This window comes from Zingiber officinale, chromosome 1A, assembly GCF_018446385.1.
Source record: "Zingiber officinale cultivar Zhangliang chromosome 1A, Zo_v1.1, whole genome shotgun sequence".
Classification (NCBI taxonomy): Eukaryota; Viridiplantae; Streptophyta; class Magnoliopsida; order Zingiberales; family Zingiberaceae; genus Zingiber; species Zingiber officinale.
Genome location: NC_055987.1, coordinates 127,942,744 through 128,086,922, shown reverse-complemented (window position 1 = coordinate 128,086,922; position 144,179 = coordinate 127,942,744). Strand labels below are relative to the sequence as shown.

The following is a 144,179-nucleotide window of genomic DNA, read 5'->3' as shown; positions in this document are numbered from 1 at the left end:
TTGCATGGTTGTGGTCTGATAAACTTAATTTTGTGGTCTCATCTTTTGTGGTGGTCATGAACTTGTGGTCATGTTTAGATAGCTTGTAGTAATTGTAGAAGTTTATAAACTTAAGTGAATGTACATATATGTTGTACCAGTTTTTGGTTGAGACAAGATGTATAAAAGACAACTTAATGTATATATGTTGACAACGGTTTTTGCTAATGTATATATGTTGTACAAGAGTTTGTGTGTAAAAAAATTATGTTGACAACGGTTTTGTGAATGTATATAGACAGCAATTTTTTAACTGTTGTGAAAAGTATGCAAAGAATCAATGGTTTTTAAACTAAATTTGGAAGAAAGACAATAATACTGTATTTGTTGTCAAAAGCATATCTACATGCGATCCAAATTATTGTAAAACTGGCAATTACAACGATTTTATATGTTGCAGAACTGTTGTCTTTGGTATTAAAAGACAACGCTTTAAATCCGTTGCATGACCGTTGTTTAATGTGGTCAAAGACAACGGTTTTAAACCGTTGTCTTTTACTGCACATTTAACAACACTGTCAATTACAACGGTTTAAAGAGCCTACAACAACGGTTTTTACCCGTTGTCTTTTAATATTTTTGTTGTAGTGCGCACCAATCCTAAATTACATTTTGGGCTCCTTCTTATTATGAATGTGTTAGTCTCCCTGTGTTTAAGATGTCGAATGTCCACTAATTAAATGAGTTATTGACAACTTACTTAATTAATATCTTAGTCCAAGAGTAGTACCACTCAACCTTATCGTCATGTCGGACTAAATCCACCTGCAGGGTTTAACATGACAATCCTTATGAGCTCCTCTTGGGGACATTCTCAACCTAGATTACTAGGACACAGATTCCTTCTATAATCAACAACACACACTATAAGTGATATCATTTCCCAACTTATCGGGCTTATTGATTTATCGAACTAAATCTCACCCATTGATAAATTAAAGAAATAAATATCAAATATATGTGCTTGTTATTATATTAGGATTAAGAGCACACACTTTCATAATAACTAAGGTCTAGTTCTTTTATCAAGTCAGTATAAAAAGAACTTACCTAAAATGGTCCTACTCAATACACTTAGAGTGTACTAGTGTAATTTATTAGTCAAGATAAACTAATACCTAATTACACTACGACTATTCCAATGGTTTGTTCCTTTCCATCTTAGTCGTGAGAAACTGTTTATAATTTATAAAGAACTGATAACATGATCTTCTGTGTGTGACACCACACACCATGTTATCTACAATATAAATTAATTGAACAACTACATTTATCATAAATGTAGATATTTGGCCAATGTGATTCTTATTTCTAGATAAATGTTTATACCAAAAGCTAGGCTTTTAGTATACACTCTAACAGATCTTGGGTAAACCAGGAATCACATCTAAGTCCATTAGAAAATTCCTGAGTCATACAGCTTCTTTGACTGCCTCAGAGGCTGCCACATACTCAGCTTCCATGGTTGAGTCCGAGACGCATTTCTGCTTAACACTCCTCCATGCAATGGCTCCACCTCCTAGAGTGCCTGACGTAGACTTACTGTTGTCCCTATCTGATTGGAAGTCCAAATCCGTGTAACCCACAGGGAGAAAATCGTCTGCTTGGTAAACTAGCATATAATCTCTAGTCCTTCTCAGGTACTTCAATATATGCTTTACAACAGTCCAATGCCCTTGTACAGGGTTACTCTGATATCTGCTGACCATGCCCATGGCAAAACAGATATCAGGTCTCGTACACAGCATTGCATACATAAGGCTTCCTACAGGCGAAGTATAAGGGTCTGCCTTTATTTCCTCCATCTCCTTTGATGTCTTCGGAGACATCTCTTTAGATAAGGCTACTCCATGCCTAAAAAGTAAGAAACCTTTTTTGGAGTTCTACATGCTAAAACGAGCAAGGACCGTATCTATATATGAAGCTTGAGATAGACACAACATTCTTTTCTTGCGATCCCTTATAACTTTGATCCCAAGAATGTGTGCACATTCCGCTAAGTCCTTCATATCAAATTGTTTGGACAACCATACCCTTACGTCCGATAATACCTTGACATTGTTGCCAATTAACAAAATATCATCTACGTATAGTACAAGAGATACCACCACGTTTTCGTTACACTTCTTGTATACACAAGACTCATCCGGACACTGAATAAATCCATATGATTGGATTACTTCATTAAACCGGATGTTCCAAGATCTTGAAGCTTGCTTCAGTCCATAAATGGACCGATTGAGCTTGCACACTAGATGCTCTTTTCCTTTTTCAATAAATCCCTCTGATTGCTTCATATAGATGTTTTCTTCAAGACTTCCGTTAAGGAAAGCTGTCTTGACATCCATTTGCCAAATCTCATAATCCATATGAGCGGCAATGGACAAGAGTATCCAGATAGACTTAAGTATGGCTACCGACGAAAAAGTCTCCTCATAGTCGATTCCCTCTTTCTGAGTATACCCTTTCGCAACAAGCCTTGCTTTGAAGGTTTCTACCTTCCCATCTGTCCCTCTTTTCCTTTTGTAGTTCCAATTGCATCCAACGGCTTTTACACCATCAGGTGGTTCTACAAGCTCCCAGACCTTATTAGAGTACATAGACTCTATTTCAGAATTCATTGCCTTTTGCCAAGATACTGCATCTATATCTTGGAGTGCTTCATCATATGTCCGGGGATCAGGTTCATGTTTACCCGGGATCAAGTCTGAAGACTCTCCCAAAAACATGAATCTCTCAGGCTGCCTTATAACCCTCCCACTACGACGAGGCACCGTCTGTGGTTGTGTATCATGTGTGACACGTGTTGCAATCTCTTATGGTACTTCATCTTGTACTGTTGGTATTAAAGTAGACGTGTCCTCTCTTATTTCTTCTAGAACTATTTCACTCATGGGATTATGGTTCATTACATAATCTTCTTCTAAAAATCGAGCATTGGTGCTAACAATGATCTTCTGATTTTTAGGATTAAATAAATCACCTTTCGTTCCCTTAGGATATCCCACAAACAGATAAACTTCTGTACGTGATTCTAACTTGTCAGTATCTCCCTTCAGCACATGTGCTGGACTACCCCATATCCAGATATGATTCAGACTAGGCTTATGCCCATTCCATAATTCCATGGGAGTAGAAGGAACTGTTTTAGAAGGTACCATATTCAGAATGTACACTGTTGTTTCTAAAGCATATCCCCAAAATGAATGTTGTAATTCTGAATAACTCATCATCGATCTAACCATTTCCATAAGAGTCCTATTCCTTCGTTCTGCCACACCATTTTGCTGGGGTGTACCAGGTGCAGACAATTGGGATTGAATCCCGACTTCTGATAAGTAATTCCTAAACTCTCCAAAGAGGTATTCGCCACCACGGTCAGACCGTAGTGTCTTGATACTTTTACCAAGCCGTTTCTCCACATCAACCCTATATTGTTTGAACTTGTCAAAGTATTCAGACTTGCGGCGCATCAGGTAAATATATTCGTATCTTGAATAATCATCTATAAAAGAGACGAAGTATTCATAACCATCTCTTGCCTAGATAGACATAGGACCACACAAATAAGAATGAACCAGTTCTAACGCATCTTTGGCTCTATACCCCTTGGCCTTAAAAGGTCTCTAGGTCATTTTACCTTCCAAGCAGGATTCATATGTTGGAAAGTTTTCCAACTCTAATGAACCCAAGAGTCCATCGACTACAAGTCTTTGAATCCTACTTAAGTTAATATGACCAAGCCTTTGATGCCAAAGATACGTTTGACTCATTTCCAAAGGTTCTTTTCTCTTATTAGAATTAGAAGATGTGTTATTAATTTCCGTATTTTACTTTGTGGGAGAAATTGGATTTAAAGTATATAAATTGCCTACCAATGCACCAGAACAGATAATCACCTTATTTCTCTTTATAACCAGATTGTTACTAAAGGAAACTGAATATCCATCCAAATACAGTTTAGAAACTGAAATTAAATTCTTTCTAAAACTGGGTACATAAAGACAATTTCTTAAAACCAAATTTCTATTCCTATCAAAAAATAAGTAGACGTCTCCCACTGTAACAGCCTCCACCTTAGTAGCATTGCCCATGTAGACGGTTATCTCTCCATCAAATAGTCGTCGGGTTTCCTGGAACCCCTGTAAAGAATTGCAGACATGATTAGTGGCTCCCGTATCTACACACCAAGTGCTAGTAGATAACACCGCTAAACATATTTCAACTACTAGAACATGAGATATACCTTTATTATTCTGATTCCTACGAGGACAGTCCGCCTTCCAATGTCCTAACTGCTTTCAGATGAAGCACTTGCCCTTCGGCTTCTTCATTCCAGCTTTTTATCCCTGAGGTTTATTCACTCTCTTTGCTGAAAAGACCTGTTTCTTCTTCTTCTTGCCTTTCGGTTTAGAAGTAGAACCATTTTCAGCATAGTGAATCTGAGAACTTTGACGAAATATACCTTCAGCTGCCTGTAGTTCTGTCAGAAGTTCCGCCAACGTATACTCTCTTTTGTTCATGTTATAGTTCAAGCAGAATTACTCAAAACTTCTGGGTAGCGTTTGGAGAATTATATCGACCTGGGTTTCCCCATCGATTTCTCCTCCAAGAACTTGTACTTCGTTTAGATAGACCATCATTTTGAGGATATGATCTCTCACGGGTGTCCCCTCAGACATGGTGGCTGTCATTAACTTTCTCATTGCCTCTTGCCTAGCAGTCCGACTCTGGTGCCCAAATAGTTCTTTGAGATTGTTCATTATATCATAAGCTGTTGGTAAATCTTGATGCTGATGTTACAATACATTTGACATTGATGCCAAAATATAACACCGCGCCATCTCATCAGCTTTTACCCATTTCTTATGATACTCAATCTCCTCTGGGGTAGAGTCACCGTCAGGTGCATCAGGGCAAGCCTCAGTCAGTACAAACTTATAGCTCTCAGCAGTAAGAACAATGTTCAGGTTTCTTTTCCAATCAATATAGTTGGGACCAGTAAGTTTGTTATCTTGCAGTATAATGGCCAGTGGGTTGAAAGTCATCCTAAGAATCACAAAAATAAACTTTGGTCAAGACTCTAAATTTAGAATAATATTGATTCCTCAAATAATACTATTTTAAATTAACCAACACCTCAAATCACCGTGAATATTGCATGCCACATTAGTGTGGGCGTATACAAATTCAACATTTGTAAGAGGAGGGTGTGACCCATTAATTTTATTATCTTGTCATCTTAACTTTATGACAAATAAAATTAATAGTTGGTTTCACTTTGGTCACACAAAACAATAGCAGTGACTCCGTTGGGGAGGATACTATTGAATGTGTCTAAGTGTATACCATTACTTGATACTAAGTCCATTAAATAGGATTGTGCCCCTTCAGTTGGAGAAGATCACACGTTCCTAAATAATTCCTATAACCATCCATAAAAGGAAGTTTGATCTAGTGATCCGCAACAAACCCATCCGTTGTGGAGGGAGGCACTCAGAGCCAACACGCAAGCTTGTTGCATCACTTACAAACCAGTAATGGAGACCATGAGATTTATTTAAAATAAATCTCCCTCCCACTTAGTTATTTAAAGTGAGGAATTTTAAACGATCCTAGCATACATCACATGCATACACACACATCACAGTAAATAAAAGCAATAAATTTGGAAATTATTTTCCAACTATTATGGCCTTTTTTCTGTTACTGTCCTCCATGTGATCCAACCCTAGCTGCTGCCATCTTTAGCCACTGCCATCGGGTCGAGTCATCGCATCCATCTTGCTTCTTATTCCACTGCGCCTTTGGTGCTCCAAAAGTACCATGCCTCGCAAGAATCTGATCCGCGACAAAAATAGAATTTTACATATATCGATCCTATATTCTATAAAGGAATGTACATGTATTCTAGATCGAACAAAAAATAAAATTCTAAAAATAATACAGCTCCTGCTGTATTTAATACATACAATCATGCACACAAAATAATGCCCTTGACATGTCCAAGGGTCCAATCACACACAACATCAATAAGCCATAATAGTTGGAGCCTGCAACCAAAGAGTTAGCACATCCTACTATTATCCTGCCTAAATTATGTATGACATGTGCATAACCTACTTGAATTCTAAACACACAGAGGCAAACCCTAGCTCTGATACCAATTGTTGGTTAGTCCTAGGAAAACGTACCGGTTCCACTGTACAAAAATTTTTGTACAAGTGTCGAACCTTTCCTTAAATAACCTATTGTGTTCTTTAGAATTTAAATTAGGAATCACAGACGGAACTTAACATCATTGATTCCAAATTTAACTTATCTATTCTTAATGGTTAGGATTTGAATCGCAAGCGTAACTCAACACTATGGATTCAAATCCACCTATGTTATTAATTCCATTAAATATTAATTTCCAAAATTGGCTTCCAAGACTGCATGACGAGGCACATGGCCTTCTTGGATATGGGAAACCACCACCGCCTAGTCAAAGCCTTTTAAGGAAAGCTAATATTAATTTCCTTAAATAACTCTAGGTTAACCAAAAAGAACAATCGAATCACAAATTTGAAAAATAAGAAAACACAAACTCAAAAAATAAATTCGATAAACTAGATCTAATTGCCTCTTGTATTTAGAATTCTTACAAAGAAAATAACTAGTATGATGCGGAAGAAAACTACTAGTTATACCTTCTCTTTGTAAGCTAATGACCTCGAAATCTTCTGACGTATTCCTCGCCTCGCCTTGGACGTCGTGTGGGTGACGATCCTCCAAGATGAACACCACCCAAAAGCTTCTTCCTCTTCTTCTAAAATCCGGCCACCACCACCACTAAGGAGAAGAGAGCAAAGGGAAAGGGAGAAAAGAGAGGGGTCGGCCACCAAGAGATCTCCAAGCAAAAGAATAAGAGTTGTGTCTCATGAAGCCCCCTCACCCCTTCTTTTATATTACTTGCCCAAGGCAAATAAGGAAAAACTTTTTACAAAAAATAAAATCATCCTCTAGTTTTTCCTTTTCCCTTTTTATTTTCCCTTTTCTTTCCTCTTGATTGAATCAATCACCAATTTTGATTTTGTGATGATTTTATTATTTTTTATATGGTCGGCCCCTTGCTTGGGCACTAAGCAAGGTGACCGGCCACCTCATCAAGGGAAAAAAGGAAATATATTTTTTTATAAAATTTTACAAGAAAAACTCTTATAAAATTTTACAAGCTCTCTTTCCTAAAGTAGGGGTTAAAAAAGGAAAGTTCTAAAAATTAAAATCATGTTTTAAAATTTAAAACTTATCTTAGAAAATTTTCTTTTTTAACATGATGATAGAAAATTTTAATTTTAAAACTTATCTTCCTTTTTTTTCTTAAACCATGAGGATGGTTAAAAAAAGGAAAGTTTTAAAACTTTTAAAACTCTCTATTAAAGCATGTGGCCAAATTCAAATAAGGAAAGTTTTTAAAATTAAAATCTCTCTTTTAAAACTTATAGCTTTCTACAAAGAGAAGATTTTAAAAAATTCAAAACAACCCTCCTATTTGAATTAATCTTGGCTGACCCCTACAAGCTTGGTTACCAAGCAATAGGGTCGGCCCCTATAAAGAGGATGTGGCCGACCCTTGCTTGGTTACCAAGCATTGGACCGGCCCACTTCTTGGACACCAAGAAGAGCCTTACATTTGGATGGACTTGAGGCTATAATGAGGCTACGACAGGGACCTAGAGGAGAAATTAGTTTTGGCCTTCCGATGAGCTTGAGTATCCCGTGCTCGCCCCGAACACACAACTCAAGTTCATCAATAATAACTCATTCCACTAGAGAGTTATTATCGCACTACCGCACCAATCCCAAATTACATTATGGGCTCCTTCTTATCATGAGTGTGTTAGTCTCTCTGTGTTTAAGATTACGAATGCCCACTAATTAAGTAAGTTACTGACAACTCACTTAATTAATATCTAGCTCCAAGAGTAGTACCATTCAACTTCATTGTCATGTCGGACTAAGTCCACCTGCAGGATTTGACATGACAATCCTTATGAGCTCCTCTTGGGGACATTCTCAACCTAGATAACTAGGACACAGATTCCTTCTATAATCAACAACACACACTATATGTAATATCATTTCCCAACTTATCGGACATATTGATTTATCGAGATAAACCTCACCCTTTGATAAGTCAAAGAAATAAATATTAAATATATGTGCTTGTTATTATATTAGGATTAAGAGCACACACTTCCATAATAACTAAGGTCTAGTTCTTTTATTAAGTCAGTACAAAAAGAACTTACCTAAATGGTCTTACTCAATACACTTAGAGTGTAATTGTGTAATTTATTAATCAAGATAAAGTAATACTTAATTACACTACGACTATTCCGATGGTTTATTCCTTTCCATCTTAGTCGTGAGCAACTATTTATAATTTATAAAGAACCGACAACATGATCTTCTGAGTGTGACACCACACTCCATGTTATCTACTATATAAATTAATTGAACAATTACATTTAACAAATAAATGCAGATATTGACCAATGTGATTTTTTTATTTCAAAAATAAATGTTTACAAAAGCTAGGCTTTTAGTATACACTCCAACACGAGCAACACATGGTGGTCAAAGGGAGGAGCTTGGAGAAGCTGTTGACCGTAGGTTGACCGTCCGATCGTAGTAGGGTCATGACCTAATCAAAATTTAATTAATAGCTTGTGTGTATATGATGCATGCTAGAGTAGAGTAATTAATTAGTGCCTTAACGATTAGATTAGATCTTAATCGCGTATATGATACATCTTAATGATTAGATTAGATCTTAATCGCGTATATGATACACATTAACGATTAGATTAGATCTTAATCGCGTCAACTCGAAATGTCTACCACGTTTTGATACCCATCACTATCTCGATCACATGTTGTTGTTGAATCTACCAAAGTAGAGCAACACATATTATCTTGGTAGAGTGCGGAGGGACAATCTTGGTCCCACCTATCAAAGCTTGGGTGAGTACAAACTCTATTAGATTAAGTAAAACTAGTTAACTCAATTAAATCGGGTTTAACTATAGGCATTTTTCAATGGTTGGAAGATAGGTCAAAATCACATTTATATTAACTCTTGGGCGATTTAACCAAAGCTAACTCAAGTTTTAATATACATGCGGATCTTGATCCATTAAACAAGAGTTGCATAGAGATGTAATTGGTAATTAGTTACCTATCGATCATATTAAGTCTTGGGCGATTTAGCCAAAGCTAACTCAATGCGTAGTATGATGTGGATCTTGTCCTGCAAGAATTATAGCTAGTTGGTTAGAATCTAGTGAGTGTGGTTTGACCACATCCATGACTCGATTCTACAAAAGTTCTATAATTCAGTGGGAGCATCATTTAATTAAAGGCATAATTAAATGATTAGTGGAATATGGTATTTATTTTCTATATTTTTCTGTTGTAGATTGCCATGTCGACAAACACGAACACCTTCTCTCTGTGTTCTGTCCTTAATAAGGAGAAGCTCAATGGAGCTAATTTCCTGGACTAGTACAGGAATCTGAGAATAGTTCTCACTCAATAAAGAAAACTATACGTCCTGGAGCAGCCCATTCCCGAGGCACCTCCTGCCACTGCCACGTGAGCTAACCGAGATGCTTACAAGAAGCATCAAGATGACGCATTAGATATGTCATGCCTCATGCTCGCAACCATGAACTCTGAGCTTCAGAAGCAACACGAGTTGATGACTGCTTATGATATGATTGAACATCTTCGTCAACTATATCAAGGACAAGCAGGGCACTGGAAGAAGAACTGCAAAGGATACCTGGAAGATCTTAAGAAGAAGAGAAATAAGATTTCTACTTCAGGTATACATGTTATAGAATTCAATCTCTCTATTTCTTCATCGTGGGTATTAGATACCGAATGTGCTTCTCACATTTGTACTAATGTACAGGCGCTGAGAAATAGCAGGGCATTGACGAAGGGCGAGATAGACCTACGAGTAGGCAATGGAGCACGGGTTGCTGCTGTTGCTGTAGGGACTTACTATCTATCTCTGCCCTCTGGGTTTGTACTAGAATTAGATGAATGTTGTTATGTGCCTACACTTACTAAGAACATTATATCAGTTTCTTGTTTGGACAAGAAAGGTTTTTCGTTTATAATAAAGAACAAATGTTGTTCAGTTTATTTAAATGATATGTTCTATTGTAGTGCACTTCTGATGAACGGACTCTATATTCTAGACTTAGAGAACCCCATCTATAACATAAATACCAAAAGGTTCAAATCAAATGAAATGAACCAAACATATCTCTGGCACTGTCGCTTAGGTCATATAAATGACAAACGCTTATCCCAGCTCCATAAAGATAGTTTGTTGGACTCATTTGATTTTAAATCATATGAGACATGCGAGTCATGCCTACCGGGCAAGATGATCAAGACTCGCTTTAGTGGACACAGCGAGAGAGCAAATAACTTATTAGGACTTATACATAGTGATGTATGTGGCCCTTTCAATGTCACTGCCAGAGGTAGTTATAGGTACTTCATTACATTTACTGATGACTTCAGTAGATATGATTATGTGTATCTAATGACACATAAGTCAGAATCCTTTGAAAAGTTCAAAGAATTCAAGAATGAAGTGCAAAACCAGCTTGGCAAGAGTATTAAGATACTTCGATCAGATCGAGGTGGTGAATACCTTAGCCATGAGTTTCGTGACTATCTAGCTGAGTGTGAGATTCTATCCCAACTCACTCCTCCTGGAACACCATAATGGAATGGTGTATCCGAAAGGAGGAATCGTACCCTATTAGATATGGTGCGATCTATAATGAGTCACACAGATCTTCCTATATCTCTTTGGGGTTATGATCTAGACACAGCAGCCTTCATACTTAACCGTGTTCCATCCAAGGCTGTGATAAAGAAATCATATAGGATATGGACTGGGAGAGATGCCCAGGTGTCTTTTATGAGGATTTGGAGTTGTGAGGCTTACGTTCGACGTCAAGTCTCAGACAAACTGGGACCCAAATCTGATAAGTGCTATTTTATTGGATATCCCAAGGAAACGAAGGGATATTACTTCTACATTCCCAGTCAACACAAGGTAGTTGTGGCAAAGACTGGGGTATTTCTAGAAAGAGACTTTGTTTCTAGAAAAACTAGTGGGAGTACGCTCAATCTTGAAGAAGTTCAAGATATGGACCATAGCATTGAAGCCTTGATGGAAGTTGAACTGGAACCACAAAGTGTTGTGGATGATGAGATTGTTCCACAAGGAGTTGAGGAACAACAACCAGTTCGTGTAGACCTACCTCTTCGTAGGTCTGATAGGGTACGTCGTCAACCTGAGAGATACTCTTTTCTCTTGTCTAACCATGATGACGTTATGCTTGTTGAGAATGAGCCTACCTCCTATCAGGAAGCTGTGATGAGACCAGATTCTGAGAAATGGCTAGAGGCCATGAGATCCGAGATGGAATCCATGTACACCAACCAAGTATGGACTTTGATTGATCCGCCTGAAGGCGTCAAACCCATTGGGTGTAAGTGAGTCTTTAAGAGAAAGACTGACATGGATGAACTTATTTATAAAGGTCGTTTGGTAGCTAAAGGTTTCAAGCAAATTCATAGTATTGACTATGATGAAACCTTTTCTCCAGTAGCGATGTTTAAGTCCATTCGGATCATGCTTGCTATTGCAGCATACCACGATTATGAGATCTGGCAGATGGATGTCAAAACCACGTTTCTGAATGAAAACTTGCTCGAGGATGTGTACATGACACAACCTTAGGGTTTTGTAGATCCACAACATACAACAGAATATGCAAGCTGCATAAGTCCATTTATGGACTAAAACAAGCTTCTCGGAGCTGGAATCTTCGATTCGATGATGCAATCAAACAGTTTGGTTTCATCAAGAATGAAAATGAACCCTGTGTCTACAAGAAGGTTGTAGGGAACACAGTTGTCTTCCTTGTGTTGTATGTGGATGACATACTACTCATTAGAAATGACATCCCTTTGCTGCAGTCTGTAAAGACTTGGCTAGGAAATTGTTTCTCAATAAAGGACTTAGGTGAAACAGCCTGCATTCTAGGCATAAAGATCTACAGAGATAGATCTAAGAGATTGCTTGGCCTAAGTCAGAGTATATATGTTGACAAGGTATTACTATGGTTTGCCATGCAGAATTCCAAGAAAGGTTTTCTACCGATGTCACATGGTGTGAGTCTTTCGAAGACTCAAAGTCCCTCTTCTAGAGAGGAGAGAGACCGCATGGATAAGATCCCTTATGCTTCAGCCATAGGATCTATCATGTACGCCATGCTATGTACTCGTCCTGATGTCTCGTATGCTTTGAGCATGACGAGTAGATACCAGTCAGATCCAGGTGAGCGTCACTGGATAGCGGTCAAGAATATTCTTAAGTACTTAAGAAGGACTAAAGAATATTTTTTGATATATGGAGGCGATGATGAGCTAGCTGTAAAGGGTTACAGTGATGCCAGCTTCCAAACTGACCAGGATGACTATAGATCACAGTTTGGGTTCGTGTTTTACTTGAATAGTGGTGCTGTGAGTTGGAAGAGTTCGAAGCAAGATACAGTTGCTGATTCTACAACAGAGGCCGAGTATATTGCTACATCAGAAGCAGCAAAGGAGGCAGTTTGGATCCGCAAGTTCATTACTGAGCTTGGGGTGGTTCCTAGCATTGCAGATCCTATTGAGCTCTATTGTGACAACAATGGAGCAATTGCGTAGGCTAAGGAACCTCGCTCACACCAGCGAACCAAACACATACTACGGCGCTTCCAACTCATTCGAGATATTATCGATAGAGGAGATGTGAAGATTTGCAGAGTACCCACAAAGGCTAACATTGCTGATCCCTTGACCAAGGCTTTGACACAGACAAAATATGATGGTCACACTAGGTCATTGGGTATTAGACCCTACACTAATTGGCACTAGTGCTAGTGAGAGATTGTTAGTTAGAGTCCTAGAGCTAATCATATGATAATTGTTGTATGGACTCGATATATCATATTCCTATATATTTATAAAGGCATTTAATTATGGTTATTATACTTACTTGTATTGGTGCCAAATAACTAAGTATAATATCGCCCTTGAGTAGAGGGTTCCTATCTATATCAATCGATTAGTTGAATCGATAGTGAGATGATATAGAGAACACTACTCTTAATCATTCCTAGTCAAGTATTAACATTCAGGGACAATGTTAATGCGACGAGACTAGCATGCAAGTCAACTCGATGACTTGATCTCACAAGTCATGGATATAGAGATATCAAGTTGATACATGGGTATGCATTGGAGAATGTATACTGAATGACCCGCCATGAGAAAGTATCATGGATCGTTATATGAGTGTCATATATTTTCTCATGTGACTATTAGTATGACTATTAGTCCTTGGACCTTAAGTCACCATGGTTCCCTACATAAGGAGTTACATACTTTGGCTTCGTCAAACGTCACCCGTAACTGGGTGGACTATAAAGGAGATTACTAGGTATGTAACAAATTATGTGGAGGGATGTGAGTGATGTAGATAGGATCTATCCCTCCTATATGACGGGAGCGACATCATTATTCTTGATAGAGTGAGACCACTAAGTGCATGACCATGCCCAAATGAGTCAATATGAGATATTGAGCTCATTTGATTAGAGTGAGTCTACTTAGAGTTCAAGATTTAGATTGATTAGAGGATGACACGGTCTATGCCTCAAATTGATCAATCTAGATGTCAAGGATAGAAGGGCATTATCATATATTGTGAAGGGTCACAATTAATAGTCACAAGGTGATGTTGGATCTCAACATTCTTGTAACTTGGGTAACAATGATGTATTACTAGATGCCGCTCATTGTTTATGTTTCTAAATAAGATTTAGAAACATTGCCAACATTACAAGAACCTATTGGGTCACACACAAAGAATAAGTGGATGGAGATTAGGTTCATATGGTGAACCAATTGGATGAGGTTCATATGATGAACCAAAATTGGATTAAGAGTAATCCAAATTAGACTTATTGAGTTAGACTCAATTTGATTCAATTGTTGAATGAGTCTAATTTAGAGTTGATTCATTGAGTCAATTTATATTAATGAATTGAGATTTATTAAATTGAAATTGACTTGAATCAAAGGTTGGATTTAACTCAACAAGGAAGAAAAGTGGTCAATTTTGACTTGACCAAATTGGAAGTTGAAACATCAAGTTTGACTTGATGAAATGCCACTTGGTGAAGGTTGACTCATCCTACATGGCATGGATAACCAATACATCCTTGCCACATCATCTCCACATCATCAAGGGAGAGCTAGAGGCATGGAATGCCAAGAGCCAAAGACCCTTGGCATTCCATGAGTGGCCGGCCAAATGAATATGGGATTCATTGGCATTGAATTATGATTATTGGTTGTTGTCTTCTTCCTCCTTAGCTCCTTCTTGTTCTCATTGTCCTCTTGGCTGAGAGTTCCAAGCAAGAAGGGTGAAGGTGAGTGAGTTTAATCCAAGAAGAAAGGGTAAGTAGAGACTTTAGAGAAGTGTATGAGAATCCTCTTATTCTTTTTCTCTCCTTTCTTCTTCTAATCCCATCCGAGAGCCCTTGGGAGTGCTAGCACACTTGTGGTGCTCTCTTCTCCATCTAGAGTGGTTTGAGAATCACTTCTTGTTTGTGTGGATACTACTAGAGGTGTGTACATTTGAACACACTCGAGATCCGACAACATTTGGACGAGCGGGATTTGCGAAGGGCTTCGCTTCAAAGGTATACTCACTTTCTTGTAGATCTAGTGTAGATCTAGGATAGGAAACATGTACATGTAAATTTTTATATCTTCGCATAGATCCGGTGGCAAGACTTCGGGGTTTCCGCAACTCAAAAAGCGATTTTTGCGTCCCGAAAGTTCCAAGAGTATAAAGTCTAAATAGGACGACGAGCTGATCGGATATTTGGCACGAAGTCCAGCTTGGTCAATGGGTTGATCGAATGTCTGGCAAAGTGGTAAGTTAAGGTAAGTCGCTAAAGGAGAGTAACTTGGTGAGGACGTGTTCCCCGTTTGAGGGAACAGTAGACGTCGATCCAACTTAGATCCATTTTGCAAATCTAAATTAAGATTTTGACTAGATTCTGATCTTGAGGAGACAGAATCTAATTACTATTCTTGACTATAATTGTACTAACACTTGTTTTGTAGGGTAACATAAGTTTTATTGTTCAGACTAAGTTTATTTTGTAGGAAATAAAGACTGCTGAAAAAGTGGGTCCGGGCGCTCGAAAGGGATCCGGGCGCTCGGAGTGGTCCGGGCGCTCGAAAGTGATCCAAGCGTCCGGAATGCCCAAAATCAATTTTGTCGCCAGTGTGGAGCGTGTTGATTGGATGGCTGATGTCACGATCTAGGCGCCCAGAAGGGATCTAGGTGCCCAGAACTGCCTATATAAGCAGCCTTCCACCAGGATCATAAAACACAACTTCTCTCTGCAACTGCTTTCTTGCGCGCTGCTCCGAAGACGCTCCTGCGACAATGTGAAGCTTCTCTGACAACCTACGACTCAGTTTTTATTTTCCTTATTGTCGGTAACTTTTTTTTATAGTTCTTGTACTTATTGTGTAACTCTTTTGCAAACTATTAGTGGATTTCCCAACGAAAGCACTCTCACGTGCGAGCCTTGGAGTAGGAGTCGGCGAAGGCTCCGAACCAAGTAAAAGTTGGTGTGTTAGCGTTGTTTTCGTTATTATTTTTCGCTGCGTACTTTGACTCGATAACGATTTTTCAACGATTGCTATTCCCCCCCCCCCCCCCTCACCCCTCTGGCGTTCTTTTCGATCCATCAAGTGATATCAGAATAGGTACCGTTCTGATTTGGTGCAACCACCAATCAGACAAAGGGGTAAAATTTTTTGTTTTCTTATTTTCAATTTTAATTTTTCGTTATAATCCAAATTGTTACAATTACCTCTTTGGAAATATTTTCTCGTAGCAAACCAATCTGAATTGGTGCAACACCAATTCAGTCTTAATATTTTTGTTTTTATCCCACACTACTAATCCAATACCAAAAGTCTTGGGACCATCTATATTTTTCTTTATTGTGTGCAAGAACAATGGCCCAAAACGAGGGATACAACACTGTCCGTCCTCCCCTCTTCAACGGCGATGACTTCCTGTATTGGAAGAAGTGAATGGAGGTCTATCTGAAGACCGACTTCGACCAGTGGTTCAGCATCACCAGAGGCTACAAGGCTCCGGTCGATAACGCCGAAATTCCGATGGACCCGGAATAGTGGAATCTGGAGATGAAGAATAAAACCCAAATAGATTTCAAGGCTCTCAACACCCTCCAGTGCAGGCTAACGAAAGTAGAATTGAACCGCGTCGACCCACACGAAAATGCAAAGGAATTGTTGGACAAGCTCATCAAATTGTACGAGGGAACTAGTGACGCGAAGGTAACCATACCTCTATCTGAATGAACTATTTAATATAAAATGCGGGAAGGAGAAACTGCGAGTCAACTCCACGCAAGGATAAAGGACATCCACAACGACCTTCACAACATCGACCACCAGATGGAGAACCGCAACCTGATAAGGTATGCCCTTAACGTGTTTCCTCGAAATGCACTGTGGGCATCCATCGTGGATGCTTACAAGATTTCGAAGAATCTTTCCAAATTAAAGCTAGATGAAATATTTTGTGAACTCGAACTCCATGAACAGACTAACTCAAAATAGGCCAAGAAAGGAATTGCCCTTTTTGCAGGTTCCTCTAAAGACAAGTCAAGAATCAAATCTGAACTTGAAGGTGAGTCTGAGCAAGACCCAGAAGACAAAGAATACTTGGTGAACTTGGTAAGAAAAATGTTCACCAAGAGAAAGAAGAACTTCAACAGAAAGGACCTGCAGAAGATCAACTCCACCACCGATCCTAACAATAAAAACGTGACCTACTTCAGATGCAACAAGAAGAAGCACTACAAGAACGAGTGCCCAAAGCTGAAGAATGACAAAACCAAGAAGAAAGCACTCAAGGCAACGTGGCACGAATCATCTTCAGATGAATTGAACGTCGAAGAACAGAAGCACTGACGTTACCTCGCACTAATGGCCTGCTAATTAGAATTGGAAGGCAAATCGGAAGATGGGTTCGAACCCAAATCGAGCCATGAGTCCGTACTCGTTTCTGAAGGTTCCGATAAGATATACCTTAATTTAAGCAAAAAAATTTTCAAAATCATTGCATGCTTAAATAAAAAATTAACTGAAAATAAAAATCAAAATAAAATGCTCTTTGAGGAAAATCAACATCTCAAAGAACAAATCAAAAATTCTAATCCAAATCAAGTTGTAAAACTTGAGGAAAACTAAATATTAACATTTGAAATTAACAAACTTAAAGGGCTATTAGAAAATTTTACAACTAGATCTAAAAACTTGGATCTAATCCTTAAAAATCAAAAAGTTGTATACAACAAATCTGGGCTTGGAAACGAGTCCAGTTCAACAAATAAATCATTCATATCACTCGTAACTCAAAATAAAACACAAACTAAAGCTTAGGTTCCAAAAGTGTGCCTAGCCATGCAAGTAAGAATTAACTAATACTATATACACAAAAATAAAATATATTATGCAAAATCAAATAACCCAAATCAAAGTTCAAAACATAAAACTAAATCAACTAAACCAAAGACAAATCATAGAAAGAACTACAGAACCAACTCAAACCCAAACTATCATCAACTCTATTATAATTACAAAAGTAACCGACATAAACCCAAAATTAAAACTTAAGAAATCCAGATCAATAATTCAAGGGGAGGCTCCAAACTAGTTCACACCTCTAAAAATAACCTACTCGGTAGGGTAATTAGGATTAGAGTAAAAAAGGACAAAAGTTTAACTTGACCTATGGTACTGGTGAAGTTTTGGATGATGGTAGTGTTAGGATGTATACTAAAAGCCTAACTTTTTGTATAAACATTTATAAGAATCACATTGATCAATAGTCTACATTTATGCTAAGTGTAGTTGTCCATTTAAGTTATATTGTAGATAACATGGTGTGAGGTGACACACGGAAGATCATGTTATCAATTCCTTATAAATTATAAATAGTAGCTCACAACCAAGATGGAATGGGACAAACCATTGGAGTGGTTGTAGTGTAATTTGATGTTAGTTTATCTTGACTATAAAATTACACTAGTACACTATGAGTGTATTGAGCAGGACCATTTGAGGTAGTTTCTTTTTATACTGACTACATAAAAGAACAAAACCTCTATTATTATGGAAGTGCGTACTCTTAATCATGATATAATAACAAACACATATACTTAATATTTATTTCTTTAATTTATCAAAGGGTGCGATTTAATTCGTTAAATCAATAAACCTGATAAGTTGGGAAATGATATTATTTATATGGTGTGTTGTTGATTATAGAATGAAACTGTGTCCTAGTAATGTAGGTTGATAATGTCCCCTTGAGGAGCTCATAAAGATTGTCATTTAAACCCTGCAGGTGGACTTAGTCCGACATGACAATAAGGTTGAGTGGTACTACTCTTGGAGCTAGATATTAATTAAGTGAGTTATCAGTAACTCATTTAATTAGTGGACATTCAATATCTTAAACACAGGGAGACTAACACACTCATGATAAAAAGGAGCCCATATTGTAATATGGTATTGGTACGGTAGTACAATAGTAACTCTTTAGTGGTATGAGTTATTATTGATGAACTTGAGTTGGGTGTTCGGGGCGAACACGGGAAGCTCAAGCTCATCGGGAGACCAAAACTAATTCCTCCTCTCGGTCCCTGTTGTAGCCTCTTATTTATAAAGCCTTATATCCACTTAAAGCCAAGCTTCTTATCCATCTTGTTGTGGTCGTCCAAGCCAAGCTTGGAGCCCAAGCTAGGGTCGGCCAAGCCCTTCATGGAGTCCAAGTAGGGGTTGTCCAAGCCATGCTTGGTGACTAAGCATGGGGCCGGCCAAAGTAAAATAAAAGGAAGTTTTGTAAACAAAATTTTGTTAAATCTTTCCTTATTTGTAGTAATCTACAATGGTTAAAATAGATATTTTATTTTGTTAAAATCTTTCCTTTTTGTAGTTATCTACAATGGTTAAAAGAAAGATTTAAATTTTGTTAAAAACTTTCCTTTTATAGCCATCCTCATGGTTTTAAAAGAGAGTTTTAAAATTTTAAAATCTTTCCTTTTATAACTATCTACAAAGGATTAAAGAGATATTTTAATTTTGTTAAAATCTTTCCTTATTTGTAGTTATCTATAATGTTTAAAAGAGAGATTTTAATTTTTGATAAAACTTTCCTTTTTGTAACCATGTTTTAAAAAGAGAAGTTTTAATTAATCTTTCCTTTTGTAGTTGCCTACATGTTTTAAAAGAGAGAGATTAATTTTAAAACTTTCCTTTATTGTCATGCACAATAGGAAATTTAGAAAAGAGATATTTTAATTGTTGTTAAAATTTCCTTTTTTTAAAGGGAGGCCACAAATAAGGAAGTTTTAATTATGTTTAAAACTTTCCTTTTTTGCCTTGACCAAGGATTATAAAAGAGAAGGAGAGAGTGCCTCATGAGTGACACAACCTAGAGCCCTCTCTCTTTTCCTTGGTGTGGTCGGCCCTCTCCCCTCTCCTTTTCCTCTTCTTAGGGTCAGTGACACCTTCCTTCTTCTCTTCTTTTCTTCTTTCTAAGGTCGGCATCCATATTTCTTGGTGGCTGAAACTTGAAGGAAAAAGGAGAAGACTCTACATAAGTGGTCGGTTACTAGAAGGAGAAGAAAGGAAGAAAGTTTCCTATTTTGTCATCCCTTGGTGGCTCAAGAGTCTTGGAGGAAAATAAGGAGCTTGGGTGGATTTCATCTTGGTAGATCATCGCCCACACGATGTCCAAGAGGAGGAGAGGAATACAACAGAAGATCAAGAGGTCTATAAGCTACAAAGAAAGGTATAACTAGTTATTTGTTTCCGCATCATAACTAGTTCATGATCTTTGTATAGATCTTGAAAAACCAAACACAAGAGGCTATCGATTTTAAGTTATCGATTTTATTTTTCGATTTCATGTTTCGATAATGTGCTTATATTGAGGTCTCTATAGTTAAACTTAGTTTACTGTAAGAAGTTAAATATCCGATTTCTTTGTGAGGCTTTGTTTAGGAAGTGGTGGATGATCTCATACCCAAGCAGGCCTAGTGTCTCACCATGTTTAATCTAGAAGCCGATCTTTAAAATAGATATTTGATTAACTTCTGTAATATGGTATAACTTAGGAAGATCACATCAGTTAAACTTGGAGTAAAAATATTAAATATCGTTTCCAATCCAAGTTTAACTTTTGAAGGATAATTTGGATTAATAATGTTAAACATCATTTGCAATCCAAATTTAACTTCAGTAGAGTACATGGATAGCTAGGATAGTTCTATGCTTGTACAATTTTTTTTTATAGGGGACTTAGGACAATATTCCGAGAAGCAACCAACAATTGGTATCAGAGCTAGGTTTTAGCCTCTGTGTGTTTGGTTTTTAGTTTAATTATGCACATATCATACATAATTTAGGCATGATAATAGCAGGATGTGCAAATAGATTAACTCTGTGGTTGTAGGCATCCTAGATCCAACTATTATGGCCATGTTGTGTTTGTGTGTGATTGGACCCTCGGACATGTCAAGGGCATTTTATGTGTGTGCATGATTGTAATATTAAATACAGCAGCAGTTGTATTAGTTATTAGGATTTTACATTTTGTTCGATCTAGATTATATGTACATTCCTTCGTGGAATATATGATCGATAAATGTAAAATTTTATTTTTATCACGGATCGTATCCTTGCGAGGCATGGGACTATTTGAGGACCAGAGACGCAGTAGAAAAAGAAGCAAGATAGATGCGACGACTAGACCTGATGGCGGTAGCTAAAGATGACAGTAGCTAGGGTTGATGGCATACGGAGGACAACTATGGATAAAGGTCATAATAGTTGGAAAAATATTTTTTTTATTTATTGCCTTTTATGTTGTGTGTGCTTGTGTTTGTGTGCTTGTGTGCATGTTAAAATTTCTCGTTCTAAATAACTAAGTGGGAGAGGAATTTAATTAAATTCCACAGTCTCCATTACTGGTTTATAAGTGATGCATTCAAACTTAGTGCGTTGGCTCTGAGTACTTTCCTTCACATCAGATGAGTTTGTTTGTGGATCACTAGATCAAACTTCCTTAATAGATGATTATAGGAAATTATTTAGGATGTGTGTGATCTTCTTCATCTGAAGGGGCACAATTCTATTTAGTGAACTTAGTATCAAGTAATGGTATACACTTAGGCACATTTAATAGTACCCTTCCCATCAGAGTCATTGCTATTGATCCTGTCTGAACTAGGAGTCAACGGACGCTGGGGACGTGGCGCTCCCTGCTGGATCCTTGAGTGCTCTGGCGAACCTGCAACAAGACCGAGCCGGGGGGGGTGTCCCGGCGACGGCCCTCCGACGCTCAAGTCAGGCGAGGAAATAGCAAAGAAGTGGCTTCAGAGATCCAGACGCGCGTACCTCCGGTGAAGAAATGGAGGCCTTATATAGAGCTATCGAAAGAACCCAGGCACGTCGATCGAAGCAGTCATCTGCTTCAGACCATACCCAAGTATGGGCCTGTCAGAAGAGCATATATGAGGCCATACTGCTACTGTATCCACCTCTCCCTGATGTGACGGCGGGAGCTTCCATCGTGCAATCTCGGGTACGGCCTTATCATCAGACGTGCCTTCTCTGACATCCCATATCTCGAGACAAGCGCATAGGCCGCTCGGCTACCTTTGTACCCTCGCCCTTATCTTGGCCGAGCGGACCACCTGCTCGGCCCTTAGGTCCCAGCCGAGCGGGATCCCGCTCGGCCCTTAGGTCCCAGCCGAACGGGCAACCCGCTCGGCCCTTAGATCCTCCTGCCTTGGCGTCGGAAACCCAAGCCCATGGATGGGTTATCTCTAGCTCCGCTCGGACCCTTCAGAGGGTGGGCCCCCCCATTCTTACCGCTGGATCACTTGCCTTCCCTTCAAGTCTAGTCGAAGGAGGCAGTGAGTCCGACTGACTGGACTATGTGTCCGAGCGGGCGGTCGTCGCCTTTCCGTCGCTTATAGTATCCGTGGGGCCGTTCGGCCCTTCCTCCAAATTCAGCCGTTCGGCTCTTCATTCCGGTTGTCCTGTCGCTCAACATAGATGTTTGCTTGTCTAGATCTTCTCGAAAATCACGCAAATCCTTTTCATTAAGTCGAAGCATGCGCGGTATGGGCGCATTAATTGTGCCTGGCGACAGAGCGCCACGTGGCTCCTCTTGCGCAGCGGTGATGACCCGTACGATGGGACGCTGGTTATTTCGAAACGGACGGCTAGATGATGACTTCGTCTTCCGTGACCTGCATCCAACGGACGAGGCCGACCAGCCTCGTTCGTATAAAGCCCTCGTCTTCGCCTTTTTACGCCGCATTCTCTGTTTTATCGCGAATTTTCAGTCGAAGGTGCCCGCTGCTGCTGCATCATTCCGGCCGTCCCAGCTTTCGCCTCTCGGTGGTCTTCGGCTCTTTGGTGATCCTTTCTGTCTACCTTCCCTCAGTAAGCTTTTCCCCTCCCCTTACAAGGCCCTCCCCACTTGTTCTACCTTCTTTGCTCCCATTCCTTCGATTTCTCGCTGTCTTTTTGCTCCTTCGAGATGGCAAGCTCCTCTGAACCCGCTGTTGGAGTTCAGGGCCCTTGGTACCTGACTATGGAGAGCCGATTTGATGAGGAGGGCGCTCGGCGCCTTGTTCGGACGTACGGGATTCCCGATGACTATGAAATAGTTGTAGCCGACCCGTCTGATCGGCCCCATGACCCGCCGATCGGCACCATTTGTTTCTTTCTGGACCAATTCCAGGGCGGCCTTAGGTTTCCTACCCATCCCTTTATTTTGGAGGTTTGTAATTATTTTCGCATCCCGCTCGGCCAACTTGTGCCGAATTCCTTTAGGCTGCTGAGCGGGGTAGTCGTCCTCTTTAAGCTACACAGTATCCCTCTCGACCCCAAAATATTCCACTTCTTTTTCTACCCTAAACAATCTGAGCCGGGCACCTTTATCTTCCAAAGTAGAATAGGCTTTAGATTTTTTGATAATATGCCGACCTCCAACAAACACTGGAAGGAGTTTTTCTACATCCGACTTCCGAGCGGCCACCCTTCCGCACCAAATGGCGGATCATTGTGCCGACTCAGCCGGAGCTCGGCAAGTTCAGAAGCAACCCATCCTATCTTCATGCGGCGAACTGGTTATCCGGTCAGCGATACAAGATCGACCAGTTGCTTCTCAAGGGGGTGTTGTATATTTTCGGATTGTCTCCCGTTCGGGCAAACCTCCCCATCCGCATGAGTAAGGATTCTTTACTCTTAGTCTTTTTTGTCTAATTGATTTTAATTTCTTTTACTGCAGCTGAAGTCATGTGGCGCTCCAAGGCCACCGATCATCTGAAGTTGAAGTCCGTGGAAATCGAAGCGGCGACTAAAAGAGAACTCACCGAGCGGGGTCTTATCCCCAGCCGCCCGGCAGCTACAGGAGAGGGGGGGACACAGTCGGCTCCTGATTCAACGGAGGTTGAAGCGGATCCTGTTTCCTCTGCTCCAGCAGAGCTGGGAGTCCCCCAGGCCGGGGATCCCCCACTGGAAGTTCGGCGGAAACGTCGAAGAGACCCCAGCCTTCCGACTCAAAGCGAACCACAAGTGCCGATCGGGGTAGATTCGCCGGACCGCACACCGACGCAGATCGGGACCCCTGTGGCTTCGCCTACCGCACGGCCCTCAGGCTCTCCTCCCCAAACTCGTCGCCGCTTACGTCGGTTGGGCGAAACTTCCACCATGGGGGAGTCCTCGCATCAGGCGGCCGCGACTGAAGAAGCGCCGTCCGGCCATCCGACCATCAAAACTACCCTTCGATTCCCGTCGGAGGAATATTTACTGTCTGTTGATCGGCCATCAAGCCCCGTCCACGAAATAACCCTGACGGGCCCGCTCGCCAAGTTGTTCGAGGACGCCCAGATTCAAGTGGCCCTCATGACGCCTAAGCAGCTCGGCGATAACAACATGCAGCAGGCCACTCAGGTAAATTCATTTTTCTTTCTGTGCTATGCTACCGTCCAGTTCCTCATTTTATTATTTCCCTTACAGCGCTGGGCTGAGCAAATCGCCACTAGCCATCGGCTAGCCGAGCTGGAGGATCTCTTGGAGAAACTCCAAGTGTCAGGGGGTCCATCGGCCGAGCGGGAGAAACAAACCCTCGAGGCCGAACAGAAGAAGTCCGCCGACTTGGCGACAGAGGTGGCTCGACTTGAAGGCCTGGTCAAGACACGCGACGCAGACGTGAAGCGCGCCAGCAGCCGGAAGAGGCGGGCGATTGCTGATTTGGACAAAATGAAAGTTGAAGTCCGAGCCCTAGATCAGCAGTCTAAGAATCTGGAAGCCCAACTAGCTGCCGAACGGGAAGGGCGCTCAGCTGAACGCACCAAAGCGGAGGTGGACCTGAAAGTTCTTCAAGATTCGCTGATTGCCTCCCGAGCGGCGCTCAGACAATATAAGGAGGGAGAGTCGAGTCGCCTAGCAGCAGCTCGCCAAGAATACCTCCGCTCGGAGCGGTTTGGCGCAAAATTCGGTGGCAACGTCTCCTCAACTTTCCTCGAGGCGGTCAAGGTCACCATGGCGTACTTGAAGAAGGGTGGCCACCTTCCCGAGGAAATGCACATTCCAGCCTCCGACCTGGCGGCCATGATTGATGATATCTCGGACGCCTTCTTTAATTTTGAAGACCCAGAGTAAGGCGAGTTGTTTCAAGTGCTTTCTGTATTTCATCCGCTCAGCGGATGCAAAAATTTCTGTACGTGCCGTTCGGCCTCCTTATGTTTCTTTGCTTGCATTTTTTTGTTTGCCCTTCATTGTCTCGTTTTAGCGTGTTGCTGCATATTCGTAGCATCAGTTGGACTCCCCTAGCTTCCTACTAAACGGCCGATCGGGTTAACCAATTGACTTATTTCCTCAGAATCGTTTAGCGCTCGGCTATAATAATTGCCTTCAGTGAATGCGAAGTGTTGGCAAACCGACGGCCGATCGGGTCAATCAATCTGGTACTTGCGAACAATCATGATCGGTGGGGCTCTCGATCTTTAACGACGTCGGTCTTCCGCTCGGGGATTTATAGACGCCGGCTCGTCTCTCGATTTTTAACGTCGGTGCTCGACGGCGCGGATATTTATAGCCGGTCGGCGCGGCTCTCGATGTTTAACGACGGTGCTCGTCGGCCTTCCGCTCGGGGATTTATAGACGCCGGCTCGTCTCTCGATTTTTAACGTCGGTGCTCGACGGCGCGGATATTTATAGCCGGTCGGCGCGGCTCTCGATTTTTAACGACGGTGCTCGTCGGCGCGGATATTTATAGCCGGTCGGCGCGGCTCTCGATTTTTAACGACGGTGCTCGTCGGCGCGGATATTTATAGCCGGTCGGCGTCGACGCTCTTCCGATCTGCGGATATTTATAGCCGGCGGGCCCTCGATTTTTAACGACGGTTCTCGTCGGCGCGGATATTTATAGCCGGTCGGCGGCTCTCGATTTTAACGACGGTGCTCGTCGGCGCGGATATTTATAGCGGTCGGCGGCTTCGATTTTTAACGACGGTGCTCGTCGGCGCGGATATTTATAGCCGGTCGGCGCTCGATTTTCCACGGCGGTGCTCGTCCGCGCGGATATTTATGGCCGGCGCGGCTCTCGATTTTTAACGACGGTGCTCGTCGGCGCGGATATTTATAGCCGGTCGGCGCGGCTCTCGATTTTTAACGACGGTGCTCGTCGGCGCGGATATTTATAGCCGGTCGGCGCGGCTCTCGATTTTTAACGACGGTGCTCGTCGACGCGGATATTTATAGCCGGTCGGCGCGGCTCTCGATTTTTAACGACGGTGCTCGTCGGCGCGGATATTTATAGCCGGTCGGCGCGGCTCTAGGTCTTTAACGACGGTGCTCGTGGGCGGGGATATTTATAGCCGGTCGGCGCGGCTCTCGATTTTTACGATGGTGTCGGCGCGGATATTTATAGCCGGCGGATATTTATAGCCGGCGGATATTTATAGCCGGTCGGCGCTCTCGATTTTTAACGACGGTGCTCGCCGGCGCGGATATTTATCGGCGCGGCTCTCGATTTTAACGACGGTGCTCGCTGATATTTATAGCCGGTCGGCGCCTCTCGATTTTTAACGACGGTGCTCGTCGGCGCGGATATTTATAGCCGGTCGGCGCGGCTCTCGATGTTTAACGACGGTGCTCGTCGGCCTTTAAGGCTAACTCCTTACCAGGTCAAGCGACCTTGGCCTTCATTTCAAGTCTAGCTTGGATAATTACCCCCTGGCCGAACGACTCAGGGTCCACTTCGTCAAGTATCTTGGCTCGGATAATATACCCCCTTCCGAATGGTACGGGGCCTCCGTTTTTAGAGCGCTTGTCGCCAATTTGATCCGTATACCACCGGCCGAGCGGCTCGGGGCCTTCGTTGTCGAGCGCTTGGCTCGGAAAACCATATACCCGGCCGACCGGCTCAGGCCTCCACATCGAGCGCGTGGCTCGTAAATAATCCTCCCCGAGGTAGCCTCGGCTAAAATGTACCTGGCCGAGCGGCTCAGGCCTTCGCTCCAGGTAATAACGAACGATGCTTATATTCTATACGCAGCCCGGCCGAACGGCCTGGGGTCTTCGGGTTACGATGATAATGCCTTATATTCGCTCTTTTGACTTTTCATCTCTGCATTTCAAGTATTTGGTCGAAAAATGAAATACACGGTGATTTACAGTGATACACCTTTCACCCCGCCCGGTAAGGCTGGAGGTGGTTCGCGCTCCACGGCCTATCTAGCTGCCGTCCGTCCTCGTCCTCCAAATAATACGCGCCCGAGCGGAGCTTTTCGATGATTTTGAAAGGGCCTGCCCATGGAGCTTCAAGCTTGCCGACCTCTCCAACCGGCTTGACTTTCTTCCAGACAAGATCGCCGACTTGGAACGATCTGGGAATTACGCGCCGGTTGTAGTTTTGCTTCATCCGCTGACGGTATGCCATCAGCCGAACGGACGCCTTTGCCCTCTCTTCTTCTACCAAGTCCAGCTCCATGTTTCTTCGTTCGGCGTTGTCATCATCATAGCTCTGGATCCGGGCTGACTCAACGCCGACTTCGACCGGTATGACAGCCTCACCGCCATATACCAAATGGAACGGTGTGACTCCTGTCCCTTCTTTTGGCGTCGTTCGGATGGCCCACAAGACGCTCGGCACTTCATCCGGCCAACTCCCTCCCAAATGGTCGAGCCGAGCGCGCAGAATACGAAGAATTTCCCGGTTGGCGACTTCAGCTTGACCGTTGCTCTGAGGATAGGCCACGGACGTGAAATGTTGCTCAATGCCGTAGCTTTTGCACCAATCCTCTAACATTTTCCCTGTGAACTGCCGCCCGTTGTCGGACACTAGTCGGCGAGGGATACCGAACCGACAAATGATGTGTTGCCAGATGAATTTTTTAACCATTTGTTCGGTGATCTTTGCCAGCGGCTCGGCCTCCACCCACTTGGAGAAATAGTCCACTGCCACTAGTAAAAATTTCCTTTGCCCGGTCGCCATCGGAAATGGACCCACAATATCCATTCCCCATTGATCGAACGGGCATGAAATGGTTGATGCCTTCATCTCCTCTGCCGGTCGGTGGGAGAAGTTGTGATACTTCTGGCATGAAAGGCATGTAGATACTGTCCGAGCGGCATCTGTTTGTAAAGTTGGCCAAAAGTATCCGGCCAAGAGGATCTTCTTGGCCAATGAGCGTCCGCCCGGATGACCCCCGCATGATCCTTGATGTACTTCCTGGAGGATGTAAGCTGCGTCCTCCGAGCTTACACATTCGAGAAAGCTTTCTTGTAAAGCTGATCTCCGATGAGTGTAAACCGACCGGCTCTTCTTCTGAGGAGCCGGGCTGCATATTCATCGGATGGTGTGGTGCCCGAATGGAGGAATTCTATAATAGGTGTCCTCCAATCACTAGGAAACGCGAGGCCTTGCATCCGGTCGACATGCGCCACCGCCAGCTGCTTTTCAATTGGTTCTTTGAATGGCGACCGGCTATTGAGCTCGCGAGTTTGGCTAACTAGTCGGCCGCTCTCCGCTCGTGATCTTCCAATAAGCACCTCTGAAAGTAGCTTGAGTTTTCAAAGGCCTCGGCAGAGTTTGAGCGCATTATTGATTTCAAAGGTGCCCGAGAGCTGCGGGGCGGCTAGTTGAGAATCTGAGTAAAGGGTGACTCGCCGGCACCTACGTGCCGAGCGGCTTGCAATCCGGCTATGAGGGCCTCATACTCTGCTTCATTGTTTGTCGCCCTGTAGTCCAGCTGGACGGAGAGATGCATCCGCTCTTCTTGCGGAGAGAATAATATTACACCAATTCCGCTTCCAAGCCGAGTGGACGACCCATCCACAAATACTTTCCACATGGCTTCAGGCTCTGGGTTCTGTACCTCCGTCACGAAATCTGCCAAGGACTGTGCCTTGATTGCCGAGTGGGGTTGATATTGAATATCGAACTCGCTGAGCTCCGTTGTCCATTTGATGAGCCATCCGGACGCTTCCGGATTCAGGAGTACTCGTCCGAGCGGGCTATTGGTCTTGACAATGATAGTATGCGCCAGGAAGTATGGGCGAATCCTCCGAGCGGCGAGTACCAAAGCAAACGCCAACTTCTCGAGTCCAGTGTAGCCAGACTCAGCATCCTTTAGAATGTGACTTAGGAAGTACACTGGTTGTTCTTCGCCGCTCGACCTTACTAACGCCGAGCCTACGACATGCTTGGTTGAAGATAAATAAATAAAGTGACTCACCCCGACCGGCTTGGCTAACATGGGCAGAAAATTCAGATATGTCTTCAACTCCTCAAATGCTCGGTCACATTCTTCATCCCACTGGAACTTAGTGGCCTATCGCAGAATCTTGAAGAATGGCAGACTCTGGTCAGATGACTTGGAGATGAATCTGGATAAAGCCGTTATCCGCTCGGTCAACCTTTGCACTTCTTTTATTTTTGGGGAGGCGGCATGTCTTGCGATGCTTTTACTTTTAGGATTTGCTTGATTCTCCCTCGGTCACTATGTACCCCAAGAAACGCCTTCCTTTTGAACAGGCACTTTTGGGGATTTAGCTTGACTCCATATTTACGCAGCGTTCGAAAGGTTTCTTCCATATCCTTGAAAAGATCGGCCGCTCGGACGGATTTGATAAGAATGTCGCCCACATAAACTTCCAGATTCGCCTGATCTTCTCCTTGAACACCTTGTTCATCAAGCGTTGATAGGTGGCACCGACATTCTTCAATCCGAACGGCATCACATTGTAACAATATGTGCCGTCAGCCGAACCTTTTCTTGATCTTCCGGGCGAGAGGCACTTGATGATATCCTTGGTAGGCGCCAAGCATGCAATTAATTCGCAACCGGCCGAGAGTCCACCACTGATCTATCCGGCGGAGGATAAAAACTTGGGCATGCCTTGTTTAAATCTCGAAAGTCGATGCACCTCCACTTGCCGCCCGGCTTGGAGACCAAGACTACGTTGGCCACCAACTCGGGAACTGCACCTCGCATATGTGGCCTTGAAGTTTTTCCACCTCCGCCGGATAATGGCATTCTGCTCGAAGTCCTTTTCTCTCGCTTCACTCGCCGAGCGTCCGGTCGGACATGCAATTCATGCTGCGCTAGGCTCGGCGAAATTCCAGGTAACTCATGTGTCGACCAGACGAAGACATCATGATTTCGTTGGAGGCATTGAATCAGCTTCTCCTTCTGTTCTTCCCCCAGATCAGAGGCGATAAAAGTCGTGGCCTCCGATCGGGTCGGATGGATCTGGACTTCCTCATAAATTAAAGCAGGAGGTTTCTCGGTTATGGCGTGTACCTCAATTCGGGGCGCCTTCCGAGCGGAACAAGCTTCTGCTCGGATCATCTCTATATAGCACCGCCGAGCTGCTAGCTGATCTCCCCGCACTTCTCCTACTTTGTCCTCCACGGGGAACTTTATCTTCTGGTGGAAGGTTGAGACCACCGCTCGGAATTCGCCGAGCGCCGGTCGTCCCAAAATGACGTTGTAGGATGAGGGAGAGTCGACCACCACGAAGTTTATTGTCCTGGTCCTCCTGAGCGGCTCTTCTCCCAGCGAGGTGGCCAGCCGGATTTGTCCGACCGGCTGAACTTCGTTGCCCGTAAACCCGTAGAGCGGGGTCGTCATGGGCAGCAACTCGGCTCAATCAATTTGCAGCTGATCGAACGCTTTCTTGAATATGATGTTGACCGAGCTACCTGTGTCAACAAATATGCGGTGAATGGTGTAATTTGCTATTACCGCTTTAATGAGCAGTGCGTCGTCATGGGGCACTTCTACTCCTTCTAAGTCCCCGGGTCCGAAAGTTATTTCCGGTCCACTTGCCCGCTCTTGGCTGCAGCCGACCGCGTGGATCTGCAGCTGCCGGACACCCGCCTTTCTGGCTCGGTTGGAGTCTCCTCCGGTCGGCCCGCCAGCGATGACATTGATCTCGCCTCGGGAAGTGTTGCTTTTATTTTCTTCTTCGCGAGCGGATGGTCGGGATCGTTCTCTGGACGCTCGGCGATTCTCTTGCCTGGGTGAGCGATGCCGATCGGGAGTCTGTTGCCGTGGCCTATCAACTCGAGTCCGATCGGCTTCCCGAATTCTTTGTCGCCGATCGGCTGAGGGAGATCGCCGTCCGGCATTCCGCGGCACAGGATGAGCCACGAAGGGAAGACTTCGACAATCCCTGGTGTTGTGCGTATCCGTCTGGTGGAAGGAGCAGAACATCGGGGTCCATTTCTTCTTTGGCTTGCTTCGAGCGGCAGCTACTTCTTGTACCTGGGACCTTACACGAGGGGATCGGATTGCTTCTGCCCTCGGTCCTCTAGGTGGCTGCTGAGCGGCGTGCTGTTTCCGCTCGGCATGAACAGGTGCCCGCTCTGTCGGAGTTTCCTTTTTCCGGGCGGCTTGCGCTTCTTCCACGTTAATGTACTCGTTGGCCCGATTTAGCATGTGATCATAATCTCGGGGCGGCTTGCGGATGAGCGATCGGAAGAAGTCGCCATCCACTAGGCCTTGTGTGAAGGCATTCATCATGGTCTCTGATGTGGCCGTTGAAATATCCATCGCCACTTGGTTGAATCGTTGGATGTAAGCACGAAGCGATTCTCTCGGCTCTTGCTTGATGGTGAACAAGCTGACACTTGTCTTCTGATAACGCCGACTGCTAGCGAAGTGGTGGAGGAAGGCCGTTCGGAAGTCCTTGAAGCTAGTGATAGATCCGTCCGGTAGCCTCCGAAACCACCGTTGAGCCGATCCCGAGAGAGTTGTAAGGAAGACGCGGCACTTTACTCCATCCGTATCTTGATGGAGTGTAGCTGTGTTATCAAACTTACCAGATGATCATCCGGGTCCGTTGTTCCGTTGTACTCTCCGATCGTCGGAGGCACGTAATGGGCAAAGGGTCTCGTAGAATGGCCTCCGAGAATTGGCGATTGATCCGCTCGGGAGATGAATCTGCTCGGGGAGCTTTCCCCTTTCTGGCGTCTCGCCTGGGCATTTCGTCAGAAGAAGATCCCCTGTCTTTTCGAGCTGGTACGGTTTCAGGGGTGCGGAATAAGGCCCGATGGAACGCCACGGTGGCTTGAGGTGCTTCCGCTCGGCCACCCGACGCAGATGTTGCTTGTTGCTCCTGCCGCTCGGCTGCCTCTTTCTGTTTCTTCTCCACGACCAGAGCGTCCAACTCTTCTTGTGAGAGTGCCACATTGTGTACCCTTCCAGCCTCGTCCATTGTCTCTGCTCAGATGCAGGTGCGTTCCCACAGACGGCGCCAATTTGATCCTGTCTGAACTAGGAGTCAACGGACGCTGGGGACGTGGGGCTCCCTGCTGGATCCTTGAGTGCTCCGGCGAACCTGCAACAAGACCGAGCCGGGGGGGGGTGTCCCGGCGACGGCCCTCCGACGCTCAAGTCAGGCGAGGAAATAGCAAAGAAGTGGCTTCAGAGATCCAGACGCGCGTACCTCCGGTGAAGAAATGGAGGCCTTATATAGAGCTATCGAAAGAACCCAGGCACGTCGATCGAAGCAGTCATCTGCTTCAGACCATACCCAAGTATGGGCCTGTCAGAAGAGCATATATGAGGCCATACTGCTACTGTATCCACCTCTCCCTGATGTGACGGCGGGAGCTTCCATCGTGCAATCTCGGGTACGGCCTTATCATCAGACGTGCCTTCTCTGACATCCCATATCTCGAGACAAGCGCATAGGCCGCTCGGCTACCTTTGTACCCTCGCCCTTATCTTGGCCGAGCGGACCACCTGCTCGGCCCTTAGGTCCCAGCCGAGCGGACTCCTGCTCGGCCCTTAGGTCCCAGCCGAGCGGACTCCTGCTCGGCCCTTAGATCCTCCTGCCTTGGCGTCAGAAACCCAAGCCCATGGATGGGTTATCTATAGCTCCGCTCGGACCATTATCCGCTGGGCCAGCCCTCCCTCCGTCCTTAGGCTGGGACCCTTCAGAGGGTGGGCCCCCCATTCTTACCGCTGGATCAGCTATTATTTGTGTGACCGAAGAAAAACCAACTATTAATTTGTCATAAAGCTAGGTAAAACCCCCTCTTACAAATTATTAAATTTGTATACGTCCAAACTATCGTGGCATACAAAATTCATGTTATTTGAGATAATTTTATTTGTCATAAAGTTAGTGATCCTGTCCGAAAGCTGAATCAACGGACGCTGGGCACGTGGCGCTCTCCGGTTGCTGACGTGGGTCTTCGACTGCTGGTGCGGACTTCCGGCGATCCTACAAAGAAGTCGGGCCGGGAAGGGGTTCCCGGCGACGACCCTCCGACGCTCAAGTCAGAAAACGAATGGCAAGAAGGTGGCTCCAGGGATTTTAGATTGCATACCTCCGATGAAGTCTGATGGCATTTATATAGAGCCACGGGAGCTTGGTGCACACAACCCGAGGTGTACACGTGTCATACCCCATACCGCAGCATGGGCTTGTCAGAAGAGCATGTTTGACTCCATGCCGCTACAGTCTGAGCGTCTCCTTGATGGGACAGCAGAATATTCGATCGCACCATACTGCGTATGGTTTAGTTTTCGAACATGCCTGTTGTCAGCAACAGGGGTTACTGAGATGACGTCCACACTGTCCCCTACTCTTTGACTTCCTCTTCTCGGATCGACCATCTAGCCGCTCGGCCAGAGCGCTCGTCTTTAATCCGACGTAGGTGGTCGCCCGTCCGGGAAGACTGAGGGTCATCCTTCCGCTCGGCTCGTATCGCCTGAGACCCTGGCCGAGCAGGCAAATGGCTCGGCCTTCATTCGTGCGTTGTCTCGTGGCCGAACGGATTATCCGCTCGGCTCTATGCTCCTTCCTTCCTTGGCGCCTGGCCGAATGGTTGTCCTTTCAGGTAAGGCCTATTGCCTGGTGCTCGACATGTCCTGCCCGCTCCTCGTTCACAGGGGGTTGACCCCCCCATTGACTACCGATCTCCACGTGTTGTCGGACTTTCCCTTATGAGGGCCCCCCGGTCTTGCCACAGGATCACTTGCCTCCCCTTCAAGTCTAGTCGAAGGAGGCGGAGTCCGACTGACTGGACTGTCGACTTGATTGAGTAAGGGTCGCTGTACTAGGCCGCTCGGCCGGGTTGGGGAATGCTCATCCGCTCGGCTTATATTCCCTGTCAAGTCCGTTCGGCTCTATTACCGGGTTGGTGTCAACGCTTGTTGCACGCTTGCTGCGTGCAGTGACAGGCGTTCATTAAATGCGCCTTGTGTCTCGTTGACACGTGGCGCTCCCACTATCATTAGCGTACGGTGCTGGCCTTACTTCTGATGGGACAGCCGCCGTTTGAAATGAACAGCTGGATGATGGCCTCGTTCTTTACGACCTGAATCGGACGGTGGAGGCTGCTCGAGGCCGACGTTATAAAACTCGCGACCCCTCTCCTTCGCCGTATTTCTGCTTCATCGATCCCCGACGCCCCACTGCTCTTTCTTCTCCGACGACCTCGCTTCTCAACTCTCCGACGACCCCGAGGCCCCTTGCGACCATCCTGTTGCTCATAAGCCCTTCTTTTCCTCGCTTTCTCCCTCCTTTTCCGTCTGTTGGTTGCCTCTTTCATTCTGCCACCTTCATTCTTTGCTTTATTTCCCTTTCCTTTTATCTCGCGTTCCTTCCTTGCCCCCGACCATGACCAGTACTTCCCAGCCGACTAGCGGCACTCCTGGTCTATGGTACACGACCATGGAGAGCCGATTTGACGAGAAGGACGCCCTGCGCCTCACTCGGACATACAGCCTGCTGACCGACAACCACATAGTATTAGCCACCCCTACCGACCGGCCTCATAACCTGCCGCCCGGCACCGTTCTTTTCTTCCGAGACCAATTTTTGGCCGGACTACGCTTTCCTCCACATAAGTTTTTCTTACAAGTGTGCAACTATTTTCGCATCCCGCTCGGCCAGCTAGTCCCGAACTCCATTAGGCTGCTGAGCGGAATAGTAATTCTCTTTAAACTGAACGACATTCCATTAGACCCCAAAGTCTTCCACTATTTTTACTACCCTAAGCAAGCCGAGTGGGGTACTTTCATTTTTCAATCGAGGATAGGTTTTGTCCTTTTTGATAATATGCCGAGCTCCAACAAACACTGGAAGGAGCATTTTTTCTACATGCGCTTCCCCGAGCCACCGGCCTTCCGAATCAAATGGCAGACGGCGATGCCAGCGCAACCGGAGCTCGGCAAGTTTAGGGGTGATCCAGCCTACCTTCATGCAGCCGACCGGCTGGTCGGCCAGCGCTACCACATCGACAAGCTGCTCCTTCCGGGAGTGATGTATATATTCGGCTTGTCCCCCATTCCAGCCGACCTGCCTTGCAGCATGAGTAAGTTCTCTTATTGTCCCCTTTCTTTTGTTCTAACTAATTTATTCTTTGCTTCCGCAGCCGAAGTTATGTGGCGCGCCAAGGCCACCGAACGGCTGAAACTAAGAGCCGCTGAGATCGAGGCGGCCAAGAATAAAGAGGTCGCCGAGCGGAGCTTGGCCTCGGCTGGTCCGGCCAGCGGAGAGGGCGAGGGGACTCAGATTGTCCCCGAAGCCTTAGACGCTTTTGCCTCTCTTGGCGAGGCTGCGGGCGATATAGAGCCCTCTACTCAAGTCGGGCTAGAGGGCCGCTCGGCCGATGAAGCCCCCTTGGTAACTCGGAAGCGCGGACGGCCAGAGCGAGTCTCCCAGCCGACCCCATCTGACGAACGGCGCTCCGAGCGGGGCGATGAAGCTCTAGTGCTATCCGGGACGGTCTCCATAGAGAGTACCCCCACGCCGCTCGGCTCTCCAATGGCTACCTCCGAGGTGCCACCCTCAAGTCCTTCGCGAACCATGCGTCGCCTTAGGCGATTGGGCGACCTTCCTTCCTCAAGCGGTGAGCCGTCTGGTAAAGCAGCTGCGCCCCAGGGTGATCCGAGCTTCCCGAGATTGATAAAGACTGTCCTGCGCCTTCCGTCGGAGGAATATATGGCGGCTGCTGATCGGCCAGTGGTCCCCGAGCAGCAGATCACCCTTACGGGTCCTCTCACCAAAGCCTGGGAGGACGCTCGACTCCGCATTGCACTTATGACTCCCAGTCAGCTAGGCGATAGCAATCTACAACAGGCGACTGGGGTATGTTCTTTTACTGTGTTGGTTACTTGGATTGAGTTTCTAACTTGTTCATATCCGTTCGCAGAACTGGGTGGAGCAGATTGCCATCAGCAACCGACTAGCCGAACTGGAGGACGAGCTGAAAAAGCTCAAAGCCTCGGGGGAAAGCAGACAATCAACAGCCGCTCTGGAGAAGGCTAAAAAACTGCTGGAAGCCGAGCGGGGTAAGTCCTCCGATCTGTCGAGTGAGGTGGCCCGCCTCGAAGCTTTGGTCAAGCTACGAGATAAGGAGATAAAGATCGTGACCACCCGGAAGCGCAAAGCCATCGATGACATGGACCTTATGAAGGTGGAGAACCGGGGGCTAGAGCGGCGCGTGAAGGAATTGGACGCCTCGTTGTCCGCCGAACGGGAGGGCCGTTCGGCCGACCAGGCTAAAGCGAAAGGGGCTCTGAAAGATCTTCAAGCTGCCTTTGACGCTTCTAAAGCCACGCTTAAAGAGTATCAAGACAGGGAGCCCGGTCGATCGGCGGAGGTACGCAAAGCTTTCATCCGCTCGGATGAATTTGGCGAAAGGTTCAGCGACAAGCTATCCTTGACTTTTGAAGAGGCGATCAAGGTGGCGGTGGACTATTTGAAGACCAAGGGCCACATACCAGCCGAGCTGTCTGTCCCCCCCGAAGACCTGGCGGTCATGATGGGCTCCATCCCCGATTCTCTTTTTAATTTTGACGATTGTGAATGAGGGGTCTGTGAAGTTTCTTTCAAGTATTTGCAATCTTTTGTATGCCTGAAGTTCGGGGCGAATATTGTAAATTTTGTCTGTCCGCCGTTCGGTGTAAATGAATTCTCTCCTTTTGTTATCTGTTTGTTCGACCAGCATCCAACCTTTAACTTTTTGTCTTGGTCCTAATTTTCTTCGCGTTAAAGTATGCTTTATAAAGGAGCCGCTCGGCCACACGTTGCCTTTATTCTCGCCTTATCGGCAGGCCCGATCATGGGTCAGCCTTTACAACCGAGGATCACGCAGAACGTTACCCGCCCGGCGGCGTTACGGACTCTGGTTGCCCGCCCCTTAACATAGATTTTTACCGTTTGAGTTCGACGATCTGCCGATCGGAAGGTTTATAGACTCTGATGCGTCTCTCGATTTTTATCGTCGGAGCTCGACGGTCTTCCGCTCGGCGGGTTTATAGACGCTGGCTCGTCTCTCGATTTTTAACGTCGGAGCTCGACGGTCTTCCGCTCGGAGGGTTTATAGACGCCGGCTCGTCTCTCGATTTTTAACGTCGGAGCTCGACGGTCTTCCGCTCGGAGGGTTTATAGTCTCGATTTTTAACGTCGGAGCTCGACGGTCTTCCGCTCGGAGGGTTTATAGACGCAGGCTCGTCTCTCGATTTTTAACGTCGGAGCTCGACGGTCTTCCGCTCGGAGGGTTTATAGACGCCGGCTCGTCTCTCGATTTTTAACGTCGGAACTCGACGGTCTTCCGCTCGGAGGGTTTATAGACGCCGGCTCGTCTCTCGATTTTTAACGTCGGAGCTCGACGGTCTTCCGCTCGGAGGGTTTATAGACGCCGGCTCGTCTCTCGATATTTAACGTCGGAGCTCAACGGTCTTTCGCTCGGCGGGTTTATAGACGCCGGCTCATCTCTCGATATTTAACGTTGGAGCTCGATGGTCTTCCGCTCGGCGGGTCTATAGACGTCGGCTCGTCTCTCGATTTTTAACGTCGGAGCTCGACGGTCTTCCGCTCGGAGGGTTTATAGACGCCGGCTCGTCTCTCGATTTTTAACGTCGGAGCTCGACGGTCTTCCGCTCGGAGGGTTTATAGACGCCGGCTCGTCTCTCGATTTTTAACGTCGGAGCTCGACGGTCTTCCACTCGGAGGGTTTATAGACGTCGGCTCGTCTCTCGATTTTTAACGTCGGAGCTCGACGGCCGTTAAGGCTAACTTTAACACCGCCGTTCGGTGAAGCCATTTGCCATCCTTACTCATTTTTGCGTCCTGCATTATAAGTACATGGGCGACCACAGTATATGTGAAATTACATTAGTGCACCTCTCACCCAGCTCGATATGGCTGGAGATGATTTGCGCTCTACGGTCGATCCAGCTGCCTCCCGTCTTCATCCTCCAAATAATAAGCACCCGAACGAAGCTTTTCGATGACCTTGAAGGGGCCCGCCCAAGGAGCTTCTAGCTTGCCGACGTCACCGACCGACTTTACTTTCTTCCAGACAAGGTCGCCGACCTAGAATAATCTGGGGATTATGCGCCGATTGTAGTTTTGCTTCATCCGTTGCCGATACGCCATCAGCCGGACGGACGCCTTGGCTCGCTCCTCATCAACTAAATCCAGCTCCATGTTCCTCCGCTCGGCGTTGCCATCATCATAATTCTGGATCCGGGCGGACTCAACGCCGACTTCAACAGGAATCACCGCTTCGCCGCCATACACCAGATGGAAAGGCGTGACGCCTGTTCCTTCCTTTGAGGTCGTTCGGATGGCCCATAGGACGCCCGGCACTTCATCCGCCCAGCTTCCTCCCAAATGATCGAGCCGAGCGCGCAGAATACGTAGAATTTCCCGATTGGCCACTTCGGCTTGACCATTGCTTTGGGGGTATGCCACGGACGTGAAGTGCTGCTCGATGCCATAGCTTCTGCACCAATCTTCGAGCAACTTTCCTGTGAATTGTCGCCCGTTGTCGGAAATAAGTCGACGAGGGATGCCGAATCGACAGATGATGTGCTGCCAGATAAACTTCTTGACCATCTACTCGGTGATCTCGGCTAGCGGCTCGACCTCCACCCACTTAGAAAAATAATCGACTGCCACCAGTAGAAATTTCCGCTGCCCGGTCGCCATAGGAAATGGACCAACGATATCCATTCCCCACTGATCGAACGGGCAGGATACTGTGGATGCCTTCATTTCTTCTGCCGGTCGGTGGGAGACAGTGTGATACTTCTGGCAAGAGAGGCACGTCGCCACGGTCCGAGCGGCGTCTTCTTGTAAGGTTGGCCAGAAGTATCCGGCCAGCAGGATCTTCTTAGCCAGCGATCGTCCGCCCGGATGTCCTCCACATGATCCTTGGTGCACTTCTTGAAGGATGTACGATGCGTCTTCCCAACTTACGCATTTCAAAAGTGGGCGGGAGAAAGCCTTCTTGTAGAGTTGATCGCCGATGAGTGTGAACCGGCCGGCTCTCCTCCTTAGAAGCTGGGCTTCATCCCGATCGGACGGTGTAGCTCCCGAGCGGATAAACTCCATGATGGGTGTCCTCCAGTTGCTTGGAAACGTGAGGCCCTCCATCCGGTCGACGTGCGCCACCAAAGATACTCGTTCAATTGGCTGCTAGATGGCGACCGGCGTTATTGAACTTGCGAGTTTGGCTAACTCATCGGCCGCTTGGTTTCCCGCTCGGGGTATCTTCTGGATAATGACTTCTCTGAAATTGGCTTTGAGCTTTTCGAAGGCTTCAGCGTAGAGTTTGAGCCGAGCGTTGTTAATCTCAAAAGTACTAGAAAGTTGCTGAGCAGCCAGCTGCGAATCCGAATGGAGCGTTACCCGACAGGCTCCAACATGCCGAGCTGCCTGCAAGCAGGCTATGAGGGCTTCATACTCAGCTTCATTGTTTGTAGCTCTATAATCCAGCCGGACGGATAAGTGCATCTTTTCTTCTTGGGGAGAGAGCAGCAGTACTCCAATCCCGTTTCCAAGCCGAGTGGACGATCCGTCCACAAATATTTTCCACATAGCTTCCGGCTCTGGATTCTGCACCTCAGTCACAAAATCTGCTAAGGACTGCGCTTTCACTGCCGAGCGGGGTTGATATTGAATGTCGAATTCACTCAACTTCGTTGTCCACTTAATAAGCCGTCCGGACGCTTCTGGATTCAATAATACTCGTCCGAGCGGGCTATTAGTTTTGACAATGATGGTATGCGCCAGGAAGTATGGACGAAGGCGCCGAGCGAGAGGACCAGAGCGAAGGCCAACTTCTCGAGCCCAGTGTAGCGAGATTCAACATCTTTTAAAATATGGCTCAGAAAATATACAGGCTCTTCTCCGCTCGCCCTCACTAATGCCGAGCCGACTGCTTGCTCATTTGAAGATAAATAGATACAAAGAGGCTCACCTACGGCTGGCTTGGCTAGCACAGGCAGAGAATTCAGATATGCCTTCAGTTCTTTGAACGCCCGATCGCATTCTTCGTCCCAGTGAAATTTAGTGGCCTTGCGCAATATTTTGAAAAAGGGCAGGCTCCGGTCGGCGGTCTTGGAGATGAATCTGGACAAAGCAGTTATCCGACCGGTCAAACGCTGCACTTCCCTCAGATTTCTTGGAGGCGGCATATCTTGTAGAGCTTTCACCTTGCTGGGATTTGCTTCGATACCCCGCTCGGTCACTATGTAACCCAAGAAACGCCCTCCTTTTACTCCGAACAGACACTTCTGGGGGTTTAGCTTGACTCCATATTTTCGTAGCGTTCGGAAAGTTTCCTCCATGTCTTCGAAGAGATCAGCCGCTCGGACGGACTTGATAAGAATGTCGTCCACGTATAAACTTCCAGATTTCGCCCGATCTGCTCCTTGAACACTTTGTTCATCAGACGCTGATATGTGGCTCCCGCGTTCTTCAATCCGAACGACATCACATTATAGCAATAGGTGCTGTCGGTTGTAACGAAGCTGACTTTTTCTTGATCTTCAAGGGTGAGCGGCACTTGATGATAGCCTTGGTAAGCGTCGAGCATACATATCAGCTCGCAGCCTGCGGTGGAGTCCACCAGTTGATCGATCCGCGGCAGAGGATAAAAGTCTTTCGGGCAAGCTTTGTTGAGATCCCGAAAATCTATGCACACTCTCCACTTGTTGCTCGGCTTGGAGACTAATACTACGTTCGCCAGCCAGCTCGGGAACTGAACCTCGCGTATATGGCCGGCCTCCAAAAGCTTCTCAACTTCCGCCCGGATGATGACATTCTGTTCGGCGCTGAAATCCCTTTTTCTCTGCTTCACCGGTCGAGCGTCCGGTTGGACATGTAGCTCGTGCTGCGCTATGCTCGACGAAATTCCGGGCAGCTCGTGTGTCGACCAGACGAAGACATCACAGTTTCTCCGGAGGCATTTGATCACTTCCTGTTTCTGGCCTGCCTCCAGGTCGGACGCAACGAACGTTGTGGCCTCCGCTCGGGTCGAGTGAATTTGCACTTCCTCTTTTTCTTCATAAACTAGAGAGGAGGCTTTTCAATTATAGCGTTCACCTCGATCCGTGGCGACTTCCAAGCGGAATTGGCTTTTGCTCGGACCATCTCGACGTAGCATCGTCGAGCTGCTAGTTGATCTCCTCGTACTTCTCCCACTTTGTCCTCGACAGGGAACTTAATCTTCTGGTGGAAAGTGGAGACAGCCGCTCGGAACTCGCTGAGCGCCGGTCGTCCCAAAATGACGTTGTATGACAGGGAGAGTCGACCACCACGAAGTTTGCTGTCCGCGTCCTCCTGAGCGGCTCCTCTCCCATCGAGATAGCCAGCCGGATTTGTCCGACCGGCAGGACTTCATTGCCCGTAAACCCATAGAGGGGGGTTGTCATGGGCAGGAGCTCGGCCCGATCAATTTGTAGTTGATCGAACGCCTTTTTGAATATAATGTTGACCGAGCTTCCTGTGTCAATAAAAATGCGGTGAATAGTGTAATTGGCTATTAATGCTTTGATGATCAGAGCGTCGTCATGGGGCACTTCAACTCCTTCCAAGTCCCCGGGCCCGAAACTGATTTCGGGTCCGCTCGCCCGCTCTTGGCTGCAGCCGACTGCATGGATCTGGAGCTGCCGGACGCTCGCCTTCCTTGCTCGGTTGGAGTCTCCTCCGGTCGGCCCACCAACTATGATGTTGATCTCGCCCCGGGAAGTGTTGTTTCTATTCTCTTCCTCCCGGGTGGACGATCTGGGTTGCTCCCTAGACATTCGGGGATTGTCTTCACGTCTCTGTGTATGCTGCCGCTCAGGAGTCTGCCTTTGCCACCTATCGGGTATTGTCCGCTCGGCTTCACGGTGTTGATACAGTCTGACCTGGCTGTTGTTTTGATGTTGACACTGATTTAAGTTTGTATCAGATATTAATCAAACTCAGACTGACTACTGATCGAGGTTGATCCGTTGGGAGGGAAAGTCCTGGTGAGTGAAGTCAGGCAAGGGAAATCCAGATGGGTCAAGGTTGACCAGACATCTGGTGAAAAGTCAAAGCAGGGAGCTTGGCATGGGAAAAGTCCAAGTATGGAGACTTGGCACGGAGTGGTCAGAGAGGGCTCGGTAGCTCGTTCTCTGGACCGGACGAAGTCGGAGAGGGCTCGGTAGCTCGTTCTCCGGACTAGGTTAGAGAGGGCTCGGTAGCTCGTTCTCAAGACCAATCCTAATATCACATGGGCGTTGGATCGGTCAACAGACTGATCCAGTGGGATTTTGATTGCTTGATCGGTGCACAGACCGATCTGGTGAAACTATGTTTGCTGATTGGTCTGGCGACCGATCAGGAAACACTCAGTAGCACACTGAGTGTAATCTGATCGGTCTGTAGACCGATCAGGAAACACTCAGTAGCCTACTTAGTGTAATCTGATCGGTCTGTAGACCGATCAGGAGATGATGTCGCGAGAAGGAAAAAGGCAGTGGATCGGTCCGTGGACCGATCCATATGAACCCTGATCGGTCTGTAGGACCGATCAGGTCATATCCTGATCGGTCTTGAGACCGATCAGGTGACGATCTCAGGAGTGCAAGGAACCACACTCATTAATCCCTGATCGGTCCTCACGACCGATCAGACATCAATCCAAAGGTGTGGATCGGTCCGCTGACCGATCCACCACACTGTCTGCACACACTGTCAGTTTCTGCTGATTTCTGATTCGTTTCTGATGCGTCTGATCTAACATCTGCTTGTGAGCTTTTTGAGTAACAGGTTGCAGGTACCATGGTGATGCTTGAATTCAAATCAATGACTATCAAAGGAATAAAACAAAATGGTTTTTCCACTGGTTATCGCTGCAAATTGTGCAAAAGAAGCGTCAACGTTCACTGGCTTGTTCAGTTGGCTCACTGGCTGCAATCAGCTTGACTCTTCCTTATTGGTTCGAGCTCAGAGACACCAGTGAAGACCAAGGATGGTATTGGTGTGAGCTCAGATAATCAGATGGGGAAGAAGCGTGATTGGCGACGCCTGGTTCGGCGACAGTGATACGCTACTGGTTGACGTGATTCGATGCAGTGGTTTGGCTCTAGCTGAAGACAGCAAGAGAGCAGAGAAATAAGAAGGAGGTAGAAGAGAGGTTTGGGAAGAATTCTTTCTTTGGTAGCAAACTCTCTGTCGACGTTCAAGCAAGGGTGTTCTGTGAAGCTCTTGGCTGTGAATCTACTTCTTCTTCACTCTCTGCATTCATTGTGGCTGTAAGTTGATTGTGCATTCATTGTAGCCACAAAATTCTGTAAGTCTAAGTCTTGTGCTTCATTCTAAATCTGTTTTGAGACTTTGTGGGAGGTTTCTCCACCGAGAAGGAGAAATACTTAGCCGGAATCTGTCCGGGGGTTGATCTACCGAAAGATCAAGGGATCGTCCACCTTACGGACACGCCGAGGAGTAGGGGCAAGTTATCCCCGAACCTCGTACATCATTGTGTTAGTGGTGGTGTGTTTTCTTCTTTGCATAAGTGTTTGTTTTGATTATTTCCGCTGTGCTAACAAATCTCTGTGTAGAAATTTTGTTTTTGTTTTTAAGAGGCTATTCACCCCCCCTCTAGCCATCTAAGATCCCAACACACGGGGCCTCTGTCGTCTGTCAGACGATGGTGATCTGTGGCCGCCACTCCGAGGAAAGGGATGAGCAATCAAGGGAAGACTCCGACAATCTCGGGTGTTATGCGTGTCCGTGCGATGGAATGAGCAGAACATGGGAGTCCATTTCTTCTTTGTCCTGGGCCGCTCAGTTGCTACTTCTTGGACATGAGGTCTTGGATGAGAACGAATTGCTTCGGCCCGCGGTCCTCTGGGTGGCTGATTAGCGGTATGCGGCTTCCGCTCGGCATGGGGAGTCCGTTCAGCGGGAGTTTTTTTCTTCGGGCCGCTTGGGCTTCTTCCACGTTGATGTATTCATTGGCCCGGTGTAGCATATGATCATAGTCCCGGGGTGGCTTCCGAATGAGCGAGCTGAAGAAATCCCCGTCCACGAGGCCTTGTGTAAACGCATTCATCATTGTCTCTGAGGTGGCCGTTGGAATGTCCATGGCCACCTGGTTAAATCGTTGGATATAAGCCCTGAGCAGCTCCCTAGGCTCTTGTTTGATGGCGAAGAGGCTCACGCTAGTCTTCTGGTAGCGCCGACTACTGGCGAAATGGTGGAGAAAGGCCGTACGGAAGTCTTTAAAGCTTGTAATGGATCCGTCCGGCAGCCTCCGAAACCACCGTTGAGTCGATCCAGAGAGGGTGGTCAGAAAAACTCGACACTTCACCCCATCTGTATATTGGTGAAGGGTAGCCGTATTGTCAAATTTACCCAAGTGATCGTCCGGGTCGGTGGTTCCATTGTATTCACCGATCGTCGGGGGCACATAGTGCATTGGCAGAGGGTCCTTCAAGATGGCCTCTGAGAACTGACGATTGACCCGCTCGGGCGAGGCGTCCGCTCGGGGGGCTTTGCCTTTTCTGTTATCCCGCATTGGTACTTCATCTGACGAAGAGCCTCTATCGCGATTAGCTGCTGCGACTTCAGGAGGAGTGCGGAAGAGAGCTCGATGGAAGGGAACTGTGGCCTGTGGTACTTCCGCTCGGCCACCTGATGCTGATGTGGCTTGCTGCTCAGGCCGCTCGGCTGGTGCCTTCTGTTTTTGTTCTATAAGCTTAGCGGCTCTGAACTCAATTAGAGCGTCGAGTTCCTCCGTGGAAAGCGTCACCGTGTGCTGTCGTCTAGCCTCATCCATTGCTTCCGTTCGGATGCAGGAGCGTTCCCACAGACGGCGCCAAATTGATCCTGTCTGAAAGATGAATCAACGGACGTTGGGCACGTGGCGCTCTCCGGTTGCTGACGTGGGTCTTCGACTGCTGGTGCGGACTTCCGGCGATCCTACAAAGAAGTCGGGCCGGGAAGGGGTTCCCGGCGACGACCCTCCGACGCTCAAGTCAGAAAATGAATGGCAAGAAGGTGGCTCCAGGGATTTTAGATTGCATACCTCCGATGAAGTCTGATGGCGTTTATATAGAGCCACGGGAGCTTGGTGCACACAACCCGAGGTGTACACGTGTCATACCCCATACCGCAGCATGGGCTTGTCAGAAGAGCATGTTTGACTTCATGCCGCTACAGTCTGAGCGTCTCCTTGATGGGACAGCAGAATATTCGATCGCACCATACTGCGTATGGTTTAGTCTTCGAACATGCCTGTTGTCAGCAACAGGGGTTACTGAGATGACGTCCACACTGTCCCCTACTCTTTGACTTCCTCTTCTCGGATCGACCATCCAGCCGCTCGGCCAGAGTGCTCGTCTTTAGTCCGACGTAGGTGGTCGCCCGTCCGGGAAGACTGAGGGTCGTCCTTCCGCTCGGCTCGTATCGCGTGAGACCCTGGCCGAGCGGGCAAACGGCTCGCCCTTAATTCGTGCGTTGTCTCGCGGCCGAACGGATTATCCACTCGGCTCTATGCTCCTTCCTTCCTTGGCGCCCGGTCAGATGGTTGTCCTTTCAGGTAAGGGCTATTGCCTGGTGCTCGGCATGTCCTGCCCGCTCCTCGAGCACAGGGGGTTGCCCCCCCCCCCCCCCCATTGACTACCGATCTCCACGTGTTGTCGGACTTTCCCTTATGAGGGCCCCCCGGTCTTGCCACAGGATCAGTTAGGTTGACAAAATAAAATTAATGGGTAAAACGTCCTCTTACAAATGATTGAATTTGTATACGTCCACACTATCGTGGTATACAAAATTCACGATGTTTGAGGTAATTTAAGGTTGACAAGATAATTAATGGGTAAAACCCTCCTCTTATAAATGTTTGACTTTGTATATGTCCACACTATTGTAGCATACAAAATTTACAGTGTTTGAGGTGTTGGTGAATTTAAATGATATTGTTTGAGGAATCAATATTATTTTAAATTCTAAAGTTTTGACCAAATATTTGATCAAAGACATACCAACTATTAATTTTATTTGTCATAAAGTTAGGTTGACAAGATAATAAAATTAATAGATAAAACATTCTCTTACAAATGTTTGAATTTGTATACGGTTTTGAGGTGTTGGTCTTGACTAAATATTTTGTGATTCTTTGGATTTCAAATGATTTTCAATTCCCTAGTTGTTATATTAGAGAATAGACTTACTAGTCTCAATTATAATGATTGGAAACAAAACTTGGATACTAAGGTGGACTGTCCTCTCAGAAATGAGAACAATAAATGTGTATTCTATTTCATTTGTTGTTGAAACATGTTTAGTGATGTTATCTATCGGTACCTAGTGTGTAGATACGGGAGCTACTGATTATGTCTGCAATTCATTGCAGGGGTTCTAGGAAACCCGACGACTAAATCACCGTCTACATGGGCACTACTACAAAAGTAGCAGCTGTTGCAGTGGGAGATGTTTATAGGAATAAAATATTGATTTTGAGAAATTATCTTTACGTACCAAGTTTTAAAAATAACTTGATTTCAGTTTCTAAACTATTCAAGGATGGATATTCTGTCTATTTTGATAACAAAGTTGTTATCAAGAAAAATAGGGAAGTTATCTGTTCTGGTACATTGGTTGACAATTTATATACTCTAAATTCAATAACTCCCACGATGCAACAAATGAAAATTAATAACACATCTTCTAATTCTAATAAGAGAAAACAACCTTCAGAAATGAACCAAACATATCTTTGGCATCTAAAGCTAGGTCATATTAACTTGAGTAGGATTCAAAGGTTATAGCCGATGGACTTTTGGGTTCATTGGTAGTGGAAAATTTTACAAACCTGCGAGTCTTGCTTGGAAGGGAAAATGACCAAGAGACCTTTTAAGGCCAAGGGGTATAGAGCCAAAGATGTGTTGGAATTGATTCATTCTGATTTATACCTATGACTATCCAGGCAAGAGGTGATTTTAAATATTTCGTCTCTTTTATAGATGACTATTCGAGATATGAGTACTTTTACTTGATACGCCGCAAGTCTAAGTGCTTTGATAAGTTCAAAGAGTACAAGGCTGATATGGAGAAACGTCATGGTAAAAGTATCAAGACACTATGGTCTGATCGTGGTAGAAAGTACCTCTTATGATAGTTTAGGAGTTACTTATCAGAGACTGTGATTCAATTCCAACTGTCGGCACTTGGTACACCCCAACAGAATGGTGTGGCAGAAAGAAGGAATATGACTCTTATGGAAATGGTTAGATCAATGATGAGTTATTGGTAAGGCGAATCTGTCACATCCACTAATCAAATTGTACAAATGTATTTTCCACTGAACCCCTTAATTAAACAATAATGTCGTAGTAACGAGCCCAGGATCGCTCTCGAGGAACCAACGATGATATGTAATCTAAGATCGTATTTTATTCCTATTTTTGGGGTTTTAATATGAAAATGGGGGATTGATGCTTTGAATCTAAACTGAATAAATGAAAAGCATAGCGAATATGAAATTATCTAATGCATAAATGAAACCTAACTATGTGTCAATGAGCAAACCATAATGCATTGTCACCCTACATTATAATTAAACCATCAACACACTTAAACTAAATATGAAATAACGAAACGTAATTAAATCTGATCTACAGCACCAATTAAAACCCTAGCTTAAACTTAACAACCTAACAATTAACAAGAACAAATTAAACTCAAATTAAACTACAACAAGGTAATGAAATTCTAAATGACTTGCTAAAAACATAACAACCTTCAAATGAATCTGTTCTAAGATAATAAAAACAGTAACAAAAATGAAATAAACCCTAACCGATCCAACTCACAACCAATCTCACAAGTTTCACTCTCTTGCCGTCACACAAGAGTGCCAAAGTCGAGACCACCCAACTCTGGACCTCAGTGGAGCATCTCAGCTGCGTCTCAGTTCAAGGAGTGCTCAACAGTGCCGACGGACCACTCCCGGCACGCTGAAAACAACCCTAAACCCAATAATGGCCGAAAATCTGGATTTCTGCAACCTCCAAACTCTGAATCTGGAATGACGCTGTGGATAGTGGTGTGATGTCGGATGAAGATCAGGAACACCGGAAGACCACCTCCAAATGTTGCTGATGGGAATCGGAGTCGCCGATTGGAAGACCACCTCCAAATCGGCGCTGGAACAGAGGTATCGAGAAGTGCAGAATTCGCCGTAGGGAACACTTGCCAGAGGCTCCAGATGATCGGGATGACGCCGCCGAGGAGCTCTCCACCAAGGTTGAAGCTCGGGAAATTGATTGGAGAAGAGAAAGGGGCCGAAATCTCAGAGATGCTGCGGGACGCGAAGCTGTGCAGAGGAAGAGATCGACGAAGAAGCTCACTGTAGCTTCTCAGATTTAAATCAGATCTGGATCTGAAAGGGACGGCTGAGATGATTCCGGGCTAAATCAACGGTGCAAAGTCATCCAAAATCTGATCTGAAGGTACAGATGTTGGTCTAGAGTCTGGATCTACCCTCCCGTAGGTCGGATCGATCAGATCATCACTGGATGGCCCAGATCGGCCCAGTCTTCATTGAACGGTCCAGATTAAGTCGGGCTGGATCAATAGCTAGATGAACTCAGATCTCCATAAAAACTTTTGGATCTTCGTCAATGGCTCAGATCTGCTCCCCATTAGGTTGGATCGGCCAGATCTTCAACGGATGGTACAGATCTCTCCTATTCTTGATAAACGGCCCATAATGCTTCAAAGCTTGATCTTCTCGTTTGAACTCCGATTTGAGCCTAATTTCGGTCCAAATAGATCCAAATCTAATATCCTTTGATGCCTACAAAATAAGAATCAAATATTAGCATCAAATAATACCAAAAATAAGATAATTTGCAATTAGGTCAAAAAATACACACAATGCACAAAATGTAATGTAACCATGATTTAAACTAGGAAACCAACATCAAAGCCATGCATAAATGAATCATAATAATACAGTAAAATCATGATTATCAAATCCCTCACACTTAGTTTTGAACGTCCCGTGAAAGTAAAGAAAACTAAAAATCATCTCCATAGAAAATTTCCTAGCAATACCTAGAAGATAGTAAAAAGAATTTAAGTAAGACCATCTAAAGATCACAAACAATCATGCATACCATTCAAACAATAATCAGTAGGTATGGTAGTTTCAATCCAATTGAAAAATTAAGCAAGTTGCATCTCATAAAGAATTTACCTAATCTATCTCTCACACTCAAACATATGTATAAGTGGAGCTCACTCAATGCAACTCACAACATTTTACTACCATAAGCTTGCTTATTTTCTAATTCTCCACCACTATAAACATAGCATACATGAATCAAAAGGATTTATCAATAAGAATTGAAATGGAAGCAAAAAGAACAATGAAAGTAGATGTAGTAGCAAAAGAAAAGGCATCAATGAAGAGAATGAGAGTATGGAAGGAATTTACTTGATGAGTTGACCATTTTGATGTGAAAAGAGATGAATACCATTTGTTTTAACCAATTCAAAGTATCAAGCTAACCTCCCCTTCAATTTGATGGCAAACAAAGAATCTTGATACTCTATTGATGTACTCTTTGGATGTGCCATTTTTCTCTTCTCTTCTTCACTGTTTTTTTTTTTTTTTACTTCATTTCCAGCACTTTGCAATCTAAACAATCTTAAATCGCAATCATCTTATAGAGAAGAGCTCCCTCCCCCACACTTAAAATGTTGGTCGTCTCGGACAATAGAACATATCCAATCCAAGTTTATACCTCTAGCCACTGTTTTTTTTTCTTTTGTCTGTAGATTCTGCATTTCTGCATTTCTGTGCATTTCTGGTCCTGCTGATTGTACACAATTCTAGCAAATCTACTTCTGCACTTAAATCATTATGCTCTGGTTTCTTCATACAAATCATTGTACGTGATTGCAGAAACTAACTATACAACTAGCAACTGTAATGCAGCTGGCCAAATCACAATTTCGACAATATGCAGTTCCAGTGAGCTTAAGAAACTGATTCAAGATCACACCAGAATTCATCTCCAATCCAATCGAAATAGTTTGAAGTTTAAGCTTCAGAAACTCAAGTTTTCCAGAATTGCAAATCTGAATTGTTTCATCTTCGTTAACTCAATTACAGGTTTCATTTCTGCAGAATTCACAAAACTGCAGCCATTCAGAAATCATATTTTTCTGTTCTGTTTTCCTTGAAATTCAAAGATTTCAAAAATTTGAAGCTATTCCCTGGCCCACAACAATGTATCTCAACAAAACAATTTCAAAGATTACATCTCAAATTCTGCACTTGTTCAGATTTTGGTGAATCTGGATTCAGAATTCTGGAAATATAGCACTTCAATTCAATATCAATAATCCCAGCATTTCAGAATACTCTTCATATCCACTCATAATCAATCCTACCTTCGAAAAACAATCCATTCGAATCTTTTTCAAAGAATTTCAACTCACTGAATGTAGCTGGCCAATTCCAAAAATCAGCAAATGTTTGCATTTTACAGTTCCAGCAAGCTCAAGAATTGGATTTTCTGGTTCCCTTTGCAGCATGTTGAGATCTTGCTTGCTGTCCTGAATTGTTATGATGCCTCCAACAGCTGCAAGAAAGCTTCTAAACATGAGTTCCTCCTTGCAAGTTTCTAATTCAATTCAGAAATCTATTTTGGTACTGCATTCTGTTGCAGCCTCTGCTACACTGCCTAACATCCTGCTCTTTCAAATCCCACAGCTTTGTCCATCTCTGAACATAAATGGACATTCTACAAACACTATAGTTAACTTCTCTTCTTATATAGCTTGCGTGAATTCTTGACTACAATTAGTTGCTCAAAACTCTATTCACAGCAACCTCTAAAAATACAGCAAATTAAAGGACTTAAGCTCAGCTGTTTCTTGAAACCTAGCACAAAATTGTATTCATATGTTCTGATGAAAATACAACTGGACCAATAATGATGCTGCAATTCAGAAATATTCACTGGATCAGTTTCAATGAAATTACAGAATCCAGAATTTCTGCAGTTAAACTCCAGAAATTTAGAACTCGAATCAGATTTTATAATTCAAAATCAAATCTGTGAAACACTTGGACATTGGAAACACCATTTGTCAATGAATAAACAAGAATGGAATCTATCACTAATTCGAGAAATGCACAAGAAGCTTAGCACTCTGTAAATGATACACATTATCCAGTCCATTTCTGCCACTTCAGCATCTCTTTCCTTTGTGTTTTTTTTTCTTCTTAAAAATTTCAGAATTTAAACTCACAATGAGACCAACTCAAGCTATAAATCAGCTTCCTATGGTTTTAAAGTTGCAGATATCTAAATCAATGAGATTTAAGCTGCTCAACTGACCAAAGAAATGCATTTCTTATACACTTACTGCTACCCAACCTCAACCTCTGATAATAACACTAAATTCCAGTTTAAGTCTTGATCAGCTTTAGTGTAACGGCAAGATAAAACTTAAGTTTGACACTCAACATACCAATCTGATACATCCATTTCAGTTTCTTTATGAAGATTCCTCAAAGATGTTACAATTCAGCAATCAAATTCAGCAAGAATTCAAGAGTTTGCAGCTTCGAAAATTCATGGTTTCAAACTTCAGTTTCTTCAAGAGAATGCCAGGTCAAGTATCATCACTTCGATTTCTTGCAGCCTTATTCCTGATTAGAAAATTTGGTTGAAAGATTGGCACAATTTGCACATTCTCTACTGCAGCTTACAACTTTCTTCATTCTGCATATCAAAATTCAATATCAAATCCTCGCAATTGTTTCCTTCTTCCTTTTCAACGTCTTTGATACTATCTGGAACAGCTTCATGGACTTGATAGACTTCAATCTGACATTACAGAACTAAGCTTTCTTGAACATCATCTTCAAATTCATTCTTGCAGATTTTTCCTTTCTGTAGATTTCTGCAAGTTTCTAAATTCTGTGTGTCCAACAGCTTATAAATGCATTCATATTACATACACCTAGCTTTTCTTGATCCTTCCATTGAATAGAAAATTCTGCAAGGGGAAATTGGCACATACTGCACATCAAAATCCATGAAATTAGACTCAACTTCACTGGCCTTCACTTGAGAATTTCAATAGGAATTAGATTCGGTTTCTGAAAACTCAGAAACTGAATACTAAGTTTCTAGCTTCAAAACTATCCAGCATTTTGATTCCAGCAGGTTTTTTTTTTCCAGGTTTAATATCAGCATTTTGATTCCTTACAGCCTCAAATTTTTGCACACTAAAGACTTGAAAGGGGAAGAGCATCAAATAACAATCAACTTGAATTCAGAAATTTTGATTTTAGTTCATAAATCCAAACATCAAAATTAAGGCTGCTAGAAAGTTTCAGAAATTCAGTTTCTAGTTTCAAGTTTAAGAGATTCGATTTTTCTGAAATGATGTAAGCTCATCTTGCGGTTGTCTTTGTTCAAAATTTACCATAGAATTTGGCATGTGCTGTTAAAGCAAATACAGCTCTTACAGATAAACTGGTTGCTGAAATTTGGTTCAGAAATCAGCAGGACTTCGAAAATTTGCAGCTCCCAGTTCACATCATAATTGAGAGTCCTGTTGTATTGGTAGCAGCATTTCTGCCCAATTCGATGTAAGGTTCAACTCTTATCAGCCTTTACATTATGATCTTTTGGACTTAAGTTTCAGGATTCAAGAGTTGCAGCAATTCCAGCTGGAATTATGAAAATTTCATCTCATACAGTGGTCTCATTTAGCAATAGAATGATTGGAACTTCAATTGAAAACCAGGTTAATCAGAATTAGCATCAGCAGCTCAAGAAATGCATTCTGTTCCAGCAACAAAAATTCAGAATTGATTTTCTTTTCTTCAGTTCTGCATTCACAGTTTTCAGAGCTGAAATTCTGTATTTCCAGAAATATCAATTTCAGAAAACCCAGATTCAGAATTTGTGTCAAAAGTGTCTACATGATTTAATCTCTGCAACTTCTAGCACGACTGAGATTGGACCTTCACTGATCAAAAGCTTGGTACAAAAACTTCAGCATTCAACTTTCACAGCAACAACAATTTCAGTACTCAGTCATGTCTAGTGCTATTCTCACTGCTGCAACTTACTGCATACTACATTTCTGTTGTGAAGCATTCTCTGGTTTTTTTTTTCCCAAGCTTAGATAAGGCTTCGTAGTCATAAGATGTTGCATTTTGATTCATTCCTGCATTTAGCATTAGCCCTTCATCCAATTTCCAGACAGCCATTGTTTTTTTTTTTTATGCACAGAAAATGTTTTGAAATTCTTCATTTCGATTCTAGAGTTCAGCATGGTCATGAAAAGTCTGAAATACCATTTGTTTTTACATCTTGCAAGTCTTCCCTTGAATGTTTCAGTCATTAAAATGTTGCATATGACTTTTGATACACTTTGATACCGAATTCCAGGTCTTCATTTTTTTTTCTCTGCACAGATTCTTCATATTAAATACATTTGACTTTTTGTTCTGCACAGATTTTGATATCCTTTCTATTTTTGCAGCAATCTTTGAATGAAGTATCATTTTATAACTTGAAATCCATCTTGTTTCAGCTTATAATATCAATTAGAAAGTTTCTGCAGCTTCAGAATTCCTGTAATTTGACACCTTCAGAAAAACAATATTCAGCAAAGCAAATTGCTGAAAAGATAGCAGACAACATCTTTCAGCAATTCATTCCAAGTAATTTGCTTCCATTCCATAACTGCACAACAGTATGCCCTCATCCAGCAACTAACCATTCTTTAACATGCAGTGAATCACTTCAAAATTTCTTCCCAACAGCTACACATGTTCATTAAAATGTGCCTATCAATAGACTCACTCCATGTCATGCTCGAAAATCAAAAGTCAATTCTCATGAAGTCATCCAAAACCTTCAACATCTTCAAATGTATCCAATCCTTCCCCACACTTAAAATATTGGCCATCATCAAACAATCTAACTCATCAAGATAGTCAACCAAAACCCTCAACAAAATAATGACAAGCAAAGGGAATCAAGAATTAGAATGCTAGATGAAAATGTTTCAAGAAAATTGTGGAGAAAGAAATGGAAAATATGATAGAACAAAAAATGACAAATATCCTTCTTTTCCATGCATACATATGCTATTGTGACTTTGAAAAGAAACTAAGCAAGTTCTAGAGTTTCAATTGCTATGAGTGCATGACACACAAAGAAAATAATAGTGTTTAGGCTTAAAGTGGACCTCACTAGGTAATATTATGCAATCAAGCTCAATTGATCAAGTTGGAATCCACTACCATTTTAACCAATATCATGTAAGAAAAGCATCCAATCATGCCAAGTGACCTAAAATTGATGATCAAATTTAAGAGACTTTTACCATCTTAAAAGTATCACTAAACAATTCATGGAGACTTTTATTCAAATCGAAATTGCTATGTATGCTAAACAAAATGCAAAGTGTGAAAGTAAACTGCAAAATGCAAAGTATAAAACTAAAGAAACGTATAACGAATTTATTAGAGAAAAACTAAACACAAAGCATGAATTAAAATGCAAGAGAAAACAAAATTGAAACCAACTCCCCTTTCATTTCCTGGTGGTTGAAGAAGGTTTAGAAGTAGAATTCACCCCGGAAGTGGAGTAATCATAGTTCCACACAAATTCGTCTTATTACTCATTTTTCCTTTCATAATTCTTTCCGGAGGTCTTAATCGGTTCAGTTTTAGCACCCACTCCGGGAGCTTGTGTTCTCCTACAACATCAATAAAAGAAAATACCTCCCACACACATGTGGGGTAAAAAGAAAATAGGAGAATATTAGTGTGGGTAAAAGATATTTCAAGAAATGAATCACAACTAATAAAATTAATAAATGGTACTTCTATGAAATTTTCTGATGTATCACAAACAATGCTTACCTTATCGTGTTGAAAGGTACCTAAAGGTTCTAGAATGATGTTTATTACCTCCTCATCATATACTAAATGCTCAGGCTCTGGTTCTGGTGAATGTAGAACTTCATGTGGTGATCCTTGGGTGCTTGGCTCCATAGCACAAGTCCCTACACTTGCATCCTCCATTCTTGGTGATTTTTGAGGTAATGCTTCCAGTAAGCATTCCCCTATACATAAATTATCTTCAACATCAAAACCTGTATCATTTACATCATCTAAAGCAACAACATTAGTAGAATCAGAAATTTGAACAACTACATCATCATCACAATAAAAAGTACTTAAAGAATCTAGTGAAGAAGTGGATGCAGTGTCAGGCCTGACAAGAGTTCCACAATCCATCTCCTCACTGGCTCTTTGTTTTTGTAACTGGTTGATGGATGATGCAATCTGATCTAACTGACTCTGAATATTCTATATCCTTACAAATTGTTGCTCTTGATGCTCTCTCATTTGTTGCATAACTTCATTGCATTTCCACATTGATTCTTCAATTTATTCTTGTGCATCCTCATACCTATTCCGCTGCTCCATAGGTAGGTAGGACTGATAGAACTGAGTCTGAGGCTGATAAAAATAGCTCTCCCTCCAATCTCCAAAATGCTGATATGGATCCATGGTCAAATAAATTTCCTGTTCTTACACTGAAACACTAGCAAATAAAATCAGAAGACTCAGGAACAAATAAAATCAACACATGAATATATAATCATGAAAGCAATCAAAACAATAATCCTAAAATTACTAAACATTGCATATTACAATTTCCTCGGCAACGGCGCCAAAATTTGATGTAGCTGAATCTGTCACACCCGCTAATCAAATTAATAATGTATATTCCACTGAACCCCTTAATTAAACAATAATGTCGTAGTAACGAGCCCAGGATCGCTCTCGAGGAACCAACGATGATATGTAATCTAGGATCGTATTTTATTCCTATTTTTGGGGTTTTTAATATGAAAATGGGGGATTGATGCTTTGAATCTAAACTGAATAAATGAAAAGCATAGCGAATACGAAATTATCTAATGCATAAATGAAACCTAACTATGTGTCAATGATCAAACCATAATGCATTGTCACCCTACATTATAATTAAACCATCAACACACTTAAACTAAATATAAAATAACGAAACGTAATTAAATATGATCTACAGCACCAATTAAAACCCTAGTTTAAACTTAACAACCTAACAATTAACAAGAACAAATTAAACTCAAATTAAACTACAACAAGGTAATGAAATTCTAAATGACTTGCTAAAAACATAACAACCTTCAAATGAATCTGTTCTAAGATAATAAAAACAGTAACAAAAATGAAATAAACCCTAACCGATCCAACTCACAACCAATCTCACAAGTTTCACTCTCTTGCCGTCACACAAGAGTGCCAAAGTTGAGACCACCCAACTCTGGACCTCAGTGGAGCATCTCAACTGCGTCTCAGTTCAAGGAGTGCTCAACAGTGCCGACGGACCACCCCCGGCACGCTGAAAACAACCCTAAACCCAATAATGGCCGAAAATCTGGATTTCTGCAACCTCCAAACTCTGAATCTGGAATGACGCTGTGGATAGTGGTGTGATGTCGGATGAAGATCAGGAACACCGGAAGACCACCTCCAAATGTTGCTGATGGGAATCGGAGTCGCCGATTGGAAGACCACCTCCAAATTGGCGCTGGAACAGAGGTATCGAGAAGTGCAGAATTCGCCGGAGGGAACACCTGCCAGAGGCTCCAGATGATCGGGATGACGCCGCCGAGGAGCTCTCCACCAAGGTTGAAGCTCGGGAAATTGATTGGAGAAGAGAAAGGGGCCGAAATCTCAGAGATGCTGCGGGACGCGAAGCTGTGTGGAGGAAGAGATCGACGAAGAAGCTCACTGTAGCTTCTCAGATTTAAATCAGATCTGGATCTGAAAGGGACGGCTGAGATGATTCTGGGCTAAATCAACGGTGCAAAGTCATCCAAAATCTGATCTGAAGGTACTGATGTTGGTCTAGGGTCTGGATCTACCCTCCCGTAGGTCGGATCGATCAGATCATCACTGGATGGCCCAGATCGGCCCAGTCTTCATTGAACGGTCCAGATTAAGTCGGGCTGGATCAATAGCTAGATGAACTCAGATCTGCATAAAAACTTCTGGATCTTCGTCAATGGCTCAGATCTGCTCCCCATTAGGTTGGATCGGCCAGATCTTCAACGGATGGTACAGATCTCTCCTATTCTTGATAAACGGCCCATAATGCTTCAAAGCTTGATCTTCTCGTTTGAACTCCGATTTGAGCCCAATTTCGGTCCAAATAGATCCAAATCTAATATCCTTTGATGCCTACAAAATAAGAATCAAATATTAGCATCAAATAATACCAAAAATAAGATAATTTATAATTAGGTCAAAAAATATACACAATGCACAAAATGTAATGTAACTATGATTTAAACTAGGAAACCAACATCAAAGCCATGCATAAATGAATCATAATAATATAGTAAAATCATGGTTATCAGTTATTCAGACCGACGCATATAGTTCCCCCAATCGAAAATGCATCATCACTGGATCTCTCCTCTAGTTTCTTACCTTCACTTACTACTTGCAGTCGCTTGACTTGCCTTTGACCCACCAGGTCTTCTCACCAGTTATCATGTCCGCAGACCCAGTTGGACTTCGGTCGGTTGTCAGGTCTTGCAGACCCAACCAGACTTCCTGCCAGATATCAGGCCCAGCAGATCTATCTGGGCATTCCACCAGCTATTGGGTCCTGTGGACCTAGCTGAATTTCAGCCTGGTGTCAGGTCCCTTAGATCCATCAACTCCTGCACACTTGATAAGGAATTAGATTATAAAATACTCTAACTTTAATCCACTTGTCATTCATCAAAACCTTTATCCAAATCTCGGTCAAACCGAGATCTGTGCGTTGGGGATAAAGTTTTATCGCCCAGGGTGCTCGGAACACTTCGGGGCGCCCCGACCAAGGCTATAAACACAGCCTTGGTCTAGAAGCTTTCAATCAACTCAAGAATTGTAATTCCAACATTTGTGTGCTTTTTTTAGAGTTTAGCTTCTTTTTTTTTCGCTTTTATTGCTGTAAGAGGCTTCTCCGCCTGAAGGATATATTCTAGTGTGTTCCATTCCTTGGATTAACAACCTCTTCGGTCTTAACCAAGTAAACATCTTGTGCCTCTACTTTCTATTTTAATTTACTGCTTTTATATTTTGCAAGTGTTAGTTTAAGAAAAATCGAGAAGGGTTTCTTGTTATTATTTTTGCAGGCTATTTAACCCCCCTTCTAGCCGGCCGCGGCGGTCCAATAAGTGGTATCAGAGCCAAGGTGCTTCAGGAGGACTAACCGCTGAACGAAGCAACGAAATAATGGCCGGACCAAGCATCTACCCGCCGAAGTTCAAAGGGGAATCTGCTAGCTGGAAAAAGTGAATGCATGTATTCTTTAAAACCGATTTTGATTTAATGTTAATTATGGAGTTTGGTTTTACAGCACCGGAAGGTAAGGAGAAATACCACTGGACGAAAAAGGAGTAGGTCGACTACGTGGCAAACGACAAAGCAGAGTACCATTTGCTGAGCGTTCTCCCGCCACAAGACCATGAGTTATCGTATTGCCATATCAAGTATTGGAATCATATTCAATTCAAAAATATGTTAACTAGTTCCAAAATTATCTACCATCCATCTTCTTTGAAGTCTTGTAGTCGACATTTTACACTTCTAATCAAGAATATGACTTGAACAATATTTTAATCCTCTTGTTGTAGGGAAAGTGATACCTCATTTGTAATTCCCAATATATACTTCATCAAATGTAACACAAAAATAAATTGATAATTCTTCATCTTCTCAATTAAACCTGTGGCAACACCTTTATTCGTAGAATAAGAGGTGTCATCATATACATTTCCTAACACTTCTATCACTGAAGACCACATAGTACATAAACGAAGTAATGTTAAGTAGTGTGATCCCCAACGAGTATCTCCAGGTCTTCCTAAACTAGTTTTTTGATTTTTTTTTTTTTCTACTAGTGATTTCTCCACTTTTCGATTCAGCAATCATTTTATCATGTTGAATTTTTCTAAGTTAATCTCTCCTCTTATAAGATGCTCCAGATATATTCACAATCATGGTGACATACCTAAAAAATTCACTCAGTAAAATTGTCATGGGCAATAGCAACAATAACTAATTGGAGCTGGTGAGAGAAACAATGAACATACATTACAAATGATTTTTCTTATAATATCAGATATTTCAACCCATTGAACTCACCACGCATATTTGAAGCCCTATCATATCCTTGCCCTCTCAATCTAGATAATGATAAATCAGAATACACAAATAAAGTATCAATAACCATTTTCAAAGAATGAGAACTAGTGTTAGGCACATGCACAATTACAAGAAATCATTTAATCACACATCCTTCTTTATTCACATGATCAAAACTACTCCCATATGTTTTTTCATTGAACTGCCCCAAGCCTTATCAACCATCAAAGAAAAAAATTTATATCCAATATTATTGATTATAGCAAGTGTGATTTTTGAGGCACAAGCACTTGTTAAATCCTTTTGAATTTTTAGGGAAGTCAATTGATTGTTTGTAAGAACATTTTGTTTTATAGCTTTGGAAACCTTTTCATTTCGTTGACTATACCATTTAAGCAACTTAAGAAAATTACCTCTATTTGAAGAACTAGTTGACTCATCCTATCATTGAAAAGGCAACCCTTGCTTCAATAGAAAGTGTGTCACATCCAATATTGCTATTAAACAGGTGCGATAATTAATTTCTATATCGCGACTATGTACTTATAAAATATTTCCCACACTATGCCTTTGATCTTGAAAAGACTCAAATTGTATTCTAGCTTCATTGTGACAACCATTCACAGTCCCCATATGACGATTGAATCTTCCTAATGTCCTTTTCCAATTGTTGTATCCATCTTTTATAAAGGCATTGTCTATATTTTCTTTATTTAACGATATGAAAAGATAACACCAAAAACAAAATGTAGCATCTTTTGATATGCTATACTCTAACCATGTATATTTTTTATACCAAGTTTCTTGAAAGCTTCTTTCTTGATTACCAAAAGTTGTTTCGGATACACATGACCATTTGGTTGACAAGACCCTCGGAGCGCATACTCACTTTGAGCTTGATCTCGAATAGTAATATCAAGTTATTCAATTGATTTTCCATAATCTCAGATCACTAACAATATCATCCAAATTTAATTCTACATGGAATTGATTTTCTACTTGTTCAATAACAATCAGCTCATTAAAGAAGTTAGAGCCGGAACTACAAGTTCGTTTTAAAAATCTCTCCATATTCTACACAAATAAATAACTAAAAATAAATTATGTAATGGAAAACTATAAATATAATAGAAAAATATATGTTGAACTAAAATTTTAATAAACTACCACTACCAATCTAATGGAAAACTAAACTACAAATATAATTCTGTACATTTTACAAAAAAAACAAATAATAATGGAAAACTATCAATGTAATGGAAAACTAAACTATAAATGTATTATGTACCTTTCCAAAAAATCAATTAATAAAAAAAATTCAAACATAGCAAATCTAAGTTCTAACCTTATGGAGTTATGGTGACCTTATCCAAATGGTGTTGGAGCTTGGAGCCTTAGAGACTTGGTTGGAGAATAGAGACTAGACTCTAGAGTGTTGTCATGTCGCGCGCCTACCGCCTGGTTGTCCACCGAGACCGTGACTCCACCAACCACCGCACTTAGAGACTTGGTTGGAGGCTTGACGGTTGGACTCTAGACTCTAGAGCCTTGGAGTCGGAGAGTTGGAGTTTGAGAGGTTAGGGTTTCCGCTGTTCTATTTTTGCAAAGCAGCGAAGGGCAAGGAAAATAAAGAAGCATTGTATTCGTCCGTTTGTCTATGTTTAATGTTTTAGTTTTATTATTTGATTTATTTGACTTCGGCAGTTGGGCCCTCACTTGCCATGATGTTTAATTAAAACGCTAAAGAAAAGAAAAAAAAATGAAAACGAGTCCTTCACTCCTTCTCCGACACAGTCGCACCCACACTACATAGGCGCACTACACACAACAGCACCAACGCACCGCCACACCGCTACACCACTAGTGCGCCACACTGGCACACCACCACACTGGCACTGGTTGTTGGTTGCTACTCGGAATATCATACCGGTTCCCCTGTACAAAAATTTTGTACAAGTCCCGAACCTCCTAACAACCTATTGTGTTCTTTAGAAATTAAATTTGGAATCGCAAACTAAACTTAACATTATTGATTCCAAATTCAACTTGTCTGTTCTTAGAGGTTTAGACTTGGATCGCAAACGATATTTAACATTATTAATCCAAATCCACCCATGTTACAAATTTGATTAAATATTTATTTCAGAGACCGGCTTCCAGGTTAAACATGGCGAGACAATAGACCTTCTTGGGTATGGGATCATCTACTATTTACTAGACAAAGCCTTTCAACGAAATTCAATATTTAATCTCCTTACAGTAACCCTAGGTTTAACCATAAGAACAATCAAATCACAAGATCGAAAAATAAAAGAAACACAAAATCGAATCATAAATCCGAAACCTAGAATCGTTAGCCTCTTGTGTTTGGTATTTCAAAATCCATACAAAAGATGAACTAGTTATGATGTGGAAACAAAACTAGTTATACCTTTTATAGCTTATAGACCTCACGATCTTCTGTCGTATTCCTCTTCTTATCTCGGATGTCGTGTGGGCAACGATCTACCGAGATGACAATCCAACCAAGCCTTCTTCTTCCTTCCAAGTTTCGACCACCACCACCAAGCTCCAAGGGATGCTAGGAAACAAAGCCTCATTTCTCTCCTTCTTCCTCAAGCAAGATCCGGCCACTAAAAGCTCCAAGAGATGTGATGCCGCCGGCCTCCAAGGAAGAAGAGAAGAGGATGAGCAAGAGAAGAGGGCCGACCACCACCAAGGAAAAGAGAGGAGAGGAATAATAGATGTGTTCTTAGGTGAGCATCTCTACCCTCTCTTTTATATTCCTTGGTCTTGGTAAATAAGAAAAATTTTAAACATAATTAAAACTTCCTTATTTTCCTTGCCAATGACTAAAAAGGAAAATTTAATTAAAAACTTCCTTTTAAACTTTTAATGGTCAGCCACCTCATTGATCTCAAACAAGGAAAATTTTAAATACAAAATTAAAACTTTCTTATTTATTTCCGGAAATTTATAAAATAAAAACTTCTCTTTTAAATTCCCTTCATGGTTGGTTATAAAAGGAAACTTTTATAAATTAAAATATCTCTTTTAAAACATGTGGATGATTACAATTAAGGAAAGTTTTCTCCAAAAATTAAAATATTCCTTTTAACTACAAATAAGGAAAGATATTAAACATTTCTCTTAATCCTTTGTAGAAACTATAAAATGAAAGATTTAATTTTAAAACTCTCTTTTAAAATCATGGCTTCCACATAAGGAAAAATTTTAAAATAAACTTCCTTTTATTTTTATTGTGGTCGACCACCTACTTGGGCTCCAAGCTAGGGTCGGCCACCACCTGAACCCATCTAACCTTGGTTTGGCCGGCCCTAGCTTGGGCTCCAAGCTTGGCTTGGCCGACCACCTTAAGATGGGTAAGAAGTTGGGTTTAGATGGATATAATACTTTATTAATAAGATGCTACGACAGGGACTGAGAGGAGGAATTGGTTTTAGTCTCCCGATGAACTTGAGCTTTTTCTGTTCGTCCTGAACACCCAACTCGAGTTCATCAATAATAACTTATACCACTAAAGAGTTATTATTGAACTACCGCACCAATCCCATATTACTATATGAGCTCCTTCTTATTATGAGTGTGTTAATCTCCCTGTATTTAAGATATCGAATGTCTACTAATTAGATGAGTTACTGACAACTCACTTAATTAATATCTAGCTCCAAGAGTAGTACCACTCAATCTTATTGTTATGTCGGACTAAGTCCACCTGCAGAGTTTACATGACAATCCTTATGAGCTCCTCTTGGGGGCATCATCAACCTAGATTGCTAGGACACAGTTTCCTTCTATAATCAACAACACACACTATAAATAGTATTATTTCCCAACTTATCGGGCCTCTTGATTTATTGAATTAAATCTCACCCACTGATAAATTAAAGAAATAAATACTAAATATATGTGCTTGTTATTATATCAGGATTAAGAGCTCACACTTCCATAATAACAAATGTCTTGTTCTTTTATGCAGTCAGTATAAAAATAAACTACCTTAAATAGTTCTGCTCAATACACTCAAAGTGTACTAGTGTAATTTTATAGTCAAGATAAACTAATACCAAATTACACTATGATTATTCCAATGGTTTGTTCCTATCCATCTTAGTCGTGAGCTACTATTTATAATTTATAAGGAATTGATAACATGATCTTCTGTGTGACACCACACACCATGTTATCTACAATATAAATTAATTGAATAACTATACTTAGCATATAAATGTAGACATTTGACCAATGCGATTTTTTATTTCAAAATAAATGTTTACAAAAAACTAGGCTTTTAGTATACACTTTAACACTGCAACAAGTGGCATGCGCCGTGGGCGACGTCCAAGTGGGGGAGATTGAAGCCTCCTCATCCTCCTACATCCACCTGGAAAATTTCCTACTGTCAGGCAGTGTCTAGTGGCCTTGTAGCCAGGCAGTGGGGGGTTGAAGCCTCCCTCAACCTCCCCAATCGATCCGTCGCTGCCAGGATAACCCTTACATAGTTCTATCTATGCTCTGGAGTGGATTCTGAGTGTTGTCTAGTCAAAAAGCGAGTCACCCAAGCAAATGTAGAGTGCAGCCAAGTCGGGAAGAATTCTCCCAAATGGATGCCTAGAGGAAGTGGAGTGCTCCCGAGTGGATGCCGAGTCAAAAAAGAAGATATCGAAGTTCTCTTTCAACTAATTTCCTTAAAACAGATTTATCCTCCATCTGGCTATGCTTTGAGATTACATGGGTTATTTATTTTACAGGATACAATGGTCAACCGCGATCCCCATCAAACATTAGTGGTTGCGGCGAACTAAGGCTACACTTGGTAGGAGGTAATCCACCTTGTAATGTAATCAAGATTATATTATAAAATTGATTATTTTGTTTGGTACAGTTTTAAAGTTATAATGCAATGTAATCTGGATTATAAAAGATAATAAATTTTATATTCTGAATTACAAAGCTAACACCATGTAATTCGATTACATTACGAGGTTATCGTTTAATTAAAATTTAAATATCAAATATATCTTTAATCCATTTTCAATATCAGTCGGTCATAGACATTGCTTCCATCGTCGATAGCTAGCCATCATCATCATGATTCGTCATCGTGTCTCACGATATTTTTATTATTTTATAATAATACGAATTATATTTTTTATAAAAATATCAGACAACAAACATAAGAATATAATTAATATTATAATATATTATATTATAAAGTTTATTGATTATATAAGACCGGATCCTTACTCCACGTATTTAAGAATATAATTAATATTATAATATATTATATTATAAAGTTTATTGATTATATAAGACCGGATCCTTACTCCACGTATTTATGGGTAAGAGATGATCACTTTACCTGCATTAATGGGACAATTTCGTTCAAAACCATTCAAATCTCCAACAGAGACAACTTCGTTGACGGCGGCAAGTTGCAAGACGCCTTGGAGAGAGGAGATGAAGACGTCTCTCTGTCTATTTCTCTTTGCGTCATTTCACTGTGAAGCGGAAGCCTCTCTCTCGTCCTTTTCCCATCAAGTCAAGAGATAATATCAACCCTGGCGGTTCCAACCTTTTTGCATCAAGAGATAATATCAACCCTGCTTGTTAACTGCGGAGCCAAGGAGGATTCTACCTTCTTCAACAGTGTGATGCCTCTTCTGCGCGTTTCTGGCCGAGTGAATCGGTTCGCTTTGCGTTGCTCTCGCGAGCCCATCTTGTTCACAGCAGCTCGGAATTAAGGTATTTCTCTCGCTCTTATCCCCTTTTTGAGTTCTAGATTGGATTCTGTGTTGAGGTTTCCTGGAGAAATGGATCGGATGTTCGATTCGTATTTTGCAGGGTTGGATTAGGTGAAAAGATTGAGCTTTTGATGGCTATGGGAATCCCTGCGCTGGCGTTCCTCGTCTCCCTGACGGCGTCAATTCCATGGTGCTTCTGCGCATTCACCCCTGCAGACAACTACCTGATCGATTGCGGGTCTCCGACCGACACGACCATCGGAAGCAGGAGCTTTGTGGCCGATTTATCCCTTTCCTCCACGCTGACGACGCCGGAAAACATCTTGGCGAGCACCACTCGAAGCCCCGGAGCGTCTTCTCCCGCCTCAGCACTCTATCAAACTGCCCGCGTCTTCACAGGGCCATCCTCCTACTCCTTGTCGATCAAGGCGCAAGGCAGACACTTCATTCGCCTCTACTTCTTCCCATTTGCGTACGGTAGTTACAACCTTACGGCCGCAGCTTTCACCGTATCGACTCAAGATTTGGCGCTTCTCAACAATTTCCGCTCTAATTCATCCTCCATGAAGGAATTCTTAGTAAATATTGCTCGCGACACCCTCATCCTCTCCTTTGCACCATCCGGAAGAAGCAGTTCCCTGGCCTTTGTGAATGCTATAGAAGTAGTATCGGCTCCGGATGATCTAATTATCGACCGTGCACAAACTGTTCGAATGCAATCTTATCAGGGTTTATCAGCACAAGCATTCGAGACAATTTATCATCTCAATGTGGGTGGCCAAGAGCTCCTTCCAGATGCTGATGTTTTGTGGAGAAGTTGGGATGCTGATCTGAGGTTTTTGATGGATGCCACTTCAACTGAAACATCGAATTTCTCCGGAGGGCTTAATTTTCTCGAAGGAGAAGCAACCGAAGAGAGTGCACCGAGTATCGTATATGCCACAGCGAGGGAATTGGTTTTGACCAATACTTCTGATACAATGATCAATATGACATGGAAGCTCAAAGTTGATGCCGGTTTTAGCTACTTGATGAGGTTTCATTTCTGTGACATTGTAAGTCTTGCAGCTGATGAGCTCTACTTTGATGTCAGTGTGGGTAACTGGCACATACTTACTGATTTTGATCTTTCCAGTATCTTACATCGAGAATTGGCCGCGCCTTATTTCGTAGATTTTGTTATAAAAGCTAGTGACACCCCGGACGAACTTTCTATCAGTGTTACTCCTTCAGCTTTATCTTTTGTTCGCAATGGCATCCTTAATGGCCTTGAGATTTTGAAGATGAACTTCTCTGTTGGCTCTGTGATTGTTGTGCCGCCGCCTCCATCTGGTTCAAAGAAGAACTCAGGCATTGTGGCTGGCTCAGTCATTGGATCTGTTGCCATTTTTGTTGTCGCTAGTGTTGTTCTTCTCGTGGTGCTACGAAGAAGGAAAACCCGCAGCAAGAAGCCTGTTGATTCGATCGGAACTGCCTTCTTTTCTGAGAAGAATGGGCAATTCAGTTACCGCTTCCCGCTTGTTGAGCTACAAGGAGCAACAAATAACTTCGACGATAGCTTGTTGATCGGATTCGGTGGGTTTGGAAGAGTCTACAAAGGTGTGTTGAGAAACAGCACAAAGATAGCAGTGAAGAGAGGGAATTCAGTGCACAATCAAGGTCTGAAGGAGTTCCACACCGAAATCGAATTGCTATCGCAATTGCGCCATCGCCATCTAGTCTGCCTCATCGGATTTTGCGATGAGAAGAACGAGATGATACTTGTTTACGAGTACATGGAAAGTGGAACTCTCAAGAGACACCTCTATGGTTTAGATCTTCCTCCACTTAGCTGGAAGCAGAGGCTGGAAATCTGTATCGGAGCAGGGAGAGGGATTCATTACCTCCATACGAGTTCGACGAAAGCTATCATCCACCGCGATGTGAAGTCCGCGAACATTCTACTCGATGAGAATCTATTGGCAAAAGTGTCAGACTTTGGATTGTCGAGGACTGGACAGGAGTTGGATCAGTCTCATGTCAGCACTGAAGTGAAAGGCAGTTTTGGATATCTCGATCCCGAGTACATCAGAACGCAAAGATTAACCGAAAAATCTGATGTTTACTCTTTCGGCGTGGTTTTACTCGAAGTTCTTTGTGGTAGGCCGGCCGTTGATCCCTCATTGTCAATAGAGGATATCAACTTGGCTGAATGGGGAATGAAGTGGCTGGAGAAAGGGGAGTTACAGAGGATTGTGGATCTGCGAATCGCGGAGACAATGAGTTCTGCATCTCTGAGAAAATTCGGAGAGACGATCGAGCATTGTCTGGCAGATTGTGGCATCGCGCGACCCACAATGGCAGAAGTAGTATTGAATCTGGAGCACGCACTGAAGCTTCACTTGCATGATGCCGGTATCTCCGAGATCGATAGCACAGTTCGCATCGCTGAGACTTCGCCAATGGTTCAAGGTATCGAAGCCGATGGAGGTTTATCTTTGCACAATACCAATGAGATTGAAGATGAATCTCTTCTCTTCTCGCTTCGAGTTTGATTCTGGAGATGGAGACAGAAGCCGTCCGCCAAGGAATCAATCAAGCGCGTCTACCAGAGGCAGAGCCGCTCGTCTTCCTATTCCACGCGGCCTGCTGATCGCAGAGTCTATCGCCACTGGCAGGCGGGGCGGTGCAATTGCCGTCCTTGGCCCTTTTTGCACGGCGATCTGCCTAGGTTTGGAGAAACCCTAATGTCTCCATCGCCGTCGACGCACCTGCTGTGGCAACCAAGGAGAAGCGGAGTCCGTCCGGCGTGGACCAACCCTAACACCTCTGGCGTCGCTGCCACCGCCTCCGGCGCTGGAAACTCTGCTTGTGACGAAAGGGCACAAAAGGCGAGTTTTTTTTAATTGAAAAAGTATTTATTTATTTTATTGAAATCAAAATATGTATGCATAATTGTTATAAAATGATTACAAAATATCAGAATATTTTCGTAAAAATTAAACAAGGCCCGGAGTGGAAGGCCATTCGTGGATGGAGGGCGACTTCTGCGACCGCGGCTGATCGCCGCCGCTTTAGCCGGCGCCGAAGCCTTCGCTCCGATGGGAGACGTCAACGTATCCAGATGGCGCGCCCCCCTCCGTCTCCCTTTCCCTCCGTTTCGGAGTCGATCTCGTATTTTACCGATCCGTTCCCCCCCTCTTTTGCCCATTTTACAGCGATGGAAGACCCAACCTTTCCGCTCTGCGCCACCACAGCTTGTTCTTCCTTTCACCTTGTTATCCACCTCGGGCTCTTCCTCTTTCTGCGTCTCGCGTTCCTTGCCTGTCGCGTATTAGCAGAGAAGGGGAAGAGATGGAGGGAGGGGCGGAGGAAGGGAATGCGAGGGACGCTCTGTATGCAGAGGGAAGAGATATGCGCATCCGCATGGAGGTGGGCGACCGACATCAGGGCGACGCAATCCAAATGGCTCGAGAAGAACCTCCGAGGTTCCTCCCTTAACCCTCACCCTATTATTTGTTTCCCCCCTTTTTTCCCATCAATTTTAGATTTCATTTCTATGCTGTCTTCGACAAAATGATTTATAAAAGCTTCAAGGCATTTATCACTGAATAACTTTCTTGGAATCCATTCTGCTGAGGAAAGCCAAAAAAAAAAAAAATCTCAAAAATTTGGAATCAAAATCTCAGGATTGAAGAAATTGGGATGAAATTTCTTCCCTTGATGTCTTGATGGATTATCTTTATTTTGTTTTCCTTTTGTTCTGGTTTTTAACTTTTTATTGTCAAAAAATATCAATTTACGGTACAGATTGTGTGATGACACAAATGCAAACCTCTCACGGTTTTGATCATCCTGGTTTGGATCATCCTATGTGATTGTCTTTATAGAAGAGCTTTCCTTGCACGAAGATGATTTCAATTAACACTATTTGTGAACTTTTAGGGAGCTATCTGGAGTGAATGTTCTTTCGTCTAATTTGGCTGGATGCATATATCTACTTGCATATAATACTCCAAAACTTAATATCCTTTTGGGTACAATCCAAGTAGGCATTGCCTTGTCATCTTGTAACTGGAATTGGATGAATACTTGGATTTGGATAACTTGGATGGCAAGATTTCAATTTTCAAGATCACAAAAAATTCCATCACAAATAAACCTGTTTTGTTTCCCATCTTGCTTGTATGCCTTTCTTTTATGAATCTACCTTATTCCTTTTACCATCAGTTATTTGAAAAATAGTGATGGAACAATATGTGACAAAAGGCGAAATCGCTCGGTCCTAGCGCCCCCGCCGCACCCGACCCCAGGCCATCACGAGGGAGGTAAATCACGGCAGCCAAGAGGGCAAGTGGTGGTGGGGTGAGTTGCACAGGGTCCGGGGATTTACGCCCCGACAGCCCTGCGGTTCGACCCCGCGACCTCATGTGACAAGCATGTCACCACTTACTATCTCGGATGACCCGTGGAGTCAGTGATGGAACAATATGTGATTGCTTGGGTGGTTGGTTGATCTAAGATAAATTACCAGTCACGAGTTACCAGTTAAATTTCTATACAAAATTTCCTTTTGAAATTCTTACACTTTTATGTCTGTTGTTACAGTCTTATAATGTGATTTGAAATGCCAGAGCTTCATTAAATTACATTCAATGCCAGCCCATAGAAATCAGGCAAAACACATGTATTTTGAAATTCACATGAAATATCTAGAATTATTTTTAACTTTTGTATGTTGAACATGATTCGCTATCATGCTATTTTCTGAGTGCAAATAGTGTTGATTACAGAGATGGAGCATATGGTGACAAATATACTTAAGGTTGTTGAATCAGATACCAATTCCTTTTCTGAAAGAGAAGAATTGTACTTCAAAGGGAGATCGGAATTGATAGGTCTGGTGGAAGATGCCTACAGATCCTATAGAACATTGGTTGCGAGATTGGACTGTGTCTCAGGAGAACTAAATAAGGCCAACTACATTATAGCGATTAATTGTCCTGACCAGGTCCAGCATCCCATGCCAGAGGAAGAGGAGGACAACATTTTTCCAAAAGCATTCATCCCAACTCACCCTAGTAAGATTAACAGAACTGTTGACGGATTCATAGAGAAAAGAAAAATTGAATTGCCTGTAAGGAAGGTGGATGATGCAAAGGCCAGATCTCAGGTTGATGACATGAAAGTGCAAGAAGAGATAAATGACCTTCATGAAGGAATACTAGCTCTGCAAGTTGAAAAAGAAGCCGTCAAAAGATCATATGAGAGTGGTATAGCCAAGTATTGGGACATTGAGAGGCAAATCATTGATATGTATGATGAAATGTGTTGGTGGCTGGATGAGCATAGCACTGCTGGAGTCATCAGTGATGTCAAGGATGATATACTGGTGACAGAAAAAACCCTCACATCCTGTGAACATGCCATAGGTAGATTGCAGGAGCAGAGACAGATAGTATTGGATCAAGTAAAACTAGAATCTGAAAGAATTAAAATTATCAAAGAAAAATTGAAGGCTCTAATGAGAGATTGTTGTGAATCTGGGATGGATAATGAAGAAATTGTTGCTGAAACAACAGAGACGATCTTCATTTCTGAGATTGTGGAGAAAGAAGATTCTCTGGACAAGACTAAGCTAGAACTGCAAACCATACGGGGCAAAATCAAGAAATGTTTTGAGATGAACCCTGAAGTCTACACAGTAGAAATCACTGGAAATATAGATAAGCTTGTAGACAAAGTTGCCTCATTGAAACTCATAGTTTCATCACAGGTTGTTCAAATAAATCAATTAACTTCAGATATTAATGAACTTGAAAAAAGTGCAAAGAACTTGGAAGAGGAAAAAATGATTCTGATCAAAGATTCTGCTGTGCCAAATGTAAGATTAACCCTAGATGAGTTGAGAAAAGTTGAGTTGATTGAGAAAATTATCAGAGATGAAGAATTAAGTTTCCATGAGAACTTAATTGAAATTATTCACATCATTAATGGTATTTCAGAGATGCTTCCGTCTTGTAAGCTTGCGGAAAATGATTGCGATGCAGATGTGCTATGCAAAGATGTAGAGATAACCGAAATCCATGACATCAAAGAGGATTTGGTTGAGGAGATTCATATGAATCAACCGCTTGCTGAATTCTTAGAAGATTATTTCCAGAACAAGGCAGATGCTTTGCTTAAAAATGCTTCAGAAGTAGGCAATAAGAATGATGTGGAGACAAAGAATAAAAACTACATCCTAGAGATGATTGCTCTGATAGGGGAACTGGTGAATGTCATTACAGCAAGAGATGAGGAGATCCAATGGCTAAGGGCCTTAGAGGCAGGGTCTAATGGTTCTGCAATTGCTCCATCTGTTGAAGATTCTTGTCACAGTGAAATATTACCCTCAAAGCCTGCAACTACCATGAAGGATTCTGAGATTTCGGAATTCCCTCTCCAAAGTGATTCCTCTGATCATGGCATTAATGTGGAGTGTGTCAATGAGAAGAAGTGCATTTCATCTACTGAAGAGAAGTTTAGAAAAGATGTCAATCATTTGGTAGATAAAAATTTAGAATTTTGGTTAAGATTTAGCACAACTCACCATTATGTGCAACAGATTAAAGCCAAATATGAAGAGCTACTTGCTGATATCAATAAACCGAATGACAAAAAAACAGAAGAAGGCAACAGTCAGGCTGGCAAAACTGAATCAGAATCATTTGTGAAAAGACTGGGTCAATTCAAGACTGAACTCCTGGTGTGGTCGGAGCAGAGCTTGCTGTTAGGAGGTGAACTAGAAAGGAGGTTATCATCTCTTCGTAGTATGCAAGAGGAGATATCAAACATTGTGAACATAGGTTCATCATCTGGAGAAGCATTGTTCGCTCCCGACGAAGCCATGAGATTACAAAATGAAGCAATGGACATGAAACATGAAAGCGGTAAATCTTTGAGCCAGCTTCTGTTGGGGCTAGATCAAATCAGGGGGGTTCAAACTGAAATAGAAAAGCAGTTAACTATGCTATGTGACAACTTTCAAGTATATGTATCAGGAGAGACAAATGATCCAAGTAAGGAAGGAGTACCATTGAGCACCTTTTTTGAATTGGAGCCCAAAAAACCATCAACTTTTTCTCGTATTCTGCCCCTTCTTCGGAAGTATAAGAATAAAGTAAGCAGCCGGTAAGTTGATGACAGTGTGAATGGCTGTAAGGTGTGGCTAGCCTCTACCACACAAACTGGTACAATCTTTTTTGAGCATGTCTGTAGAATTTCTCGCTTGTAGTTGGACACCTAGGATTTCATTACCATCCATGAAGGCTTTTTTCAAGCGCACTCCTTTCTTGTTGGAATGTACACCAATGAAGGCCTCTCTATTTGAGATGAGGTTAAATCTTAGGATGTAAAACTACCTTTCTTATTCACAGTCGTTTGTCTTCTATTCATACACGAAAACATTGAAAAGTAGCCCAAAAATAGTCTCTTTTTTACCCATGTTGCTGATACTGTACTTGTTGTCACGGACAAATATTGCTTATATTTGTATAAAAAATGAAGCAAAAGGGTGTTGATAGTTGTTAGAAGCACAGTTTGACCATGACAATGTAAACAATCAGCAGCTAGTGTAGTAATTTATGCCTCATGCATACATGGAAAGCTCATACAGTGTGTCCTACGGGTTCTAAGTTAAATTTTATCTCTACTTGCAAATGCTGTGAATGCCCACTGAGATGGTGTTGTTGTCTCATTGCTGTATGAAAATAAAATTCCAACAAAGTTGGAATATTGCTTAATGGTAATTTTATTTATGTTTGTGTGTCCAATGTGTGCATAGGGTATGTTGTTGGCATGTAAATGAAAATTATTATAATGAAAATAGCAAATTATTATTTAAAATATATATAAAAAATACGCCAAATCAAACACCTCCGTTGTAGTCTAGTTGGTTAGGATACTCGGCTCTCACCCGAGAGACCCGGGTTCGAGTCCCGGCAACGGAATTGTTTTCTTATTAACGATTAATTTGATTATATAAATAGAAAGAGTATTTTGGTGTTTTGGAGAATAATAATTAATATATTCCTTATTTTATAAAAATGAAGGACTATACAAGAAAAAGTACCTGATTCAATAAAAAAATAATAATTACAATGGTAAGATTTGATAAAAAGGCCTAATTTTTTTTGTTATTTGACTTGTTGATGGCCTTCTCCCTCCGGTTCGTACCTCGAAACCTTGCCCGATTTCCCGTTCTCCGCGCCGCTTCCGCCGTCCGAATTCCCGTCTCCGCCCGTTGTTCCATGGCGGCTCATCCACTGCGGGTGGGCGTCGCACAGATGACTTCCACCAACGATCTGGAATCCAATTACAACACCTGTTCTCGTCTCGTCAAGGTAACCCTTCGTTCCCTCTCCGCGTCTCCAATTTTATGTCCTTTTCTATAAATCTATTCTCGATCAGTTTCTGATGCTATCTACTGTTTGCTTTGGCATAAAAACTTGACCTATGCAAATATCAAGTTGGTTGTTTTTATCTTGGTACGGTGGATTCGCTTGTGTTTATGGAGATATAGTTTATAAGCAAATTCAGTTTTCATCCGTCCTTATTTTTCTTGTCTTGTTTGTTTAATAAATCTATCTAGCCATAGTTTGATGGGGATGGACACAACTCAATACATAGTTTACGCTTTGCTTGATGATAAATAGAGTCCTTTTTACTGCAATATTTGTTTCTTTTTTTTATTGTAACTCACAGATTTTTATTTTTTTTTATTTCAAACGATCCAACACTGATCTACAAAATTGATAGTGGTGTAAGCAGCGTATCACTAAAACTATGTTTGCTATTCTTATTAACTCGATTGGATTTGGTGCCATTTCTGTTTGGTCGTGTCTGATCTTTCTTCAACTTGGCCCTATGATGGCATCTAATATTTAAGAGGTGTAAATCACCTTATACTGGAGACTCTACTATCGTTTTCCTTCTTTTATTGGCTGCTACTTTTTTCACTGCTCGTGAGTAAAGGAGGGTAGACAGTGTCTAGAAGAGCCAATCATAGTTTCATATTGGGATGTAGAGCCATATATTACTTGTGAGCAAGCCGACATCTTCGCTAAGGATAGACAGAAATCTCTTCTGGATTTCTAATTTTATGGTTTTTTATTTGGTTTCATATTTTATTGTATTTAAATTAGTTAATATATATGCTTAAGTTCTTGAATTGGATCTAATTATATGAAAAAGAATCTCTAATAATTCTTTCTCTCTGTTACCACTGAGTGGATCACTTAGATCTTTTATTACCCGATTCTCCATACTCGTAGTTCTTGTCTATTTGTCTCGAATTTTCTATCCTTTGTGCCATCTAGGTAAGCTTGGTTGACATGTCTCATGTCTTTTGCTCGTTTTTTTATATCTTCCTCTGAGCAGGGACTTTGCATCGTTTTTTCATTTCTTAACACCCCCTTGACTGAATCTCTAGAAACAGCGATACCATTCTTCTGTTTCAGCAAAAATTTACAAGGAGAAAGATATCTTCAATATCCAAAATACTGGTTCTTTAGATTAAATGGTCTTACACTGTTTAAAAGGGAGAACATTTTCTTGTCAACCTTTATGGGCCCTTCCATGACAGCAAGAATTGCTTCTATGCTTTCATTGTAAAGTTATATATAGTGCGTACTAGAATGGAATTGCTGAGATAAAATTCGCAGTTCTTAGGAATTTTTGGATTATTTATTTTCTACACTAATATGTTGAATTAACTGTTATTTCTTGCTCTATGTTCTTCCTCGTTTCTATGTTTCTGTACTAGAACCAGAATGCTATGTTTTTTATTTGTGAAGTGTGATGTTTACAAAAATGGTTTATAGGAGGCTGCTGCTGCTGGAGTTACTTTACTATGCCTCCCTGAGAGTTTTTCTTTTATAGCGGCTAAGGAGGGAGAATCACTAAAAATAGCTGAACCGTTAGAAGGACCAATTATGCAGAGATATTGCTCACTTGCACGGTGAATTATATTCTTATCTTTCACATGAGGCACATTTTTGGATAACCTAAGAAGGCTTCATTTGAAACAATAACAGAATTTCTTAACTATGAAAGATGTTGACATCTTGTCTTGTACTTCAACTTACCTGAAACATAAACCAGTTAGTTGGAACCTTTTATGCCAAAATATTTTCTTAAATTCTACTCCCACGATACTTGTGGAAATGCTTCAATCTATTTTGGGTTTGGCTGTTCTGATCCATTAGACATATCTAACTTTTTTGATGTCTGTGGCAGAAATTCAAATATTTGGTTGTCACTTGGAGGATTTCAAGAGAAAGGACCAGATGATTCCCATCACTACAACACTCATGTTCTGGTTGACTGTACTGGAAATATCAAGAAAATATACCGTAAAATACACTTGTAAGATCTCATTGCTTCTTACTATCTCCGTCAGCTATTCTTTTCAGATTGTGGCATCAGATATTAGTCTACCATAGCAGGTCCTAGCTTTCAGTTCAATGACGAAAATCAACAATCGAAGTATGCTTTGCTTAAAATTACATTGTTACTGAATAAACCTCTACATTGCTAGGTTAAATATCATAACTGCTATTTTGTGCTCTGCTACATTAATGATGAAGCCTAATTGTTGAGTATGATTTCTATCATCTTTAGGTTTGATGTGGATGTTCCTGGCAGTATGGTTTACAAGGAGAGCAACATCACAGCTCCAGGTATAAACTTCAATATGTATACGATAGTTACGAGTGGTTTTAGAGCAACCCCTTAACTTTTATACATCATAATGTTCAAATCACCAGGTGACTCGATTGTAACAGCAGAGAGCCCTGTTGGATTACTTGGTCTTACTGTCTGTTATGACTTGAGATTTCCAGAGCTCTATCAGCAGTTGCGTTTTCAGCATCAATCACAGGTTTGTTGAAATTCGATAATGCAGCTCATTCATGGCAATTTATTTCTTATTATTATTATTTTTTTGTAAAAAAACTGATATGCATTTTCTCCAAGATTCTCTTGGTTCCATCTGCATTTACTAAGGTAACAGGGGAGGCGCATTGGGAAATTCTTCTTCGAGCTCGGGCCATTGAGACTCAGTGCTATGTACGTAATATTTGTATGCTCTATTATTTCATTAACTTTGACATATTGCCAAATATAAATGAAAAAAAAAGGAAAAAAATACTTCTAAAAACAAACTGAACTGATAAAAAGGGTTCCGAATAGCTAAGTTCCTGGGTATATACCTTCTACAAATATTGCTATCATGAAGAGACTGCCAAGTTGCTTCGATGTTAATTATATAATCTCATTTCGCTCACATTTCTTTCTTTAGTTATGAGTTCAATTCCATTTTTAAGCTTCAGGTGAAATAATACTCCCAAAACATTTGGTATTTGAACTTATTTTTTTTCCAAGTCCACAATAGTTATATTGATACTGAAATAGACATAAGTATAGTATCATATAACTTGGTTTTTCAATACTCAGTGCTTTTCCTCTTCCCCTCTCCCCTTTCTATTTTGTTATATATATAATGTGTGAGGGCCTTGTGCCCTACAATTATAATAGAGTGATAAGACACGAGAAGAGAAATTTTCTTTTGTCTCCATATACTGATTGATACTAGGGATCCACCGAAGCTGCGTCTGCATGACTGAGACAATGACATTACTCATGCGAACAATATCAGTGTTTTGGTAACTGCAATTGATATGTTTCAACTATGTCAACCAAATACCAGTTGATACCTTATGAACTGATTGATGCTAAAAATATCAATGGTACTAGGAACCTATTTGCATGCAAATACCTCTCTAACCTCTTTTATAGATCATTGCTGCCGCACAAGCTGGAAGACACAACGAAAAAAGAGAAAGTTATGGAGATTCTTTGATTATTGATCCATGGGGAACGGTCGTAGCTCGTCTTTCAGGTAATTTGGAGTTTGATATTACAAAGTATATATATAGATATATATATATGGATGATTTGCTATGAAAAGCCTGGGTGCATCATTTTTGTAAGCTCTTTTTAACATATTTTTTCTCAAACTTACATTCACTTTCATAGTGCCACAGATCGTTTGGCCACCGGAATTGCAGTAGCTGATATCGATCTCGCAAAGATTGATTCCGTGAGAAACCGAATGCCTATCTCTTCTGTAAGTTCCTCGGGCTCTCTACTTGTTCAACTTGTCAGTCCTATTCGAAAACATAACTTTCCCTCTCTTTTTTTTTTCAGCATAGGAGACTCACAAGTTGCTTCTAGTATTAATCATGTTGTTGTCTATGGATAATGTATTGTTTATTTGTTCCTAATCTGGCAACAAAACAGATATTTAAATTAACTAGTGTACATTAATTGTGATAATTTATTTTAAATGTTTTCATTATTAGAACATTGTTCTTCACTGGTGGACTACTTTTACGATTTTATAAGGTTTTATAATTTTCATTATTTAAATTGGCGAGGGCAAAAACGTAATTATAAAATGCATTCGGAACAACCCTTTAAAACTGGCATTTTTCTATAAATAGGATCTTCCCGCTCAAATAACTTCGTTGTCTTTTGATCGAATCATTCTCCCCCAATTTCCCCCCTCGTTCTTCTCCTTCTTCGAATCTTGAGGCGATTGGTATTGGAAGGGATCACGGAGGGATTCTCTACCATCGACGTCCCCTCGGGAAGATCGAAGAGATTGACGCTCGTCAGCTACTTGTAATTTCGTTGTATATTTGGGCGGCAGCAACAAGCAAGGGTTTCTCCAAAGGTAAGAGATCGGCGTCTCGATTCTCATACGCATGATTACTTTGTGAGGTCCGAACACCCTTCGTTTATTTAATCCATGGCGTGGCTGGAGAGTTAGACGAAAACTATAGTTTGGGGCTCGATCGTATAAGAATTCATTAATGTAGAGCAAATTGTCGTTTGTGTTCATGGCAATTTTGCATAGATGTTTCCGTCGATAGCCATTGAATGGTAAATAGCTGATGGCCTTGGCATTTTCTTTTCGTCAAGAAGGAAAATGACACCTAGAATTTCAAGTATCCAAGAGAGAGAACCACATTTCTGAGGAAACTACTCATTAGATCCTCTTCCATTTGGATGAATGTTAATGTTAGGGAATGACGAGCAGGTGAATTTTTATTCCGTACAAAAACTGGCAAGCATTTGGCTTTTGTCCTAACTTGAAGTTTTGTTCTCACTTGTCCTCAGAATGATACCTTTGTTATTTCACACGGCAAGAACCAATTTTTCTCTACATTGAATTCAAGAATTCTTATAATTCACTTGTTTATGTTGTTTGTAACTTCTTCCCATCACATCTGAATTAATTGCTAAGAAACATGGGTTGTTGAAGGTGGCGCGCAAGAGAAAAAAAGGCAAGCAGACGGAGAAATCTCCCCAACTTCCAATGTCTTCAAAGAAGAACAAATCAATGTTTAGCAAACCCTACCTGGCAAAAAGTTTAGACTGGGATAGAGATTTCCTTACAAGTGAAGGTAACCAATTAGTTATAGAACTAGCTACGACATGTTTGTACTGAAATGTAGAAGCTCGTGGATCTTATTGTTACAGGTGTTCTGGATTATGATGAACTGGCTAGCCTAAACAGCACGTTCAGCAAGATTGAAGCAAGCTCACTTTCTGTAATTCCTGAGTCAAAAATATCAACAGAGACGAATTCAACTTTATGCGATGATGATAGCTCGGCCTTGGAGAACCTCGAATTTCATTTGTTTGAAAAAAAAAGTGCTTCCATTAAGACTCTTGGTACTCGTGTAAGGACTTCAGGATCGGAAAAATTAAACAAGAACATTCCAAGAAAGGGTCGCACAAGGTCTCTTGAGTGTAAGAACATTTGACTTAACATTAATCTTAAATATGTAGGAACTGAAGATTCTTAATCTATTGCTGAGTGCCATTGGTTGCTAACAATTGATCATACTTCTTTCAGTGCCAACCAAAGTCGAAGTTTCTCAGTATAAGGTATGGTTTTTGAACAATCACTATTTCATGCATCAACATCACCAAGCTTCTTCTACTCACTATTTCTTTCCATTGGCCTAAACATCTTCAAATATGATGACTTGTGTTACCTCAGAATAAGTCTCTTGTAGTACCAGGACAGTACGGCACTATCAACCATCGTCTTCAGAACACTTCGAGATGGGTTACAGCCGTTGCCAAGGCAGTAAGCACTGATTTACTCTCAACTGTAATCTTTCCTTTCTCTAATGTTAATTCTTTTACTTGTACAGATATTTATTGAGTCAAGTTTACATTGTTTCTTTAATGAAGGGTTATGAGGGACTTGCTGGTGGAAAGACAGTCTCAAAGCCAACTAGTGCTTTGCCTAAATCAAATCTGTTGACAGTGCCAGCAGCCAAGACAATTTGTGCTCCTGGAAGCATCCAAATAGGAACTAGAGAATCCAAAGAAAAATCAGGTATAATTTCAGAGTTTACTCAGGAGCACTCTAACCAATGCGATTTGGTATAATGTATGAGTTTGTTCTTGTTCATAATTAAATTCCTACCTTTATGGGATGGCTTTAGCAGGCGATGTAGCGGTGCAAAAAGTTGTAGCTTTTAAGCGATTCAACAAAGGCTCATCCGGCAGCGTTTTAAAGCCCCAAGCATCAAAAGCTACCTCGAATTCGACCAGCGGTTCATCACGCTGGACGCATAACTCTCCACCAGAGAACACAAGGATGAGATGTACTTCTCAGACTACCAGTCACTCCTCTTCTGGATCAATGGCTAATAAGGCATCCTCATCTAAATCAAATACTAATCAAGCATTCTCAAAGAGTAGCACAGCTAGAACAGTCCACACTAGTGCAAATAACTCCTCGACAGCTCGAGGTTTATCTGTCGAGCTATCTTTACCTGCAACTCCAAGTAGCTCCTGCCACAATGTTGGTTCAGTATCATCTTCATCGACCATCTGTCCTGTTAAATCGGTAATGAATGGTGATGAAGCTAGTTCTTCAACCTCATCACTAGTGGCAGTTGATGCTAACAAAATCCATAAAACAAATTCTAAGTCATCTTTTGATCCTGTAAACTCAGAAGACGACTCATGCATATCGCATATTTCAAAAAATTCCATAAATAATCATGCAATGCCAACATCTCGTAAAGGAAACAATTCAAAGAACAGCCCTGGCAACAGAACAGGAGCAAAATTGGGCAAACCTTCAGGTCCCATTGTGCCACACTCTAAACTTGCTAACTCAGATTTGGTAATCATGTCTAATCCTGGATTGTTGCATTTCTTTTCATGACTATTTATTCTTATCTGAGTTGATTTTTGTTCTGGATTTGCAGAAGAAACCCGCCAACCGCAACGTTGGAACTCTTCCACAGACTAGCCCACAGCCCAAACTTCTGAAAGCCACAAGCCAAACAAATAAGAGTGATGCAGCAAACAAAGCAAAACCGACCATGCCCCAACATGCCAGACCTGCAACTAGGAACAAGACCATGAATGGTCATTTAAGGACTACTGCTTCATCCCGCTCTTCGAGCATGGAATCCCTACCATTTGTCCAGTTTGAGCCCAGTGGTTCCAACGGCTCTTAACTCTTTTGCAGTTTTGCAACATGACAGCCCATTCAAGGTTTTCGGATTCACAGAACCGATTACACTCAAAGTTTGAGCCATTCCTGATTTACCAGAATCACGGTAAGATCATAATCCTCATCCAAGGATAGACTTAATTTTATGATTGTTAAAAGTTCCAATTGTTATTACAATAGAAGTTGTCGGAGATTTTGGGAAAACGTTGAATTTATACACTAAATTCAAACTTATTTGTCGAGAGACTTGAACTGATAATTTCAAGCTGTCGGCTGAGGGTCGAGTCCTCTTTGGTGAGTTCTCTGTCAAGAATCCCGAGTGCTTAGTGACCGAGTCCAACTGCCAAGGGGCTGAGTCGGGGAAGCAAGTCGACCAAGTAGGGAAGCACGTAGCCGAGTCGATCAAATGTCCGACTGAGTAGTTGAGATTCCAAATAGAGTGTCTGTGTAAAGTGTAAAGGAATTGAGGAATCGAGGTCTGCATTTAACGCATATTCCTTAAAACAAATTTGTCCCACCTCCACGGTGCTTTGAGGTTTTTGTGGGTCGTCCGTTTCCCAGGATACAACGGCTAAACCATAATCTCTAGCAAGCACAGGTGGTCGCGACGAACTGAAAAATACCCGAATGTTATCACTAGTATTCTGCCAAGCGAGAGATGCCTGACAAAGAGGAAGAGAGAGGGGGAAACGTGGATGGAGTTTTTTTTTTCCTTTTTCTCCTTATTGTTTTTCCTCTCATGCTCAAGGCCTTTTATAGGATGCCTTGCATGAGGTTACTTTTCATTTGCTAAAGAAACGTCACATGCATTATATTAATGTGTTTCTTATTTAAGCGTTAAGGAAAAAGAATAATTTAGGTGGCAAAAATGTTGGTTAATTTGTTTGGGCGCGCATAAGTCGTGCTAGTACACAAGCTAACTTGGTTTAATGCAATTCGGATCCTGGAGTTGCATCCCCTTGCACACCCACACACAAGAGAAAGCTTCTATTTAAGCATTTGTTCACAATATACATGCTTGAGAAACAATATAAACCAATCATTAAGCCTTGAAACTTCCAATGTGGGGCTAAAGTCTCATGCACAATGAAGCCTCCTTCATCCACTCCACCACTTTCCATTCACATTTTTTTTTGTTTTTCCAATAATTCCCCACATGAATGAAAACAGGGTATGTGATTGCTTTCATTAGTTGAGCCAGTATAGGATAAGTAGGTTTTATCCTTTGAACATTCCCTTGTGAAGATCTGTTTGTTTACTAACTGACAGTAGACATGATGCCCTTGAACTGTTCTGTCGTTGGTGTAAGCATTAACATATCTCACCCAGGACTCTCCCTGATATATCTCAATTCTCATGAGTGTATCCGTTCTTGGCCATGAACACGCCTGGTTCTGTGAGAAGCTCTAAGAATTGTACCTCCAATTCTCTTCGAAGTGGCCCCACTTCTTTCTCACATAGGTGATTCCTCGAGAGTAATCATCTACTCTTCTTGATCATTAAAAACCCATTGACTTATCCTGATTCAGTCACTATTTTATTAGGCTACCCCCACAGTGTGTCTAGTTAGTGCAAATTAGTTGTCCCTTTGAGCCTAATTCTTGATATCTCCAATCAACATAGGTTGGGTGTCCTCTGTACTGATCGCTGACAACGACATCAAGCTCATTCCACGTGATGAGCTTGCAACTAAGTCTTTATTTAACCCTTTGGTTAGCGGATCTGTAAGGTTATCCTTTGACTTCACATAGTCAACATCAATAACTCCCGTTGAGAGTAGTTATCTAATGGTATTATGTCTACGACGTATATGTCTAGACTTACCATTATACAGATGGCTCTGTGCCTGAGCAATTGCTGATTGACTATCGCAATGTATGCAAATTGCCGACACAGGTTTCGGTCATCTCGGAATATCTTCTAAGAAATAACTTAGTCATTTAGCTTCTTCATCGCATTTGTCAAGAGCTACAAACTCAGATTCTATCGTGGATCTGGTTATTACTGTTTGCTTAGAAGATTTCCAGGAAATGACTGCACCTGCTAGAGTGAATACGTATCCACTCGTAGACTTAGAGTCTTTTATGTCAGACATCCAACTTGCATCGCTGTATCCTTCGATCACAGTAGGATATCTCGTATAGTGCAAATCATATTTACGAGTATACCTTAAGCACTTCAGTACTCTTGTTATCCCTTTCTAGTTCTTAACACTGGAATTACTCGTGTATTTACTCAGTTTACTTATTGCGTAGGCCAAGTCTGGTCATGTACAGCTTATCAGGTATATCAGACTTCTAATCACTCGAGAGTACTCTAGTTGAGAGATACTTTCACCTCGATTTTTCGATAGTTGTTGACTCGTATCTATCGGTGTTCGTGCCAACGCAGTATCATCCTTGATGAATTTCTCAAGAATTTTGTCTATGTAATGGGATTGAATAAGAACAAGTCCTTCTGTTGTTCTAATATTTTGATTCCTAGAATCACATCAGCTAGACTCATGTCTTTCATATCAAATCTTGAACTCAACATACCTTTTGTGGATTTTATTATCTTATTATTACTTCCAATGATAAATATGTCGTCTACATAGAGGCACAAGATGACATAGTCACTCTTTGTGGCTTTCATGTAGACATATTTATCACATTCATTGATCTTGAATCCACATTCCTTCATGACATTATCAAATTTTTCATGTCATTGCTTTGGTGCTTGTTTCAAGCCATATAATAACTTCACCAATCTACATACCTTGTTTTTCTGTCCTGGTACAGAAAACCCCTTAGGTTGTTCTATGTAGATTTCCTCTTCTAAATCCCTGTTTATAAAGGCAGTCTTTACATCCATTTGATATATTTCAAGATTCCATAGAGCGACAATAACGAACAATACTCTAATGAAAGTTATTCTCGACGCAGAAGAATACGTATCAAAGTAATTGAGGTCTTCTCGTTGTCGGTATCCTTTGATTACCAATCTGGCCTTATACTTATCGATTGTGTCATCTGACTTCATTTTCCTCTTAAAAATCTACTTGCAACCTAATGGTTTACTTCCCAAAGGAAGATCCACAAGTTCCTAAGTGTGATTTTGCAAGATAGATTTTATCTCAGATGCAATTGCCTCTCTCCAATGAGGTCCATCAGAAGAGCCTACAACTTTTGAGTAACTTCGGAGCTCACTCTCCAACATGAAGATGATAAAATCTGAGCCATAGGATTTTTCTACCTGAGCTCTTTTGCTCCGTCTAGGCTCAACCTCCACAGGTTCCTCATCATCATCTTCATCTTGTGTTTCATATGCCCGTTTTGAGGAGCTAGCATCCTCACGGGTCTTATACAGAAACACATGTTCGAAGAAAGAGACATTTCTTGATTCGATTATCGAGTTCTTCTGTATCTCCGGTACGTGTGACTTATACACACAAAATCGATACACACTGTTGTTCTATGCATATCCAATAAATATGCAATCAACAGTCTTTAGTCCTATCTTAATCCTTTTCGGATCAGGCACCAACACTTTGACAAGACATCCCCACATTCGTAAATATTTGTAGGTGTTGACGAGTGGCTCATATTTGGATGAAGGGATGTCATGGAAGAAAAATCTGTTAAGATTTTTCGTAATAAAATTCTGTTAAGATTTTATATAACAGAATTTTGTTATGTTTTTCATAACAAATTCTGTTACGTTTTTACCGGGTCTGGGGGTTTAGCAGTATTTATAGGGATCATTATAAACCCATTGTAGATCAGACAACACAAGAATCATTAGATGTGATTCTCTTGTGTAGAAGAGAATTCTAATAAAGCTTCGGCCGTTTTTTGTGGAGTAGGCAAGTCGTCAAACCACGGTAACTCTTTTACTTTCTCTTCTTCTCCTTCCTTATGTTTGCTCTCCTTTTGTGCGTCTTTGTCTTGTTACTCCATCTAATCTCTTTTCTCTCTTCCTCTTCTTCCTCACGTTAGAGGTTAAATGTGTTGCCCCCTCTTTGCACAACAATTGGTATCAGAGCTATAGGTTTTGGCGGATTTCTTCAACATGTCAGGGACGACTTCTATGAAGTTTGATATGGTGAAGTTTGACGAAATTGAAAACTTCGGATTATGGTAGAGAAGAGTCAAGGACTTGTTAGTGCAACAAGGCATGGTGAAGGCACCAGGAGAAAAGAAACCAGAAAGCATGGAGAGATCAGATTGGGAAAAACTTCAGGTAAAGGCAGTAGCAACAATCAAGCTTTATCTTACAAATGATGTGATGTACCATGTCATAGATGAGGAGTCACCGGTGGCAGTTTGGCAAAAGCTGAAAAGCTGGTATATATCAAAGTCACTGATAAAAAAGTTGTATCTCAAACAAAAATTATTCGGGCTGAAGATGACAGAAGGAACCGATCTGAGCCAGCACATCAACGTATTCAACCGGATTGTAAACGATCTGAAGCGGGTTGATGTAAAGATCGAACACGAGGATAAGGCGCTGATGTTGTTGAATTCTCTACCTTCATCTCCTACGTACGAGAATTTGGTTACTACTTTGATGTGGGGTAAGGAAACTCTCAAATTGGAGGAGATCACAAGTGCGTTGCTAGGTTTTCATCAAAGGAAGAAAACGAGCGATGAAATTTCTCAAGGAGAAGGACTTGTGGTAAATAGCAACCAAGAGCGTGGTAGGAGCAAATCTCGACATGGATATGACAACAACAACAAGACTCGTTCTAAGTCGAGAAGGAAGAAGGTGATCACGTGCTACAAATGTGGAGGTAAAGGTCATATCAAGAGAAATTGTCCAGAGATAAAGAAATATGTTGCAGAGAACAAAAGTAGTTCGGCAAAGTCTGCAAACATAGTTGAAGAAGAAAATTCAGAAAGCGGTGATGGAGATATGCTATCAGTTATGTCAAGTTCGGAGCAGCTGACGGATGCATGGATTTTAGACTCTGCATGTTCATATCACATGACTCCAAACAAGGATTGGTTTGACACTTATAGGGCAGTGGATTCTGGTTCAGTGTTGATGGGAAACGATGCATCATGCAAGGTTATCGGCATAGGGAATGTCAGAATCAAGATGTTTGATGGTGTGATCAGAACTTTATGTGATGTCAGATATATACCAGAGCTAAGGAAGAACTTGATCTCACTAGGCACACTGGATGGTATTGGTTGTAATTACAAATCAGTGAGCGGGGTGATGAAAGTCAGCAAGGGAGCTCTAACGGTAATGAAAGGACAAAAGGTAGCAGGAAACATCTACAAGTTGATAGGGACTACAATTGTAGGTGGAGTCGCCTCGGTGGAGTCTGAATCAGATAGTACTGTCTTGTGGCATATGCGGCTAGGGCATATGGGTGAACGTGGGATGCTAGAACTTCACAAGAGAGATTTGTTGAAGGGTGTCAAAACGTGCAAGCTTGAATTCTGCAAATTCTGTGTTCTTGGGAAACAGAGCAAAGTGCAATTTAAGACGGCAACAAACAAGACGGAGGGGATTCTGGACTACGTACATACGGATCTCTGGGGACCGGCCAGTGTAGCATCACGTGGAGGGCACTTGTATTTTGTGAGTTTTACTGATGATTTCTCACGAAAGGTATGGGTATACTTTATGCGTCACAAGTCGAAACTTTTGCAAAGTTTAAATTGTGGAAAATTGAAGTAGAGAATCAGACCGAAAGAAAGATCAAATGCCTTACGTCGGATAATGGGACTGAGTACACATTCAAAGTTTCAGGAATTTTGTGAGCAGCATGGGATAATGAGGCACTTCTCGGTTCACAGCAGAATGGGGTAGCGGAAAAGTTGAACAGGACAATCATTGAGAAGGCAAGATGTCTCAGGCTGAATGCAGGGCTTGCAAAGAATTTCTGGGCGGAAGCAGTTAACATGGCATGTTATCTCATTAATAGATCACCAAAGGCAGCACTAGAAGGCAAAGTATCAGAGGAAGTATGGACAGGAAAACAAGTAGAATACTCTCATCTTCGAGTTTTTGGATGTCCAGCCTATATGCACATATCTAGTGAGGAAAGATCAAAGCTGGATGCAAAGTCAAAGCAATGCATTTTTCTGGGCTATCAGAAAGGAGTTAAAGGCTTCAAGCTTTGGGATCCTAAGGCAAACAAGGTGGTGATCAGCAGAGATGTGGTGTTTGACGAGAAAGCTATGTTACAACGTACTCAGGAAGAAGGAAAGGAAACACCACAAAGCAACAAAGAGAAAGATATTGTGCAGGTGGAGCTAGAGACTCATGACTTCGATGATTCTAGCTCAGAGCACATGGAGCATCGCACTATAGCTAGTGGTAGAACGAGACGAGTCATAAAACCACCCACTAGATACGGATTCGAAGACTTGGTATCTTATGCACTTACCACTAGTAGCGGAGACCCTACATCTTTTCAGGAGGCAATACATAGATCTGAGAAGGACAGTGGACGGGTGCTATGGCAGAGGAGATGGAGTCGTTGCATAAGAACCAAACGTGGGATCTAGTGGAACTTCCTGAAGGAGAGAAAGCTATAGGGTGCAAGTGGATATTCAAGAAGAAAGAAGCAATGTCAGAGGGAGAAGAAGTGAAGTTTAAGGCTCGGTTGGTAGCAAAGGGGTATTCACAAAGAAAGGGGATTGACTATGAAGAAATTTTCTCTCCAGTGGTAAGACATACGTCAATTAGAGCGGTATTGGCTTTGGTGGCACATCACGATTTGTATTTGGAGCAAATGGATGTGAAGACGGCATTTCTTCATGGAAATTTGGAGGAGCATATTTTTATGTCACAACCTGAGGGATTTAGTCAGTCCGGACAAGAGCAGTTGGTTTGTAAGTTGAAGAAATCGCTCTATAGACTGAAACAATCTCCTAGGCAATGGTACAAACGTTTTGATTCATACATGATTCAAAACGGATATAGGAGATGCGAGTATGACTGCTGCATATATGTGAAGGGCCTTGAAGATGAATCACTGATTTTCTTACTACTATACGTAGATGACATGCTCATTGTTGCAAAGAAGATGAGAGAGGTTGACAAATTGAAGAGGCTACTGAGCAAGGAATTTGATATGAAAGATTTGGGAGAGGCCAAGAAGATTCTTGGGATGGAGATTCACAGGAATAGAGTTGCAGGGAGATTATGGTTGTCTCAACGTAGCTATGTGGAGAAGGTGTTGGATAGGTTCAACATGAAGAATGCAAAGTCGGTGAGCACACCCCTGACGCATCACTTCAAGTTATCCAGTACACAGTGTCCAAAGACGGATGACGAGATCCAAGAGATGTCAAAGGTTCCTTATGCCAGTGCAGTTGGTTGTCTGATGTATGCCATGGTTTGCACGAGACCAGATTTGGCGCAAGCAGTTAGTATGGTAAGCAAGTTTCTCTCAAATCCTGGTCGACCACATTGGGATGCAGTGAAATGGATTTTCAGATACTTGAGAAATACAACTAATTATGGCATCATGTTCAGTAGACAACCGGAAGATCCTTTAGTTGCTAAGTACGTAGATGCAGACTATGCAGGAGATTTAGATAACAGGAGGTCTACTACAGGATACGTATTCACTGTGGTAGGAGGACCTATTTGTTGGAAATCTATGATACAATCTATTGTTGCATTGTCTACTACTGAATCCGAGTACATGGCAGCAGCTGAAGCAGCGAAGGAAGCTTTATGGCTTACAGGGTTGGTCAGAGAACTGGGTGTTCAGCAAGGTGGAGTCAAGTTGTTATGCGATAGTCAGAGTATCTATTTGGCGAAGAATCAGGTGTATCATGCGAGAACCAAACACATTGATGTGAGGTTTCATAAGATCAGAGAGTTGATTGCTTCCGGGGAAATTCAACTTGAGAAGGTTCACACTGCAGACAATGCTGCAGATATGCTGACAAAGCCAGTGACCACAGAGAAGTTTAAGCATTGCTTGAACTTGATCCATATCTCTAGATGCTAGAGGAAGGAAGCCCAGACCTAGAGGTCCAGATGGAGTTTTGTCCAGATATTCGTATTCTTCGAAGGGGTGAATATTCGCTAAGGTGGAGATTGTTGACGAGTGGCTCATATTTGGATGAAGGGATGTCATGGAAGAAAAATCTGTTAAGATTTTTCGTAATAAAATTCTGTTAAGATTTTATATAACAGAATTTTGTTATATTTTTCATAACAAATTCTGTTACGTTTTTACCGGGTCTGGGGGTTTAGCAGTATTTATAGGGATCATTGTAAACCCATTGTAGATCAGACAACACAAGAATCATTAGATGTGATTCTCTTGTGTAGAAGAGAATTCTAATAAAGCTTCGGCCGTTTTGTGGAGTAGGCAAGTCGCCGAACCACGGTAACTCTTTTTCTTTCTCTTCTTCTTCTCCTTCCTGGTGTTTGCTCTCTTTTGTGCGTGTTTGTCTTGTTGTTCCGCGCGATCTCTTTTCTCTCTTCCTCTTCTTCCGCGGTTCAGAAAGGTTGAGAGGTATTGCCCTCTCTTTGCACAACAGTAGGACGACTGTCTTCCATTCCATAACTCATAAGGGCTCTTATCTATTTTCTTCCGAAGCACCTTATTTAAAAGGTAATTAGCTGTTAACACAGCTTTCCCCCACATGAACTCTGGCAATCCAAAGTTCAATAGAAGAGCATTAATCATCTCCTTTAGAGTTCGATTCTTTCGCTCAGCAACTCCATTTTGTTAAGGAGTATAAGGAGCTATTGTTTCGTGTCTGATCTCATGTTCAGCACACAACTCAGCAAACGGTGATACATATTAATCATCTCGGTCACTTCGAATCATCTTAATCTTTCTATTAAGCTGGTTTTCAATCTCAGTCTTATATAGAGCAAATTTCTCTATAGTTTCATCCTTACTTTTGAGAAGATACACATAACAGTATTTTGTGTTATCATCTATAAAAGTGATGAAGTATTTATTACCACCATGTGTTGGCATACATTTTAGGTCGCACACATCAATGTGGATTAGGTCAAGTGGTTTGTTACTTCTTTCAATATGTTGAAAGGATGACCTTGTCATTTTTGCTTCAAAATAAATCTCACACTTGTGTTTTGGATCAAGGTGGAATGTAGGTATGCTTTGCATGTTTATTAATCTACGTAACACTTTGTAGTTAACATGTCCTAGTCTACCATGTCATAAACACGAAGACTCAAACATATAAGTGGAAGAGTTTTCATTTTTATTCATCTTGGGCCTAATGGCCATTACATTAAGTTTGAATAACCCATCAGATACAGTGCCCCTTTCTACAAACATTTCATTCTTGGACAATACAACTCTGTCCGACTCAAAAATAATGTGAAAGTCATGCTTGCTTAGCAGTGATCCGGACACTAGACTCTTCCGAATCTCCGAAACATACAACACATTGTTCAGAGTAAGGTCCTTGCCCGAGGTCATCTTCAACACCACCTTTCCTTAGCCCATGATGCCCGTGGTTGCTGAGTTCCCCATGAACAGTTTGTCTCCAGTGATTTCTTCGAAGTTGTGGAGCAGCTCCTTGTTGCAGCACACATGTCTGGTGGCTCCAGTATTGATCCACCATTGTCGTGGGTTCTAACCGACCAAGTTTAGTTCTGAGACCACGGCGCAGAGGTCGTCTATTTCTGGTCCCTCATTCAGGTTGGTCTCCTGCTTCTTCTTCGGCTTCCTGCACTCCGAAGATTTGTGACCCACTTGGTCACAGTTGAAGCACTTCCCAGAGAATTTATTTTTGTTGATGCCTCCTCTGGGTCCCATCTTGGAAGACTTAGGGTTCTTTCATTTTGAGTTTTGACTGTACTCGACCATGTTGGCTTTCATAATAGCCTGAGAGAACAATTTTCTCTCTGAACTCTTGTTGTCTTCTTCGATGCGAAGTCGAACAATGAGTTCCTCCACATTCATCTCCTTCCGCTTGTACTTCAGGTAGTTTTTGAAGTTCTTCCAGCTAGGAGGCAGCTTCTCAATGATAGTAGCCACTTGGAAGATTTCACTCAAAATCATCCCTTCTAAGTGGATCTCGTACAAGATCACCTGAAGCTCTTGGACTTGGCTGATCACCGTCTTGGAGTCAACCATCTTGTAATCCAGGAATCAACCCACGATGAACTTCTTGGCCCTTGTATCCTCCGTTTTGTACTTCTTGTCCAGGGACTCCCACAGCTCCTTAGTCGTTCTCTTCATGCTATACACAGCGTACAGCGAGTCGGCAAGGCAGTTGAGGATGTGGTTTCGGCAAAGGAACTCAGAATGAGTACATGCCTTTACTACACTGATGATCTGCGCATCAACATTTTCAACATGCTTGGGAGGGTCCTCGGTCAAGAATCGAGCCAGATTGAGTGTGGTCAGGTAGAAGAGCATCTTCTGCTGCCACCTCTTGAAGTTCAGTACTTCTCTGGCTTTTCCTCGTGGTTGATTGACACAGTTCCAATCGGCGCGGAGGGGGCCTGCACGTGTTGAGTCTGTTGCAACTCAACATTCCGTTCTATGGCCATCTCAACATAATCGAATCTGTTTTAAGATTGTTATAATAGAAGTTGTCGGAGATTTTGGGAAAACGCTGAATTTATAAACTAAATTCAAATTTATCTGTTGAGAGACTTGAACTGATAATTTCAAGTTGTCGGCTGAGGGTCGAGTCCTTTTTGGTGAGTCCTCTGTCAAGAATCCCGAATGCCTAGTGACCGAGTCCAACTGCCAAGGGACCGAGTCGGGGAAGCAAGTTGACCGAGTAGGGAAGCAGATAGCCGAGTCGATCAAATGTCCGACTGAGTAGTCGGAATTCCAAATAGAGTGCATGTGTAGAGTGCACAGGAATTGATGAGCCGAGGTCTGTGTTTAACGCAAATTCCTTAAAACAGATTCGTCCCACCTCCACGGTGCTTTGAGGTTTTTGTGGATCGTCCGTTTCCCAGGATACAACGGCTAAACCGCAATCTCTACCAAGTAGAGGTGGTCGCGGCGAACTGAAAAATACTCGAATGCTATCACCAGTATTCTGCCAAGCGAGAGATGCCCGACAGAGAGGAAGAGAGAGGGGGAAAGGTGGATGGAGCTTTTTTTCCTTTTTCTCCTTATTGTTTTTCCTCTTATGCTCAAGGCCTTTTATAGGATGCCTTGCATGAGGTTACTCTTCATTTGCTAAAGAAACGTCACATGCATTATATTAATGTGCGTTTCTTATTTAAGCGTTAAGGAAAAAGAATAATTTAGGTGGCAAAAATGCTGGTTAATTTGTTTGGGCGCGTATAAGTCGTGCTCGCACACAAGCCAATTTGGTTTAGTACAATCCGGGCCCTGGATCTGCATCCTCTTGCGCACCCACACACAAGAGAAAACTTGGACCAAAAAAATGCGAATGGAAAGTGGTGGAGTGGATGAAGGAGACTTCATTGTGCATGAGACTTTAGTCCCACATTGAAAGTTTCAAGGCTTAATGGTTGGTTTATATTGTTTCTCAAGCATGTATATTGTGAACAAATGCTTGAATAGAAACTTTCTCTTGTGTGTGGTTGCGTAAGGGGATGCAGATCCAGGGCCCGGATTGCACTGAATTAAGTTGGCTCGTCTGCGAGCACGACTTATGTGCGCCCAAACAAATTAACTAACATTTTTGCCACCGAAATTATTCTTTTTCCTTAACGCTTAAATAGGAAACGCATATTAATATAATGCATGTGACGTTTCTTTAGCAAATGAAAAGTAATCTCATGCAAGACATTCTATAAAAGGCCTTGAGCAAGAGAGGAATAACAATAAGGAGAAAAAGGAAAAAAAAAACTCCATCCACCTTTCCCCCTCTCTCTTCATCTCTGTCGGGCATCTCTCGCTTGGCAGAATACTAGTGATAGCATTCGGGTATTTTTCAGTTCGCTGCGACCACCTCTACTTGGTAGAGATTGCGGTTTAGTCGTTGTATCCTGGGAAATTGACGACCCACAAAAACCTCAAAGCACCATGGAGGTGAGACGAATCTGTTTTAAGGAATCTGCGTTAAACGCAGACCTCGGCTCCTTAATTCCTGTGCACTCTATTTTGAATTCCGACTACTCAGTCGGACATTTGATCGACTCGGCTACGTGCTTCCCTACTCGGTCGACTTGCTTCCCCGACTCGGTCCCTTGGCAGTTGTACTCGGTCACTAGGCATTCGGGATTCTTGACAGAGGACTCACCAAAAAGGACTCGACCCTCAGCCGACAGCTTGAAATTATTAGTTCAAGTCTCTCAACAGATAAGTTTGAATTTAGTTTATAAATTCAGCGTTTTCCCAAAATCTCCGACAACTTCTATTATAACAATCTTAAAACATATTCGATTCTGTTGAGATGCCCACAGAACGGAATGTTGAGGTGCAACAGACTCAACACGTGCAGGCCCCCTCCGCCCCGATTGGAACTGTGCCAATCAACCACGGGAAAAAGCCAGAGAAGTTCAGTCCACTGAATTTCAAGAGGTGGCAACAGAAGATGCTCTTCTACCTGACCACACTCAATCTGGCTCGGTTCTTGACCGAGGACCCTCCCAAGCATGTTGAAGATGTTGATGTGTAGATCATCAGTGCAGTGGAGGCATGTACTCATTCTGAGTTCCTTTGCCAAAACCACATTCTCAACTGCCTTGCCGACTCGTTGTACGCTGTGTATAACATAAAGAGAACGGCTAAGGAGCTGTGGGAGTTCTAGGACAAGAAGTACAAAACCGAGGATGCAGGGGTCAAGAAGTTCATCGTGGGTTGATTCCTGGATTACAAGATGGTTGACTCCAAGACAGTGATCAGCCAAGTCCAGGAGCTTTAGGTGATCTTGCACGAGATCCACTCAGAAGGGATGGTTCTAAGTGAAACCTTCTAGGTGGCAGCTATCATTGAGAAGCTGCCTCTGGGCTGGAAGGACTTCAAGAATTACCTGAAGCACAAGCGGAAGGAGATGAATGTGGAAGAACTCATTGTTAGACTTCGCATCGAAGAAGACAACAAGAGTTCAGAGAGAAAGCTGTTCTCTCTGGTTACTGTGAAAGCCAACATGATCGAGCACGGTCAAAACTTGAAACGGAAGAACCCCAAATCTTCCAAGATGAGACCTAAAGGAGGCATCAACAAGAAGAAGTTCTCTGAGAAGTGCTTCAACTGTGACCGAGTGGGTCACAAATCTTCGGAGTGTAGGAAGTCGAAGAAGCAAGAGGCCAACCTGAACGAAGGACTAGAAATGGACTACCTAATCGGTTCAAACCCGCAACAATGGTGGATCGATACTGGAGCCACTAGATATGTCTGCTGCAATAAGGAGCTACTCTACAACTTTGAAGAAGTCATTGGAGATAAGTTGTTCATGAGGAACTCAGCAACCTCGGACATCATGGGTCAAAGAAAGGTAGTGCTGAAGATGACCTCAGACAAAGACCTTACTCTGAACAGTGTGCTATATGTTCTAGAGATTCAGATTCGGAAGAATCTAGTATCCGGATCACTACTAAGCAAGCATGACTTTCGCATTGTATTTGAGTCGGACAGAGTTGTAGTGCCCAAGAATGGAATGTTTGTAGGAAGTGATTATGTATCTGATGAGCTATTCAAGCTCAATGTAATGACCATTAGACTCAAGATGAATAAAAATGAAAGCTCTTCCACTTATATGCTTGAGTCTTCGTGTTTATGACATGGTAGACTAGGACATGTTAACTACGAAGTGTTGCGTAGATTAATAAACATGCAAAGCATACCTGCATTCCACCTTGACCAAAAATATAAGTGTGAGATTTGTGTTAAAGCGAAAGTGGCAAGGTCATCCTTTTAACATATTGAAAGAAGTAACGAACCACTTGACCTAATCCACACTGATGTGTGCGACCTAAATGTTGGGACTTTCGAGCCACAAAAACCGCATTTTTGAGTTGCGGAAACCCCGAAGTCCCATGCCACCGGATCCGTGCGAATATAAAACATAATTTCGTGTACAAGTTTCTCTAATCCTAGATCTACACTAGATCTACAAGTTTTGGAGATGTTTATACCTTTGATGCGAAGCCCTTCGCTTATCCCGCTCGTCCAAGGTTGCCGAATCTCAAGGGTGTCAAGTGAACACCCCTCTATGCGTATCCACACGAACAATAGAGATGCAGAAAACACTTAGAGTGTGCTAGCACTCCCAAGATGTTCGGCCAAGGAGGAGGAGAGGGAGAGAAGTAGAAGAGAGAGGAATAATAATGATCGATTATCAAAATAAGAGTAAAAAATGGCTTAAGTATTTTCATCTAATGAAAATACTTAATGCTCATTAACACCATTAATGAGCCTCATTAATGAGCCTTAATGAGTATTTAATGAATATTTATTATTCATTAAATGACCATTTTGAAACTCATTCGAAATTTGAATCTAAAATTCAAATTGAATTCCATTTATCATTAAATTCAAAATTCAATAAATATCATCATTAAGCCTCACTTGAGTCTAACTCAAGTATAACTCAATCGAGTCTTTCTCAATTAATCTAATTTGGATTACTCTTAATCCAATTTGGTTCATCACATGAACTTAATCCTCTTGGTTCATCATATGAACCTAATTTCCATCTAATTGCCCTTTGTGTGTGACCCTATAGGTTCTTGTAACGTTGGCAGTGCTCCTAAACCCATTTAGAAGCATAAGTAATGAGCGGTATCTAGCAACACATCATTACTACCCAAGTTACAAGAATGTTGAGATCCAACATCACCTTGTGACTACTAATTGTGACTTCTCACAATATATAACAATGTCCTTCTATACTTGACATCTAGATTGATCAATGTAAGGCATAGACTGTGTCATCCTCTAATCAATCTAAATCTTGAATCCTAAATAGACTCACTCAATCAAATGAGTTCAACATCTCATATTGACTCATTTGGGCATGACCATGCACTTAGTGGTCTCACTCTATCAAAAATAATGATGTCACTCCCATCATATAGGAGGGATAGATCCTATCTACATCACTCACATCCCTCCGCATAATTTGTTACATACCCAGTAATCGCCTTTATAGTCCACCCAGTTACAGGTGACGTTTGACAAAACCAAAGTATGCAACTCCTTATGTAGGGAACTATGGTGACTTCATGTCCAAGGACTAATAGTCATACTAATAGCCATATGAGAAAGTATATGACACTCATATAACGATCATACTTTCTCATGGCGGATCATTCAGTATACATTCTCCAATGTATACCCATGTGTTAATTTGATATCTCTATATCTATGACTTGTGAGATCAAGTTATCGAGTTGACCTACATGCTAGTCTCGTCACATTAACATTGTCCCTGAATGTTAATACTTGACTAGGAATGATTAAGAGTAGTGTTCCCTATATCATCTCACCGTCGATTCAACTAATCGATTGATATAGGTAAGAACCTTCTACTCAAGGACGTTATTATACTTAGTTATTTAGCACCAATACAAATAAGTATAATAACCAAAATAAATGTCTTTATATATATACATAGAAATATGATACAATGAGTGCATACAACAATCATCATATGATTGACTCTAGGGCTCTCACTAACACTAAAAGGTATGCCAACACATGATGGTAATAAATACTTCATTACTTTTATAGATGATAACACAAAATACTGTTATGTGTATCTTCTCAAAAGTAAGGATGAAGTTATAGAGAAATTTACTCTATATAAGACTGAGATTGAAAGTCAGCTTAATAGAAAGATTAAGGTGATTCGAAGTGATCGAGGTGATGAATATGTATCACTGTTTGCTGAGTTGTGTGCTGAACATGGGATCAGACACGAAACAATAGCTCCTTATACTCCTCAGCAAAATGGAGTTGCTGAGCGAAAGAATCGAACTCTAAAGGAGAGGATGAATGCTCTTCTATTGAGCTCTGGATTGTCAGAGTCCATGTGGGGGGGAAGCTGTGTTAAAAACTAATTACTTTTTAAATAAGGTGCTTTGGAAGAAAATAGATAAGAGCCCTTATGAGTTATGGAATGGAAGACAGCCGTCCTACAAATATTTACGAATGTGGGGATGTCTTGCCAAAGTGTTGGTGCCTGATCCGAAAAGGATTAAGATAGGACCAAAAACTGTTGATTGCATATTTATTGGATATGCACAGAACAACAGTGTGTATCGATTTCGTGTGTATAAGTCACACGTACCGGAGATATAGAAGAACTCGATAATCGAATCAAGAAATGTCTCTTTCTTCGAACATGTGTTTCTGTATAAGACCCGTGAGGATGCTAGCTCCTCAAAACGGGCATATGAAACACAAGAGGAAGATGATGATGAGGAACCTGTGGAGGTTGAGCCTAGACGGAGCAAAAGAGCTCAGGTAGAAAAATCCTATGGCTCAGATTTTATCATCTTCATGTTGGAGAGTGAGCTCCGAAGTTACTCAGAAGCTGTAGGCTCTTTTGATGGACCTCATTGGAGAGAGACAATTGCATCTGAGATAAAATCTATCTTGCAAAATCACACTTAGGAACTTGTGGATCTTCCTCCGGGAAGTAAACCATTAGGTTGCAAATAGATTTTTAAGAGGAAAATGAAGTTAGATGACACGATCGATAAGTATAAGGTCAGATTGGTAATCAAAGGATACCGACAACGAGAATGCTTCGATTACTTTGATACGTATTCTTCTGTGTCGAGAATAACTTCCATTAGAGTATTGTTGGTTATTGTCGCTCTATGGAATCTTGAAATATATCAAATGGATGTAAAGACTGTCTTTCTAAACGGGGATTTAGAAGAGAAAATCTACATAGAGCAACCTGAGGGGTTTTCTGTACCAGGACAGAAAAACAAGGTATGTAGATTGGTGAAGTTATTATATGGCTTGAAACAAGCACCAAAACAGTGACATGAAAAATTTGATAATGTCATGAAGGAATGTGGATTCAAGATCAATGAATGTGTCTACATGAAAGCCACAAAGAGTGACTATGTCATCTTGTGCCTCTATGTAGACGACATATTTATCATTGGAAGTAATAATAAGATAATAAAATCCACAAAAGGTATGTTGAGTTCAAGATTTGATATGAAAGACATGAGTCTAGCTGATGTGATTCTAGGAATCAAAATTCTTAGAACAACAGAAGAACTTGTTCTTAGTCAGCTTCATTACGTGGACAAAATTCTTGAGAAATTCACTAAGGATAATATTGCGTTGGCACAAACGTCGATAGATACGAGTCAACAACTATCGTAAAATCGAGGTGAAAGTATTTCTCAGCTAGAGTACTCTCGAGTGATTGAAAGCCTAATGTTCCTGATGAGTTGTACACGACCAGACTTGGCCTACGCAGTAAGTAAACTGAGTAGATACACGAGTAATCCTAGTGTTGAGCACTAGAAAGGGATAACAAGAGTACTGAGATACTTAAGGTATACTCGTGAATATGGTTTGCACTATACGAGATATCCTGCTGTGATCGAAGGATACAGCGATGCAAGTTGGATATCTGACATAAAAGACTCTAAGTTTTCGAGTGGATATGTATTCACTCTAACAGGTGCATCCATTTCCTGGAAATCTTCTAAGCAAACGATAATAACTAGATTCACGATGGAATCTGAGTTTGTAGCTTTTGACAAATGCGGTGAAGAAGCTGAATGGCTAAGTTATTTCTTAGAAGATATTCCGAGATGGCCGAAACCTGTGCTGGCAATTTACATACATTGTGATAGTCAATCAGCAATTGCTCGGGCACAGAGCCATTTGTATAATGGTAAGTCTAGACATATACGTCGTAGACATAATACCATTAGATAACTACTCTCAACGGGAGTTATCGATGTTGACTATGTGAAGTCAAAGGATAACCTTGCAGATCCGCTAACCAAAGGGTTAAACAGAGAGTTAGTTGCAAGCTCATCGCGTGGAATGATCTTGATGTCATTGTCAGCGATCAGTACAGAGGACACCCAACCTATGTTGATTGGAGATCCAAGAACTAAGTTCAAAGGGACAACTAATTTGCACTGATTAGACATACTGTGGGGGGTAGCCCAATAAAATAGTGACTGAATTAGGATAAGTCAATGGGCTTTTAATGATCAAGAAGAGTAGACGGTTACTCTCGAGGGATCACCTATGTGAGAAAGAAGTGAGACCGCTTCGAAGAGAATTGGAGGCACAATTCTTAGAGCTTCTCACAGAACCAGGCGTGTTTATGGCTAAGAATGAACACACTCATGAGAACTGAGATATATCAGGGAGAGTCCTGGGTGAGATATGTTAATGCTTACACCAACGGCAAAACAGTTCAAGGGCATCATGTCTACTGTCAGCCAGTAAGTAAATAGATTTTCACAAGGGAAGATTCAAAGGATGAAACCTACCTATCCTATATTGGCTCAACTACTGAAATCAATCACATACCCTGTGATCCTGTCCGAGAGTGAGTCGACGGACGCTGGGGAGGTGGCGCTCACGCTGACTGGATGTCGACTGAAGACGATGTGGACCTCCAACGAGCTAAGCCTGCAACCACAAGTTGTTAGTGCCGAGTTGGGGAAGGTTCCTCGGTGATGACCCTCCGACGCTCAAGTCAGCTATCGACGACAAACGAATGAAGTATAGAAGAAAGGAGCAACAACGTAACTGTAGCTACAGTAGTGAACATACCTCCGTCGAAGCCTGGGGGTCCTTATATAGGGCTACTGGGAGGCGTGTGCACGCTTCTCAATGTATACACGCTTCTTAAAGCATACTTGGAAAGGACGTGTCAGAAAAACGTGTTTGATGCCATACCCGAACAACCCGAGCATATCCCTGACGTGACAGTGGAAGTTTCCCTAGTACGATTCTCTGTCCGACCATGCCGTCAACCATGCAACCCGTCGGTGACATTGGTCCCTAGGAAGATATCACCAACCACCCCTTTTGTCTGTTATTGGGCCGAGCGGGAGAGCCGCTAGGCTAGTTTGTCGTTTGGGTGATACAATGGCCGGGTCGAGCACCCGCTCGACCGATGACCTACTACTTGGCTCCGCCCTGCCGAGCGAGGGAGCCCTGTCTGCTGGGTCGAGGCTGCGTCCACTGATTAGCCGAGCAGGGAGGCCGCTCGACCTTCGTCCCTTCCTGCTGAGCTTTATGAGCGTCGGAAGCTCGGTGTCTGATCGAGCTATCGAAGTGTCGGATCGGTTGTTCTTCCTGTTGATCGGGGAGGTAGTTCGCCCGATCGGACGCTTGCCTAGGACGTTGACTACTTTGACCTCCTGTTGGGCGGGCCCCACCTTACCACCAGATCACATGCCTCCCCCTCAAGTCTAGTCGAAGGAGGCTGCAAGTCCGACTGACTGGACAAGTAGTCTGGCGATCGATTGGTCGATCACCCAATGGGTAGGTTGGACCCCGATCGACCTGTGTAAGACTGATCTTTCTGTGCCGATCGGTGCTTTGAGCCTTTGTACTTGGATATTTTTTCCTCATTGTTCCCAGAGGGGCATGAGCTAGGTAGTCAATGCTGACGCAACTCGAATCTGCTCGGGATACGCGCAAATCATCCCCATACCACTGGATCATTCTGTTTCCATTCATGTGGGAGATTGTTGGAAAAATAAAAAAAAATATGAATGGAAAGTGGAGTGGATGAAGGAGACTTCATTGTGCATGAGACTTTAGTCCCACATTAGAAGTTTCAAAGTTTAATGGTTGGTTTATATTGTTTCTCAAGCATGTATATTGTGAACAAATGCTTGAATAGAAGTTTTCTCTTGTGTGTGGGTGCGTAAGGGGATGTAGATCCAGGGTTCGGATTGCACTGAACCAAGTTGGCTCGTGTGCGAGCACGACTTATGCACGCCTAAACAAATTAATCAACATTTTTGCCATCTAAATTATTCTTTTTCCTTAACGCTTAAATAAGAAACACACATTAATATAATGCATGTGACGCTTCTTTATCAAATGAAAGGTAACCTCATGCAAGGTATCGTATAAAAGGCCTTAAGCATGAGAGGAAAAACAATAAGGAGAAAAAGAAAAAGAAAACTCCATCCACCTTTCCCCCTCTCTCTTCCTCTCTGTCGGGCATCTCTCGCTTGGCAGAATACTGGTGATAGTATTCGGGTATTTTTTTAGTTCGTCGCGACCACCTGTACTTGGTGGAGATTATGGTTTAGCCGTTGTATCCTGGGAAACGGACGATCCACAAAAACCTCAAAGCACCGTGGAGGTGGGATGAATCTGTTTTAAGGAATCTGCGTTAACCGCAGACCTCGGTTCCTCAATTCCTGTGCACTCTACAAAGAGACTCTATTTGGAATCCCGACTACTCAGTCGGACATTTGATCGACTCAGCTACGTGCTTCCCTACTCGGTCGACTTGCTTCCCCGAGTCGATCCCTTGGCAGTTGGACTCGGTCACTAGGCACTCGGGATTCTTGATAGAGGACTCGCCAAAAAGGAATCGACCCTCAGTCGACAGCTTGAAATTATCCGTTTAAGTCTCTCAACAGATAAGTTTAAATTTAATTTATAAATTCAATATTTTTTCAAAATCTCCGATAACTTCTATTGTAACACAAATTCCTTTTTCTTCTTTTGGAGGAACATCTCAATAGAAATAGTTCATAATGCTTTACTTTGTACAGGAAATATACAGCCAGACAACCTGCAATCATCATTTGAATGAACATATGCAACAAAGACCCAACTGCGCCTGAATGATCTTATTCACATCTTTGTTCTGGAGAAGAAGATTTAATTGCCATTTATTCTGTTGTATATTCTTATTAATTTGATTGCTCTTGGTTATGTTCAACCTTAAGATGAGAACAACAGCAAACAAACTGTTGAAATTCTTGGTTTAGTAGATGTATGTGTTTTCAGTATAATAGAATTTTGTAGATAGTTATATAAATATTATTTTTATTATAATCGGCAATTTACCAAAACACGTACTACGGTTAATGTATTTACCAAAAAACGCATCACAGTTTTGTATTTATCAAAAGGCGGAGTTTACCAAAATCAATCCCCAGATTACCCCTCTGGCTAACCTGGCAACCGCCTTTTTCAAACACATTTTTCCAAGCATCCAAGCCGAAAGTAGAATAGAAAAATAATTTGTGGTTCGGATACACGTCTTCTCACCGTCTCTCTCCCTTCGTCCCTCTGTGTGGTGTTATAAACTTTGAAAGAAAAAAAAATATGAACCCTGCGCTTGCCATTACTGCTCGTGGTGGTTGGCGATTGCAATAGACCAGTTAGGTTTATGGCATAATTGCGTAAGAGTTGCTAGAGGAGACCAAGGACAAATTAAGTTAAGAAGGTCAGCCGAGAAGGACAAACTTCTTGCAAGAGGGAAATGAGTAGAAGCACACATTTAAAGATTTAGACATGTATGTATGGATTTTTTTACTGTAAAATAGGGTAGTGAAGGTAAATAAAAAGTACACCATTTGTCTGTGAAGGGTGGCAGCAAAAAGTGGTATTATGGTTAATTTTGGTTGTGTGGGGAATAATATTCAATAACACCTGAATTATGATGTAATAGAAGACTTAATCGATTTAATTCATGTTAGTTTTTGACGTTGATAGTTAAGTTTGGCTAGGGTTTAGTCAGTGGTGGTCCTAGTTTACAAGAAGTATCTGCTTCAAAAGTGGCTTGATATCTATGAGATCATGCCCAACGTGGGCCTGATATCATAGATATCAGGCCTAACGTGGGCCTGATACATATGATATCAGGCCCACGTAGAGCTTGATATCGATAATGTGTTATGTGGTTAAAACTTTACTTTTACATCAGACCGTTCCTAGTTTGAGCAAAATTATAATTTAACTACAAAAAATGATTATGTAGTTGCAAATTTACTAAAATAGTTTTTTAATTTATTTATCAGGGATGATCATATAACTGACGAAATTCTATATGAGATATGGAATACTCTTAATGCAACTTCTAGCATTGGACATGCAGATAATGTAGGAGAAGTATCCAGAACAAATATTCCATCATCTTCACAGTATAATTGTGTGCATAACACAAATAGAAATACGAGCAGTAATTTCACATTTGATCTAAATGAAGAAGCTAGTATTCAAGAAGATGAGGTTCTGAACCCGTGTGCAACACTTGTTGATTACTATGAGCCTAGTTGGAGTGAGGAGGAAGGGTATTATAACCGAAATGGAGAGGAAATGCAATGCAATACAAATGTACAAGAATTCTTTCTTGATGATATGCAGATTGAACAATATGAAATATCTCAAGAGCAATATAGTGACTTAGAGGAGGAGTTCCCAATAGCTGATGATCCATATATTCTAAATTCTCGATTGCTCCAAAGGCCAATTGAAGAGGCAACAGATCAGCATGAATTTTTTGTAGGACAGATATTTCAGTCTCGACAAGAGTTCAAGAATCAACTTGTGAAGCATGCCATGGTTAAACATATGAGATATAACCCAGTTGACACTCGGAAAAATAAAGTAAAAGTTGTCTGCTTCAATCAACCGTGTAAGTGGAGAGTAGTTGCCAGGGGGGATGTCGAGTTCATTGTTATGAAATATATAAAGGAACACCAATGTGGCACCATTAGGGAAAGTGCTGATCATCAAGCATGCTCTTCATCCTTTGTAGCTTCTTTTGTTGAAGAGCAATTTCTTGCTAATGAACAATACAAGCCAAGTATGATTATAGCAGATATAAAAGCCAGGTTCGGAGTGACCATATCCTACAGAAAAGCTTACATAGCTCGAGAGAAAGCGATGAAGAAAGTTGTTGGAGATTATGATCAAGCATATAGAGATCTTCCACTATATCTGCGTGAGTTAAGAGTAAGGGATCCTGAAACCTATGTTGCACTACACAGGAATGGGGATAATCAGTTCCAACGATGTTTTTGGGGTTTTGGAGCTTGTAGGAGAGTATTTAGGTCTTATCTGCGTAAATTAATTGGAATTGATGCCACACACCTAAGAGGCAAATATCCGGGTGTGTTGTTGATGGCTACATCAATAGATGCTAATGACAATGTCCTCCCAGTAGCCTTTGGAATCGCTGAAGTTGAATGTGGGTCTGCATGGGAGTGGTTTCTGGATCATACGAAGATATTCTTTAATGTTGATCTAGAGTCAATGAGTATAGTATCAGATAGACATCGTGGCATTATAGCAGCAGTTAGGAAAGTATACCCTACTGCCCATCATGCTTTTTGTTGCCACCACATGTCTTGCAATATGGTAACAGATACTGGCAGTAGGTCAGGTTTAGGGTTGTTTTGGGCAGCTGCTCGAGCAAACACAACACTACAATATGATCTCATAATGCAGTCCATGCTTGAAAAACATCCAGATGCTCATAAGTGGCTTCAGAACATTGACCCTAAAAGATGGGCTAATGCACACTTTAGTGGGAGAAGGTACACAATGCTAACCACCAATTGTGTAGAGAGTTTAAATGCTTTGTTCAAGGAGACGCGTGAACTTCCGATAAACAGGTTAATTGATAATACCAGAAGAAAGGTAGCTCAATGGTTCTGTAACCGTAAGGAGGAAGCGTCGAAATGGTATGTAGCGTTGACACCTCATGCTACCAAAGAAATGCAATCAAGGAGAGAGAAAGCTAGACGATATAAAGTCCACCCCTACTCTCAATCCGAAATGGAAGTAGAGACATGGGGTGCTTCATACATTGTTGATTTGGAGAGGAAATATTGTAACTGTGGGGAGTTTCAAATTTCAGGATTGCCTTGCTCACATGCAAATGTCGTCATAATTCACCGGAACATGGATACACTCCCATATTGTGAGCATTACTTTCATTCACATAATTAGAAAACAACATACATGGATCGTATTTACCCCTGTCGAAGCAAAGAATTTTGGCCTAGGGGTGTCAACAACATTATAGTGCTATGTCCCCGTAGCCTTGTGCAGCCTGGTAGGCGAAAGAAGGCAAGGATCGAGTCAAAACATAATGGGAAGGTAAAATCAAATGCAGCAGGTGCAAACAATGGGTCATAATCGAGGACCAGTAGAATGCCGCCACCCCTGGATCTTGACTGAATTGTAGTCAGGTGCAAGCATATGGGACATAAATAGGTTTGTAAGACAAACAGTTGTTAAAAGTGATGTTTCTGTTATATACGTTTATGGAGTATTTAGTTTGTGTTACAGTTTTATGGGAGGTATGAGAAGTGTAAACCATCACCTGCAAGGCAGAAATAATACTTCACACCATATCTCCATTGTGTCAAATAAAAATGCGATACATTTCAATTCAACAGGAAGGGGTTCGTAATTTCAAAGTCACATTAATATGTAGTGAAATATAGATGTGTTAAAACATGCACAAAGGGAGTGTAGTAATCGATTCCATAGGGTAGAAAAGAAAATGTGTGGACTGTTCCGTGCCAACTGGCACGGAATCATACTTCGTAATCCATGGTGTATAAATTATGTTTGACAGCATAAATACCATCTGCCAGTGGGTTTTGGTCAAAACCCACCGATGGACCTAGACACATCGGATTGGACCCATATCGGCGCTAGTGGTATTACGGAGTTGCAAGGACTCGGAATCTGGTGGCAAATAAATGTTTAAATATTTATAGGTGCCGGAAAATTTAAAATACAATCGCCTCTGTTCGACATGCTGAATATCGCCCAACGCGGCCCCGATATCCAAGCATATCAGCCAGAGTCGCCGCACTTATAATGGCACGTCACGGAATCCATGGTTTATAATTATGTTGACACCATAATACCATCTCCCAGACTGATTTCATGAAAATCCAGTAGGGATCGTTTTTGGTCAAACCCATCGATGGACTGACATCGGATTGACCCATATCGCTAGTGGTATTCCGGAGTTGCAAGGACTCCAACCGTGGCAAATAAATGTTTAAATATTTATAGGTGCTGGGAAAAATTTAAAATACAATCAGCCTGGGCCGATATGCTTGGATATCAGTTCAACGCTCGATACGCCGGATATCGTGCCCAACGTGGGTCCGATATCCAAGCATCAGCCCAAAGTCGCTTTGGCAATAAATCGGCACGGAGCCATACTTCGTAATCCATGGTTTATAAATTATGTTTGACACCATAAATACCATCTCCCCACCAAGACCTTCACAGGGGACTTGATTTCATGAAAATCCAAGTAGGGGAGGGCCCACGTTGGCAAATAAATGTTTAAATATTTAATACTGCTTTATTAAATGATATTCATATCAGGCCCACGTTGGGCCCTCCCATACTTGGATTTTCATGAAATCAAGTCCCCTGTGAAGGTCTTGGTGGGGAGATGGTATTTATGGTGTCAAACATAATTTATAAACCATGGATTACGGCACGGCTCCGCCATTTATAAGTGCCAAGATTGGTTCGATATGCTTGATATCAGCCCATGTCCTGATATCCAGCCGCATCAGCCCACGTTTCGATATCCAAACATATCAGCCCACGTGGGCCCGATATCCAAACATATCAGCCCAACGAGACCGATTGTATTTTAAATTTTTCCCAAAGACCTATAAATATTTAAATTATTATTTGCCACCAGATTCTGAGTGCAACTCCAGAATACCACTAGAGCTGAAATGGGTCCATTCCGATAGTTTAGTCCATCAGCCGGTTTTGACCAAAACCACTGATGGCCTCCCCTACTTGGATTTTCATGAAATCAAGTCCCTGTGAAGGTCTTGGGGGAGATGGTATTTATGGTGTCAAACATAATTTATAAACCATGGATTACGGGCATGGCCCGCGCTGCCATTTATATGCTGGCGACTTTGGGCCGATATGCTGGATATCAGCCCACGCTGGCCCGATATCCAGCGTTGAAGTTTACGTCAGGCCCGATATCCAAGCATATCAGGCCCAACGGAGGCTGATTGTATTTTAAATTTTCCCAAAGACCTATAAATATTTAAATTATTATTTGCCACCGATTCGAGTCCTCAACTCCGAATACCACTAGAGCTGAAATGGGTCCATTCCGATATGTCTAGGTCCAGGGTTTTGACCAAAACCCACCGATGGCCCTCCCTACTTGGATTTTCATGAAATCAAGTCCCTGAAGGTCTTGGTGGGAGATGGTATTTATGTGTCAAACATAATTTATAAACCATGGATTACGTATGGCCCGCTTGCCATTTATAAGTGCCAGCGACTTTGGGCTCGATATGCTTGATATCGGGCCCAATGTGGGCCTGATATCCAAGCGTATCACGTTGGGCCCGATATCCAAGCATATCGTGCCCAACGGAGGTGATTGTATTTTAAATTTTTCCCAAGACCTATAAATATTTAAACATTTATTTGCCACCGGATTCGAGTCCTTGCAACTCCGAATACCACTAGCGCCGATATGGGTCCAATCCGATGTGTCTAGGTCCATGGGTTTTGACCAAAACCCACCGATGGCCCTCCCTACTTGGATTTTCATGAAATCAAGTCCCTGTGAAGGTCATGGTGGGAGATGGTATTTATCTGTCAAACATAATTTATACACCATGGATTATGAAGTATGGCTCCGTGCCAGTTGGCATTTATAAGTGGCAAGGCGACTTTGGGCTCGATATGCTTGGATATCAGGCCCACGTTGGGCCTGATATCCAGCGTATTAGGCCCGTTGGGCCCGATATCCAAGCATATCAGGCCTAACGGAGGCTGATTGTATTTTAAATTTTTCCCAACATCTATAAATATTTAAACATTTATTTGCCACCAGATTCTGAGTCCTTGCAACTCCAGAATACCACTAGCGCTGAAATGGATCCAATCCGATGTGTCTAGGTCCATCAGTGGGTTTTGAGCAAAACCCACTAATGACCCTCCCCTACTTGGATTTTCATGAAATCAAGTCCCTGTGAAGGTCATGGTGGGGAGATGGTATTTATACTGTCAAACATAATTTATACACCATGGATTACGAAGTATGGCTCCGTGCCAGTTGCCATTTATAAGTGTCAAGGCGACTTTGGGCCTGATATGCTTGGATATCAGGCCCAGGTTGGGCCTGATATCCAAGCATATCAGGCCCACGTTGGGCCTGATATCCAAGCATATCAGGCCCACTTTGGGCCTGATATCCAAGCATATCAGGCCCAACGGAGGCTGATTGCATTTTAAATTTTTCCTAGCACCTATAAATATTTAAATTATTATTTGCCACCAGATTCTAAGTCCTTGCAACTCCAGAATACCACTAGAGCTGAAATGGGTCCAATCCGATGTGTCTAGGTCCATCAGTGGGTTTTCACCAAAATCCACTGATGCCCCTCCCCTACTTGGTTCTACTTGAAATCATGTTCCCTGTGAAGTTCTAACTGGGAAGATGGTATATTTGGTGTCAAAACGTATTTATACCCCATTTCTAATAAGGTATTGCTCCGTGGCAGTTGGCACGGAACCTAGTGACGTGCTCTGGAAACCTCCGTTGGTCCGAGCCTATTTGATTTTTTAAACAATCCCAACCGTTACCATGATTTCAGTTTTGAGAAGATAGAAATGGTGCGCATTACAACTTATATACATTGTCTCTTTCCACTGATAAGCACCAGCATTGCATTTTGTATTTTGTGATTTATATTTCTGACTAATCACTATGCAATATTATTAATATTCCAGTGACAGTTTCTAATCTTCTCATACACTACATACCACCGTATTATACAACAAAGACTACATACAAAGATATTAAAAGTCCTACACTACGTAATAAGTGCATTTACATTCTATACAAGTTTTTGCCTTACAAGTCTGGATATTTAATCCAATGTTTTAAAATACTTATCCCTCAAAATTGCTACCATTACATCAATTCTAATCTTTTTCATGTCTCCTTGTTTGAAGTCCATCTTCATATCATATAGGAGACATCGAATGTATTGCATCACAAAGAAGCCACAGTCAACGCTGTAAAGAACAACATTTTAATTGTCAATAATTTTTTATCATTTATTTATATTCACACCTTGTGCTCGATTTACCTTGCTTGTTGTTGTTGACATTCAATTGTGCGAGAGACCCATCTATCAAACGGATAATGCCTTTCCAAGTTTGGATGAATAGCATCAACGTGCTCACGACTATATAATTTAAAATCGATACCGAACATTGAAGAGGAAATTTTCATTTTCCATCAACTAGCATTTATATTAAAATACAAACAATATCATTATTATTAGATGCTCACCGCTGCTTCAAATTCATATTCGTATTTACTTCCACTTGCAAGAGAATTGTACTGATTGAACGTCATTGATTTGGTGTCGACCACCAGCAAGTGGAAGTGTGCATTATCACTGCACAAAGGTATAAATATATACCTTACCTCTTCATCTCGTCTATCCGTCTTTATCATGTGTTCGAAGGCAAACTTACTTGACGATTTCATTAATGACTACAAATATGCAAAGTCATACATACATAACCAACTAATAAAAAGAATTCTATTTTTAACTATAGTCAAATCAATTCCTTACTATGAAGAATGTTGAACAATATATTGACTTGTTGTATGTGCTTCCAGACGGGAATGCCCCCCTAAATAAAATTTTACAATACGTGTCGATTACATCCCCTCTTGTCAACATTTCTCCATTCACACCAGATAAAAGGGAATACAAATTTAAACAAAAGGGTGATTCCTCCCAAACTATATCATTTGTAAACCTACAAAAGTAAACAAATCACAGATTATTTTTATAAATTCCTTTTTGATAACCTTAGCCCAAATATGTAATCAGATATGCATATATTATACTTTACTATTCAACTATTTAATTTACGTACTTTATTTCCTCCAAGACTTTTAACAAGTACGCCACCTCTTCGTCTTGTTTTTTTTTCTTGGAAGACTTAAATTGCTTCTTCACATACTATGCATACAAACAAAAAAGACAATTAGATAATCCATTATATCTAACAAATTGCAAAGAAATTTGCATATATCGTCTTACAGCAATTGCTTGTTTCCTCATTTTGTCATATTTGGCAAACATTTTTACATCCTTGTCTGCCTCTTCATCAGATTTATCTTCCATCATTTGTACAATATTAATTTCTTCTTCCATTTCATCCAAACCTATTTTTCCTTTCCCCTTGCCCACAACAACATATTCTTTGACAAATTTTTTTCCTTCTCCTATACTTGTAACTTTTTCCGCAGGCTCACTTATATGTATATTTCTACGCTGCCTCTTAGGTAAAGTTTTGAGCCACAATGGACTATCAATTGAGTATCCTCATAGCGACTTCAGTCACGTCCTCTCCTACTTCTTGTTGTAACACCTACAGGTTCAATTTGAGGATCGTCTACAGGCTCGCTATATTGAGATTCCATGCCTTTTTTTTCAACTATTTTAAGTAACTCTTTCACCCTCTCCTTCAATTGCATGTTCTCCATTGTTAGCTCTTTATTTATGTTTGCTTGCATAATGCAATTACAACAATCCTTATTAATCTGCCTTCCTCCTACACTCACTTCAATTTGTGATGCCTCCATTGCATGTGGACTGTCCTCAACGCCAGCAAGGTTCTCAACCAATGATCTTTCATCTTGGTTAGGGATTAGGTTAATCACAACCTGTAAGAATATTAAACCACATGTTAAAACCATACTTTTTAACCAAACTATAGTCAAAGTATTCTAAATTTACCTCTTCAGATGAAACTTGGTTAATCATTTCTCTCACCTTACTAATATGTGAAGGAATATTCCTCCACTTATTTATTCTGGCTCCTTTTATTTTGTATGGTTTTTGGATTGGAACATGCTCCAAAAACCATGCCTGATTCACCATGACAAGGGTTAACTATTTTATAATTGTTCGCAAAATATTAAAAATTTTCACACAAATTAAACACTTACTGCCAAAAGACCAGCAAATCCCTTTAGGTAAGGGAGGTTGGTGTTAGCATGTTTTGTCTCAGTTGATGAAAATATGTCCCCAATCTTAGGTAATTGTGGAGCCATAAATTCATGGATTGATTCAACCCAGTTGAATCTATCAAGATTCTCAAAATCATCTACTATATCTATAAGACTTAACGGGACCTTATATGTACTAGAAGAAAATAAGACACAAACAAATATATACAAAATATAGAATTTGCAAAATAATAAAACATCATCTTCGACTTCAACGCGATTGCCATAAAATTTAAGCAACTCCTCAATTCTTGATCTAGTAGCTTCTTTTTTGTTTGAGAAGTAAGTTAGAAAAAGGTCACTGGATGCTTTAGCTGAATCAATCGGAATTGAAGCTCCTCGGTCTGCAATACCGAGCAGCAATGAAACGTCTCCTCTTGTGAAGCAAACCGGAACACCTGACCAAGTTAAATTATTATTAGAATTCTACCAACACATACAAAAGTATTAGGAACACCGTGGACATGATACAATGTCATATCAAGAACTGATACTCCATCGTATCAGGCCCACGTTGGGCCTGATAAGATGCCGTATAGGGCCCACGTTGGGCCTGATACGATGCCGTATCAGGCCCACGTTGGGCCTGATACGGCATCGTATCAGCCCCAAGTTTAGCAAACGCTTAAATTTTACCATACAACTACTTTGTAATTAAAATACAAATTTATAAATTGTACCTGAGAATCTAAAGGTTTGACTACTTGAATCCCAATTTTCAAATATATTTACCAAAATCCCACGGATGTGCTGCATATCTTCTATGTCCAAAAAAATACGAAAGGGTGACTGTTTGATCAGCACTATGTGTCGGTCATGTAAAATAACACCGCCTCCATGCGTTCCTTTCTTCGTGGATGGTTGAAAAAAACTTTTAAAGTGACCGAGGACACTGTTCCAATGCAGTTTCTGTCCAACATCAACTGAACCCTATACTTTATAAAAATAAAAAAATTTAAATCATGCTAGTTCAGCTTCTCAATATCACAGAGTTTGTAAAATGATAACCTTTACAGCTAATTGATGTGGCAAGGATGATGATTCGCCCGATCGACGTCTTTGTGCCATTATGATACTAGCTAATTAATGTAATGTAAACCCTAGAATCCTTCACTGATGGCTCACGAACACTCTTGGTTTTTAATTAAACTGAAATGCTAGCTAGATGGCGCTTGAGAAAAACTCGAACTGATGGCTCACGAACACTAAACTAGGGTTTCACAAGACCGAGCTGCACTCGCATGTCACGAAGGAGGGAAGTACCCTAATGATCATTTTTTTTTAATATCTAAGTTTTTTAAAAATGTGGTTCGGATGCCTGGGAATTGATGACTGATCAGAGGTGTTGGTTGGCGGTAGGGTTATATTCGGTAATATACATCACTTACCTGCGCCTTTTGGTAAATACAAAACCGTAATGCGCTTTTTGATAAATACATTAACTGTAATACGCCTTTTGATAAATTGCCGTATTATAATTGGAGGGATAGAAACACCCTAATACACATAGGCAAACTCCTTAAAAATACCCTAAGTTTTCATTAATACTCTGCCGAAGTTTCTTGGATAACTAGTAAGTGACCGACAGAGAAATATTATTAATTCAGGGTGTTTTTGGAACTTAACCAGTGGGCAGTACTGAAAATTGAGTTTGTTCAGGGGCTTTTGCCCAAAATATTGAATGAATATTTATTTCTCTGGGGCGTAATCGCGGACTTGAGTTTCCAGACCTTCATGTCTTACGCCGCCGCCGCCGCCGCCGCCGGCGGCGGCGATCGCAGACGTCTCCCTCCGCCCATCTCAAGTCCCACATCCGACGTGGTTCTATCCGAATCTGACTCCAATAGCAGCGATGACGGTGCTGTCCGCCGCACCGCTCTCGAGGATTCTATTTTCTCCACTTATCTCCAGATATCCGGTCGGGATTCTCCGGATCTTACCAAGATCCGAACTTTCCTCGCCTCCGCCGCCGGGCGCGGTCCCCTCGTCTCGTGCCTCATCTGCCTGGAGCGCATCCGCCCGGTTGATCCTGTCTGGTCGTGTGCCTCTGGTTGTTACGCCCTATTCCACCTTGTTTGCATTCAGAGCTGGGCTCAGCAGTGTTCCCACCGGCCGCCCTCTGTCACCTCCCCCGCTGCTGCCGCCTCGGCGACCTCCGATTGGCATTGTCCCAAATGTCGGCTTTCCTACCCCAAAACCCTAATTCCTAGATCTTATATTTGCTTTTGTGGCAAGGTTGACGACCCGCCTGCAGATCCGTGGATCTTGCCGCATTCTTGCGGTGAGGTCTGTGATCGCCCCCTCCGCGGTGAGTGCGGTCATCGTTGTCTCCTGCTGTGCCACCCCGGTCCCTGTCCACCCTGCCCTAAACTCGTAAACTCGCGCTGCTTCTGTGGGTCTCGTGATGACGTGCGTCGTTGCGCCCAAAAGCTCTTTTCTTGCAACAAGACCTGCTCCAAACCGTTGCCTTGCCGGAGACACCAATGCACAGAAAGATGTCATGAGGGACCTTGCCCGCCATGCCGGGTGAGGGGCGTTTTTAGCTGTGCCTGCTTAAAATCTAAAGAGGAAAGGGAATGCTCGGAGAGGGAATTCAAGTGTGACAGACCATGCACTGGGATGCTTCAATGTGGCAAGCACTCCTGTGATCGAGGTTGCCACTCTGGTCCTTGTGGCGATTGCCCACTTCAGGGAAGAAGGACATGCCCATGCGGAAAGAAGGAACACAAAGGTGTCTCCTGTGATACAGATGTTCCTACTTGTGGTTCAACATGTGATAAAATGCTGAGCTGCAGGATTCATCGGTGTCCCGAGAGATGCCACTGTGGGCCATGCGTTGAGGCTTGTAGAAGTGTCATCATGAAGTCCTGTAGATGTGGGGGGTTGAAGAAAGAGGTTAGTCTATGGAGCATTTATTTTAATTTTTGCATGCCTATATAAACGTTCTATAACTGTTTGGAATTGCAGTAGTCAAAGCGTGGAGCTCAATGTTTCCACTTATAGTAGAAACTATCTAGCAAATTCCAACATACCTATTGCTAAATGATAGGGTATCTTAGAAGAGTTTTAGAAGGCTAGATTCAAAGACCTGCCTAATTCAAATAGATAAGACCAGTTCATTTGTATACTAATTGAATACTTAGTATACAATAAATTGTGTAGAAAACTATGCAAATTATAAACTATTTCAATGAATCAAGTTGATCTAATTTTAATGAGTGATTTAATTTTACACTAGAGAGTTGAATAGTCTCACAGCTAACACAGCTTGCTCAACTATTTTGGTCTTGTAAGTCACTTTTCACCAAGGACCTAATTTATATTGGGCAAAAATCAAAAGGGCATCCCTTTTTTAACGAATCGTCAAAGGGCCACCCTATGTTGATTTATTATCAAAAGAGCGCCTATCCTCCCAAAAATGACATACATGTCCTCCACTATAAAGTAGCAGTTTGTTCCATTATTATCTTTCTCCTATTTTTTCTTCCTAAATCAATGCGTTGTAGCAGCTATGACCATAGCTGCTACAATTAAACTGCCATACAATTGTAGCAGCTACGGAATTGTAGCAGCTGCTACAACTACTGAGCTGCCACACAATTGTAGCAGTGAAGGAACCTTAGCTGCTACAACTACAACCGAGAGTGGTTAGTTAATGATGCGGGAATGATAGAACAAACTCTTGTAGGCCATAATTTTTGACTTGGATATCAAAACGAGACTTTTTTTTTTTAATTGAAGTTCGTTTAGAGATCTATATTTGTTACGGACATAACCAACCAACTGAGATTCAGATAAAAAACATCGTTTAGGGACTTTTCGGAAGCTCTTCACATCTTTTTTACTATTTTTTGTAATTTTCGGGTTTTTTTTTATGTGCACACATCAGATTAGTTTCTCGATCCGGACTTGGATTAGTTGATTAGAAACGAATTCAAAGATGCACACATCGGATTAGTTTCTCGACTCGGACTCGGATTAGTTTATCATAAACAAACTCAAAGATGCACACATCAAATTAGTTTCTCGACCTGTAATAGTCTTAGATTCAAAAAGCTTCCTTTTCGAGGGTTACAAAAGAACTTAGTACTCTTTATTAATTTTTTTTTTTCATGTTGTAGAAGCTACAGTTTTGTAGTTGGTACAACTACAATAGTTGTAGCAGCTACAATGACATAATTGCTACAACGCGACCCCCCAATTAAGATTTAGGCGGGAGTGCATGTGTCAAAAACAATTATTGTACCGGAGGATAGAAGGGTAAATGTACAAGGGGGTGGGGTGCCCCTTTTGATAATAAATCAAAGTAGGGCGTCCCTTTGACGATTCGTTAAAAAAGGGGCGTCCTTATAATTTTTGCCCATACAGATTTGTGAATTCACCTCTTTGAATAAAGAGAGACCTTGTGATGTTTTTTTCCTTCAAGAAATGATCCATTCTTGTGACTGTGAAACACTTCTATGAACTAGTTGTGCCAGCTCTTTGGTAACAAATTACTAGTCTATTCAAAAAACCTGGAATCAAAGCCATGTTAAAATGGCTAATGGTTTACAATTCCAAGTACCTAGCCATGCCAAAAAATAATGGCAAGTGGTGCATCCAAATTAAGGTTTTGTTTGCATCTCCTAAACTATGAGAGGTTGTGGAGAAAGGCTATGAGAAACATAGTGATGAAGCTATTACTACAGTGAGCAAATGGGATCCATTGAATGATGCGAGAAAGAAAGGGAAGAAGGAATTAATTGGAAAATGCACTATAACTAATTAGTGAAATATGCACTAATGTGTTTGCGATTATTTATTACCATGGCTGTAGAACCTTGGTAGATTTTTCTTGTAAGAGTTTATTCTTTTGCAAATAGTCTGAAGGAAATCTGTGAACCCATTTATATATTGTTCCTAAAATTTTAGGTTCCTTGCTATCAAGATTTGGTGTGTGAGAGAAAGTGTCAGCAGGTGAGGGATTGTGGACGTCATACATGTAAGCGCCGTTGCTGTGATGGGGACTGCCCACTTTGCCCGGAGGTCTGTGAAATACAACTTACGCTTTCTCCTTTACTATAGTATGAATAACGACTTGTTAAACAAAATTTCAGATCTGTAGCAGGAAGCTTAGATGCAACAACCATAAATGTCCATCACCATGTCACAGGTATTCTGTTTAGCATTGACATGTTTTATGGTGCTTGTTTCTTTTTTATGGCCCTTTTATAATCTATCTGTCATGCTAGAGGGAAGCACTAAAATACATGATAACCTCTATAGTTAAGAGACTGTATACCTTTCTAAATTTATCTATTCAATCTTATTGCATTTGTTCTACATAGAGTTGACCAGTTAAAATTAGTATTTACTTACATAATAGTCCAAGATTAATAGATTCCCAACTGTAAAGTACTTACTGATGATAGTACATCATACACCAACGTTTATTGCTATGCGCTACCATTCCATCTGTGCATTTAAATAATTATTCATCTATAAAGATTTTTTTTTTGTTTTGTGTACTCAAAAGAGTTTTGTATTCCATGTTGCAATGTACCTGTTTCAGGATCACTGATTCCTTGATCCCGTGTGGGATCTACGAGGTAGAGATCTAGATACTATCTCACTTGACAATGTTTTTTGGTGGTCTTAAACTATCCAATATATCATAATTTCTCTCCGAATAATTGTAGATATTTGTACAAGTTTTTTCTGTTATTTCTGCTTAAATGTTTTGTCTCTAATCCTGATCTGCATATTCTCCTAGGGGTGTTTGTGCTCCTTGTCCCTTAATGGTGCCAATTTCATGTTCATGCGGAGAGACTCGGTTTGAGGTGAAGTTGATTTGAACAGTGTTGCTTAAATCTAATCTCACATATTTGTTTTCAAAGATTTTTCTTCATCTAATTGTGAAGATGAGAACTTGAGCAACTATGTGTTGGTGTTACTAAAGTAATTGAAATAAGGATTCTGTTGCTGATAGTTGTGATCAAAACTTAGATAAAAGCTTGTTGTATGATACTCTGTTATTATTCTGAACTTGATAATCTTAATTGCTTAATGTTTCCTTTTTTCTGGTACAAATTTGAGAGAAAAAGTGAAGAAAAAAAAACTAAAGAGAGGAAGTGGATAATCCAATTCCCTATGAATTTAAAAAATTGAAAATACATGAAAGAGAACTTCAACACGTACTAAGTTTGGAAATTTAGTTACTATGAAATCCTTCTTTAGGAGGTAAAGTAGAGACATAATCTCCAAGTATATACGACTACTTATCCTGGAAGCTTAAGCTATCATGAATGAACCGGTCTATTCTTCCAAGTTTAACATTTACTTAGTTCTTTCATTGAACAGATTAAAATGCTTGCCTCAAACACTTTAACATGCCCACTATGTTTTCCGTTTTTTACTAAAACCCATGTTCGCTAAATCCACCAAGAATAATTGACTAGGAATTGTGTCGTAAACCAAGCAGAATTAGTATTTGTAACTTTTTATCAGTTTATGAGATGCTAAATATTTCATTGTCAAGTTGGGACTATGATAGATGAAAAACACAGTCAAAATGAGCAGATAAAGCTCAGAGAATGTTCCTTTTCAAAAGTGACACTAATTTTCTTATGCTAAAAGACATCATTTGATATAATATTGAAAAAAATAATAAAACAGGTAAAACAATAAGTGATATAAGAAGGAATATGCTAAAATGATAAAAAAATAGAAAGCTATAGTATATTGCAAGTAAAAATATAGTATGAAATATGATCCATGTTTTTCAGTTATGCTTGGTCCAAACCTACAAAATAATGCATAATTTTGAAATTAAAATTTGTGAAAATCTTAAATTACATAATGCAAAAAAATAAGTATACAAAATTTATTAAAAACAAATTGAAATATATGGATTTTATAAAATTTTAAAATGTTCATAGTCAGGACAATCTCAAGGTTAGCCCAGATAGTTTTTTGTTTCGCTTCATCAGGCATTGAATATTTCTATTTGGATTACTAAAAAAGGAAAATCTGGTCTTTTCATATGCACAACAAAAACACTAAACATATGCTACCTTCGTTGGTAGTTCAATATTTTTACACGATATGAATAGAGCCCAATTGGTCTATGTATTATGACAAATGATTGTAAATATTGTGTATTTCATCTAAATCTATGAATATCTCTCTATTCAGCTATAGAAATTATATATAAATTAAAAAGATAAACACAGACTAAACTTTTTCTTTCTAAACATAGGTAATAGCTGTGTGCTATCATTCTGATTGTATGACAAAGTTGCTTCAGATTGTTTGCTTGAAGGATTGAATGTTTGTAATACCTAAAGAGTGTAACTATTTTGTGGCCTTATATTCCTTTAATTTAACTGTTCAGGTACCTTGTGGTACAGAAAAGAGCCAAAGACCACCAAAATGTTCTAGACCATGTACAATATCTCGTCTTTGCAGACACAAGTTTGAGTGTCGGGTAAAGTGGTTTTCCTGAATTGATTTGGTTCACTCACAGCATACATGATGATTCTGTGAGCATCATATTACAATCCAAACTTATATAGAATTCATGTTATTGAAGTTCCAAATTTTGCCAGCCCCACAAGTGCCACTATGGAGCTTGCCCACCATGTCGATTGACATGTGGTGATGAACTTCCATGTGGACATAAATGTAAAGAAAGGTGTGTTTAAATTTAGAAGCTCTTACTTTGAAAATTCTTACTATCTTTGAGTAATATTTGCTAGTTGTATCTTGCTGACTTTGTTAATCTATTTTGTGTAGATGTCATGGACCAATTCCTCCTCCAAATCCAGAATTCATTTTGAAACCAACAAAAAAACAATTAAATAAGCATCTTGAATGCTTACCTGGATCACCCTGTTCTCCATGCAAGGAAGTGGTTTGGGTTCCATGCTTTGGCCAACATATTGGAGAAGAACGTTCAGTATGTTGCTTTCTCTATGTTAGATTATTTTTCATACTTCCCAATTATATTGTTGATTTTGTTTATAATTTGGTCTCGTTTTTGTCCTAGATGCTTTGTCACAGTAAGAAGCAGTTTCCATGTTCAAATTCCTGTGGAAATCTTCTTCATTGTGGCAATCATTACTGCACCAAGATTTGTCATATACTTAATAATCAGGCATTAACCATCGAAAGGCATGGAAACAATGGCTCTGGTAACCAAGAACAAAATCTGTGGATACCAAATGATGTGATTAAGCAGGGGGAGCCATGCGAAGAGTGCTTTCTTCCTTGCCAAAAGGTTGAACCATATATTATTTCCACTTACGATCCTTCCAATTCCTACTCCAGTACATTGTCAAATTGGAATGATAGTTACTTTCCTACTTAACCCATTTAAATTGGAAAAAGTTTGTTAGTAAATGTGAATCTGGTGCTTTTGTATATCACTCTTCAGGTTAGAGAACCATTGTGTCCACATCCTTGCCCTCTACCATGCCATTCCAGCGAATGTCCTCCATGCAAGGTCCTTATTAAACGTTCCTGTCACTGTGGTTCCTTAGTGCATGCTTTTGAGTGCATATACTATAACAGCTTGAGTGGCGATGAACAACAGAAAGTACGCTCTTGTGGTGGCCCATGTCACAGGTAAGCTGGATGAAATTACCGTTCAGATTTTGTATTTTGTCCCAATTTTTTCTCTGTGATCACATAGTAGCTTATTTACTTTGGTAGGATCTAGAATGTTAGTTCTATCATCAAATTCGATTCTCAGTGATTTTTGGTTCTCTACCAGTCATTATCAGAAAAACTATTTCAAAATTCATGCATTTTAATGTAGGTTTTCCATTATAGTTTGAATATCTGCTCAGTCAGCCTTATGTAACTTCCTCTTTGCAATCCTTTTGATTTTTCATGCATCATCATATCATTTATCACCTTTGTAAGTAGCATAAGATTGTTGATTGAAACTGAAAGCTAGTAGCATCTATGTTATATTCTTTAAGCTTGTTTGTTTGGTTGCCCCTCTTTATGTTGACTGAAAACTTTCTTATTTTATTCTATTGTTTTCAAACATATGGGGAATAAGTTTATTTGATTTATGGTCTCTGTTTTCCGTGCATGAACTGAATATGCTATTCTGTTTTTCATGTTTATACTCTTGTAGTTGAATGTAATTTAGGAATCACTCTTAGTGGCCAAATTGCTAGCCGATATGCTTATGAAATCTCCAAATTTTGTGATAATTTGCTCACAGATATCACAGTTAGTCCAAGACAAGGTTAATGATCTTCTTTCAATGTCTGATTTTAAGTTGGTTGGAACAATATCATTTTAGTGCAGACATTATACCATGTGTGGATATGAGTTGGTGAAACTAACAATCAGGTGAAAGGGAAGAGGAAGAGGAGGCAAAAAAGGAAGAAGAAAAGGAAGAAAGGGAGAAGCACGAATAGGGGAATAACCCACCTACTCTTGTTTGTGGTAACCAGTGAACCTAGCTCCAATATTTTCCCAAGAAGATTTCTTGATGACCATTCCAGCAAACTGAGCTCACATGTTGAACCTTACATTCTACGATTGTCATGTATGAAAGCCCTCTGACATGGCTCTGACTATGTTCCAATGCTGCCTGCTGAGATCCCATGCTTTGATTGAGTTTCAGTGACAACTCTTGTGCACAAACTGTTTTATTTACCATTATATAGATGTGAAAGTAGTTGATGCAGTATAGGTTGTTTTACTTCAGGAAAATTGTTGTATTGACCACTCATATATACAGGATGTTGTTAATCATCTTATGGTAGAAATAGAGGTTAACATTAATTGACTTGAGGGACACAACTGACAATATTCCTGTCTTGTATAGAAGGCCAGAACAGACCCCCAGTGTCAAAGTGAAGGTTATTTTCAGTACTTCAGTTTGTTGGTTTATGATCTACGATGACATATCACACAGTACAGATTAGACGCAATTGACATGTGATATCTTGGAGTGAAATGGACTTGAGAACCTAAATATGTAGAGACACAATATTTCTATATGAGATAATGCTGATTGTTTATGACAAATGAGAATTAATCCCAGTGTGATAGGTTATTGTACTTGTATATTGGATGAAAAATTATGAAGACCGACTCTTGAATGCAGTTAGTGTATGAGAAACGAGAAACTGTACTCATTATTGAACACTTTAGTGGCATAATACACGTATTTGTGGCTCAATAAATTAAACATATTCTATTTTTGATGAATATTGGATCTGATTATGCTGCATTTTGGATGGCAATATGTACAAATTTCTATGATTATGTAATTCACACCTAAATGATGATAGACGGATTTTTGTTTTTTGGGATTTAGTTGTCATCAGATTTATGTTAGTTGGGGTAGCCTCAGCTGGATTTGATGGTTACACGGTCAATCACTACTTGTTTATTTTTCTTTACTAATCATGGTACTGAGACAATAAAAATGAGGACACTTCAGTTATCATGAAAATATAGTAAGAAGAGGTCATTTTCTTGTAAACTGATTTACTCTGTTTTTTTCCCACAGAAAGTTACCAAATTGTCCTCACTTATGTTCAGAAATATGCCATCCTGTTGAATGCCCATCAGTCTATGACTGCACTAAAAAGGTAAAGATAATGAAATGTTTATATTTTAAGGTGTTTGATCTGTTTGATATTCTATATCAAATAACCAACAGTCTGCGATTTAATTGGGATTAGATGCTGCTGCTTTAACCTTAAAGCCTTGATTGCCTAGCTAGCAAATACTATATACATGTCAACACTATACATTGTATCCTAACTTGATTGCATCTCACTTCGCCCGACAAATAGTCTATTCATATACAATAATGCATGTATAGTGGGAATATTTTACGTTTGTACGAGAAACAATAGTATCTCAAATTATAGCTCTGGATGTAAAATATATCTGATAGTTATGAGACAAGATATGTATTTTGATTATGCTCATACTCTATGGCTACACTTTACCCATTATAAATTTGAACTTGTGTTGGAAATGCTTTTTATTCCTCTATCTCCTTTTGACTCGTATGTATGAAGTAAATTTACATGGTTGTCTAAATTTCATGTGATTTGTCTAAATTTCATGTGATTCTTAAACTTAAATATCAAGGACAAACACAGAACTAGCTAATGGATAGCATATAGGAAACAAAAGTACTTTCATTTCATCTTATAAGTACCATACAATCATACATTCTGTTCCTTTGACATATTAGCAATGCTGGGAAATTATGCGGGAAGTTGTTACCTTTCAGCAATTTTCTTGGTATTATGTAAGCAATTATTATTTTGTCAGATACACATACTATGCTGATTTTCATATTTCTAGGTGAATGCTCGTTGTGCATGTAACTCTCTCAAGAAAGAATGGCTATGTCGAGATGTCCAAAAAGCCTACTTGAATGTTGGTCATGATCCAAAAGACATCTCAAAAAGTCACTTTGGTGTTGGTGTTCTTCCATGTGGTACAATATGTGCAAACAAAATTAAAGGTGTCGAATCTGACCTGCAACTCCGAAAAACTAGTGAGATCAAGGTACAACTTAGTAATTGCCATACTATTTTGTTTGTGATGCTCTAAATATGAAAACAATTACTAGTTCATTTAACTCATAGCTAATGAATAGTCATGTTTATATAGAGGGAGATATAGAGAGAAGGCAGAGCCATCAAAGATGGCATAAAAGGGCTATTGTGATCAGTATTCAGACATGAGATGAAAAAAATGATACAATCAAAAACCCAGTGAGAAAACAGTGATTTCTTTACCGAGACTCAGGCTATACTTTAGGTTTCTTTTTGTTCCTATTTCTTGAAGAAATTAAGCAAATCCAGAGTACTACAAACAACAATCAAAATGAAGGAAGCAATCTACACCTGAATGGTTTGCTTGCTATTCCAAGGTTGTCAGTATTTTCTTCACTCCAGATTTAGGTTCTATGCCAAGTGATATACCCTGAAAACATTGTATCAATTACTCAAGAGATAGGTCACAAATTAATACAAATCGAAATTTGTAGCTTCCTATCACTTTGTCACAAAATGTTAAATGTTCCAGATCATGTTGTTGACTTTGCTTTTGGATATGTCATATATGTTAGAGCAAAAATGACGCTAAAAACACGATCCATCTATGGAGGATGTTTGCCAAATGCCTACTTTTGTTTTCATCTATAATCTTTCTAATGAAGCATTTACTATCCAACAATTGATCCTTCAAGGCCTTACTATGTTCTTTCATTTAGAGGGATCCATTGGCCGAGGTACCAAATGTCCCAAAGCGCAAGAGAAGACGTGAACGGGTTCAAGAAGTCGGACATGTTTCAAAATTCCAGGTTCGTTTTCATTACCCTGCAACCGATATCATTTTCACAAATATAGAAGAAAAAAAATTGTATTCAGTTCTTCTCTCCTTGTCGCAGATACTCAAGGCAACTATACAGAGAGGTATCATCATTGTTCTCATAATTGTCGCGATCATTGCTAGTGCATATTATGGGCACAAGGGTATTTTGTGGCTCTCCGATTGGATGAACGAAGTGGATGAACAAAGAGCACGTAGAAGAGGTACTCATCCAAGATTCTACTAGAGGAAACAAGGGCCTTTCCTTGAGACTTTACCATTGACCCTAAATAGCTATACTGAAGCAATTGCTCGAGAAATCGTATCCTTGATTTTGTTTTATCTTCCATATGGTGAGTTTTGCTCGTACCATCATTTTGTGATTCATCTTGTTTATGCTAAGGTTGCTAAATTTTGACCTATTTGGTCTAAAATAAATTAAGCTCATGTTTCCCGCACTCTTGAAGAAGTTTTCGGTACTCATTATCTCATCTCGGATAGCTAACACTTCCGCTCGCCTACTTGAGAGTACAAGTGTGGTTTCTTGTGAAAAGTTAACGCAAAAGTATGGCGACAAGTTAGATATTAGAGAAGTAGATTACACAAGTAAATTTAAGATGCTGAAACAAGATGAGCTTAGTATGTTTTACTTAACAAGCGAAGAAGTGTGTTAACCTTTTTTATTTTAAAAAATAATATTCATCAAGTAATATCCATGAAACATCTATTGGGTGGTTTAGCTGTACGGTGTATCGGATTCTATTGATGTTTTCTGCAATCCTATTGGTGGATTTGGAAGCTCCTTGTCCGGCCACGTCGGCGGACCTCGAGAACTATCTCGATGCCGCGATGACAACCGACACACTGAAAGGAGATGTTTTGTAAGACACTCTTTTTTTAAACCTTGCGCTCTCAATCCCTTCCCTTCAATTCGATTCGTGATTTGAAATCTAGCTGTTGGATCACTGGAATGATGCTTCGCCTACGCCTAGTTTTCCTGATCTCAGTCCTCTTCTTCTCTCAGCAAGCCAAAGCCATCGATCCCTATAAGGTATCTGGGGTTTATCTTTTTAGGATTAGGGTTTTTGTTGCTAATTATGTTGTTGATTCATTTTATTGGGGATTTGTGGAAGAATTTCTGTTCTTTTCTATTTCTTTTATTTGAATCCGGGTCAGATTTTGTGTTAAAATGGTTACGGATTGTGCGGATAAGCGTATTCCTACGTCTGAATCTGGTTGATAGCTCGGACGTCCCTTGTTATATCTTTAAATGAGACTTTTGCTGAATTGTCGAACAGAAGGGAAGACTTGATTCATTTCCATGTGAAGAATTTGCCAGCCTCTATCTAGTTGGCTCGTATAGTGCAACAAAAAACTTATATATGTAAATAGGAGAGAAGAATAATATGGCAAATTTCTTGCCAACCTTAAATGACCGTAACTTGCTCAATGTTCTAAAAAACATTAGGTGGTAGGCGGTAGGCGGTAGAGTGGTCACTCGTTGCCTAGCACCTAGGTGGTGCCTAGAGAGATTTTTTTTCAACGAAATATGCATAATTTTATTTCCATATACAATGAAAATAATCTGAAATAATAAAAATACACAAACTAACAAGAGCAAAATATTAATCAAAATTTAAAATATTAATTTGTTCAACTTCAACATACAATGAAAATACCAAAAGTGCACAAAATAAGTCATATAATCTCATATCCCTAATTCTTCTTCTAATTCATCTCCATATTTCTCCAACACTTTCTCTGTGTCGAATTCAAATTCAAAATCCATAACATTTTCCTCTTTTTCATTTGATATAAATTCTTCTTCGTGAAGTTCTCTTACATCTTCAATATTTAGCTTAACATCTTCATCTCCACTATTAACAATCCATCCTTATGTCATAGTTACTTCACTAACAAGTAACACATCAGCTTATTTTTCTTCTCGTCTTCTCTTTTTGTTTATCACTTTGTATGAATCTATATTAAAGAAAAATATTAATATTGAATGCATATTTAGACATTAATAATTACTAATTAGCAATTACACAATAAGTAATTGAGTACTTATCCCCTCAAAAGTATTCCAATTTCTCTCGTAATTAGAAAAATTTATAGTTAAAGAAAGAATCCTTTTAGCCATCTTTTGTAATTTAGGTACACCATTTCTAAAAAGATACCACCATCCAACTAAATAAAAACAAATCAAACAATAACAATAAGAAAAATCAAGAAACAAGCAATGCAAATTATAAAATAAAGTAAGCAACTGTTACTTAATTCTTACCTACATCATATGTTTCATCATTTTTTATGCATCCAATTATAACCAATGTTTTTCCAAATTCCCTCGCTTTGTTGATTTACTTCAACAACTCCATATATACTATCTCACTTTGACTATCAATATCATTGAGAAAGAATCCTTCAATACAAATGAAAAATCCATTCGTGACCACTTCTTCATGTCCTATGCTCTGGTCATTGAAGGAGTAATAAGGAATCTAGAGCTAGGCTGCCTAATGTAGTGCACTATTAAGCCGATTATGACTTTTTTCATCAATAATATCAATAACCGGATGATAGTGAAACTCTTAATTTTTGAATGTCACTTTAATCTCCTCTCTCGCTTTAAGTAATTCTCCATGCACAAAATCCATAATTGAATTTTATTAATCAACTTAAATCCATAAATGTTCTTACTAATCTCGCAGAAGAAAAAGTAACTAGGAAGAAAAGAAGGAGGTTGTCGAAGGCTGGAAATAAGGGAATAAGGTGTTGTACTCCGACCCCGTAGTTAGGGTTGCTTTTCCTTCATCGTTGGTAGCCTTGGCTAGCTACGGTGAGCTCCAACTATCAATGTTAAGAAATAGAGCAGGGTGCTGGTGGATGTTGGTTGGGATAAATGTAGTAGTAGCTAGGGCAACATCTAGGGCTGATACTATGGCTATTGGAGAAGAAAATGACAGTAAAGATGCTACTCTTTGATGAAGAAGAAAAAGGGGAGGGAGAAGATGAAGAGGCGGTTGCTATTCAAAGAGGGAAAACCTCTTTTAAACGATTTAAAAATTAAAATATAAACCTCTTTCGTCCCCGCTTTACAAAAAAACTCTTTCCCTTTTTCAATTCATTCCCATCCAAAAAAAAGTTTTTTTTATAGATTTGTTTCTTTTTCTTGATGTTTTGAAAGAATTTTTTTTTTTTTCAAAATTTTTATTTTTTATATTAATATTTATTTTCTACTAGATGCAACTCACGATCGTTTTATAATTAAATAGTTAATTGTAGACGACCAAGATAAATTGAGAACCTATTGGGTCACACGCACTAACAAGTCTCTAAAAGATATAAAACAAGTTAAAAAAATATGATTCTTAGATCAAGAAATAAATATTTGGTTGAACTATACATAAGAAAAATATGAAAATATTTGTCATAATGGAAGTACGGATGAGCTACATCTCTTATGGTAGAGTTGAATCATATTTGATTTAATCATGAATTAGTTATGAACAAATTTAGTTTAATTGTGAACCAAACTAACGGGTTAATGAGTTAATTTTTGTTTAAGAGATAATGGGTTGGATTTGAGATTTCTAATCCAACTCATTAAAGAGGATTATATATAGATGTAATTGGAAGAGAATTAGATACAAGTTTCATTATTTGGTTGATTGGTTTTTGGAAATCCAATCCTCTCCCTCTCCTCTCTCTCCCGCTGCCAACAAGAGAATGCTCCCTCTTGTTGCCTTGACCACCACAAGGGAGAAAATTTCCCTTGTGTGTTTTTCTTTTTCTTCGCTCGCAGCTAGTGACTTTGGAAGGAGAGACTTGTACCCAAGGAGTTGTCTTGAGGAGCTCGGCGTGGATACGAATAGAGGCGAGGTTCGACAACGTCGCTACTGTTGATGCTCTTCTCGTTACAGGTCATCCGTAAGGTATATCTAGCGTAAATTACTTCCCGTAAAATTTTAATTATGTGATCATGTTTGACATGTTGTATCCTTGTATACGTGTGGTGTGTGTGATGTAATAATTAAAAATTATTATTATTTTATTTGTCGTTGCGCATGTTTACAAAACATATTCTAGCACGCACCTACATCGAGCATATCTCAACAAGTAGTGTTGTCACCAATACAAGAACCCCAGCGATGACACCGATGTCAATGGCAGTAGGAGGGGAAAGGGTAAAGGGAAAGGGAAGGGCGGGTTGGAGAATGATAAGTTCTGATTCCATGACTTCTTATAGTGGAGCTAGGGGATGTGGGTGGTGGAGATCTGAGAGCGCCCGCAAGCGGACGTACAAATGTGGTTGGGCATCTTTGCCACGGACGAGGAGGCTGCCAAGGCCTATGATCGCACCGCGCTCATCCTCCATTGTCCTTGGGTGAAACTCAATCTCTAGTCGTCCCCTGCTTTCTCCTTCGCTCAGCATTGCCATGACTTCCCTTGCTTTGTCACAACCTCCTCCTCCTCTTCTGCTTCCATCGCTGCTCTACGTTTGTTCCTACCTCACCCCGCCAGCTTCCATTACTTCCCCATGCTCCCAGCCGACCCCAGAGTCGCCACATCTTGCAACTACTCACTGGCATATCTACATGGAGCAGAGAACACAGTGCAACCCTCAGTGGCGACGAAGGTCGCATTGCCATCCCCAACTGAGATCGTTACCCTCGTTACGTCTTGAGGTGATCAACGCGTCGAGCATGTCGCAGTTATGCCCGCTGGTGATGACAATCGAGTCATCAGCATCGTCTCTGGTGGCGACATTGTCGCCATGGCCATCGTACGACAATGACTTCGACGAGGCAACTTCATGTATGTGGGATGACGACGACACCTCCAATACATAGAGTTGTAAATGAACCGAATGTTCGTCAACAAGCATAGTATTCGGTTTACTAAGAGTGTTTATGTTTATTCAATATATACAAGATCAACTAAATAAATAAATTTAAACAACTCGTTTAATTAAACAGACAAGCTTGAATACATGTGTTCAACTCGTTAACGTTCGTGAACCATGTTCATCAATAAAACTTTTATCAACTTACTAAATAAATAAATAATTTTTAAAAATGAACAACTAAATTTGTATTATCAAGCTCAATAATGGAACAAGTTTAAAATGCAAAAGTTTCAAATAATAAACCAGCTTGAATTGAGAGCTCGATAATATTTAAATGAACCAAGCTCAAGCCATGTTCAAACTTAAAAAAAAATCAAGTTCGACTTGAACAATTATTTTAACGGCTTGATTTATTTTAGGCTCAGTTTAATTCGGATTAATTATCATATCAAATAAACTTAAATACTATAAAATTTAACTTGCTTGGGTTTGATTATAGCCCTACCAATCCATTCTTTTCGATATATAAATTCTATAATTACCATATCGTGGAGGGCAATAGGAGATTTTATTTATTTATTTATTTTTATTGTTTTGGAAAAAGAAATATTAATAATAAATCACTAGGTGCGTTCGAGATTATTAATTAGTTTAATTAATTAAGAACTTCTTCATGCATGTTAATTAATTCGTCTCCAAGTGATCCGGAAATTTGTTTCTTAATTTGTATATTTTTTAAAAATCACAAATGAATTTGCTGTTGTTTATAAAATCGACTCTCTCGAACCCAACCGACTCTCTGCTTTCTGTTTTCTAGGTCGCCCCAAATTCGCCGATGGCTTCCGCCGCGCCGCCCATCCTACCGGTCATCACACCCGCAGGCGGCGGAGCGACCACCGGATCCTCCTCCGCGCCTCCGATCTCCTCCTCCGCCCTCCGCCTCTTCCTCTCCCGCATCTCCGACACGGCTCGTCGCTCCCTCGCGCACCGTCGCCCCTGGTCGGAGCTTCTCGACCGCTCCGCCTTCGCCCGCCCTGACACCCTCTCCGAAGCCACCTCCCGCCTGCGCAAGAACCTCGGGTATTTCCGCGTCAACTACCTCGCCCTCCTCGCTGCCACCCTCGCCATCTCCCTTCTTTCCCACCCCTTCTCCCTCTTCCTCCTCCTCGCCCTCCTCGCCGCCTGGGCCTTCCTCTACCTCTTCCGCCCAGCTGACGCCGCCCCGCTCGTCCTTTTCCGTCGCCCTTTCTCCGACCGGGAGATCCTTGCTTGCCTCGTCCTCCTCACTCTGCTCGTTGTCTTCCTGACCTCCGTCGGATCCCTCATCGTCTCTGCTCTCTTGGTTGGCGCCGCCCTCGTCTGTGTCCACGGCACTTTCCGCGTTCCGGAAGATCTCTTCCTCGATGATCAAGATCCGACTGGCCCCGCCGGCGGCTTCTTGTCCTTTCTAGGCGGTGCTGCTGCGTCGTCGGGCACGGGCGTCCGCATCTAATTTGGATCTGAGGTTGCTGATCTTGATTTATTGCGCTGGATCTGCTCGATCGAAGCTTTGATTTGCGGCCAAGTAGCAATTAGGTATTCTTGGATCTAGGGCTTCTTATGATCCCTAATCATTAGTAAACGTTGCAACCATTGATTAATCTGGCAGCATAAGATATACAGATTCGTAATGTATGATCCTAATATTGTTATTCTCTTGAACGTGCTGTATCTGCTGAACAACGATGTTGATCTTTATCCTTCTTTATGGTATGACTATGATTGAAGTTTCCTTTACCTCAATGCTGTATTCAAAGTGTATCTGCTGATTGGTATTTTCCTTTAGGCTCAAGGATTATGCTCGGTAGAGATCAGACTTTTGATCTTGGTTTTCTATAATAATGCTTGTCAAAATATTTTGCTCATCCCATTAACTGTTTCTTAATTTGTCTCCTTAACAGATATGGCCTTGTTCATGTTCTTAAAGATAATGTGATATTTGCTGTATTGAGTTAGATTTGTAATGCTTTAGTAGCTCAAAGTTTGAATGAGTTATGTCTTAATCTTGTTTTTATATGAGTTCGTAGTTCTATTCTGGATTTCTCAATATTTTAACTGTTGCTTTGTCGGTTGAGTGCGTTTCTACCTTCTGGTATGATTCTATCGATGAAGTCATTATTACTTTTTTGTGGTCGAACGACTGAATAAATCTATATTGTATGGTGTGGACTAGATAGTGATGCATCGACATTTTTGTTTAATTAGGATGGTTATCATTCCATTCCAAAATGACTAGTCATTTAGCAAGGGAGAGTCTTATACTCTGATTGTATGGGGTGAGTGAACGGGTGGAGAAGGGAGGAAAAAAGAAGAGGAAGTATTTATATTCTTTATTTGAGAAGAAGTGAAGATTAATTAATTTAACATGTGTTATCCTCTAGAGGAAAGCGAGGATAATGAATGTTAGATATATAAAGTTATAAAATTATTTTTATTTTTATTAAAGATTTATGTATTTAAGAATCTAGTGCATCTTGTATATATTTATTGGTGCTTATGCATTTAAGCACTTGTAGTTCATTTGTCAAAGTCGGTGTCAGCGTCGAAGTCGGTGTTAGTGTCGAAGTCAGTGTCGACATCGACATCGAAGTGAGCGCCAATATCGACGGAGTGCGAGCATCATGAGTCAAGCGGTGTAAGTGTTTTTAGTCACGATATAAAAAATACTTAAAATAATAATTTTTAAAATTAATATAATAAAACAAGGATAAAATTGGAACATAAATTATTTTAGTTCCCTTTATCCTTTCTTACATCCCAAATCAGGGTATAAGAAATTTTTTCATTTCATGGATAAGGAAGGTAAAGCTTGTTAACAAAAAAAAAATAAAATAATTTGCTGCCGAAGATTTACGAGGTATTAGTTGAATTTAAATATACCAAATTAAATTCACTTATCTGTCGAAATGGCCTGAGTTGATAATCTCAGGCTACCAGCAGGAGTTGGTATATGTCAAGTGCCAAACAAAGACTGCACAGTGGCCAAGCGGGCTAGCTCCCGAGCAAGCTTGAGACTGGCCGAGCGTATTGACTGAGCGAGCTTACAACCAGTCGGGTGATCAGAGAGATTGAGTGAGTTGAAGGTCAGCCGGGCAGCTTAGCTGAGTGAGCTTGGAGATTGAGTGCCGAGCAAGATCAGGTCGGTGGGGCAGATAGACCGAGCGAAGCAGCCAAGAGGTCAGTCGGACAGAGCAGTAGAGCGACCAACCGAGCGAAAGGGCGAGCGACCATGCGAACTGGAGGCCGGTCGGGCGAAGAGGCCGAGCGAGCTGAGGACCAGCCGGGAGAAGAGGCCGAGTGAGCTGACCGACCAGGCGAGTTAGAGGTCGATCGGGCGAAGACTAGAAAGCGACCGAATGAGCACACTTCCGAGCGACTGAGCGGGCAAATAGCTAATTAAAGCAATCAGCCAGGCGAAGCCTAGAAAGCGATCGGACGAGTGAACTAAGGGAACCGAGGCCTACGACGAACGCAGTTTCCTTGAAACAGATTCACCCCACCTCCGGCTGTGCTTCAAGGCTTTCTTAGGTCGTCTGTTTCCCAGGATACAACGGTAAACCGTGATTCCATCAAGCACTGGTGGTCACGGTGAACTGAGTGGTACCCGAATTATCATGGGCACTTCGTCGAGCAAAAGTTGCACGACAGAGTAGGAGGGAACATAGGTGGAGAGCTTTTGTTGCTTTTCTATGCTCGTAACCTTTTGCTTGTGGTCGCAACCTCCTTATATAGGAGCTCAGACCAATGGTGGCATTAATGATCGTTTAATGATCATTATTTGCCAGCTGTGTAATGCCAATGTTTCACTCGACTACATTAATCTTTCTTTAATGCATCCGTTCCACTCGGTTGCATTAATCTTTTTTTAATGCATCCGTTACACAAGCAGCAAAAATATTTACGTGACAAAATATTGGTTGTTCCATTTGGGCAAGTTTTGTCCCGACTGGTCCGGCATTTAGTGCGCGTAGGTCATATCCGCACACGAGTCAACATGGTTCAGTGCAATTCGGGCCCTGGATTTGCATCCCCCTGTGCACCCACGCGTGAGAGAGAGTCTCTCCCTATGCATTTGTTCACATCCTTAATGCATGTAAATCAATATAAACTAACCAACATGCCTTGAAGCTCCCAATGTGGGATTAAAGTCTCATTCACAATGGAGCTCTATGCCTCTTCCACCTCTTCTCTATTCACATATATCCAACAATCTCCCACATGAATGGAGATAGGGTATGTGATAACATTCAGTAGTTAAGTCTAATATATGAGAAGTAGGTTTTACCCTTTGAACCTTCCCTTGTGAAGATCTATTTGTTTAATGACTGATAGTAGACACGATATCCTTGAACTATTCTACCGTCTATGTAAGCATTGACATATCTCACCCAGGACTCTTCCTGATACAACTCAGTTCTCATGAGTGTGTTCGTTCTTGGCCATAAACACGTCTCGTTCTGTGAGAAGATATACCAATTCTCTTTAAAGCGGCCCTACCTTTTTCTCACATAGATCCCTCTAAAGAAGTCATCTACTCTTCTTGATCATTAAAAGTCCATCGGTTTATCCTGATCCAGTCACTGTTTTATTGGGTTACCCCCCATCCCACAGTGTAAATTAGTTGTCCCTTTGAACCTAGTTCTTGAGATCTCCAGTTGGCATAGGTTAGGTGTGTTGGATCAAGAATTCGCTAGAGGGGGGGGGGGGGGGGAATAGCGATAAAAAAAATCGAGCGAGTAAGCACGCAGCGGAATAAGAAAAGCGAAAAGAGAGAGCAACACTAACACAAGTATCTTTTACTTGGTTCGGAGCCTTCGACGACTCCTACTCCAAGGCCCGCACTCATCGAGTGCTTTCGTTGGGCAATCTACTAGCAATTCGAAATATTGATTACAAATTGAGTTACAGGAATGCTAAAAAAAATAATACCAACAATGTAAATAAAAAAACGAAAAGCACTCTGTCGGTCGTGGAGTGGCAAGAGCACAGGAGAGCAAATCTTTTGTTATTGTTGTGACTCCAACCTTTACCCTCTTTATATAGGAGGTTCTGGGCACCTGGATCCTTTCAGGCGCCCTGAATATGATGTAGTTGAGTCAACCAGTGATCTCCACGTGGCGAGGCGACGATGGGGATAAAATTTACCTCTAGGCGCCCGGACCCTTGTTTTCCAGTGGTTTCCTTCCTGCAAGAAAATGTTAGTCTGAGGCAAATATATATCCTGCAAAATAGAGTGTTAGCATAGTTTATCATCAAATAAAATATTAATTAGATTCTGTCTCCTCGAGATCGAAATCTAGTTACGATCTCAACTTAGATTTCCGAAATAGATCTAAGTTGGATCGACGCCTAATGTTTCCTTCCCGGGAACATGTCCTCACAGTCACTCCCCTCCAGTGACTTACCTTCACTTACCTGTCAGACGTCCGTTCAACTCTTCGACCTATCTGGACTTCGTGCCAACTATCCAGTCAGCCCGTCGACCTAGCTGTACTTCGTGTCAAACGTCCGGTCAGCCCGTCGAACTGTTTGGACCTCATGTCATCTATCCGATCGGCCCGTCGACCTAGCTGGGCTTCGTGCCAGACATCAGGTCATCCCGTTGACCTATCTGGGCTTCTCCTGCACACTCGATTAGAGTGTTAAATAACAACGAAACTAACTTAACCTATTTTGTCATTCATCAAAACTTGAGTTAGACCGTTAGTGCTAACCGCACCAACAATCTCCCCCTTTTTGATGCAATGACAACCTGGTTAAGTTAGTGAAAAAATATGCAAGTGATAGCAAGCATTTATAAGGTTGTTAAGTGTTAAGTTAGCTTTGTTTTAAATTTGTTTTAAATTTGTTTTAAATTTTGTTGTTTAACTAACTTAATCCACCTAACCCTCCCCCTTTGACATTCATCAAAAATCAATATAGAACAAATTATAATTAAAAATGCAAGGAAGTCTAGAAAAGTCTAAAAATGTAAGTCAGATTAACTTAGGGGAGTTTAAGCCAGCCAGATAGCTTTTGTTTTAAGCTTTTATCTTTTTCAAAAAGTGCTTTAAAAATAGTTAACTTTAGACTTAAAAAAATAGTTAACTTAATTTTTCGAAATAAGTTTTGCAAATTGAAAACATAATTTTCAAATATAGCATTTTTACAAGAAAATTCTTAGGGCTAAGTTTAATTTTCAAATCAAGTTTTCAAAAGTAAATAAGATTTTATTTTTCAAGACTTAGTTTGTAAAATCCAACTAAGTAAAATCTGTTTTCAAATCCAAGTTTGTTTTAAATAAATTTCTAAAAATATGTTTTGAAAATTAAGTAGAATATAATTTTCAAAATAAAAAATCTAAGTTACAAACCCGGATAAAGTTTATTTTTCAAAACTAAGTTTTAAAAAGTATACATTTCAAAATTAAGTTTGAAAAAGTTTAGAGTTCGAAAATAAAACTAATTTTCAAATCTAAGTTTAAATAGTCCAATTAAGTAATTCTAACTTTCAAAAATAAGTTTGAAAAATAAAAAAAATTAAAACACTTAGTTAGTGTTAAATTGATTTAAAAGAAGATATTTTTCAAAAATTAATTTCAAAATAGGTATAAAAATAATTAATCCTTCCCCTGAACCTGACATTACAAAAGTTGTCTAACCAATTAGCTACTTACTGACTATTAGAGGATAGCAGCTTTCACTTGGTTAGTCAGGTTAAGTCTAACTGTGATCAGTTAGTCTTTGACTAAACTGAATGACTTAACCTGATTAATGTCTGTTTGGTATTTAACACCCAGACTTATGTCGATGCATTGAAATAAGCATATTAAGTCTAGACAATTTGCCTATGCATCTCACCCCTTTCTATGTTCAGCAATCACAAACAAGGGAATCCTAGGGTGTTGGTGAGATGCTCAAGTACTAGCCTTAGGGGAACATACTTTCTAAGGAATTATTCTAGTCTAAGGCTAAAATCGATTTAAAATTCTAGAAGTGGAAGATTTTAAAAATAAAGATTTTATCCTAGAATTTGAAAACATTATTTTTTAAAACAGTTTTTACAATTTTAGTATCCTAATCTATTAAGCACATCCCTAATTTTCTACGTAGATTGCTAAATTCACTTTCAGGGAGGGGTTTGGTAAATATGTTAGCTAAATTAGATTTGGACTCAATATACTTGAGTTCAATGTCTCCTTTAGTGACATGATCCCTAATAAAGTGATACCTAATTTCAATGTGTTTGGTTCTGGAATGATGCATAGGATTTTTTGTTAAATTAATTGAGCTAATATTGTTAATTAATACTTTTACATTTGTAAGGTTTAAGTTAAAGTCTTTTAAAGTATGCATCATTCATAATAGTTGGGCAACACATTCTCCTATGGCTATATATTCTGACTCAGTTGTAGACAGAGCAACACAGTGTTGCTTTCTACTAAACCAGTTGACAAGTGATAGACCTAGTAGTTGACATCCACCACTTGTGTTCTTGCGGTCTAATTTGCACTCAGCATAATCTGAGTCAGAATATCCTATTAATTCAAAATTGTTGGTTCTAGGATATCAAATTCCTACATTTGTTGTTCCTTTAAGGTATCTAAAGATTTTTTTGACTTGAGTCAAATGAGATTCTTTAGCACAGATTTGGTATCTAGCACATATACTCACTGCAAATAAAATATCGGGTCGATTTGCAGTTAAGTACAGTAGACTACCTATGACACTCCTATAGTATTTTAAGTCGATTGGTTTTCCATTTAGGTCATCGTCTAGAATAGTATTAACTGTCATAGGTGTTTTTATTTTTTTAGTATTTTTCATCCTAAATTTTTAAGTAATTTTTTGGTATATTTTTGTTGATAAATATAATTTCCCTCATTTGGTTGTTTGATTTGTAATCCTAAAATGTAAATTAATTTTCCTACTAAACTCATTTCAAATTCTTGTTCCATTAAGTTTGTGAATTCTTCTAAAAATTCTGAATTAGTTGAGTCAAAAATTATATCATCTACATAGATTTGAGCTATAAATATATCCTCTTTTATTAATTTAACGAATAGGGTTGGGTCAATTTGACCCTGGCTAAACCCTTTGAATATTTGGTAAGAGGTTAACCTTTCATACCAAGTGGGTGCTTGCTTAAGTCCGTATAAGGCTTTCTTTAATTTAAAGACATAGTTAGGACGCTCTAGACATTCAAACCCAGGTGGTTGGCCTGCATAGACTTCCTCTTTTATCAGCTCATTTAGAAAGATAGATTTAACGTCCATTTAATACAGTCTGAACCCTTTATGGGCTACATAACTGAGTAACATTCTAATGAACTCTAATCTAGCTACTGGGGCATAAGTTTCATCATAGTCAACTCCTTCAACTTGACTAAACCCCTTAGCGACTAGCCTAGCTTTATTTCTGGTAATTTCCCCAGTTTCGCTTCATTATTTTCTAAACACCCATTTTGTTTCTATTATTTTCTTATTTTTGGGTGGTGGTACTAAGCCCCAAACTTCATTACGCTCAAATTGAGCTAGTTCCTCTTGCATAGCTATGAGCCTATGACCCAATCTGGATCAAGTAATGATTCAGCTACGATTTTGGGTTCAGTTTTTGAAATCATAGAGATTTGACTTAAGTTTCTAAAAGATGACCTAGTCTGAACCCTTAAGTTTGGATCACCAATTATTTGATCAATTGGATAATTTGGGTTGACTCTTATAGTTCTAGGCGGTTGATTTTCTAAAGGTTCTTCTTCTTCTTCTTCTTCGTGATCATTGGTTCCTTCTTGATTATTACTTTCTTGAATAAATTCAATTGGTTGAGTTTGGGTTTGTTCTAGGTTTTGTTTGGATTCCTCAAATTTTACATTAGTAGTTTCTTCAATTCTTAATGTAACCTTATTATATATTCTATATTCCCTACTGTTTAGGAAATATCCTACAAAAATTTCATCTTCTACTTTAGAGGTGAATTTTCCTAGGTGTTCTCTTGTGTTTAAGATAAAGGCTGGGCATCCAATACTTTAAAATATTTTATATTGGGTTGCTTATTATAATATATTTCAAAAAAAGTTTTGTTGTGTGTTTTATTTAGTGTTGTTCTATTTTGCACATAGCAGGTTCTACTGACAGCTTCTGCCCAAAAGTACTTGGGTAAATTATATTCATTCAGCATAGTTCTAGAGGCTTCAAGTAAAGTTCTATTTTTTTCTTTTTACTATTCCATTTTGTTGGGGAGTTTTAGGACACGAAAATTCGTGATGATATCCGTTTTCAAGATAAAATTTGTTAAAGTTATGATTTTTAAATTCTCCCCCATTGTCACTTCTAATTCTTTTAATTTTAAGGTCTTCTTCATTTTCAAGTTGTTTGCAAAAGTTTGTAAAAATTTCAAAAGTTTCATCCTTATTTTTTAAGAATTTTACTCAAGTGAACCTAGAATAGTCGTCTATTATTACTAGGCAATATAAACTGTCATTTATTGATTTGACCCCATGAGAGTCAAATAAATCTAAGTGCAGAAGTTCTCGTATTGAGTTGGTTTGAGTTTGATTAGTTGGTTGTGAGTAGATTTTATTTGTTTACCTTGTTGACAAGTATTACATATTATTGAGTCTAAGTTAGGTAATTTTAGTAAACTTCTAACTAATCCATTTAATTTACTTATATTTCTAAAATTTGTGTGTGACATTCTTCTATGTCATAACCAAGTTTCTTTTTTTTTTTGTGTTAAATAACACTTAATTGAAGAAGTGGTTAAGTTAATTGCATAGATATTATCTTTTCTAAACCCTTTTAAACTTATCTTAGGATTATTTAGGTGTTTGATTAAGCATTCCGAAGACAAGAACCTAACCTTATACCTAGTGTCACACAATTGACTGATACTTAGGAGATTATACTTGAAATTTTTAACAAGTAGAACATTTGTAATAATGAAGTCAATTTTAAGCTCAATATTATCTATACCAATTACCTTGAGTTTGCCATTATTTCTAAAGACAACTGTTCCTAAACTTTCGTAGGTAAGTTGTGTGAATTTAGTGTGATCCCCAGTCATGTGTTTGGAGCAACCACTGTCCAAGATCTCTTTTGTTTCCTACAATAAGTAGGGGTTAAAGGTTAGCCTATGTTTTGATTCCATTTTGTTTTGGTAAGACTGATCATAAAATTATTATTATTATTATTATTATTAATAAAGAATTTTTCAAAATAATTTTTAATGTTTTTAAAGGAATTTTTTAAAATAATTTTATAGTTTTAAAAAGAATTTTCAAAATAATTTTTAAAGTTTTTAAAAGAATAATTTAAAGTTTTAAAATAATTTTTTAAAATAATTTTATAGTTTTAAAAAGAATTTTCAAAATAATTTTTAAAGTTTTTAAAAGAATAATTTAAAGTTTTAAAATAATTTTTTAAAATAATTTTTAAAGTTTTTAAAAGAATAATTTTTAAAGTTTTTAAAAGAACAATTTTTAAAGTTTTTAAAAGAATTTTTTATAATAATTTTTAAAGTTTTTAAAAGAATTTTTTAAAAGTTTTTAAAAGAATATTTTTTAAAGTTTTTAAAAGAATTTTTAAAAAATATTTTTAAAAGTTTTTAAAAGGATTTTTAAAATAATTTTTTAAAAAGTTTTTAAAAGAATTTTAAAAGAATTTTTAGAAGTTTAAAAGAATTTTTAAAATAATTTTAAAAATAATTTTTAAAAGTTTAAAATAATTTTTAAAAGTTTAAAATAATTTTTAAAAGTTTAAAATAATTTTTAAAAGTTTAAAATAATTTTTAAAAATAATTTAATTTAAGAGTTTTTAAAAGAATTTTTAAAGTTTTTAAAAGAATAATTTTTAAAGTTTTTAAAAGAATTTTTTAAAATATTTTTTAAAGTTTTTAAAAGAATTTTTAAAATAATTTAATTTAATTTAATTTAATTTTATGTTTAGTCCTTAGTCATCTCACCCGATCTAAATTTTCAATCAAGGAATGTTATAATTTTGTGAGATGAGTTAGGTTTAGTTTTAGAGTTTGGTTTAACTATGTGTTAAATTCAGGTTTAGTTTTGGGCTCAACAAATAGACATTCTTCGGATAAATTTCTGGGCTATGGTGAGTCACTTGGACATCATTAGAGTAACCATGCCTTCGAAGTTTTCCAAATAGTCCTCTCCACTGAACTTAATACAAAACATTGGTCTAACTGGTTAGGATCTATAAAAGGTAGCTTCGGTTAGTTCCACTTAGCCAAATACACCTAGTCGAAGCCATATCTTCCTAGACATGCATAGACTAAGCTTCCCTAACGTACTATCATCCAAAACTTCACCAGTACCATAGGTCAAGTTAAACTTGATCCCTTTCTGACTAGTCCTAATTACTCTGCCGGGTAGGTTAGTTTGGGTTACCCTGTCGGGTAGGTTAGTTTCGAAGGTGCCAGCTATTCTGGAGTCTCCCCCTAAATTATTGGTATTTATTTTTGAATTTTAGTTTTTAGTTTATGTCTGTTACTTTTATAATTATAATTGACTTGATGATATTCTAAGTTTTGGTGAGTTTTAAAATATTTAGTTTTTGAATTTGTTGGTCTAGGTTGGTATTTTGATTTTTGATTTGACTTATTTGATTTTATATAATATATTTTTTTCTTTGGTATGTAGTATTGATTAAGTCCTACTTGTGTGGTTAGGCACGCTTTCAGAACCCAAGCTTTACTTGAATGTTTGTGTTGGATTATTAACGATTTAAATGCTTTATTTGAACTTGACTTGTAGCCAAGTCCGATTTTATTGTAAATTACTTTTTGATTATTTAAAATTAGATCTAAATTCTTAGATTTTGTTGTAAATTTTTCTAAGAGATCTTTTAATTTATTAATTTCTATTTTTAGCGATAAATTTTCCTCCTCAAGTGTTAGGTCTTGAGTTGAATTTGGATTTTCGATTTGTTCCTTGAGATTTTGATTCTCTTCAAGGAGCAATTTGTTTTCATTTTCTATTGTAATTAATTTCCTATTTAGACATGAAATAATTTTAAAGAACTTTCTATTCAAATTAAAGTTTACCTCTTCGGGACCTTCGGAAACAAGTACGGACTCATGGCTCGATTCAGGTTCGGACCCGTCTTCCGATTCGTCCTCCGACTCTGCTTCGAGGGCCATCAATGCGAGGTGACTCTGGTGCTTCTGGTCTTCGGCCTTCGATTTTTCCGATGAAGAGTCGTCCCACGTTACTTTGAGAGCCTTCTTTTTGGTTGTCTTCGTCTTGTGACTCTTTAACCTTGGGCACTTGTTCTTGTAGTGTCCCTTCTTGTTGCATCCGAAGCAGGTCACGTTTCTTGGTTCATTTGGGGGATTGATCTTTTGCAGGTGCTTCTTGCTGAAGCTCTTCTTCCTCCTGGTGAACATCTTTCTTACCAGGTTCACCAGGTATTCTTCATCTTCAGAATCCTGGTCAAACTCATCCTCAACCTCAGGCTTGTTTTTCATCCTTTCCTTGGATGAACCTGCAAACAAGGCAATACCTTTCTCGGTCCCAGCGTTAGTTTGCTCGTGTAATTCTAATTCACAAAATAATTCGTCTAATTTTAACTTAGATAAATTTTTTGATATTTTATAGGCGTCCACGATAGATGCCCATAAAGTATTATGTGGAAAGCGTTTAACGCATACATGATTAGATCACAGTTCTCCATTTGATGTCCTATCGCGTGGAGTCCGTTGAGGATGTCTTTGATCCTCGCGTGAAGCTGACTCGCCGTTTCTCCTTCCTGCATTTTAATATTAAAAAGCTTATTTAATAGAAGGTCACGCTTAGTTACCTTGGCGTCACTCGTTCCTTCGTGTAGTTCAATTAACTTGTCCCATAATTCTTTTGTGTTCTGATGCGGTCCTACCCGGTTCAATTCTTCCTTCGTCAATCCGCATTGTAGTGTATTTAGGGCCTTGAAGTTTGTAGAGGACTTCTTTCTCATGTCCGGAGTCCACTGTTCCCGGTCCAGTGGATTTCCGGAGTTATTGACTGGCGCTTTGTAGCCTCTAGTGACGCTGAACCATTGGTCGAAATCTGTCTTTAGGTAAACCTCCATCCACTTCTTCTAGTACGGGAAATCGTCCCCGTTGAAGGGGAGGACATACTATGCTGAAGCCTTCAAGTTGAAACATAATTATCCTGCACACAAATAAACAAATAGACAAAAAGTCCCAAGTCTTAGATTAGTAGAGCGGAATAAAATAAAAGAAAACTAAAAACTAAATTGGTGCTGCACCAATTCAGATTAATTGCAACGAAAAAGATTCCAAAAGGTAACAATACCAGTTTGGAATATTACGAAAAAATTGAAAACCGAAGAAAAAAAGAAAGAAACGAGTTTCACCCCCTATCTGATTGGTGGTTGCACCAAATCAGAGCGATACCTGCTCTGATACTACTTGTTAGATCGAGAATTCGCTAGAGGGGAGGGGGGTGAATAGCGATAAAAAAAAATCGAGCGAGTAAGCACACAGCGGAATAAGAAAAGCGGAAAGAGAGAGCAACACTAACACAAGTATCTTTTACTTGGTTCAGAGCCTTCGGTGACTCCTACTCCAAGGCCCGCACTCGTCGAGTACTTTCGTTGGACAATCTACTAGCAATTCGGAATATTGATTACAAATTGAGTTACAGGAATGCTAAAAAAAATAATACCGATAATGTAAATAAGAAAACGGAAAAGCACTCTGTCAGTCGTGGAGTCGTAGGAGAACAGGAGAGCAGATCTTTCGTTGTTGTTGTGACTCCAGCCTTTACCCTCCTTATATAGGAGGTTCGGGGCGCCTGGATCCTTTCGGGCATCCTGAATATGACGTAGCTGAGCCAACCAGTGATCTCCACATGGTGAGGCGACGATGGGGATAAAATTTACCTTAGGGTGCCCGGGCCCTTGTTTTCCAGCGGTTTCCTTTCTGCAAGAAAACATTAGTCCGAGGCAAATATATATCCTGTAAAATAGAGTGTTAGCACAGTTTATCATCAAATAAAATATTAATTAGATTCCGTCTCCTCAAGACCGGAATCTAATCACGATCTCAACTTAGATTTCTGAAATGGATCTAAGTTAGATCGATGCCTAATGTTCCCTTCCCGGGAATGCGTCCTTACAGTCACTGTCCTCCAGTGACTTACCTCTACTTACCTGCCAAACGTCCGATCAGCCCTTCGACCCGTCTGGACTTCGTGCTAGCTATCCAGTCAGCCCGTCGACCTAGCTGGACTTTTTGACAAACGTCCGGTCAGCCCGTCGACCCGTTTGGACCTCGTGCCAGCTATCCGATCGGCCTGTCGACCTAGCTGGGCTTCATGCCAGACATCAGGTCAGCCCGTTGACTTGTCTGGGCTTCTCTTGCACACTCAATCAGAGTGTTAAATAACAACAAAACTAACTTAACCTATTTTGTCATTCATCAAAATTTGAGTTAGACAGTTAGTGCTAACCGCACCAACAGGGTGTCCTCTGCACTGAATGCTGACAACAGTATTAAGCCATTCCACGTGATAAGCTTGCAATTAACTCTCTCTTTAACCCTTTGGTTAGCGGATCCATTAGGTTATCCTTTGACTTCATATAGTCAATAGTGTAACTTCCATTGAGAGTAGTTGTTTAATGGCATTATGTCTACGATGTATATGTCTAGACTTACTATTATACAAATGGCTCTGTGCTTGACTAATTGCTGATTGACTATCACAATGTATGCAAATTGTCAGCACAAGTTTCGACCATCTGGGAATATCCTCTAAGAATTGTCGTAGTCATTCAACCTCTTCACCACATTTGTCAAGAGCTACAAACTCATATTTCATCATGGATCTGGTTATTATGGTTTATTTAGAAGATTTTCAGGAAATGATTGCACCTGCTAGAGTGAATATATATCTATTCGTAGACTTAAAGTCTTTTATATCAGAAATCCAACTCGCATCGCTATATCCTTTGATTACAACAGGATATCTCGTATAGTGCAGTCTATATTCACGAGTATACCTTAAGTACCTCAGTACTCTTGTTATCCCTTTCCAGTGCTCAACACTGGAATTACTCGTGTAACTACTCAGTTTAATTACTATATAGGCCGAGTCTGGTCGTGTACAACTCATCAGGTACATTAAACTTCTAACCGTTTGAAAGTACTCTATCTGAGAGATACTTTCGCCTTGATATTTTGATAGATGTTGACTCATATCTATCGGTGTTCATGCCAACGCAATATCACCCTTGGTGAATTTCTCAAGAATTTTGTCCACGTAATGGGACTAACTAAGAACAATTCCTTCTGTTGTTCTAAGAATTTTGATTCCTAGAATCACATCAGCTAGGCCCATGTGTTTCATGTCAAATCTTAAGTTCAACATATCTTTAGTGGATTTGATTATTTTATCACTACTCCCAATAATAAGTATGTCGTCTACTTATAGGCACAAGATGACGTAGTCATTCTCTGTGACTTACATGTAGACACATTTATCACATTCATTAATCTTGAATCCACATTCCTTTATGACATTATCAAATTTCTCATGTCACTGCTTTGGTGTTTGTTTCAAGTCATATAATGACTTCACCAATCTATAAACCTTATTTTTTTTGTCCTAGCATAGAAAACCCCTTAGGTTGCTCTATGTAGATTTCCTCTTCTAAATCCCCGTTTAGAAAAGCATTCTTTACATGCATTTGATGTATTTTGAGATTCCATAGAGCAGCAATAGCCAACAATACTCTAATGAAAATTATTTTTTGATACCGGAGAATACGTATCAAAGTAATCGAGACCCTCTTGTTATCGGTATCCTTTGATTACAAGTCTGGCCTTATATTTATCAATTGTGCTATCCGACTTCATTTTCTTCTTGAAGAAACACTTGCAACCTAGTGGTTTACTTCCTGGAGGAAGATTCACAAGTTCCCAAGTGTGATTTTGTAAGATAGAGTCTATCTCAGATGCAATTGTCTCTCTCCAGTGAGATCCATCAGACGAGCTTACTGTTGGTGCAATATCCCTCAGGTCAAGGTTGACCTGGTTGACCAAACTTGAGTCTTGGTTTGTGTTTCGATGTTTGACAATATATTGGGTTTAGATGATATGGACAATGCAGGTGCAGTTGTTCATTTGGGGAGATTGTTGATACAATTCCCATTTGGTCAAAGTTGACCAGTTAAGATTGTGAAGGAAAGTTAAGTAGGTCAAGGTTGACTGGATACTTGACTGAAAGTCCTGGTGAGTGAAGCTAGGCAGAAGAAAGTCCTAGTGAGTGAAGCTAGGCAGAAGGAAATCCTAGTGAGTGAAGCTAGGTGAAAGTCCTGGTGAGTGAAGTCAGGCAGTGTTAGGATCGGTTGAGCTAGAGGGGG

The 144,179-nt window shown here is 40.8% G+C and overlaps 5 protein-coding genes and 1 non-coding gene across 10 annotated transcripts; all 6 read left to right on the top strand.

The window, feature by feature from the left end:
• The first annotated feature begins 64,955 nt into the window (after positions 1-64,955).
• Positions 64,956-72,529, top strand: LOC122032026 (receptor-like protein kinase HERK 1). 3 transcript variants are annotated; one of them, XM_042591281.1, is made up of 4 exons: positions 64,956-65,113; positions 65,213-67,982; positions 68,075-68,579; positions 69,885-72,529. In XM_042591281.1, the coding sequence occupies exon 2, from the start codon at positions 65,244-65,246 to the stop codon at positions 67,644-67,646; it is 2,403 nt and encodes an 800-aa protein (XP_042447215.1). In that variant the 5' UTR covers positions 64,956-65,113; positions 65,213-65,243; the 3' UTR covers positions 67,647-67,982; positions 68,075-68,579; positions 69,885-72,529. The 3 variants fall into 3 exon arrangements, with proteins under 3 accessions (XP_042447215.1, XP_042447206.1, XP_042447222.1); XM_042591272.1 differs by lacking the exon at positions 64,956-65,113 and having other exon boundaries at positions 66,002-67,982; XM_042591288.1 differs by lacking the exons at positions 64,956-65,113; positions 68,075-68,579 and having other exon boundaries at positions 67,850-67,982.
• A 480-nt stretch (positions 72,530-73,009) lies between these two features.
• On the top strand, positions 73,010-73,082 carry TRNAE-CUC. Its single transcript has one exon. It is a non-coding gene; the product is annotated as a tRNA-Glu (tRNA).
• A 168-nt stretch (positions 73,083-73,250) lies between these two features.
• LOC122032014 (deaminated glutathione amidase, chloroplastic/cytosolic-like) lies at positions 73,251-77,497 on the top strand. Of its 2 annotated transcripts, none has more exons than XR_006125927.1 (9): positions 73,251-73,475; positions 74,955-75,091; positions 75,370-75,498; positions 75,754-75,812; positions 75,900-76,012; positions 76,108-76,200; positions 76,930-77,032; positions 77,170-77,260; positions 77,341-77,497. XR_006125927.1 is itself a non-coding variant. In XM_042591260.1 (9 exons), exons 1-9 carry the CDS (start codon positions 73,284-73,286, stop codon positions 77,365-77,367), a joined length of 936 nt encoding a protein of 311 aa, XP_042447194.1. In that variant the 5' UTR covers positions 73,251-73,283; the 3' UTR covers positions 77,368-77,497. The 2 variants fall into 2 exon arrangements, 1 of the variants encoding a protein (XP_042447194.1); XM_042591260.1 differs by having other exon boundaries at positions 77,178-77,260.
• Positions 77,498-78,479: 982 nt separating this feature from the next.
• LOC122009762 (uncharacterized serine-rich protein C215.13-like) lies at positions 78,480-101,502 on the top strand. 2 transcript variants are annotated; one of them, XR_006119650.1, is made up of 8 exons: positions 78,480-78,602; positions 78,679-78,951; positions 79,058-79,089; positions 79,205-79,294; positions 79,402-79,549; positions 79,662-80,347; positions 80,433-80,789; positions 101,297-101,502. XR_006119650.1 is itself a non-coding variant. In XM_042566048.1 (7 exons), exons 1-7 carry the CDS (start codon positions 78,515-78,517, stop codon positions 80,685-80,687), a joined length of 1,572 nt encoding a protein of 523 aa, XP_042421982.1. In that variant the 5' UTR covers positions 78,480-78,514; the 3' UTR covers positions 80,688-80,818. The 2 variants fall into 2 exon arrangements, 1 of the variants encoding a protein (XP_042421982.1); XM_042566048.1 differs by lacking the exon at positions 101,297-101,502 and having other exon boundaries at positions 80,433-80,818.
• Positions 101,503-112,308: 10,806 nt separating this feature from the next.
• On the top strand, positions 112,309-123,392 carry LOC122032005 (NF-X1-type zinc finger protein NFXL2-like). The gene is made up of 13 exons (XM_042591250.1): positions 112,309-113,487; positions 115,504-115,617; positions 115,689-115,744; positions 116,345-116,411; positions 117,965-118,057; positions 118,179-118,264; positions 118,366-118,528; positions 118,619-118,849; positions 119,006-119,196; positions 121,109-121,190; positions 121,921-122,127; positions 122,837-122,926; positions 123,014-123,392. The coding sequence occupies exons 1-13, from the start codon at positions 112,327-112,329 to the stop codon at positions 123,179-123,181; spliced, it is 2,709 nt and encodes a 902-aa protein (XP_042447184.1). The 5' UTR covers positions 112,309-112,326; the 3' UTR covers positions 123,182-123,392.
• A 5,170-nt stretch (positions 123,393-128,562) lies between these two features.
• Positions 128,563-129,562, top strand: LOC122031995 (PRA1 family protein B2-like). Its single transcript, XM_042591239.1, has one exon. The coding sequence runs from the start codon at positions 128,622-128,624 to the stop codon at positions 129,276-129,278; it is 657 nt and encodes a 218-aa protein (XP_042447173.1). The 5' UTR covers positions 128,563-128,621; the 3' UTR covers positions 129,279-129,562.
• The last annotated feature ends 14,617 nt before the right edge of the window (positions 129,563-144,179 follow it).

Bases quoted from the DNA above. Each gene is read 5' to 3' on its own strand.
- LOC122032026 (XM_042591272.1), top strand. From the start codon at position 67,839: ATGTCTCCATCGCCGTCGACGCACCTGCTGTGGCAACCAAGGAGAAGC. The intron at 67,983-68,074 runs GCGAGTTTTTTT...ACAAAATATCAG, and splicing joins GTGACGAAAGGGCACAAAAG to AATATTTTCGTAAAAATTAA. The intron at 68,580-69,884 runs GTTCCTCCCTTA...TGTTGATTACAG, and splicing joins GCTCGAGAAGAACCTCCGAG to AGATGGAGCATATGGTGACA.
- LOC122032014 (XM_042591260.1), top strand. From the start codon at position 73,284: ATGGCCTTCTCCCTCCGGTTCGTACCTCGAAACCTTGCCCGATTTCCC. The intron at 75,499-75,753 runs GTAAGATCTCAT...TATCATCTTTAG, and splicing joins ATATACCGTAAAATACACTT to GTTTGATGTGGATGTTCCTG. The intron at 77,033-77,177 runs GTAATTTGGAGT...ATAGTGCCACAG, and splicing joins GGTCGTAGCTCGTCTTTCAG to ATCGTTTGGCCACCGGAATT.
- LOC122009762 (XM_042566048.1), top strand. From the start codon at position 78,515: ATGTCTTCAAAGAAGAACAAATCAATGTTTAGCAAACCCTACCTGGCA. The intron at 79,090-79,204 runs GTATGGTTTTTG...GTGTTACCTCAG, and splicing joins TCGAAGTTTCTCAGTATAAG to AATAAGTCTCTTGTAGTACC. The intron at 79,550-79,661 runs GTATAATTTCAG...TGGCTTTAGCAG, and splicing joins AGAATCCAAAGAAAAATCAG to GCGATGTAGCGGTGCAAAAA.
- LOC122032005 (XM_042591250.1), top strand. From the start codon at position 112,327: ATGTCTTACGCCGCCGCCGCCGCCGCCGCCGGCGGCGGCGATCGCAGA. The intron at 118,850-119,005 runs GTTGAACCATAT...ATCACTCTTCAG, and splicing joins GCTTTCTTCCTTGCCAAAAG to GTTAGAGAACCATTGTGTCC. The intron at 122,128-122,836 runs GTACAACTTAGT...TCTTTCATTTAG, and splicing joins GAAAAACTAGTGAGATCAAG to AGGGATCCATTGGCCGAGGT.
- LOC122031995 (XM_042591239.1), top strand. From the start codon at position 128,622: ATGGCTTCCGCCGCGCCGCCCATCCTACCGGTCATCACACCCGCAGGC.